General features: G+C 41.5%; 1 protein-coding gene across 1 annotated transcript; it reads right to left on the bottom strand.

Annotated features, from left to right (window-relative positions):
• Positions 1 to 13123: 13123 nt before the first annotated feature.
• Positions 13124 to 129134, bottom strand: CFTR (CF transmembrane conductance regulator). The gene is made up of 27 exons (XM_048500629.1): positions 129017 to 129134; positions 105913 to 106023; positions 104932 to 105040; positions 91414 to 91629; positions 88590 to 88679; positions 87377 to 87540; positions 83123 to 83248; positions 80661 to 80907; positions 78264 to 78356; positions 76331 to 76513; positions 72509 to 72700; positions 63788 to 63882; positions 60089 to 60175; positions 57868 to 58582; positions 54468 to 54596; positions 53658 to 53695; positions 50841 to 51103; positions 49248 to 49327; positions 47612 to 47762; positions 46673 to 46900; positions 43523 to 43623; positions 37518 to 37763; positions 32867 to 33022; positions 22235 to 22324; positions 20381 to 20553; positions 16202 to 16307; positions 13124 to 13512 (listed from the first exon to the last, which is right to left on the bottom strand). Exons 1-27 carry the CDS (start codon positions 129067 to 129069, stop codon positions 13306 to 13308), a joined length of 4449 nt encoding a protein of 1482 aa, XP_048356586.1. The 5' UTR covers positions 129070 to 129134; the 3' UTR covers positions 13124 to 13305.
• Positions 129135 to 131713: the final 2579 nt, after the last annotated feature.

The raw sequence follows: 131713 nt of genomic DNA, 5'->3' as shown, positions 1-131713 counted from the left end.
TATAATATTTTAATATTCACTTGACAAACAGTTTCCTCTGCCATTCTGCACTTGTTGCCCTCACAGTAGATGGTTTGTTTTCCAAATTCATGGGGAGTAACTCTTCATTCAGGTTGTCACTTCGTTTTATTTTTTGTCTTTTTTATGTAAACAAATGAACAGTTTCCTTCAGAGCAGATCTCACAGCCACGTGATGAATGCCTAGGCCTTTGTCCTCCCTCAAACCCATGTTGTGAAGAAACTCAGCTCAACATCTTCACAAAAAAGTTCATGAAAGTGACATCAGCTGTAACATTAAATGTTCCCCTGTCATTATCATGCCAATAAAACCTCTTTTTTGTACTGCAATTTCTTCAAATGTTTTAGTTGCTGTCTTCCATGTGTATAATTCAATTTTATGTCTACTCTATGTGTCTGTTTGCTGCACAGTATAAAAGCTGAAATTTGATAGCAACTGTAGCATCCTTGTCCCTCATCCCCCTGGAACATGGTCTCTACACCTTTTATAGGGCATTAAATCTGAACAAAGGAGACAGTATCCAATTATTATTAATCCCTTTCCTAATTATCCCTAGCATAAAGTTTGCCTTTTCCACAGCTGTTTGTTGGGGGGTAGGGAAAGGAGACTGTAAGCCACTTTGAGTCTCTTTACAGGAGAGAAAGGGGGATCTAAATCTAAACTCTTTTTCTTGCTTGTTGTGAACTCTCTAGAACGTCAGTTTCTTTGGGTCTCCAGCAGCAGCATGGAGAACTGAGGGACGAGCATCCCCTCTCCTGATCATATGATCATTTTGGCAGGAAAGCACCAAAGGAGGAGGGCACTCGCAAGCTTGGGGGCAGAGTTAATGGAATCAAGCTGGAGCCAGTCATCCTTGGTGCTCAGTTTGATCAGGGCATCAGTGAGGCTTGGATCAAGCTTTAAATTATAGACTTGAGGCCGGCAGTTTAACGCTGGACCTAGGCAAACTTTGGCCAACATCAAATGGCCCTGCTGATCCTGAACTTCATGTGGAGTTTGGGGTGGGACAAACTTGGCTGGCAGGTGTTCAACTGCTCTCCTGCCCCAAACTCTGGGAATTTGGGGGCAGGGAGCAACTGTGGGGGTTGACAGCTGTGGTGGGGTGTGGCACCCAGGGTAATCCCCAAGCATCTTTTTATAAATCTATGCCCCTCGCTGGTTGTGCTAAGTACTCAACAGCTAAGGTGTGCTGAGCTTTACCTGAGTTCAAAAACAGTATCTAGTGTTTGTAAATATACAGTAGGCCAGTTTAAAATTCAATTCAAGACAAAACCCGCATCTAAGTGTCTAGGAGATACATGCAGGAAACCACAGGATGTTTTATTTTACATGCTTTTCAATCTTGGAACAAATCTCAAATCTCAATGTGAACATTTGAAGTTAGACACTGATGAAGCCATAGGGTCTTAGATTATGTCATCGTTTGCATTTTTTTCCTCAGTCTCTCAGTTTTCTGATTTTTCCTAGCTTTTCATGTTAAATATACATCTTCAGAACACTGCAGGAGATTATTTAATTGCACAGCATTAGCCTGTGCAACACTGGGGTAAGGTTTCAGTCTTACCATGTTGTCTTTTTTGCCAAATATTTTTAGGTTGACACATATCCTGTTATACCAGGTTGTTATTTGCATACTGATCCTATTTGTTTTTCGCCCCAGTTATGTTCCGTCTGTCAGACTATGCAGGTTTTTCAATACTCGTTGTTTTAAAAATATATTTTAAAATCTTAACAGAAAGAAAAAGGAAAAACAACAAAACCAATTAAAATGGATTTTTTTCTTAAATATAATTTTAGGCACTAAGAGAGGCAGCATGATTGTACACAACACATACTATACAGCCGTAAAAAAAATCACCAAGTTTTATAATTTTTTAAAAAATTTAATACATTCTAATATTCAGGATATAGTATTAAAAAGGAACACTGATATATAATTACTGTCATTCATTTCTAAAAATATTTCTTACAAAATATAAAAAATATAAAATATAAAAAATATTTCTTACAAAATATGTATTCGCCTATTGATAGTTTATATACAACACTTCAACCATATTCTCATTTTTTCCTTGTTAACTGTTAGTTGTTAATCTTTTTGAAAACAATGTGAGAAGTACATTTTCCATTTTTCTTGAATCCTTGATTCTTTTTCACAGAGTTTGTTAGTTTTGACATTGTTGACATACATTAAAATTCCACACAGGAAGCCCCAGGCACCTGGCCACAGCACTGCAGCTATGCAGGCCCACCACTCCCAAGGAGGCTTCCCAGTGGTGTGGGGAGGCTACAAACATGAAACAGCCGCCTCCCAGCTGCCAGAAAACCCCCATTGGGCACAATAGACTCACTCAACTAAAATGGTGGCATAAGTCCAACACTGTAGCCACAAGCACAACAGAGGTGATGGCTGGGTGGGAGCCTAGTAGTGTCAGATCCTCTCCCAGCCATGCCCCCAGCTTGCCCCTACTAGTACTACACCAGCAGTGGGAATGCAGGGACACTGGTATGGCGTTCAGAGCCATGTCCCACCAGTGGGGAGGACTGTGGCAGCCTACGGGCAGATCCACTACTCTGCTGGCACAAGTGCTCCAGGGAGGGCAAATCCACTGGTGCGGCCCCACAGCACTCCCCACAGCAGTTTCCCTTTGGATGGGGCTGTCACTTATCAATTAACGTGTTTAAAATTTGAGCTAAGAATTTTAGCTGTAGATTCTAGATTAGGTTGCATTAGACTCACACTTTCAAACCAGTTGTCATAAGAGAAGCAGAAAACATCAAGCTATTCAGGTAGGGACCATGGCTCAGTGTTTGAGCATTCACTTTGGATACAAAAGGCCCCAGGTTCAATCCCTCACATCTCCAGTGAAAAGGATCATGTAGAAAGGAATGACAAAAAGAGGACTGACATTACTATGCATAAGTTGCCAACAAAATCTTCTAATCGGTGTGTTGCTCTAATCTATTTTAAAGTGGCCCACTCTGAAGCATTGATAGCAATTCTGCGGTGCCATCTTGTTCTCAGGGGGCTAGGCAGGGCAAACAACAAGATAGTATTCCCTCTGTTTTTCAAAGGCTGAAGCCTATGGTGCCCATTTGTTGGATCTTTGTTGTCCTCACCCCAGCCAGACCAACAACAAGGGTTGCTAACAGGACCAGTAATACAATATTTTGACTTGTTCCTGCCCTTTAGCAAGGGTCCAATGTGCTAAAATGGGCATGTGAAGCTTTTTGTGGCATAGAACTAAAAGCACCTGATAATTGCCAGAGACGAAGCGAGGGGAAACGGTTCCTGGGGATCATGCACGCCTCCACCCCAGAATGCCCCCACCATGCCCCCGCCACGGCCCGGTCATGCCTCTGCCGCAGCTCCATGCGGGGCATTGTGCTCCCCTGTCCCGTTGGCGTTACGCCACTGCTAATTGCTGCAAATCCCACCATGGTTAATGAGGCAGATTTGTTGGCAGCTTTCAAAGGTGGCAGTCTTGCCAGCCTGCGTGCTCCCTTCTCCCCACACCTACCAGTCATCTGTGCTATCAAACTGATCATTTGAGTGTTGTAGGAACACCCCTCCATGCTTAAGTTCCACAAAATGCATCTGTTCCGTTTTCCAGTGTTTCTTCTCAGCCATCTTATCAGTCTACAGTTTGTGCTCCCACTCATCTGTCAGCTCAGTTTTTGCATCTCTTTCAGCACCCTCTAAAGTGATGCCTGCTGAGAATGTTCAGAATTCAGGCATGATCATTATTAAAAGTTAAGCAACAGTTATGATACTTAACTATCCTTAACAAGGACTTTCTGGTCTTTTGTTTATTGTTTTTGCAAATTGGCACCCAGTTCTGCACAGCTAGATTCATCCCGGTGGCCCTGAAAGTACATGAAAGTGATCCAACATCTAATGTATGGGGTTCCTATAAGGATCCACGCATGGAAATCCAAGCTTGAATGGTTGCAGTCTAGCTTCTTATATAAGGTCTTTGAAGTTCCTTACTGTGTCCCTTATGCTGTCCTCTGCCTTGAGGCAGGACAGCATCTTCTGGAAACCAGGACGTGGGCCACCACTTTCAAATTTTGGGTGCACCTCTGTTTTCTTTCTGATTCTCACAGCCTGGTCCAACTTGTGATACATGAACTCCAGACCTCTGAATGGTAGCTATTAATCGAGGCAAAGATGTCCTCCTTGGGCCCTTCATGGGATTCCCTGCTCATGCTCACTGCCAATGAGATTTATCATCAGTTAAAAAATAAACTATTTGAGCAGGAATATCAATACCTTTTGAGCAAGACTCAGAGTTCCTGCTCACCCTTGTACTTTGGGATTATTCCTCAGAAACTCTGTGTTGCCCATTATCTGGACCAACTTCTTAATCACAAACTCAGATGGGCATCTTCAAGGGCAAGATGCAATTATTTTCCATTGTCACTACTTCAACGCCAGTTCTCAAGCATCCCTTGGCATGATCGATACTGTTCTTTCTGCCCTTCTTACACTGATTCCTTTGCACACATCTTGCTCTTCTGTCCTAAGTACAACAGCTTTAGGCCTAACTTCTCTGCCTTAACCCCGGTCGGGTTCTCATACCTTTCTACCAATGCAAAAATGATTTTTTTGCTCAATCCTGAAGCTGAAATAGCTGAAACTGTAGTCAAATTTCTACTGCACATTTTAGATTAGGTTCCCTTCATTTCTCTTCACATCACTCACACTGTTCTGTACTGGATTTACCCCTATTCTTTGTCCCTATGTTGTGTATGCCAAACAAAGGCCTCTGAATTCTAAATTCTCTACACAGCTTGTGTCTGAACATTGGTGAATGCCTTTGTCTTCTGTCCATACATAATTAGGTGCTTTTAGGAAACAATATTCTGGAGACATATTTTAAAAGTTACCGGTAAGTCAAAGAAAGCTAAGATTTTTTGCTGGTCAAAGAAAGTTAAGATTCTGCCAGCATCTGCTTATTCCTTGTTTGCCAAAACTTGAGGCCCACTTGTCACTCACTGGTGACTAGGGGCAGCTGATATGTACATATCCAGCAAGCAGAAGATTCTGCAGTTCCTTTGCAAGTTGGAAGATCAAAGTTTATCATCTTTATGGACAAAGAGGGCACAACATGAGGTGACCACGATAATTCAAAACATGATTGTGCATGGTTAATTTTCTACTGGGAAATATTCATCCTTACAAACGAATCCAGAATGTTTAGAGGCACTGTTTATTGCTCTGGTATTTTTAAGTTAATATATGTGAAGTGCACAGATAGGAAGATATTTAGTTCTAAGCAAAGTTATTGTTTGAGAAAGAATGCATAAATAAAAACTTGCACAATTTCAGTGTGATCCTATGCAAAATTACTCCTGTCCAAGGCCTTTGAAGTCAATGTTTAGACTGGATTACATCAACATTGCATTATGCTATGACTTATCGATAAAAATAGATACAGTTAAATACTTTATAAAAAGTTGATCTCTTTGAGGAACAAGTAGTTGCATTTGGAGGATCCTTTTGAGACTGAAATCAGCTACAAATTAAGTATAGCAACTCTGCAGCACCATCTAGTGACAACAAAGTGATATTCTGGCTAATTTTGTCAGAAAACAAAAAGCACAACTAGTAGTTCATTATAGTGCTTAGAGTCAGTTTGTTCCAGCTACTTCTGACAGTTACTTCTGACTCAATCAATCTATGAACCATGTCTCTATGAACCGTATCTAAATGCTCTGAAGTGCTCTGGCCATTTCAAACGGTGCTGCACTTTTCCCCCGGTTTTTTTCCGCAGTGAGTTCTTTTTTGTTTTGGGTTTTTTTTAATATTCTAAAATTAGTGCTATAGCGCTCGACCACCATAGCAATTCAAAGCATCTGAATGCTGGTGATGTAATTAGAAATGGTCTTCAGGATAATGATGATACCTGTCCTTTCAGAAGCACTTCAGACTTTTAAAGAGCACACTGCAGCAAAATTCACAAGTGCGAGAAAGAACAGAAAACCAGAGAAAGCAGTTTTCATTTTTTAAAAATGACTGAGCTCCAGAATGGCAAAAGCACATAACTGGTTTTGTCCAAAAAGGGTTTTAAAAAAAACAAACAAACCAGCACCTGGGAACCAAAACAGTAGTGTTTGAAACAACGCAAGATTCTGTTAGCTGCTCAAAGGAATTTTAACGGCAGTTTGAAGAAGCACTCTCACAAGGTTCTTTTTTTTCTTGGGAGAGTCGTACTTCCCTTCTAGTTTCGTGGTTGATTGCCAGACTAACACAAAAAGAAATTTTATTTCTCTCTGGCCATGTTCAGGGTAGTTACTGACAATCAAAGGGGAACAAGAGAGACTCAGCCCACATTCCATTCAACTGGCCAAAAAGGTGTGCTCAACCTTGTTCCCCAGGTTGATACCCTTAGACACTTTTCGCCCACCACCCACATATTCTATTTCCTTATTAGTCTTTTTCATCCAGTGCCCTGCCCTGTCAAGGTGGCATGTCTTGGCTGATTTCCCAGAGGAACAAAACAGACACTGGACAGAAGAAACCAGCCCAGCAAGTGTGTGTATGCGTAGTTTGAGCATTCTGCACTATGTATTCCCCCACTGCGTGTTTTGGCTCTTTTTTAATTTTCTTTTTGAGTGATGTACTGCTTTGCATGGATTCTCTGCTATGAATTTGCAGATTATCTTTTTAACTGAAGACATTCACAGTCTTTCTAGTCTATTAAGTGGATCAGTTGGATTCAGGAATGCTAAATGCTTAAGTATGTGCTGCACATATGTGAATGACATGCAAGCTACAATGTTCTTGCCTGTCTTTTTGAGCTTGTGGTAGATTTGGAAAGTGGATTGTGGTAGGTCTGTCTGTGTAGATCTGTTACTGTGTGTGTGACCACTGGGCTTTTTGAGACTTGGAAGTGCATGAAAAAGCTGTGCTCCTTAGCTGCAACTTAGAGAGGCTGTTTACAGTCTTGGCCTGCAGATTGCCTGCCCATCAGGCTACCTGTGCGGCTACAACTCTACACTGCCTCAAGATGGTATGAAAGACCTGGGAAGGGAGAGGCTGATCATTTCTTTGACCTGCAGACTGTCATCTTCTCTGTGCACTGTTTTGTCTCCCTATTCTTATTTTTTGTGTTTCATGGCTGATTTTTTTTTATTCTCTTGGTGGTTTTTTTCCTGTTTTAGTATTTTTCTCCAATTTTGATTTTTTTTAGTAATAGGGTATGAGCAAGATATGTTTTGTTGTATCAGAATTTTAAGTGATTATACTCATCTTAGAGTTTATGTCTTTAGCATTTGTAAGCAACTTTGAGTCCTGTGTTTCAAGAGAAAAGCAGCCTATGTAATCCTGCAGTGAAAAGCATCTGGCCCTGGCCCCTGGCTGGGACCAGTACCTGGCCAGGTACTGGGCCTTCCCACAGACTGCAACCCACGTTCTGCTTGCTCCAGCCTTTAGCTGCCATCGTCAAGACTAGTGAAGTAAAAGGAGAAGCAGCCAGGGTTCTTCTGTACCCTGGGTCCAACTTTAGTTAAAAGACCATCTGCTTTTCGTTTGTGAAATGGAACAATGTCAATCTCTTTAAGAAGCTGTACTTCACCAGATGTACCCACACAATCAATAAAATGAGAATATGTTTCACAGAATACAAAGAGCTTAAGGGCTATTAAAATGAGTACCCGTTTGTGCAGATAGGGAAAGATAAGATCTCTTGCTCATTCAATTTGCCTTAACAGGTTTCAGTGGTATGGTAAAACAGAAGGAGTACACAAAGCATTGATTTTATTGACATATTGTACACAATGGACTCTATTTTGGTAATAAATAGATAATTGAACTTTTTGTGGTCTTATGGAGCAGAACTCATTTAATACATTTCTGCATTATCTGATGGCAAGAAACTGTAGCATGATATAAAGGCATTCTGAGCTCAATGTTTGTATTTCTGCAAATACAAAGAATGCACACACTCTTGCAGTAACTAGTGCTGCTTCAGATAGGTCCTGTTTATGTTCTACCCAGGGTGAGACGGAGAAGTGAGGCACTTGTTTGCATATGTGTCCATACACCAAACATGCAGGACATTATGCAAGATCTAGACAGTGTATCTGAAGTTGTGTATGGACATAAAGTTTTCAGAGGATTGTAGAACCAGCATGGTGTAGTGGTTAAGAGTGACAGACTCCATCTGGAGAACCAGATTTGATTCCCCCACTCCTTCACATGAAACCTGCTGGGTAATCTCGTGCTAGTTAGAGTTCTCTCAGAACTCTCTCAAACTGTTGTGTGTGTTGGAGGGATGATTGTTAGCCAGTTTAAGAATCCTTATGGTAGAAAAAGGCAGGGTATACAAACCAACTCTTCTTTTTCTAGTATACCAATGCATTTTTTCCTGTTCCACTGTAATTTCTGAGCAAACAACCTTTCAGTGCACTTCAGGCTGCACCCAGGAAAACTGGACTTCTCCCAGAAGAAATGAAGAATAATGACACATGTTGGAGGCACTAGTTAATGTCTACACCACCATTGTATCCAAGATAAAGGATGAATACATAAGCCCATAGAAAGTATATGTTGAACATTTAAGAAAAAAACATACAGAATACTTCTCAATATGGCCGAATTCCCACTGAAAATTTAATCTAGATACAACCAAGTTTCAAAAGAATTGGCACCTTTTCATCGAGGTTCCAACATCCGCACTGCAGCATGTTTCTAATGAAGACATCTAGGCATGCCCCTTGGGGAGTGCCAGCTGTCAGGGGTGCAATTGTTAAGCTAGCAGTGCCAACATTTCACAGTATCTTTAGGAGACTCTCCTGATGATACCACCCAGGTTTGGTGACATTTGGTTCATGGGGGCCAAAGTTATGGATCCTCAAATGTGTAGCCCCCATCTCCTATTAGCTCCCATTGGAGTGTTTTTTCAAAAAGGTACACATGCAAGCAGGTCCAGGAAAATCGGGTGATAAGGGGCGGGGGGAGAGGAGCGCCAGAAATGGGACTGATCTGTGTTCCGCAGTTCAGCTGTGAGGAGATCTCAAGGGAACCTGGATATTTCAGGTGACTATCCCAGGATTAATCGCCAGTGAGGATATCACCTATATTGCCCTGCCATTTCAATATAATTTTACTTTTTAATTTAATGTGTGTCCTTTTCAGCTTTAGAATTTAAATTTTCAGGTTATACAGAAGAAATTAACAAACCTTTTTTCTGCAGAAACACTGTATATTATGAAAGAGTCTCTTTTTAATTTGATTATCCAGCTGCTAACACACAACAAAAACTACTTTAATGGTAAAGTACAACTTTTCCCCAAAATATTATATGCATATTCTGTACACTGCCTCATATTATCTCAATCAGGATAAGATATGATACATTGGTAAGGTATTGCTATTTTTCCAGTTTTTCCACAATGTGCAGTAAATGCCATAAAAGTACATCTTTCAAATATATAAAATTATATGTATACAAATACATTCTTCATTGTGCACAATTCATCTAAAAATACAGAATATTCTTATCTTGTAATAAAGATAAATACTTTAGAGACATTTCAGTTACACTGAAAAAAATGGAAGCATATCTGAAGATTTCATCCCAAAAGTCTTTTATCCTTTGCTAAGGGAACTTCAATTACTTTTTTAAAAAAGTAAAAAAATGCTGGCACCAAATTATGATTGCAACTCTTAACCTTGTGGAATTTTTGCTGTTGACTTTTCTTCTACTCCTCTCTACCCATCTTTCAGGGCAAATGACAAACAGCCCCATCCATAATGCAAGGTGATATCCCCAGGGTGGCTTTCTGACGGCACAAGGAGTCAAAATGGCAAAAGAAACCACCCACCATTGAAAAGCCCTCCATAGGGCTCCCATGGATTTATGCCACCAAAAAGGCAAAGGGGGGTGGAAGCCAACTACTATCAGCTCCTCCCCCAACCATGTTTCTAGAATGTCCCTATGATGTTGGTGAAGGCAATGTGTGTAGGGCCACTGGCGTGGCACATGCTGCCTCATCTAGCTGTTTTGACAGGACATGATAACTGCCCACCAGTGGATTCATATCCACCCCTCTACCAGGGCAAGTGCCCCAGGGAGGGCCCATCCGCTGGTATAGGCCTTTACTACCCGCACTGCCTCCAACACCAGAATTGCCCCCCCTTTGGATGGGTCAACAAATCTGTTAGGATTCATCTGAAATATCAAAATTCTCACTATCATCATTAATGTCCTAGAAGCCATGGATATTAGCCACCTCTCAACTTGATATACAAGTCCTGAATCTTGATCTCTTGGCAGTCTGCTGTCCCTTCCCCCACTGGATGGCCATGAATCACGAAGACTGTTACTTTTCTTAATTTCAGCAGCTTTCCAGTGAGGAACATAAGCACTAATGAGCATTCTAACCTGAACATGCATGTGCTTAATTTCTAATGATTTCAGATCTAGGGGAAATGTGATCATGTGTAAGGCTTATTCTTTTAGGCCTAAGTGTGCATAAAAGACATTGAAATATTTTGGGCTTTTAAACAAATTAATGTACCTACCTATTTGCTTGTAAGTTCATGTTCACAATTGAAATGCATCTGCTGTAGGTGTTGTTACCTGTTCATTGTCCAGGGCAGGGGTCCTCAACCCTTTTTGAGCCTGTGGGAACATCTGGAATTCTGACATGACAAAATAGTTGCCATGGGAGGTGAAGCCAGCCACAAAATGATTGCCTGTGTAATGCAGTGTAGATCCTTGTGCTGCAGTGGCAGCTGCTATTGAAGAAACCTTTTTTTAAAAAAAAAAATCTGCACTGCCAATCAGAAGCCCTGCTGGCCAAAAGCACTACCAGGCCTCACCAATTTCCTAAAAACATTTTGTGGAAGCCATAGGGCCCTCAGGCACCATGTCCCTGTCTAGAGCAATTACTTAAAATCAAGACAATATGAATTACTTGAAATGTCAACAGAACAGACAGTTTAAATAATTAATTTAAATCAGATTTCCAGCCTCTGCTTTCATAGTTATTCTCCAAAGAAGCACACATAATACTTGATGGTTACAAGTTTCACATATCGGTTTTCAACTAAACAGAGCATCCAGACTTCCTTTGAATCTCACATCTTTTGCAGGAACACATTTATTTGGGTATAGGAGAGAAAATATGAAATTATAAACTTCTAGTTCACACCAATGTTCTCTCTGGCTCTCTCCACACAAAAGAACACCAAGTAAGATAATCTAACTGAAAACTTCATTGCCCAGAATCTTGCAAGGCTGGTAGATGTGGGCAAAAACTGTATTTTTTCTATCATATGGAAAGAGAAATGTCCAGACTGTTTGATTGACTTGGGTAAGATATTTCAGGGGCATAGCTAGGGAAAACGGAGCCCGGGGCAAAATCTGAGTTTTGCGGCCCCCCATCCCCGCCGGCGACTGCTTCCCCCCCAACAATGATTTTTTTTGCACCCCATCATTCTAAAAGGGGCTGTGGATGGGGGGGAAGGCTAGGAGAGCTTGATCTGTCCATGGATCCTGTCATCCATGGGCCCAGACAGACTGCTGGGGATGGGGGGGGGGCAGTGCTGTCTCTGTCCATGGATCCTGCAGGTTCAGCTGGGCATTTTGGGTGGGGGAGGAGGGGGGAGGCTTCTGCTGGTCCCCTACAGGCCCGGCTGGGCGTTTTCGGTTGGGGAGGAGGGAGGGGAGGCTTCTGATGTGCCCAGGCTGCGCCCCCTTCCCCGCACCCCACTTACCTTTGGTGCTACAGTGGTCTGGGGCAGCCTGGCAGGGCCTGGCCTCCTTCCCTCCTTTGCCTGGCCCCACCCCAACAGACTGCTCCTGGAAGAGCTGGCTGAAAGAGCAGTCTGTTCGGGACTGCTCCCTCTGTGGGCTGAAAGAGTAGTGACTGCTCTTTCAGCCAGCAGAGGGAGCATTCCTGAACAGACTGCTCTTTCAGCCGGCTCTGCCGGGAGCAGTCTGTGGGGGTGGGGCCAGGCGAGGCAGGAAGGGGGAGGGATTTGGGGGCAATAGTGCGCCCCTCACGTGACTTGAATGTGTCCCCGGATGTCCCCATTGTAGCTTCGCCACAGAGATATTTATAGCTTGAACAGCAATAAATACAGGCTGTTTCCGCACAGCCCCAAAACAGCGCCTTAGGGACAGAAAAAACATCATCCCTGGGGCGCTGTGTGCCGGCCCCTGAAACGGCGGGGAAACGGCACTTTTGAAAAAACTTGCTGAGGGAGCGAGTGTTTCCAAAAGTGCCGTCTTCCAGACAGCATGGTGCAAATCGCACAAAGGTTTTCCTCACACCCTGTGCAGCTCCATGTGGAGCCGCCCCTGAGGGCAGCATCATCATCAGGATTGCCCGCACGAGACCATGCAAACAGTCCCGACGCTCCATCAATTTCATTTAAGCCAGTGGGAAGCTGCTGCCTCTGGCCATGCAGAAATGGCCACAGTTCATCACCTGTTTATGCCACAGCCTGTTTTTAGCTCAATAAACACACTTGAAACCAATGTGCTTATTAAAAAGTCAAGGATTTGGCTTAAGAGATGCCTAGTGCCATCCAATTAACTATTTTTTGTGACTATGCTCCATTGAATAGATGCAATAAGATTTTGAGCAGACCTGCTTAGGATTGCATTGCAATACTTCCATTGTTTGTATTTATGGAGATATTTATCATCTGTCTTTCTCCACTTTGATTTTGAACTTCCTACTAATGTCTGTGTGAATGAACCACAGAAAAGAATTTCTGTAAAAGTCAGGTCTAATATGGAAATCTGGGTAACCAGTTTGACTCTAGAAGTGAAACTTCTTATTCAGAGTAATTTCGTACTCTGTGTATCTAACAAGGTGACCAGCCATCCCACTTTTGGTGGGACAGTCACGCTTTTGAGCAATCTGAGTAAAAAAAGAAAAAGAAAAAGAGGAAAGAAGTATTGGCTTTTGTACCCCACTTTTCTTTACCTTAAGGAGTCTCAAAGCAGCTTACAATCACCTTCTCCTGCTTTCCTCACAACAGACACCTTGTGAGGTAGGTGGGCATGAGAGAGTTCTGAGAGAACTGTGACTGGCTCAAGGCCACCCAGCAGGCTTCATACTGAGGAGTGGGGAATCAAACCTGGTTCACCAGATTAGAGTCTGCCACTTTTAACCACTACACCACACTGGCTATGTAATTCTTACTTAGGTATATGGAATAATTCAAATTCTTAAGCCTGCTCTCGCACTTTTTAGAAGCTTATTTCTGTGCTGACCTCTTCAGAAGGCTAAAACTCTTAACGATGCAGCTCATTAATTCATCTTTACAATCGAGTCTCCTGAACTTCTTCCTCAGTTTCTTCTTGCAAGGCAGAGATTTTAGGCCTGGATCTGCGTTTACTTGAGTTTCTGGGATGTATTGGGAACAGTCTGGCTCGATCACTGTGGCTGATGGCTTGTCGAAAGGAATTCTTCTCACTAAGTAGCTTCTGGATTGATTCATATTGCCTGACTTTATTGTCTTCTATCACCTAGTAAAAAGAAATAGCTATGTCAGATTTCCAAAGCGAAACTCTGGTGTAAATAACAATACAGTTGTGTAGTATATCATTAGAAAACTAATAACATTATTATGAGTGAATGAATGAAAATAATTATACTATTTACAGCACTTTGTATTTCACCTTTTGCCTGATGACACTAAGAGGTAAATGTATTACATTAATTTTTGTTAAATAAACTTGGCTCTAGAGATATCTCTGGCATTTTCAGACTATTTCTATGACTGTGATATAATATTGTTTGTTATTTTAATTTTGTATTATTTTTAGCTCAATGAAAAATATGCAATCTAAAAGTCTAGAATTCCAATGCTCAATAAACTAAATTCAATTCTTGACAAAACTGGTACAGCATTACTGTTCAATCTGTTTATTAACTTCCATCATAAAAGAACAGTAATTAAAAAGTGAGATTTATTTGATTCGAATGTGGTGGATTTTGCTCGTTAGTAATATGACAGGTTGATGAAGAGAAATATCCCAATTTGGAGAAGAACTGCATGTGAGTCTCTTCACCAAAGCATAATAGACCCGTTATATTTACCTCAACCTGAGGGGTTTTTTTAAAAAAAAGGCCAAAATTGCAATCTTTTTAAAAAATCCTGGTTGAAACCACTACCAAGGGAATGGCACAGGTGCACAACCCAGTGGTGGGATCCAAAAATTTTAGTAACAGGTTCCCATGGTGGTGGGATTCAAACTGTGGTGTAGCGCCAATGGGGCTGGGTGGGGCATTCCGGGGGTGTGGCCGGGCATTCCGGGGGCGGGGCATTCCTGGAGGGGGCTGTGGCAAGGACGCAGCTGCTGCGCCGGTCCTTGGGCGGGAAACCAATGCACGCAGGCGCAGGCTGCAACACACGCCGGTGCACCTCCTGCTAGACTGCTTCAAGTTCTGCGCGCTACTGCTGAGAGGAGGGGCGTAACTAAGGCAAAAATCACGTGGCAAAATCACCAATTAGTAACCCCCTCTCGGCACACACAAATAATTAGTAACCTACTCTCGGGAACCTGTGAGAACCTGCTGGATCCCACCTCTGGCCCAACCACTTTATTTTTCCCACCCTCTCTCTCATTCTCCTGCCTTATGACATGTCAGTTTTGTTTCTGTTGAGCTGCCAACCGGTGGGATTGTGCACCATTTCAAAAATATCCCCCAAGCACGTTTTCTCCCCTTGGCAACGCTGTGAGCACCATTTCACCCATATTTGTACAGCAACAGACTCACAACAAATAGTACCGTTTATTTTCCTTTTTATTTTTGGGGCGCTTTTTATTTTTTGGGTGCTCAGAGTACATAACTAGGCACATGCATACCTTTGGATATGGATAGTACATATTGCTTTGCTCCCTTTTTGAACCAATTTTATTATTTTGTAAATCACAACGTTAAGGGATGCTTCATTTTCACATATGTTGTGATTTCAAAGCCCTAATTTTTTTCCACACCATAGAAATGAAAGGGGGAGATCCTGCTCAGGCTCCTGGGGTTGGTGTAGGCAGAAGGAGGACTGTGGTAATGGAACAGCCAATCAGAATGCAAGAAAAACGGGAGTTTTTTTAAAATAGCAGGTTTGTGCAAAGGGGCAAAAAGAAAACGGATTGTTTCCTTCACGGAAAGCAGGCACCCATGTGAAGGACAGAAACAGAACAAAATAGACCCAGATTTAAAAAATAATGGATGTAATCCATTATTATTATGCTGTGCGGAATCCATCTGTGTTGCTTAATTTGGCCCATAGGTTCAGGAAAGACAATTACAACCACAAATAATTCTTTCCACCCTCAAAAAAACCCCTAATAATTCAAATCAGACACAAAATCCGGCTAGATTTTTCATTCCACCTCACTTAATTCCCCAGCTCCCTCTGCAGAAGGTTTTCATCCATACTGTTTTCTTGATTCCTAGCGTAGCTTTTGTTGTTCAGAAGGCCGCCTTTCTCTCTTTTTTACCTGCTGAAAAACTGGCTGGATCCAACCCAAGGTTTTTTGTTTGTGCATGCATGCTTCCATGAAACCAGCTAAAGGAAATGCTCTTGAAATTTGGAACACACGCACAATGAAACCTACGACTATACAGGTACACAGCTACTTTATCTATTGGTCTATGTCATGGAAAATTCCATCAAGTTAGCAACACGGCTATCAAACAAGTTCATGAAACAGGTAATGCTATCACTGACTAATTGTACTATGTTCTTGGTATCAGAATTGTGCAGAAGAACTATAAGGTATGAAAAGGAAAACTGTGTTCTGGACAATTAGTACTTGGATAGGGAACTTGGTGTTTCTTTCTAAATGTCTCCTTTTTTTAAAAAAAAAAGTATATTGAAGGCTATTATTTTTAAACCATTAGTATCAAGTGACAGGCTGTTTCACCTTGTGGTTCCAGAACTGCAGTTCCTAGAAGGCCTTGTTGTAGAACAACTTATTTAAAAATCTTTTTTTCTCCAAAAATGAGCACATATGTTACTTTTGTTTGTAACTATGATACACAGAAATATAATATTGTTTGTGTTTTTACTGCCTGCCCTGTCTTAGACTTGCATTGGAATAGAACTTTCTATGGTCAGCAGAATGTGTAAAGCTTGTGGGTGTGACCCTGTTTTTTTCTATGCACATTTAACAGAGATACAGTGTCTGGTCTTTGAAAGAAACTCACCAAAAATCGCTGGCATTCTAGTAGGGCTTCTAGTCTGTGTTCTGAAAGTATTACAGTACAGTTTGCAAAAGCCTGCTTGAGAGTTTTTTTAATAACTTGAAACGTCCTGAAAGATAAGTAATTTTTAATTGGTGAACAGTGCAATAAACATGCTTTACAATGTTTGCCAAGGTTTTGTAGCCTTGTAATATGGCAGCTACAGTTCAGATGAGATGTCACGTTTAAAAGCCCTCCCACCCCCACCCCAATGCCTAAGGAGGTAGTGCGGGGATGTGCTGACGGACTTGCCCTCCCTGGGGCACTTACTCCAGCAGAGAAGCAAATGTGCTGGCGAGAAATTGCCATGGCCCTCCATGACCATGCATCACTACTACCTCCACCGACTTAGTGGAGCATTCCAGATGCATTGCTGGGGGTAAATTCCACATAAGTCAGATTCCACCCAGCCGTTGCCTGTTGTAACACTGGCACCAGGGGCTTGGATTTTGAGGTGGTGCAAATTCATAGAGACTAATGGAGGGCTTTTTAGTGGTGGGGAGGCTTTTTTTCTTTTTTGCATTCCCATGTTGCTGAGAAGCCGTCTTGGAGGTGGTGAGGCAGCGCCACAGCAGCTCCACGTCCTGCCACCAGCGGTTCTGCACTGAGCTTTTAAAATGCAATGACAGGAAAAATACTTTGCCTGTTGTATATCTGCCTGTCACCTAGCTCTTAAAACCATAGATGTAACTTCCATGGGGACATCCAGGGATAAATGCCCCAGGTGCCCCAGTGGGAGTCACATGGGGGGTGGAAAAATTGCCCCACATAATTCCGGAAAGGAGGGGGATGGCTGGGCCTCTGCATGATGTGTGTGTGCCTCCCAGGCTAAGGCCTGCCCCGACAGTGTGCGCACTTGTTGCTCTGAGGCCCAGCCACGCCCCTCCTCCTTCCCAAAAGTGGCCAACAAAAAAGCAGCTGGCTGAAAAAGTAGCCTGGTGGGAACTAAACTTCCCAAGAGACATTGTGAGCACACACACACCCCCGGGAGGCCTCTGCAGGTGTTGGGGCTCACAAGGTCTCCTGGGAAGTGTAGTTCCCACAAGGCTGCATTTTCCGCCGACTGCTTTTTGCTGCCAACTAAACTCAAGTAAGTGGGGGAAGAATGGGGGGTGCCTTTTTGCCCTGGGCGCCATTCCCCCCCCCATGCTACTGCTTAAAACACAACAATCCTGCCTTATTTTTTTAACCTAGCTAGGAGATACTCTGCCAAAATGTTTTTAATCAATGTATAATCCACTATTGAGCCTTCTTTGTATATTTCCACCATTCAAAACTCCTGTGACTCCACATTAAATCTGTAAGAAAGTACATAGAAAGTACACAGTGTGTAACAGACTTCCCTCTGTGATACACCTCTGAATATGCCAGCCACAGCACAGATGCAGGCGAAACGTTAGGAACAAGATCCCCCAGACTACGGCTGCACAGCCCAGAAAACCCACCACAACCAGTACATAGATGTTGTTTAACATCTATATGCAATCGTTGGCTCAACTGGTCCTGAGTTTTGGGTTGGGTTGTCGTCAATATGCTGACACCCACCCTGGATGGCCAGCTGGCCATTGCCCCAGATGCTCTGATGCTGTGTCTCAAAGCTGTGGCAGGATGGTTGAGGCTAAATCCATCTAAGATGGAGATTCTTTGGCTGGGCTGGAGGGAGAGGCTGGAGGGCTTTCAACTGCCTGATTTTGATGGAGTGGCTTTACAAACTGTTTCCTTCATCAAAAGCCTGGGTGTGACCTCGGAATCTTCCCTATCAATGGAGGCCTAGGTCGCATAAACGTCAAGGGTGGCATTTTCCCATCTTTCTCAAGCTAGGCAGTTGGCTCCCTATCTCTCCCATGCTGATGGCTACTTCCAGGTTGGACTAATGTGGTTTGCTGAATGCTGGCCTACCCTTTAAATTGATCCAGAAGTTAAAGCTGCTGCAACATGCAGCAACCAGGCTCCTTACTGGAGCCTCTAGGAGAGAACATATCACTCCCATTTTACTTTGGCTGCACTAGTTGCCAGTCGAATTCTGGGTCACATTCAAGGTGCTCTGACTTTTAAGGCCTTGAGCAGTCTGAGACCCTCATATCTTCCAGACTGCATTTTCCCATAATGCTGATGGAGGTGACTCTGCTCTTCTGATGGAAATCTGCTAGTAGTCCCCAGCCCTAAGGTTACCAGGTAGGCCTCAGCCAGAGCCAGGCTTTTTCAACTCTGGTTCTAGCCTGGTGGAACTCTCTGTCTGTTGACACCAGGGCCTTGTAGGATCTTTTTCAGTTCCACAGGGCCTGTAAGACAGAGCTGCTCCACCAAGTCTTTGGTTGAAGCCATCCAACTACTTATCCTATAACATTGTTGTGCTGGCTTCCTGATTACTTCCACCAACGATAACTAGACCACATATCATTGGTTGCCTTTTGGTTGTTTAAATGGTATATCTCTTTTTGTCTATGCTTTCCCCCCTTTCCTCCCCCCGTATCTTATCTTTTAGATTAGATTTTCAAGCTGATTTGGAGAAATATTTTGCCATTATGAGTTGTAATTTATATATTGTAATTGATTTTAATAATCATTTCTGATATGTTTTATGTAACACTATTGTTGTAAGCTGACCTGAGTGAGGTAGAAATATAATAAATTAAATTAAATTAATAACTAATAAATTAAATTGAATTAATAACTAATAAATTAACTTTATAATGAATTGAATTAAATTAATACCTAATAAATTAACTTAGTGATTAATTAAATTAAATTAAATTAATAAGTAAAAGGTCCGTCTTGTAGTTCTTCTGGGCAGTGGCAGTATTCAGACATCATCACAAGCTATAATTGAACTTTCATCAGGTATGAGCATAGTTTATTGCCAGGCTGGTGCCCTCTACCCCCTCCTCATGCTGAGCATGACTGAAAGCTTCCTGGTTTGATAGGTACAAGCACCTCATGACGTTTGTTTACTGTTTGCAAATCAGGAGTCTAACCTGGGATTTAACTGAGATTTCAGATCCTCAGCTTGAGAGGATTCTGCATAATTCACAGAGGCACCTGCTTTGGAATGTCATGGCAACCAAACTGTGCATGCAGGAGGAGGAAGAGGAGAGAGGGAGGAGTCAAGCTGTGCTTGTGCCTCACTGCATGTTGATGCAGCCAATGTCTCATACTATATGTATGCTCCTCGTCCCAAACCTAAAAAATGTTGGACATATAGCACTCCTAGATTTTTTTAAAAAAGGCAAACTCTATGCTGGGGATAATTAGAAAAGGAATTGTTAATACAACTGCAAAGATTGTAATGCCCTTGTATAAAGCAGTGGTGTTCTGTGTTCAGTTCTGGTCGCCACATCTCAAAAAGGATATCGAAGAGATAGAAAAAGTGCCGAGAAGGGCAACGAGGATGATTGAAGGATTGGAGCACCTTCCTTTTGAGGAGAGGCTGCAGCGTTTGGGACTCTTTAGTTTGGAGAGGAGACATCTGAGGGGGGATATGATTGAAGTCTACAAAATTATGCATGGGGTAGAAAATGTTGACAGAGAGAATGTTTTCTCTCTTTCTCACAATACTAAAACTAGGGGGCATACATTGAAAATGCTGGGGGAAAGAATTAGGACTAATAAAAGGAAACATTTCTTCACACAACGCGTGATTGGTGTTTGGAATATGCTGCCACAGGAGGTGGTGATGGCCACTAACCTGGTTAGCTTTTAAAAGGGCTTGGACAGATTTATGGAGGAGAAGTTGATCTACGGCTACCAATCTTGATCCTCCTTGATCTGAGATTGCAAATGCCTTAGCAGACCAGGTGCTCGGGAGCAGCAGCAGCAGCAGAAGGCCATTGCTTTCACATCCTGCATGTGAGCTCCCAAAGGCATCTGGTGGGCCACTGCGAGTAGCAGAGTGCTGGACTAGATGGACTCTGGTCTGATCCAGAAGGCTCTTTCTTATGTTCTTATATTCTTAAAATATTTTCTGAAGTGTTGTTATAATCTTACATCAATATTAGTTCAATGAAGCTGCTTGAGTTATAAAAGAGATGTCTCAAAACCTCAGTACAGTATCATAAAAGATAATTACTTCAGTAGTAAGAAGTAAATCAACAAAACTACTGGTTTTGAATAGTTTTTACACTGGAATATTTTTGCAGTACTTACATAGGATCGAGGTGAGCACTTGGTTCATCAAGAAGAAGGATTTTAGCTTTACTGAGGATGGATCTGGCAAGACACATCAACTGTTTATGGCCATGGCTGAGAACACAGCCACCGTCCTGAAGGACAAAATCAAGCTTCCCTGGAAATTGTTCTATTACAGATTTCAGTCCAACCTATGGGTGAGAGTGAGAAGCAAGAGAAAAAAAATGTTCTGTGTCATGCAGACTGGAGACAGACCAAGAGGGCACATTTTTGTCCTGTGTCAAAATTACTGTAAGACCTAACACGGTTGAGTTTAGAATATACATGATAATGCTAAGTGTTTCTTTTTGCCCAGAGTTCTTTCCAGTGCAATAAACAAATATTGCAGATACTCCATGTAGAACAGCAACAATGCAGAAATAATCCTTAGTGCAGTTTTGGAATGGGAAAACAGCTTGGGCGAGAGCACAGGAGCCCTTCCCCCTTCACTGGCAGTATTCCAAGTCTCATCATGCTTTCCTTTACTTTTTTCAAAACTGCTCCCTGCACTGCTGCATGGCTGCAAGAAACATTGACCCAACTCTTTTTAAAATCTTGGCCCTTATGAGCACCAGATACTTTTCCTTGTAGTTGTCATTGTCACAATGAACTGCTCTTGAATTTTTGATTCTAAGGTCTAGAGGAGTACCAGAGGAAAATGGCGCCTGGAGCAACACCTGCTCCGACCCCCCCTCCCCAGTTCCCTTACCTTAGCCGATGGCAGTGGTCCTGAGCAGCCTGGCGGGGCCAGTCCTGCCATGGGCCACCCCTTGGGTTGGTACAGCCCCACTGGCTGAAGGAGCAGCCTGGCAAGGCCAGGCTGAGGGCAGGCCCATGGCAGGCTCCCGGCCCTGCTGCTCCTGGCCTGACTGCTCAGTGGGCGTGGGGGGAGGAGGGGGGATTTTGAACCCCCATGTGACCAACTGTCCTGTGCCCAGGGACATATGACACCACATGTCCTTGTGGTTGGTACGCTCCTGCTAAGGTCCATCTAACCACTTGTGTCTGGCACTTCTGGATAATCTTTATTTAATAATATCTAAGTTTTGAGCCTGATAGGTCTTGTAGGACTAACAGTGCAATCTGGGAGGGAGGGAGTGAGGGAGGGAGGGAGGGAGGTTTCCATCTAGAAGTGGTACAGACTTACACCAGGGGATTTGGCCTCTCCGAGGCACTTACATCAGCGAACCTGCCAATGCCAAACTATAGTGGGACCCTTGGATGCCTGGCCGCAACACCCAGTTCCCTACCAGCACACCCATAATGCTCAGAACTATAGCAGCATCCTGGGAGTATTCCAGGGGATAGGGCCCTCTTTGCCCCCATACACTGTTGGAGTTGCCAGCAGAGATATGCCATGGGACAGTTTCAGGTAAGGTTTTGTTTTTGTATCTTCCATGCTCACCCAACAGCTCTGGATTGAGCTGTAAATAGGAGTACAGTAACTGTGACGCTTGGCTTGTTCTATGACAGCAGCAGGAAGCAAATGGAACTATAAAGTGCTACAGTTAAGCAATATAAACAGCTATATAAAATATATATTACAATTATTTGCTTTGTACTGTGCCTTTTGGATCCATTCTGCTTAGCCACTTGTGCTTTCATCAAGTGTAAGAAGCCTTCCTCAGACACAAGAGAGGCTCTTCCACTGCCACCAAAGGAAGGTTCATTCCACTGGGGAGAAGTGCTGCCAAAGGAGGAATGGAAGGTCCAACCCCTAATCATACACGTGGAGTGAATTCATTGTACCAATTTGGACCGAGCAACATCTTGATCATCAGAAATTAAACTGCATTTACATTAAACTTAAATAAAAAAGAAAGTCATGTCTACCTCCTCAGCAACTTTCCACAGTTCTTCATCTTTCCATTGGCCATAAGGATCCAAGTTTTTCCGAAATGATCCAGAAAATATGAATACTTTCTGTGGAACAGAGTATTTTTTTAAAATCAGGTAGTAAACCAGAAAGAAAGCTAACACTGCTATAACCAGCTCTAAACAATCTTCATATGTGTTCAGTGAACTCTGTGGTATACTTGGCCATTTTAATTGTAACCTAGGTGACAGGTCATACCAGAGGAAGCCATCAACAGTCCAAAAGTCTCATCCCCACTGTGTGATGTGGATAGCATCCTCTGTTCCCAGTGGCACATGAAGCAATTACAGATTTTAAATATGAACAGAGTTCCTGCTGAAGACCTGAGGCATGCTATTCTTTGGCAGAAATTATGTTTATATTACTTAATGGAATTACATCACACAACAGTCCCAGTAAGGCTGAGGCTTCTTAGCTGTAGTTCTGCACTCTTGGATCTACTTTCAGCCCACCCTTTCCCACCATCCCCCTGACTGCCCAGTGCTTCCTAAACATCAGCTGCTACTCACATCTGGTCAAGAGAAGTAAGGCTATCTTTCAATCCCACATGACAGCAAGTGCATAACTACTTGATGGCAGCAGTAACAATAATGTATGTATGCGGAAGTCCTGCACAATTGGCACTATGGTATGCATTCTTTCCTTTGTTCCTTCTGTGTTCTGTAATATGGGAGTGGAGGAGGCAGATTGAGATTTCTAAATTCCAAGGTAGATGTTTGCCTTCTTCCTCTCAAACCTGCACTGAAGCCAGTAAGATTGCTGCCCTTAGTTCTAAAGAAAACAGAAAACTTTGCTTTCCCCACCTCTCTACCTAAAACTGATAGTTGCACACATGAGAAAAAAAGAATCACAGAGACAAAAATCAATATTTGTTTAATATCTTTGAACACTGCATGACTGTGAGAAACTGTATCTCTTTGACAGGAGTGATTTATTCTGCTTCAAGTGACAGTAACTTTTTCATAACTATTCTAAGATGAAACAAATGTGACATTTGCTGCATCAACAGGACCTTTATTAAGGTTTTTTTCGTCCCCATTCAAGTCATGTTAGTTCCTTGATAGCTCTCCTTCTGTTGTTTATACTGAACATACACTAGCTATAAGGGAAGGAAGATAACCTTATATAGATTTTACCTCTTCCTATTTTACTTTTACCTCTTTCTATTTTACTTTTCTAATAGAAAACATGTCATACAATGTTGTATTGTTTCACAACAAGTTTGATCATGCGTGGCTGCTATTTACACACAGTAAGCACCAAAACTAAGATAAATAAGCAGAACAAAAAATAAACAAACAAAAAATAAAACAAAAAACAGATGAACAGAAATGTCATTCCAATACAGATGATGCCGTAATGATTACTATATTGACTACTACTATATTACTGTATTGATTACTATATTTGCCTGGGGAAAAAAGGCAGACCTGACTATGGGCAACTTTCTACCTGTACTTGCCATACTAAGTCTGCAATTTTGCATATATGGAATGTTCTCTATCAAGAATCATAAATATACATCTGTGAAACATTTGCTTTAAGTAGTACACTAGTACTTCTGACCTTATGCAAGTTTATTACAAAATAAATTCCTCTGAATTCAGTAGAATGGGTGCCCAGGATGGGGGGATGAAGCCTTATATTAATTCTCCACTCCAAAAGTCATCAACAATGTGGAGTAAATTAAAACAACAAACAGAAGAAAGCAATGGAGAAGATGTTTTCAGCAATAAAAGTGCCCTGCTAATTTTTGTTAGCAGATGTGTGATAAATTATCTGGATATTATTCTCTAACACTAGAAAAAAATAACTTTTGTGAGGCAGGCTAAGTACATTGTGACAATATCCCTTGTGATGCTTATTGATGGTTTCTTGTGGTCATGGGTACTAGCAATGTTCTTTGCCTTAAGATCAGCTTCTGCAGATTACCGGGTGTGGTAGCACTAATACAACAGAGGAAACTACATCTGGCATAGCTGTGTTTACACTTGAGTTGCTGTATATTAAGGTAATGAAGTACATATTTTGAAGTCCTGTGATGGCAAAGAAAACTGAACTGCACAAACCAGTTTATAGAAAAGAAATGAGCACTTGAACACTTACATAATACCTACAATATCTCTTACCAAGTTTTCAGTTCTTAATCAGCTGGGTTTCCTGCTAATGTTGCTCCTTTGTAAAGCTATGCCTTTAAAAAAAATGTTCCTTCCCTTACTTCATCCAGAAAATAATTTCTTAATTTCAGCTACTTAATCTGGCAATGTGTTTAACAGACGTCACGTCTGTGAATTAGAATTACCTGAATACACAGAGGTGTGAATGCTGAAAACGTAATGCCTTGAAATTAAATGAGAGCTTGTGAAATACTGAAATTTCCATCACTTTTACAAGTTCTTAAGAAAACAAGTTCAATGTGAAACAGGATGCAGGAAGTGTCTGAGAGTTCATCCATCCACCATGGGCTTTCCCCTTCACCAAAGTGGAATCTTTAGGACAGTGTTCAAGAAGGGATTATGTGGAAGTAGGATTTAAAGATTCTGGTCCAGAATTTGTTTAATATTGTTATTTTATTGATAACCAGAGGTTTGGACAGAGTATTATGCGAGATTATTTCAAAAGGAGGAGACCACCTTTAGCTTTCAATTCTTTCCAACGTTGGATACTCCTAAATGGCCACCTGTTGCAACACAGGAAGTTGTGAACTTAATATCCGAAATGAAATCCCGTAAAGCCTCTGGTCCAGACTTAATTTCCCCTGAGATGTTAAAGTCACATGTTGACTGGTGGGCCCCCTATTGGCAAAATTATTCTCTCAAATTAATGACTCAGGCCACATTCCTAAATCTTGGCTGTCTGCAGTCATTGTGCCTATCCACAAGAAAGGCGATCCGTCAGATCCTGCCAACTATCGCCCAATTAGTTTAATCTCAGTTGTGGGGAAACTTTATGCCAAAACACTATTATCCAAACTTCAAACCTGGTCAATCCAGCAGAACATCATCGGTCCTGAACAAATAAGCTTCACAAGGGGGAAATCGACGTTAGATCATGCAATGCTTTGTAAGCACCTTGTTACCAAATAACAACACTAGAGGTCCAAGATGTAGATCTCTTTATGCTGCCTTCATTGGACCACAAGGAAGGCATGCCTTTGACACAATATCAAGAGAACGTCTCTGGGCTAGAATTGACTACTAACAGGGAATAGATAACAAACTCCCTCTTATCTGATAAAGGCAACTCTACACTGATACAAACTATAGAGTTAGCGTACTCTATAAGAGGGTCTACTATTACAGATTCTATTCCAACTTATAATGGTGTTAGGCAAGGATGTTGTACTAGCTGCCAACCCTTTTCAACAACTTTTTTCCTGAGCGACTTACCATCAGCCTTAATGGGAACTCAATGGCCATGCTCCCAAACTAGGGACACAACAAGGCATATTTCAATACTGCTATATGCGTCGACGACACTTGTCCTTTTTATCCCCATTACTAAGGTCGGACTCCTAATAGACTGCTGAATAGGTGTGGAGAATACTGTGTAGACAATGGCCTTGTTATCAACTACCAAAAAAAACCAAGATTTTAGTTTTCCTTTTGCCAAATGCTATAAAAGCACAAAATGTGGCAATTAACACGGTGCCAGTAGAGCAGTGGTCAGTCGATATAGATATCTGGGAATAATTTTTTCCTACAATCACTCCTGAATTTACCCCATAAAAAAAGCTGCTATGGCAGCGGCTACTAACGCTTTCATGCCATGGTACGCTTTTACTATGGAAAGGGCCATGCCCTTGTTCCAGCAGCAGTCAAAGTTTTTAATTCAAAAAATAGAAGCTCAGTTGCTATATAGGTGTTCCCATTTGGTTGAACGCAGTGGATGACTCTTTGAATATGGTTCAATCAAAAATTTTTTTCATAAAATCATGGGCCTTCCAAATTGCGTGCATGTTATCGCAAGGCTCTCTGTTTAGAACTGGGGCCAAAAATTCATTTGGTCTACAGTGGCTTGGTCGTAGGGCCTTTAAATTTTGGCTGCACTTTGCATTATACACATAATGGACACTCTCTGGTTCACCTAATACTTATCAGATACCCAAGAGTAATTCATGGTTCTCCGGCTGATAGAGAGGGAAAGATCGAAGAATCAATTGGTGTAAAATTCCCCTTTGACTCCCTTCTAACTCTTTAACTTGTTCAGAGTCGCATTGATAGATTATTGAAACAAAGGTTGTTGGTGAGAGAATGGAACTGTTTAATCCCTCTGGCATGCAGTGGAAGACCCCTGTTCTACCTTTTGCATCTATGTTGCATCCCCTTGCAACATAACAAAATGCCTCCTATCTGTAATCATCTGACCAATCCAGATCAGAGAAGAGTTTTTCACTCGCTTCAGCTTCAATAAGTTTTCCCTTCTGCCATACCTACGAGGTAGTGATATAACAACTCAGGAAATGTGCAAAAGGGTGTGTTCCATGTGGTGCAAATCAATTAGAAAACATTAACTCTCACCAATTATTCCGTTGTCCCTAAATCGGCAAAGTTATTAGAGCCAAATACTCCAGGTTGCTTTCTATGATACCTAGCGAGCTGGATGAACTAAGCAGACTATTGTTCTTATTAAATAATTCTGATGCTACATTCTGTGAAATGGCTGCGAACTTTCTGCTGGAAATATCCCACAAGCAACAGTATGTATGAATCAACTTAATTTGTTATATGTTGCAAGTTTGTATTTTGATGCGATTTAGATGTGATTTTATACTTTTTATACTGTTTATGCCAAATAAAGGCTAAATGAATGAATTTTATTGATAACAGACTAGTTTACATACAGAATGTTCAGTGATATGTGTGTTTATATGCATACAAAGAAAAAACAAACCTGCATGTGTTCAAACTGTACTCCAGAGAGAAAAACTAAGCATTTCTTTCACAAGTTTACCTTATGCAGACAACTTACATGATGGTTCAGAGCTTTTAAGGGATCATCTCTTTATGCAAAGACCTGGCAATGTGAGGTTTAAAATAATGGCTGATTATACACTGGTTCTCTGTCCCGCACTGAAGGGAGATTCTTTTTGGGGCAGAGCTTCTGTTACAATCACTTTTGCCCCTGCTCACACTCACTGCATGGCAGATCCCATAATCTCGGCTGTATGCGAGAGTGGGCCACAAGCAATCTTTTCCTTTTCCACTGGGACTGACCCTGATGATACTGGCAGTCCACAGGGAGGTGGCTAAAGGCCTGACAAGACCCTGATTGCCAGGGCAGGTAGGATGCAGGGCCTGGATCCCCCCCCCCCAGTCAACCCTTGGCCAGGACAGGCCTGAATAACGGGGCAAGGGTGGGAGGAGGCATGGGGAAGAGGGGGACAATTGGCAGGTAGGAGGGAGGAAGAGGATTTAAGGAGGAGGAGGGGAAGAGACAAGGAGGTGGTGATGCAGAAAGTGGAGGAGGCAGAGGGAGTGGAGAGCAGAGAGAAACAGAGTTGGAAGAGAATGGACGGAGGGGAGGAGAGTGAGGGACATGAGCAGATGGAGGGATAGAGGCTGCAGAAGAACTGGCAAAGGGGGTTGCCAGGGACAGTCAGGTTGCCTAGCAAAGCTTTGAGCACACAGGCTCCTTGGCACAGCAGGCCAGCAGACAGGGCCTGAGAACTGGTCGAACAACACCCAAGTAAGGGAAGGTGGAACAGATCAGGCCCCTGCAGGTGGGGTCAGGGAGGTGGAGCGCCACAGTCTTCTTCACAGAGTATGCTTCAAGGAATTGCTTTGTCTCTTTCATTTGGGGGGATTTTTTTTTGAAAAGGAGCTACAATATCAATATAACTGCAATAGCAACAATATTGATATCACAGTCATTTAAAGGGCTTTAACAAAGCCAGTAATCTTGCAACTGTGTGCCATTAGGAGTGAGTTGAAGGGCAGAGTTTAGAGAACCAGGAAAAGCAGACCCGGGAGAGTTCAGCAGGCAAGCTGTGCAGCTAGGCAGTGGAGTGCTTCCTCATGTGTAAACAGAAAAACATGAGTAGACCCCACTACAACCCCATTGCACAACATAGAGCCGCAAGGTAAGCGTCCCATGCATAATGAACCAATATTTTCATTTATACATTTTCAACAAGTTACCTTTATGAAGAAGAAGAGTTCAGAGAGGCTTACAATCTCCTTTCCTTTCCCCCCCTCCCCAACAACAAACACCCTGTGAGGTGGATGGGGCTGAGAGAGCCCTGAAGAACTGTGCCTAGCCCAAGGTCACCCAGCTGGCATGTGTTGGAGTACACAAGCTAATCTGGTTCCCCAGATAAGCTTCCACAGCTCAAGTGGCAGAGCGGGAAATCAAATCTGGTTCTCCAGATTAGAGTGCACCTGCTGTTAACCACTACACCACGCTGGCACTCACCATTACACCAAACTGGCTCTAAAAGCCCTAAACAGTCTTGGATTGCTGTACCTGTGAGGCCATCTCTCTCAATACAACACCTGGAGAGTGTCAGGCTCTACTGAAAGTAATCTGCTGTTGGTCCTTGGTCCAAGAAGCATCCAGCTTTTTAGAAGCAACCAGAGACCCAGGCCTTGCAGAATTTAGCTCAGTTCCGCAGGACTTTAAAGATGGAGACGTTCCACCAGGCTTAGAGTGGAGGCAGAAACGGTTTGATTGTTGCTGGTCTCCTTTCCCGTTCCTACTGTTCCCTGCCTTTTCTTGTTATATTTATCGTAATTTAGTTTATTATGACCATTTCCCCACTGAGAAATTAAATCCAGATACAACCAGGTTTCAAAAGAAATGACACCTTTTCATCACAGTTTCACCCTCCCCACTGTAGCGTGAGGACATCCATGTCTATCACGCTTTCAAACAGTGCAGCACTCCCCACGATCACGCAATCAAATACACGATCTGCTCAGTGTCTCTTTCTTCCTCATCCTGATTGGCTGTTGTGCTGTGTTGGGGCAGAAATTAAAAAAAACTTTTTTGCGCAGCTACATCACTACGCACATGCATAGATAAGTTTTTCGCACTAAGCTATGTTTATGCGCGGCTTCAGAACTCTTTCCCCACGCAGCTGCTCTAGCACAAAAGTCTAATTTCAGTTTACAGTTGGCACATAAATCACATTCCACACGGCCATGTTTCCACGTAGCCTCTGCCAGCATGAAACAAAAAAAACCAGCATGAAACAAAAAAAAGCCCACTGCGCACAGCCCACTGATTGGCTGGAAGGCTCTGCGTCACTCTCTATGTCAGGAAATTAAATCTAGATTCAACCCCCGAACCTTCCCACCAATCTGGGTTCGGCACATGTTTTTTAAAAAGGTGCACATACATTCAGGTTCTTAAAAAACACATGATAAAGGGGAGTGGGAGTGCCAGAACCAGGATGAATCTGAGTTCGACGATCAGGCAGTGGGGAGTTCTTCCTGAAACCTGATTTCGTGTATCATGTGGTTAATTGACCATGGGGATTCGATATGAGATTTATAACCCAACGTGGGTGCGTACGAAGAGAGTTGTGAAGGCAGCAGCCTTCCCCAGGCACTTACCCCAGGAGAGGAGCAAATTCACTGGTGTGTGACCCTCCATGATAGGGGTGGGGGCATTTCAGAGTTGTGGCTGGCGTGAAGCTGACATTAGTTGACTTCCTCCCCAGGTTTGCCTCCGGGAACACTGCTGCTTGACTTATGCCACCCTTTTGGGAAACGTAAGGCCACTGAGTTCAATGGAGAACTCCTGAGTGGCTAGGATTTTTTTGTTTTTGTTTTTTGCCTTCCAGCGCTGCTGAAAAGCCCTCCCCAAATTGCACAAAAAGGGGGTATTCAACGGTCCCACCCTGTACTGCACCAAGGTAAATTGAACTTAAGGAACTGAGAAGATTCCCCCCTTTTTCCTCTCCTGTGTTTGATCTCAGAGATTATCAAGCTACATACTTTTCAAAGTTCAACCATAAAGCAATTAGAATTTTATTACACTCCTCACGAGAATAGAATAAGGGTATGGAGAAATTTGGTGAGAAGGAAAGATACAGTCTTACAGCCCCATTAAAGGTGGGGTGATGAATGGCTCTCTGGAGCAAGTGAAAGCTTGGACCACTGCGTTTACTCACCCCATCATCACATTTGGCAAATATCCTGGTGAGATGGGCAACCTGGGAGGCGGGCAGCTGGTGTGCCATCCTGCATTGGCATGCAATTGGGGCAGACCAGGAAGGTTAGTTATTTTCCCACTTCCCCATGCCGGCTGAAAGCCCTCTGGAGGTAGTAGGGCACTAGAGTAGCTGTGCCATATCCCACTGCCTTGGGCTCTGGATAGGGCTGCCCTATATTAAATATTAAGATGTTCTTCATAGTACAGCTCAGATAGCACTTCAGTTTGTTACACAATCCTCATATCAGCTTTTTCAGGTTTTCTGAAAAAGTTCAGGTCTCTTAAATCCAGACCCAAAAAATTCTGGTCTGAACTCCGCATGGAGCTGGGAGAAAGCAGGGACACAACTAAATGCTGGGAGCTTGATGCTCAGCACTGCAGCTCCTGGTTTGGTTTTGCCAAATGCATAGTATTCACCCAACTCCCCTATCACCTTCAGACTTCCCCAAACTATAGGATTACTTCAGAATTTTTGAAGAAAATCCACCTCAGAATTAGAGGTGGGAATTCTTTTCCCATACAACGTTTAAACTCCCCTCCTGGCTAGAGACTGGTCCCTCTCTGGTACCATCTCTCTCATTCAGCTATCTCCTTATGTTCTAAAGACACAGTTCAGAAGATGAACTATCTCTGATCTGAGAACCTGGGCTAGGAATTCTTCTTTCCCTAGAAGTTTATTCCTGTCTTCGGCTAGAATATGGTTCTTTTCCCCAAACATTCTTTCCCAGCCAACACAACAGGTTTATACAGACAGAAGAATTTTAATAAGGAAATTTTGCAGAAATTAAACTATATTCCAGAGAATAAATAAATTTTAGCTCCGATACTGAAGGTGCAGTTTATTATATGAAATGTTCTTTATTCTGTTAGTTATTTTAAAATCTGCAGTGAAACCGGTAGTGGATTCACCAATTTAGTTTTATACTATGAGCTGTTGAAGAATAACTTCCAATTGCTTAATGTACTGGCATCAGGCCATAAGTCAGAAAAGTAAACCTAAGCCAAGAAGGCATAGGAAGAAGGCAAACATTCCAGAATTATCATCTGGAGCAGATTGAAATAGCCATTGCATATATATATATGAAAAGTTAGTTTTAAAAATTCACTGATGAATCACTTCTGTTAGACAAATTAATGGAAGATAAGTCCCTCAGTGGCCCCGACCCATGGAGAGTATAGGGAACCTCCACATTCAGAGGTAGTAAATCTCTGAGTACCAGTGCCGGGAGGCAACACCAGTGGTAGCCTTGGCCTCTATGCCCTGCTGCTGGTTATTTAGAAAATCTGGTTGGCGGTTGTGTGAGACAGGATGCCTGACTAGATGGACTTACTGGTATGATCCAGTAAGGCTCCACTTATGTTCCTACCACCATTCCCAGATTTTTGCAACTTGACCAGCCAAATGGCCCTTTGCTTTTTTAAAACAAACCTTTAAAACAATCTGTTTTCACAAGTTGAATACAAAATTCCATAGTTACTGCAGAGAAATAAAATTGTTTTGACTTTTTTTGGGCTGAGCACAGCAAGAGGCCCTTCTAGAATTGAATACAAAATCAGGCAAAACTTACAATTGGATCCTATGGCTCCCTTCTGCTAAGCAGATTCTGTCTCTGGATAAAGGAGTCTTGCTGTGGAAGAAAAAGACTCTTTTCTTCAGAGCAGCCTTCCTTGTTTTAACAAAAAGGAAGTATCCAACTCTTAGCATGTGTTAAAAAAAACCCCCAAACCTAGCCATGCCTCGCTTGATTTGAAACATATGCTACTCTAGAATATATGCAGACAGTAGCAAACTGATTAAAATCAAAGGTGGTCTCTCTGCACTGACTCACAATTTTGCAACTGCTATAAAGTCGCCACAATACAGAACAGTTACTCCACTCTAAGCCCACTGAAGTCAATGGACTTCGACTGTTGTAACTCAGTTATGGATTGCACTGTAAACTAATGGTTGGTACTTAAAACTTTTTCAGAAGGGAAAAGTGGAATTATAGATAAATATTCTGAATACGTATTTTCCATCTGAAGCACAATATTGATAGTGTGTAAATGTAACATTGTTAGCAGAGTCACTTGGGCATTCCCATAAAGGAGAGTCAAGTTATGAGATTTTATAATGCAAATCTATCTCGCTTTTAACTTAAGGTAAATATGTTTGGTTGAAAGGCATTTTCAAGGAGCCTGTAAGGTATCTTTTGACATACTGCATCTTTACATTTTCAACAGTATGCCCTGGAATTACCAGTCATAAAGTACAGACCTTTGAAAGACCATAACAGGGCATGTGGCCATAGACACATGTTCAGTTCTACTTGGAAGTTTTGTACTTTGCTATTTACTTTGTGTTTGTCATTTATAGCTGAACAAGTGTATTTGGTGTTTTTGTACAGGCAAAGTGATTTAAACGAAACAAACTTTTTCCTCTGTAAATTTACCTGTGGTATTACTCCGAATGCTTTTCTCCACTGCTGAACAGAAACTGTGTTCCAGGAGATGTCATCAATTTGAATATCCCCTTCTGTATTCATCAGTCTTAACAAGGCAAAGAGCAAAGTGCTCTTCCCAGAGCCAGTTCTTCCTAAAAGGCCCACCTGCAATATTTATAAACATAAATTAATGAAGAAGCTGCTGCCATAAATTAATTATGTTCAAATTTAACAAAGCACAAGACTTTATGGGTTATGTTGCAATGGGTTTGAAATCATGAATATTAATGCTCTAGCAGCATTAATAACCAGTGCTGGGGATGGATTCTGATGATATGAAGTGCTACTTCAATTAACCAGTAACAGAATCTGCTCTTCTGTCTTTACAGTCAGAAAACACTTCTATTTATATCCTTCACCAAATGTCATTTTTCAGAACTAGAAAAATTACATCAAAGTCTAGCTTCCAAATGTCACGCAGTCAACAGGCTCACATCTAAATTATGTAATTCTCAGAGCCATCCTAAACAGGACTACTTGGAAGTAAAGTCCATTTTATTCAGTCGGGCTCACTTCTTAGGACAATATTCTTAAGTTTGCAGCTTGTTTGTCCAATGTTGAATTCCATTAAATTCATTCACAACTTCAAGAGTTTTAATTTTTTTATTGGTTGTTCATGATTGAGGAGGAAGGAAGGAAGGCAGCACAGCAGGGATGTAAGTAAGGGGGGGGGTTTCCTCGGGTTCAAACCCCTCCCATTACTTGCTTGAAACAATGTATGGAATGGAACAACTGGAAAGCCCTCAGTCACCGAACCCACCCCATATACCTATGTCACTGCAGCACAGTATAGCCGGTCACATCAGATCTTGAAAGGTAAGCAGGGTCAGTACATGGAAGGGGGACCTCTAAGATTCTGCAGAGGAAAGCACCTCCGCTTCTCATTTGTCTTGAAAGCCCCTTTGTTGGGGTTGCCAGGAGTATGCTTTAACTAGGTGGTAATTTACACACACATAATAACTTGGTGGCAATAAACACACAGAATTATGGCTCCAGCTTGTTTTCATAAGAAGCTCTTCAGCTCAACTTCATTTGCAGTTCTCAAATTCAATTTACATGTTAGCTTCCTAGAGCCTTATGTGTGACTTGGGTTGCCAACTGCTGGGGGGGGGGGTCCATTTCTTTTAAGAGGCTTTATGAGATCTTGTTCATCTTCATGCTATGAAAAGCTTCAGATACCCATTTCTGGGGAGGGGTTCGCACGGGAGGGGTTCGCAGGTCCCTGGGGAGGGGTTCGCATGGCTGCCCCCGCTGTATCACAGCAGCGCTGACCTCGCCACCCCCAAGTGGCACGAAGACTCTGCTTCCGAACCTTGCTCCCTGAGCAAGGTTTTTCAGAAGCAATGTCTTCCAACCGCTGCCGTTCGTTCTGCGATGCGCCGGAAGCCAGGAGACGAGGTATAGCGTTCAGGGATGGCGCAGCCTGTACACAGGCTGCGCTGTCGCCTGCACCCCACCGGGACCGTCCGTGCAAACAGTCCGGGGTGTGTGTGCGTTGGCATTGTTTATGCAGACGCACCCCCGCTTGGGTCCATGCAGAAAGGGCCTCACATTAAGCCTCTATTAAAAGGACAGGAGCTGTTTTCCAGACCTGTTTCCAATCCTTGCTTGAAAGCCTTTTTAATTACTATGTTATATTCTTGCTTTAAGAGAGTGCTAGAAATTTTCAAATAATAGTTACCCTTTTTTATCTCTGTACATGTGGAGCTCATTAATGCATGAACCGAAGCTGATTCACCTTACTTTCAATGTGTGTCAAGGCTGCCATTCTTTGTCAAATATGGCAAGTGTTATTTCGTAGCCTTTGTTTATTAAGACTTTTCTTGACTAGACACTTACAGGTTTTACAGAATATGCATAGGCTACTGAAAGTAGTTAGCTGTTTATTCAGCACTTTGACTCAGATACATAGAGTTGGCTTCAGCAACATTAACTTTTTCAAAGGTAGAAAAGTTGGTCCTTCAAAGTTTATGGAGCTTTAAACACAGTGACCAGTGATGCATTACAAGCACACCAATCTGTATTCTTTTCTATTTGGGTCAGTCTGCCCCAAACCTACGTTTATTAGTACAGCTTTCCACCGGACAAGGAAAACATAAAATGAGACAATGAAGCCAAATGCAAGCATAGGTACAGGAAATTAGAATTCTTGCCTGGATATGTAATTCATCAGTGGCGTTCCTGCCTAGGGACAGGGGGTACCCTTTATCTTGGGCGCCCTTACTCTGGTCACGTGGGGGGCTTCAGCATCTGTGGTCAAGCGTGTTTTTAAATTTTTTAAGTGTTTTTCACGTTCCAGCCTGCAGGGGGGCGCATTCTTAAAGCTAGTGGCACCAAAATTTCAGGGTACCATCCAGAGACTGTCCTGATGATACCAGCCAAATTTGGTGATGTTTGGCTCAGGGGAAGCAAAGTTATGGACCCCCAAATGGGGTGCCCCCCATCCCCATTGTTTTCAATGGAAGCTAACAGGAGATGGGGGCTACCCATTTGAGGGACCATAACTTTGGTTCCCTGGAACATGTAACTTCACCCAAACTTTAAAAGTGGCGTCATAAGAATAGTTAACAGGATGATACCCTTGAAAATTTGGTGTCACTTCTAGCTTCTAAAAAATACACCCTTCCAGGCACCCCAAGGAATTTGCCCAAGATTCTTTGTTTTGTAGTGACTTTGCTCCATTGTAGCTTACAATGGGGAATTTCTTGAGTGTGTAGGTACATTTTTGAAGATAGGGAGGCACTAGACTTTCAGGGTGGCTCTAGGAGGGCCTCCTGGTAATAGCATCCAGGTTTGGGAGACCTTTGGTTTGGGGGGGGTTCAATTTTATGGGCCCCCCAAACAGGCTTCATTTTGTTTCCCCGCTCTTGCAGCCATTGAAAGCCTGTGGGCTGAGTTCTCTCCAGAACTCTCTTCTCAACTCCCCCCCTCCACCCAGGAAGCAAAGCCTTCCACCAAGATTGGATGCTATTACCTCAAGGCCTCTTTGAGCCACCTTGAAAGTCTGGCGCCTCTATCTTCAAAAAAAAAAAAAAATGTGTGCAGCCTGGCTCCTCAGAAATTCCACAATGGAGCAAAGTCATTGCAAAACAAAGCAATCTTGGGCAAATTTCTTGGGGTGCCTGGAAGGGATGTATTTTTAAAGCTAGTGACACCAAAACATTGGGGTATCCTGTGTTAACTAATCTTATGATGCCACCCTAAGTTTGGTGAAGTTATGTTCAAAGGAACCAAAGTTATGGTCCCTCAAATGGGTAGCCCCCATCTCAGGTTAGGGCTCCCATTGAAATGTGGGGATGGGGGGCATTCCATTTGGGCATATCCATAACTTCTGCTTCCCCTGAACCAAACATCGCCAAATCTTAGGTGGTATCATCAGGGCAGTCTCTGGATGATGCCCTGAAATCATGGGTGTGCTGCTAGCTTTAAAATAAAGCGCTCCCTGCAGGCTGAAAAAAACACCAAAAGCAAATACCCCCCCAAAACTCCAAATACTTTTGCATTCGCATTTGTTAATTTTTGGGTAGGACATAATCGGACAATTTTTTTGTGTGCCCAATGTGCCCAAATTTGCCCAGATTCCAGCCGAATTTGCTATTTGTTTCATCTGAATCTCCAACCCTCAAAAGTGATGTGCTGTTTCAGGATGGAGAGAATCCACCTCGAACAAAGCATCACTTTTCTAATTTTGTTTTAACTGGGACCCCTAGATTCTCCCTTTTAAGGTAGATTTAAAAAGAAGAATCTGAGCTCCCCCCAGTTTAAAACACCAATGAAAGTGGATTCCACTGAGGTGTTTTAGAGAGATGATGCTGACATTTGTTTGGTAAATGTTTTGCTGGGGGTGATTTGTGAGAGATTTACATGCTTAATACCCCACTTGCACTGGCTTGAGTTAGCCAGGCTTACAACCTCACCTCATAGGGTTGTTGTGATTAGGAAATTAGGAAAAGAGTTGGTGGGTAGAGAGCCATGTATGTTCTGATGGGAGTGGGAGGTGATTTGTGAGCTGGTACAAAAAATCATTGTTTGGTCATGGGGGGGCAGGTGGCCGCCCATACACCGGGCCGGGGGGGGGCGCCAAACTCAGGTTTTGTCCCCGGGCGCTAGTTTGCCTAGGTATGCCCCTGTAATTCATACTCCAGACTTTCACAATAACCAGCTCTTAAACAATCCCAACACTTCTAATAATTTTAGATTCATTTCAGGTGCAGGTTATTTTTAATTTAGGTTGAAATCAACCGAATGAATTCTTCCTCAGCATATTCATGCCATAAGAAGCTGCCATGTACTGAGTTAGACCACTGAGCTATCAAGATTGGTAAGGTCTCCTCAGACTAGTGGCAGCTCTCCAGGATCTCAGGCCAGAGCTCTTTCTCACCACCTACTATTCAGTTTTAGCTGGAGAGGCTGAGAATTGATCCTGGGACCCTGTGAATTCCAACCAGATCCTCCACCATCAAACCATAGTAATATAGACACTTACCATAAATTGCTATGGGTTAGACATCAAGAACTGCTTCATTATTTTGTTTAGCAGCAGTGCTGCCACTTTGTTAGGTGGTTTATATGAAGACACATGAACAAAAAATATTCTCACCCTTTGTCCTGGACTTATTGAAAAGGAGATATTTTCTAGTACAGCCAATTCTCCATCTACATACTTGGCTGTGAGGTTTTTCACCATCATTTGTCCACCAGATGGCCAGTTGTTCTCAGCACTTGCATGTTGATTCTCGATTATTACAGTATTAGAAAGCTGCTGATTTTGTGGCAATAGAGTACTGGATTTGGTTTCCTCTGTTGGCATATCAATGAACTTAAAAATTCGGCTTACGGACCGCATCTAAAAACCAGAAGAAATAACACAAAGAACATTCTTTTATCCTGTATAGACTTTGCCCCAGAAGTTTACAAACTTCATTCTCTTGGGTCTCACCAGGGCAATTCCAGGAAGAGTTACATCCTTCTACGTTTGTTGACTTTAATGAACAAGGGCTGAATCTTGTAATCCACTTTGGGTCTCCATGGGGAGAAAAGTTGAGTACAAATGGAGTAAACAAATAATAAGTAAAAACTCTGCTTAGGACTGTACTGAAAGTATAATAGAAAATGGAATCCTAACAGCAGCAAATTCATTTAATGTGAAAATATGAGCACAAATTATTGGATCCTCTAACACATTTATTCCTTCTTATATATGCTATTCATGCTATGACTGAAATTTACAATCCCAGTGCATTAGTGTAATGGGGTGTCGGGATATGGGGGGGTGTATGTGTCTTAAAATAAAGCAGGATCAACTCTACTACCACATTTCTCCAACAAACGGCACAGTGCTTCTACATATGCATGGGTGGGGAGGAGGAAGTACTATGTGGTGCACATAATTGCAGTGATTACTTTTGTACTTTTTGGAACTGCCATGATCACATGAGTTGCTGCAATCATGTGAACTGATACATGAGGATATTTTCCCCATGTAACTGAAGGAACATAGGGGTCTGTTCCAGACAGCTGAAATAAGACATCCTGAGGATGCAAATAAAATAAAATAAAATAAAAGGCTTCTGGGAAGACACTCTGAACAGCCTTTTTCTCAAGACATCCTTAGGATGCCTTATTTCTGCTCAAGATGTTTTTAAAAAATCCTTCAAAATACACCTTTCCCCCTCAAGCTGCCTGCAAGGTGTCTCCTTCCTGGCTGTGTGGAATGCAAAGCTCAGGAGGCATCTTATGTTTCCTGCCCAACCGTTTTGCCCTTTGGTCAGTTTCACCCTCAGTTTGTGTCTGACATTTTGTGTGCAACTGAAAGGATTATCCCTGCTAAAGGTTGTTCCAGAACATTTTCTCTCCAGGATCCAATCCTGGGCACCTTTTCAGGCCAAAAAGTACATAGTTTTAATCAGCTAGTTCTGCCAATTCTGGCAATATATAGTTTACCTAGTTTTTTAAAAATCAAATTCGAGGAGCTATCTTTATAGCTATGCAGACACAAATAAGATAAGATAGCAGTTTGAAAGATGGGTCTGCCATCCATTGAAAAGCATTGGGCTGACCTGACCCACATGGATTGACTTAGTAGGGCATTTCAATGGGAAGCATACTCGTTTTCCAAGAGGCTTAGATTCTCTTATGTGTGTTTGCATAGCTATGGAGATAGCACCTCAAAAATGGTAAATAAATAGGTAAACTATATGTTGCCAGAATCAGCAGAACCAGCTCAGTACAACTATGTACCTTTTGGGCTGAAAAGGCATCCAGGATCGGATCCTGCAGAGCAAACGTCCTGGGCTACCTTCAGCAAATGGAGACAGGGAGAATACCTTCAGCTGCACATAAAATATTAGGAGCAAGCTGAGGGTGAAACTGACCAGAGAGTGAGAAACAGCCTCTTTTCCCCATAATAATTTTGCTGCCTGGAAGAAGCCACTTCTTTTTAAACATCCCCTGGACGTCTGATTTTGGGAATGCCTCTGTTTAAGATGTCCCAAGGATGTCTTTTTTGTGCTGTGCGGAAGGGACCATAGTCTCACACATTATCACATGGAAGAAGCTAAAGGACACATCTGAAGTACCTTTAGACAAAAAAAGTTGACTTTGCATACTTTTGAATAGTTTATTTCAGAAACACTGAATCGTATGTAACAGTTCATCCACTTAGCCCAAATCTGGATGTGGGTTACAGTTGAATCTTGCTACAACGTCAATGGTTGTTTAATAGTCCAATCCAGAGTGGGGTGGGTAAAGCGCATCCTGGAAGTGACCATTTGCCCACACTGACGGCACAAGTGTCACCTTCGCAGATGCGGAGGGCAAACAGGGCAGTGGGTGGGTACTGCACAGCTCTGGGTACCTGACCTAGAAGAGGCTGCCCAGAGCCATGCCAGCAAACAAGAGGACACCAGCACAGGTGGGGGCAAGCTAGGGGCATTCCTGGAGTGGAACCAACTTTAGTCAGCTTCCACCAGGCTTTCAGCCCAGGAACATCCCCGCCCCCTTCCTGCTGCAGACAGAAGTGTGGCATAAGTCCATTTTTTCCTATGGGCACTTTTCAGGTTTTTCATGTTATGTATGCCTTTCTGCACTGCCTGAAATTCCTTTGAAGGTGGCACAGCATCACAGCTGTGGTTCCATGGGGATGTTAATATTTATTTATTTAGGAAACATTTACATTATGCCAGCATTGTGAGAAACACAAAACTGAACATCAGCAAAGGACGCTTCTGGCTACTTTGCTTCTGGGACTTGAAGGAATGTGATAAGACTAGGCTAGGCTTCATATGAACCTTGTCACATTGTTTGTTTTATTTTATGAATCTTACAAAGAGAGAGTTTGGGGTGGGTGGGCATTAATTGTATAATAAAGTATGGAACTGTTGATTGCTGTATTCCAGCCACAGCACAGTTGTCACCTTAATTCATAACCAGCATTTCTTCCTCTGCAGCATACTGCACAGAATATCTAGAAACTTACTAAGGTTTGTGAGGCACTATAAACACAAAGGCAAAAATTGAAACACATTGCTGTGGTCAAATTCTAAACTGATCAACTAATCTGGTGTTTTGGAGGAGGAAACTGAATGAGCAATCTGTTGTTTTTCCATCCAATTTCCTTTAACCTTCTGAAAACACACTGTAAATTATACAGTGACAAAACCATAGGGTTTGACAACCACTTCCTACAGCAGTTTATTCTGTATCAAGACTAATGGCACTTCCTTAAACATAGGTATTAGCTTATGTCGACTTTAGAGTCCCTAAAACAACAATGTGAGCTGCAGACCATGAGAAAGCAAACTTTATAGAAGAGCATATTTGTCTTCTAATGGTGGGAAAGAATAGCAAGACTTTAGCTTAATTCACTGAGGGGGGGTTGGTTGGTTTGTGTGTCATGTAGTCACTTCTGAAAACTGCATTTGTTTAGTTCTAAAATATTAAACCTTGACTGGTGCTCTTGATTCATTTTGGCCTTAAACATAAAGCTCAAAATTACTAGCCACTCTTTGGTGGCTGGTGATCTAAACAGTGGGATTTGATAGAGGCACTCCTGGCCACCCTTCAACCTGCTGTTTTTTAAACAGCAAGGTAGGGTCCATGAGAACTACCAAGCTCTTAACCCCATTTGTGGAAGAGGAATGATTTCTGCCACTCTCATTCCTACATTGCCACTCATGCTATCTCTGATGATCCCTCGGTTCTCAGGAACAAAGCTGGGAAGAGGCAGGCAGCATAGGGAAAGATAAACAAGAAGCTCTTACTCTGCAGAGTTCACAGATGCATGACATCATCATTTTTAAATTCTGGGCACAAGATATCAATATATCTAATCAATGTAGCCCCATCTGTGCAATCTTACATCTGGAAACTGGGGCTATAGACCAACAAGAGAGATCTTTCTATAATCTGAGAAGAGCCTCAGGTTTGCAGAAGAATTGTCACTAGCTTGGTGGTGGGAATTTGCCATCATCAACACCCAATGCATTGGGAACAATTCTTACCTATAATGTTAACATTGCCCCTGTGGCAGCAATTCCTCCCAAGTTTCCAGGTGCAGGGCAGGTACAGTGTTTGGAAAACAGTACTGCCACCCCTTCAGGCAGAACATTTGTTTTTTCTACCTGGACATCATTTGTAGGCGCTGAGAGACCACCATCAGAGTGGAGACCCAGGATAGCGGATCAAATGACTTGGATAGTAATCAAGTGACTTGATAACAGTTAACACTCACACACTCATTCAGGATTGAACCTGGGCCCACAGGGCTGTATTTAAAATTAAAGATGACATTTTAATACAGATGAATTCATATAACTTGATTTTTTTAAAGCTTTCTTTAGGTTAGCTTGTGCCTATGAAACTCCCTAATGAATACTATATCTAAAATAATCTCCGCACCCAAATTTTTTTTCCTGAAAATAAACAACTAATTTTTGAGAAATTAACTGCAAAAGCCCCATGGAATCTTCTGCTATCCAGGAAACAGATATGTATAAGACTGCAAAGTACATTTCCTGGGATGCTTGAATGCACGTTACAGAGCTGCTGCTCAGGCAGAAGTGGGAAAACTAATTTATTATTCTGGATAGAGAAAGGGTTTCAAATTTAAATCTGAATTAAATGGGTAGTGCAGTCTTGGAAAGGAGGGGAGTTGTGGTGCGGCTGAGCCTGGTGCAGATGTGTTGCCTCGTAAGAGGAGTGATGTGCCTTGGCAAGCAAGCAAAAAGTGATGCAGCCCCTTTCTCCATGCAAATGGCTTATGAAGCACAATGGGCTGTGCCACTGCTTTTCACTGAGTGTGCACCAGCAAATAGGGAAACTGACTAAAACTGAATGCTCCCTTCATCACTGGCATGTCTTCCCACCATCAGTGTAAGTGGCATTTACACTGGTGCAGGGCTCACGCCATCTCCTCAGCAATTGTGCCTCTCCTGGATTGCACTGTTGATGATGATGTTATCCATTCAGTCGTTCTCGACCCTGGACAACCCGATATGCAAGCTCTTTCCACATTTTTCAATTAAGTACTTCTTCCTTCAGCTGGTTGATGCTCATGCCTGTATCAGGTTTTATAGTATCTAGCCATTGTATCCTTTGGCGTCCAGGTCTTCTCCCACCATTGACAAGTCCAAGCATCATAGATTTTTCTAGCGAATTTGATCGTAACACATAACTGAAGTATATAAGTCTGAGCCTGGTTATTTTCCCTTCTAGTGATGTATCTGGTTTTATGCAGCTCAAGACTTCTGCATTTGTCACCCTAGCTGTCCATGGTATGCACACTGTTAGTTTTCTCTAATTTTTGGAAGTAACACTATAGCTCTATTCAAATTCCAGTTTGTATAGTTTCAGTCTCCAAATTCTTATTTCGTACAGTCTTTGTAATAGATGTTTATGTTTCAAAGACTGTGACTTAATAAATTGCTTATGTTCAAGTTCTAATTAAAACACCAATCAGAAAAAGGTGACTACTGTATTTCCAGGGAGGGGGGGGGATTGGTAAACTTTGGGCTGTCAAGGTTCTGTAGAAACTTAAAGAATAAAGGGGGGAAACTTAAGGAACAAATGTCTCAGAAACATCATAACAAAATTGTGCAGTCAGTCCATGTGATTCTTCATACAGGAATCCACCTCTGTTTGTGGAGCCCCTTCATAATGCTCACTGGGTACTTATGCTATTGTCAGATGAAAACCATTTTAATTTTCTTGGCTTTTGTTTGATTTATCTTGATTCCTGTGATTTTTGCTAATGCTGCTAATATTTGTTGCCAATACATTTATTGCTACAGTGTTTTTAAACGTCATTTATCTTGAATATTATTAATGGCAATAACAGACTATAAATATTATGAATAAAGTATATAAGTATCTATATTATAGTTTTTCAGAATTTTTTTAATGTTTACCTTGGCTCTAATCCCAGTTGTAAGTTTCATGAAATGCAATAAATGTGAAAACTGAATTATTGGTACATTATATCAATAATTTAAATGTACTTTCTGCAGCTGAAATGTGAAAGTTCATGCACATAAATGTGTGAAATTAACAACAAAATTGGAAAGTAAAATAAAATGTTGTGTTCCAAGGAATTCCTGTGAGTCTTACCAGACTGTCTACATCTATGCTTGAGTTTATTGCCCATTGTAAGGTTCCCATAATATTCATGGCTAATGTAAGAATAATTCCGATTTTTCCTTCCCCATTACCTGCAATTGAAAAGACATATTTTAAATCCTCATGTGCAATGAAAAAGTCATGTGCAATCAGCTCTCAGCTCACAGACTTTATCTTCAAATGTGTTTTTTCTTACAGTACTTTCTTATTCCACACAGTTTCTAAGAGACTGGATGTCTGGCCAACTTTTGAACCAAGTTAGATGGTCCATGACTTGGGGATCCTGTTCTTGACCTTGCTCCTCTGAATCTGCTCTGTTCTTACTGAACAGGAACTATGTGAGAACTGAGCAGTGTACCTGGTCAATTGCTGTACAGACTAGTGACAATAAACCTACACTTTGCAATGTTCCTTATTCACCACCATTCAGTTTTGCTCATTTGTCACTTAATACAACACAAAGAAGTTGTGCTGCATGATGTATTCTATTTTCTGTTATTGACAGTCATAATTTCGAGTTTCCACAGCCTGCTTTCTCCCAATGAAAGTTAACACATTAAGAGCAGGAGCAATCTTGGCGATTCTGAAGTCTTGAGCGGAAGACCAGGAAGGGGCCTCAGAATCACAGTCACTTCCCAGGGTTCACCTGAAGCTGTAACTAGTAGGCAGGAGCCAGTGTCACTGATAGAAGCAGGCTGCCCAAGCCCCACTCAAGATAAGTGTGAGGGGCAGCAGATCCCTGCTCTTTTTCTGCTTTGACCCCATTTCAGGAGGCTAGGCCATGGGCATTTGCGCCCTACCATGTGGGGCCTCAAGCAGCTGTCTCTGTGGCCCACTGGCTAAAACCACCCCTGATTAAGAGGTGTTCACCTTCTTGATAAGTGCCTCCTGATGTTTTTCATCCATTCAATTTACTTTATTAGATTTTATGCCACTTCTCTACAATTCTTTGTGATATGGCTTACAATTAAAACAATCAATTATCTGAGCCATTTCATTATTTAAAAAACATAATCTACCCATCCACCATAGACACCATACTAGTATTTATTTTCTGCAGCTGTTTTGTGAAGGGGAATTCAGAAGTTTGCATCAGATCTTCTAAAGACCAAATTAATTTTTAATGAGCCTAAGGAGATGTCTTCTTTTTGAAAGCTGTCATAGACAGCTTTATTTAATCACATTCAGCACTTAAATCATGAGAGGAGGGAATACAAATTTTGTACTTAGATATTCCTATTTGAGTACAAAATGCAAGATATTCACAGAGACTAATAGTGAACCAACATGGGACAAACTAAACAGAACTGCAACTTGAGTAAGGGACAATGTTGCAGGCAAATCTAAGACATCCAAAATGGAACCCACTAGGCATTAGAATTATATGACATGGTACAGGAAATACTGCAGAACGTTCAGATGTACCCATTTGCTAATTCCAGGAAGAAGAAGAACTTTATCAGATTCAGAAGTTTAAGTGAATCCTGGGTAAGAATTGTTTGGGACTAAAAAATGAAAAAGGCTGTGTCCTAGAATTTCATGTTTCTCAATATTGTAGTGCTACAAGTACTGGGACAGGTCAATTTTAGTTAACAGCAATGGTTTGGTGGCATTGTACAGAAATGTAACTGGACCTGAGTTTGGGGAAAGTAAGCTTCTTCACTGAAATTTCACTAGTGGAAGGTGCAGACATAGCTTTGTCAGTAACTCTTGTAAAACCACATTCAGCATCAAAAATCACTGTCACTCAAAGCCAAATTGCACTTTACACTAGGAAACATTTTCATCTTCAGTATGAAAAGATGGAAAATATTTTATCCCATATCATTGCTACCTGTATGAAGAATTAACACAGGAATGTGACTTTCAAATAATTCCCTTTATCTGTTCCTTGTATTAAGACCACATTCACTCACTGTCACTATTCTTTGCACAGTGACAACATAGCACTGGGTGTCACAGTGCTATGACTATAGGCCAGGGGCAGCATCTATAGATATCCCAGTGGTTTTCCTTCCAGATAGGGCCTACATTCTTATCAGCTCTTCAGCATGCCACCACATGCTGACAGAGGCTGATGGGAATTGTAGTTCCTGAACATCTGAGAGCCGCGAGGTTCCCATCAGCCTTTCTACCAGCATGGCCAATTGGCCATGCTGACAGAGGCTGATGGGAATTGTAGTTCCTGAACATCTGGAGAGCCGCAGGTTCCTTACCCCTGATCTAGAGCAAGCCCAGCTCTCTTTTTTCCTTTGTTGATCTTGTTTCCTTTCCCCTCTCATTGGGAGTGGGCTATCTGGCCAGTGGCAGGTCTTCTTTACACCTATTCTCTAGCCATTCCTCCCCTGCAGTTTCCACCATCCTTTTCACTACAGTTGAAGACAAGGTCCTTACTTCCTATACAGTGCAATTCCCAGGTATAAATCTCTGCCAGCCCACCGTGTGTTATTGGATTAGCAGTAGGAAAAAATGAAGGTTACAATATAGGTGCCAGCCTTTTTCCTCTACCAGGAATAATAGCAACATACAGCAGGGAGTATCGGTAGATTTTACCAGGAAAGAGCACAGGAGAAAGTGTTCTTTAAAAAACCCTCTGCCAACACTGCATTTCCAATCCAAATTGGTACTTACACCATTTAAGCAGCTGCTTTTTACCAGAGAGGTTCACAGTGGATGATCTGATCATGGCTCTCCAAAATAATGTATTGTTTGGCCTTCACTCTGTGGTACACAGCCTTAAATCCTGAGCCTTGTTTGTATCTGCACCCCACTTCAACCACTGAATAGTAGGTCATCCACTGTACAGCTCTTTCCACTGGTGGCTCCTAGCAGTGGAAGAAGGCACTGCCCAGCTGACAACCACCTCCCCAACAGAAGAGAGCTAGTGGAAGCAAGACTTAGGATCCAAGTGGAAGCTAGTGGAAGCAAGACTTAGGATCCAAGTCTCAGATTCTTCAAAGGGTCTTAGGAAGTACGGTTAGTGTTCTCTTACACAGCAAAGTCTTCTGCAACAAGACTGCAGAAAATACTGAATTGGAGAAGCTTACATCCAGTAATTAGCAATGACTATTAATGATTCATACCTAAGTACTTTTTAATATGTTCAGCACATTTACTTGGTAGAAAAATATAACTATATACCTGTAGTTGCAATGGAAACAAATGTTACAACGATGAAGAATACAACAAAAATCATTTCCATTCTCATCTGGAACCATCGTAATGTGGACAGATAGAGGAACCAGTTTGCTGTGTGCAAGTTCAAAGCTTTATGGAATAGTGTCTCAAAATAGCGTTGCCGTCCAAAAGCTCTCAGTGTCCAAAGCCCCTTTAAGCTTGTAACCAGATGTGTGAAAATTGGACTTCTTGCTGAAAAAGACACAATATTTTTAGTATCTTTCACAATGAAACTTCCATATGTACATAACAAATTCCTTCAGTTCCTGCTATGCTTTCTTTTGGTGTATAACTATGTAGTTTCACTGAACATGCACAATGATATTTCACTGAATGATAACTATGATCGTTAAAGGTTGATGTTTCTTGATCAATGTGAACAGATTTGAAAATGCTGTATCAGAAACTGTATGCTACAAAAAAAGATTTTTGCAAACTGTTATCCAGTTTTCAGTTTTGTGCTGAGATCAAGAAACTTGACTCCGGCTAATACTTCGATGGCAGACTTCCAAGAAATACCAAGGTCATGATGCAGAAGAAGGCAATGTCAAACCATCTTACAGTATCACTTGCCTTGAAAAATTCCACCAGTTATCTCCATAAGTCAGTTGTAAGTTGATGATGACCAAAAGAAAAAAAGGGGGGAACCTTTCCTAACAAACTAAAATGAATCTACTTCCAACAAATACGCATATTTCATATCTGGTGTTATTTTCTGGTGTGTAGACTACATCTACATTTTATCCTCTTTTTCATTATCAAAGCAGAGCACACTCTTCTGTCACAGTGCTTTGTTTTCAAAAAATATTACATCTTGGTTATTCAAAGAAATCTGGAAAAGTCAGAAGACTGTTCAAGTTACTTTGGTATATTTTTGGATTCTACTTATTTTGTTGGCTTTACCTTCAGATTCCAGTTGTTTGAGCTGCTGAGAGGTATGCAGGAAGTATGCTCTTAACAAAATAAAGGCTCCAATCACAGGGACAGATGCCAGGAAGATGTAAGGCTGTACAAAGGAGACGACGGCTATAGCCCCAACCACAATAAGTATTAGCTGTGAAAGGAAATCAAAACAGAATAAGCAGTTTCTTTCTCCTAATTTTAAAAACTAGTAATTTGAAATTTACTTTTCCCAGAATTAAGAACATAAGAAAGAGCCTGCTGGATCAGACCAGAGTCCATCTAGTCGAGCACTCTGCTACTCCAAGTCCAGCACTCTGCTACTCCAAATCTCCAAGTAGTTCCCAACCCAGAGCTGGTAACCATAATAATGGGCAATCATTTTTAAAAGAGTATTTTCAAGACAGCCTGGGATAAGTAACTTCCTTTATTACTTTAAAATATGTATGGGCCTTTCTCCCAGGCAGGTAACAAATCCAAATCCAAATCATAACACAAAGACATCAACAACTAAAACAGCCTACAAACTTAATAATTTTTTATAGAACCCTCTCTCCAAAGTTCTACCTGGCTATAATATACCAAGAGCCCCCAAAATATCTCTTCAAAAGTTCAGGTTTAACATCTTTTATGGGAAAAAAACCAGGAGAGACCAAGTCTGTCTCAGTTCTTCTGGAGCTGGGAGACTGTCCAACAGTGATGGGGTAATAACAGAAAAAGCCTGTGATTGGACAGCAACAAAACACATTCTTGGGGCTGGACCCAACAGGTGATGAAGTGCACAGTGTGGTTGCTATATAGGCTTATATGGTGGTGGGATTCAACAGGTTCGCACCACTTTGGCAGAAACGGTTATTAAAATGGTGCTTGTAAAGAACCAATTGTTAAATTATTTGAATCCCAATACTGGAACCAGTTGTTAAATTATTTGAATCTCACCACTGGGCTTATACCAGCAAATACTGTCCTGTGGATGTCAGAAGGTACAAGGTTTATATGGTTTCTAAATAATCTGCTAAACAATTAGCCTGACACACATTCCAGTTCTCATACTCAGTCCAATGGACTGGAACAAAAGCAATCATAATCAAATCTATTACTCCAGAATAATCTTATTGATTTTAGAAGGATCACAGTAGAGAAGGTGGTTTGTGGAATGCAACCAAACTGTGGCAAACAGAGATCTAAAATAGTAGTCCAGTGATACCTGTTTTATTTACTTCTGATTTATTTTGTTGCAATAGAATAACATGGCTATCCTTCGGCAGTTAAAAAAGACATCCAGGATGCAGTAGCAAGAAAGTCATGGAGAGGAAACATAATCTCAAATACTTAACAAGAGAAGCCATTCCTATTATTCATGCTTTGTCTCAACAGAATGCAGAGAACATTTTCAGCAGCAGTGCTGGAATTCCCCTTTCCTGAAGTTTTACATTATTTATGTGCTGGGTCATTATTTGCAATCAAACCACAACAACCTGTTGGGAGCAAATACTTGGTGGTAAGTATGTAATTTTGGTGACAATGTAGGGGAAAATCTTTGTTGGTCACATTTGTCTTCACAACTGAGAACTTCTGTCAAAAACAAAGCAAAACATGTCTGTACCATGTTATGACTTCCCTCCTCACTAATACAAACCTGGATAAAATCAAATATTGTGAATGGCAGCAGGTCATCCAATATTGCTGTATCCTTTGAGAATCTGTTGAGTATGCCACCTATGTGAGGAAGAAAAAAATAATATAGGAATGTCCAAAATTAAAATTTTATTCATATTGCTTTATACATCTAGTCTTTCTGAATAGTGAACATGTTTGTGTTACAATAGGCTTTAGTAATAATTCTGAATTGAACTGAAATCACTATAAAAAGGAACTAATTCTGGGTAACAGAATCTAGCTTCAAGTAGTCTAGCTAGCAAAAAGACTCACATGTAATATTTCACATACACTCAGATTACATACTGGAAACCCAGCAATTCTGTATGCAGGATGAGCTCCTGCAATTCTTATTTTATTCCTGAAAAGTCAATATAGCACCTTGTCTTTTAAACAAAAATAATAAACATATAATAAAATAATTAACATATAAAGGGACAGAATATTATCACTGTATACAGGCCAGTGCCCCACTGTACACCACAGCATTCACAGGACACCCAATCTAACTCTAGGAAAATGCACAATGGGTTGGTGTATTAAGGTGAGCCAAAAGACAATAACAAGATAAGCTAACTTTATCCTAACTCTATCCTTTATTATTGGTGCATTAAGTGTATAGAATAGTTTGGAATGGTTTGAAAAGAACAGTAGTAAGGTAGAGAGAAGTAGCTCATTTGGTAAACCATACAAAGCAGGGGACAAACAGCACAATCCTAACTCAAACTACATTCTTCTAACCCAAATTATGCCCTGTTGACCTGTAGTTCTCTCGTTACTTGACAGTTCAAGGGGATTTCAATAAAATGTACTATTAAATGAGTCTATGTAGATGAAGCTGCACATCAGGAACTGATGGGGCACATTTCAGGGATGCAGAGATATTATAAGGCAAATGCATTCTTTACAAATTTCATAAAGTAAATAAATTGGGAAGTTAAATTTAAAGCAAGTTGTATCACTACCCTTAATGGGTTCACTTCAAGCTACGTTTCTGTGTTTGTTTTGAATTTGACTGAGGCTGACTTCAACTCAGCATGTTTAGGATTACTATTTAAATGGGATGAATTGCCTCCAGTCCATTATTATAGATCAATTAGTTCAGGGTCAGCCTCAGCATACCTTGAGGTGGGACAGCTGCCGGAGGCCAGAGTTCATGGCAAGTCTTATTGCTGCAGAACTCCCCAACCACACACTGCCAGAGACTGATGCACAGGAGCATACAAAGGCAGCATTCCTGGCAGGCACAGTGGTGGAGTTCCCATTTGCATATACCACCCAGCACCAAGGGACATGTGATCATTGTGAAGGCTCACAAATGGGCAGGGATGGAAGGGGGATACACAGGCAAGTGGGGCTGTGGGTAGCTAGAAGGAAGACATAAGTGAGAGTCATGTTGGTGGCCAGAAGACAAGAGGAATCCCTAGGCATTCTCTGCTTAGGGTCTCTTAACCTGGAAAGCCCTGAATTGGTTAGTGAATGAGGCTGACATGTGGGGCAAACCCCAAAAGAGTGCACTCTTCTTGAATACAACAAAAACCCACACAAATATAACAGGCTGATCTGAGTCTACCTGCTTTCAGTGTGTTGAAGGAAGACATGGGTGCCTGAAGGACTGCGTGCAGCATTTTGCGGTGAAGAGTTTTAGAAACTGTTATCAGAGTATGCACAAGGGGTAAGCCTCTGATGATTCCCAAGGCCAGCAATGTATCTGCCACTCCGACATAAATGTAAACAATGTAATAAGCGCTAGTCTTCGTAACAATAACTGCATAGTTGTCAAGCTCATTCAAAGTAACGTTCTGACTCGCATTTGTTGTAGGTGGAACAACAGCACTATTAAACAAAAATAAGCATATGGTCATTGCAAGGCTGGGTTACTTTATATTCTTACTTCAACATGTCAAGCTGGAGAAAGAATCTTGACTTGTGTAATGAAGAAAAGTTTCCTTCTGGTGAAATATAAAATATAACTAAGATATAATCAGAATTCCTCATAAATTGAAAACAATATGTTGATTCTGAAGAAAAATATTTTCAATCAGAGCTGTAACAGAACATTTTCATTTCAATTACACAAATCATTTAAAATGCTTAGTACCACACTAAGAAGAGATATACCCTTCTAAGCCCATGGACAACAACAGGTTTGAAGGATGTGACTCTCCTTTAGGTAAAACTGTTTATTATTTCACTTTATGCCTGAACCTTGGGACTAGGCAGCATTGTAATGAATGACTTCTCCATACACTTCAATGAATATTTCAGAGGCACTTATTAGTGCTCAGATACCACTAAAGTGAACAGAAAAGCTGCTGGAGTTCCTTACATATACTGATACATAACGTGGCACTCTGGCCAAGGGCTGATCTGAGAAAACCAACTTAATGGTAAGAATTTGCTAAAATGTATTATTACTCTATGCTACTCCAGTCATAGCCCACCTTTCTCCCTAATGGGGATCAAGAGCAGCTGTCCTCATAAGAATCCTGAGTGGCTGAGTGGGCATGATTAGTCCAAGTCACCCAGAGAACTTCCATGGCAGAGTGGGGATTAACAACCAAGTCTGATGCTCTAATAATTACTACACCACACTGGCTCTCAATAAAAGTACCTTGGAGAATGAAATGCATAGTTCAGAAAGCTGAACAGAATCGAACTATAGCATCATCCTAAGGCCGTTTCTGCACGGCCACGCTGGGGACTGGGTCGGCGTACATGACGCCAACCCAACCCCCCCCCGGGACAATTTGCATGAACGGTCCCGGTAACGAACGGGAAGACAGCGCCGCGGAGCGCCCTCGTCCAATCGACCTACCTTCTCTGTGACCATCCAGCATGTCGCCGAGGCAAGGAGACATGCCCCCCCTGCCCTGTGCGACCACTCCACAGTTGCAGGGCAGGGGTGTGAGTCCCCAGGTCTCAGCGACACGCCGGACGGTCGCAGAGAAGGTAGGTCGATTGGGCAAACGGGGAGGGATGGCACCTTTCAGCCGCTGCCGTTTGCATGGCAGCGGCTGGAAGCTGCCGTTTTCCAACAACCTTGCTCGGGGAGCGAGGTGGGAAAATGGCGGCTTCGCGCCACTAGGGAGGCGTGAGGACGGCGCGGCTGCGAAGCAGCTGCGCCCCCCATGCGAACAGCTCCCTGGGGATGGCTCAGTATAGTTAATATGTATGTGTGTGTATGTATGTATGTATGTATGTGTGTGTGTGTGTGTGTGTGTGTGTGTATAGTTAATATGTGTGTGTGTGTGTATAGTTAATATGTGTATACACACACACACACACACACAAACACATACTCAACAATCTCTCTGTTCAACAAAGCTTAAATACTTCCTCCAAGTTAAATAACTTTTCTGCTGGAGGAATAGTCACTTAAATTGGAGGAAGAGGTCTTAGAATGGAAGGAGGAGGAATGGATTCAAGTATTACTTACTTTGTGTCTATTATATGCTTGTGCTCTGCCCCTCAGTGAGGGTACAGATGCTGCGAGGAAGAGATTTTTGTTCTGACGCCAAGCTGTAGCGTTGAAGTCCCACAGTTAATGAGAGCAGAAGAAACACTGATGTTTCCCTCTTGTTTTGGGGTTTTGCTCCTTCCGGATCACTCTCCATCAAAAGTTAAGATCAAAGGTTGCCTTTTTTGTTTTTTAAAAGCCCTTCAGATGTGATATTGAAATTTCTTATATTGATATTGTGCAGCCTGCTTTCATTGCTTTTGTATATTTAGGGAAATACCAGTCATGAATCCCTGTAAGGAATGGGGGTAGGTCCCCACTGCCCAACCCAACCGAACAATCCCAACCCAACCCAACAATCCCAACCCACAGGGATTGATGGTTGGCATTTTCCTAAAAATGCAAAAGCAATGAAAGCAGTCAGCACAATATTGATATAAGTAATATCAATATCAAGTTTAAAAGGCTTTTAAAAAATGAAAAAAGGCAACCTTCAATCTTGGCTTTTGACAGGGGAGCAACCCAGAAGTGGGGGTAGCCAAGCGCACAAGCTGCACGGCAGGCAGCGGAGTACCTCCCCGCATTTAAACAAGAAAATGTGAGAAGGCCCCACTGTGAAGTCATTGCAGGATTTGGAGGATTATGGAAAGTGCTCCATGCACAATGGGCCATGGTTTGGCCACTGTGTGAGGCAAGACGCTGGATTAGATGGACCACTGATCTGATCTATCAGGGCTCATTGAACACCGTAGAACTTACCACGTAGAAATTGGTGCACACATGAAAAAGCCATCATGCATGTCTAAACAGAAGAACCAATGATCTCTGCAAAAACTGTGAATGAGTTTGCCATTTCTGCTATCAAAACCATCCCTGAAGTATCAATTAGCTTTTAAAAACATAAAATGGAGTAATATCTTGAGTACTCACTCATTGATAAACCACAGCCCAACCAAAGATGCAGCCACCTGGAAGTAGGAAACATGCAGTTAATTTTTTTAAGTATTGTCTTTAGTTCTTTCTAGGTCTCCCGATAATTGGTCACATGCCATTATTTATTGAGAGACTGTTTAGAAAAACTGGAGTTCAAACTGATGCTAGGGTATGAAATAAAATCACAATGCAGATTTTTAATTCCCTTGGGCATATGTTAAATTGCCATTCTCATATTAATGTTCATATACATATTCTCCATATACTGAATGTGGTTACAATTAATAGGTTATCATTTTAGTATTTTTATCACATTGGTAGGTTATGCCTACAGGATTGTTTCAATGTATGTTTTCTGACCTGAATGCTACCTTTTATAGATTACTAACTTGCATAGTCCCATTCACAACTATTTTGTGAAATATTGTTAAGAATGTTCCCTCTGCCTAAAACTTAGAGATTGACAGCCTCATCTACTCATTTAATCTTTATGTAATTTTTGGCTTTGTAAGTTCAGTCTTGTTTCTCAGTTCACAACACTGCAAAACATGGCAAGCACAATATAACACAGTCATTGCAAACAGGTATTCTAATACAATGTTAGGTATGACATTACAATTGTAAATGATAAAAAATCATTCCGAGCTACCATTGGCAGTACTCCTAAGATATGGAATGCCATATTATCCTTGTAGAACTGTTGTGATACAGCTGTGAAAATAACAACAATAATGGTGCTGCTTTCATTAGACTTGTTATACAGGTTGTTCACATTAAAATAAATGTAATAAACACAATATGTCTTACCTCAACCAAAAAAATAAGCACACACATAATTAATACAAAAATCAATTTTTTGTGGACAGTAACATATCTGAAATATGTATTCCATGTAGTAACAGTAGACATGGTTTCCGCATCATCGAGGAAATATTCCTATCAATAAAATTAACAAGAACACTATTAAAATGTTAATTAAATAATTACTTGTTCTTGCATAACTATAACCGATCATGTCATTCGCAAGTCATTTATATGAATAAGAGATGTACTTTAGAGATGTACATAAGAGATGTACTATCATTCAGATGTACATAAAATTTTATTATCAGCCAACTATAGAACCTTTATTAGGCATAAATACCAGAAAACCATAACAGTAAAAATTGAACAAATCAGATGAAAATAGGCTATATGCCTCTGACAATCAGGACTTGCAACAAAAAACTTGGCTGTTTTCTTTAATACCATAGGATCATTACTATTCAATAATTTTACAATACTCGCTTTAGGAGAGCAGTTACATGAAATCCCTGATAATAAAGCATCCCTGAAAAGCTTGTATTTTGGGCAGCTAAACATGTTCAAGTGTTTCAATAGGTGTGGGATTATATCCAATAGAGGAATATTACCAAATCGACCCTGTAAGAGAGCTGGAGAGAACACATTACATCTGGCCCTAGTAAGGGCCCATTGATGCTTACGATCGGATAGTTGGAATAAGTACCTAGCCATCTTGCCAACAACCGGAGCAATACCAAAGTATAAAGGGGAGCATGTTTTTCTTGCTTGGCTCAGTAAAAGTTGTTGCTCTTGATCAAAGAGTCTTGATTTAATTTCCCTTAATATTTCTTCTAAAATTTTATTTATTTCATTAGATTTAATATGCCACCTCTCGCTTTTCAGGCTTGAAATGGCTTACATTATTGATAAAACAATCTAAAACATTTAAAATATAACAAAATAATTTACTTCTACATTCATGGCTGTCTCCAAAATGGCAAAAGACAATAACAAATTTATTGGGGGTTAGTTGTGGACTTGATGGAAAAGGGTGAGTCCAAGGTGATACCACAGATTCCTCAACCATATGCCTGATGGAACAGCTTTGTCTTACAGGCCCTGAGGAATTCCATAAGATCCTGCAGGGCTCATTAGAGTGTTCCACCGACATGGGGCCAGGACCAAAAAAGCCCTGCCCCTGGTCTAGGCTAGCTGGATAATTTTTTTGGCCCAGGGACCACTAACAGATTACTATTAGCCAAACAAAGCGTCCTTTGAGAAATGTACCAGGAAAAATGGTCCTGAAGGTACACGTTCACCAGACCATTTAAGGCTTTGTACATTAGTACAAGAAGCTTAAACCTGATCCAGTGCTCAGAGCTAGTACAGCTGGCGAAGCATTGATTGGATGTGTGCACTCCATGAGATTCCTGTAAGGACTCTCGCTGCTGCATGCTGTACCAGCTGAAGCTTCCAGAGCAGGCCCAAGGGTAGCCCTGCATAGAGCAAATTGCAGTAGTCTAACCTGGAGGTGACTGTTGCATAAATCACTATGGCCAGATCAGGCTAGGGAGGCATCCAGGAGCAGCTCCAGGCCATTGATGGTTGGCATAGCTGTAAGTTGGACAAGGTCTAAGGTTGGCAGCCAGGACATCTCATCTAACCCCTGTCAAACAAGCCTCCCCCTTCATTAGATTTAGCTTCAGTAGGGTCTCTTTCATCCATCCCACCACAGCCTCCAAATAACTGACCAGAACTTCCGGGGGCAGCTCCCAAGTGACCTTCTACCAACAGATACAACTGGGTGAAGGGTGACACATAGATGTTAAGCAGTATTGGCGATAGAATTGCCCCTTGTGGGACTCTACATACCAAAGAATGGTGGACAGAAGTCCCCATGCCAATTGCTGCCCTGTTCCTGACCCTGGAGAAATGAGCACAGTCATTACAAGCTCATAGGCTGACATGCTAAAATCTTTTATAACATTTATTCATTTTAGTTTATTTGTACTTGGGTTTGGGCTTCCATTGTGTTTCATAATGGGTTTGGCTCCCAAAAGATTATGCCACAATAAATTTGCCAAGATTTATGATGCCATGAGGCAATTTGCTATTTTGTTCTTTGATAAGAAAATGTTTCTAGATTGGCAATTTGAGATTTCACCTCAATACTTCCTTGTCTAGATTTCTAATGACATGGAATTTGTTTGCTATCTACTGTACATACTCGCATATAAGTTGAATTTTCAGCACATTTTTTGTGCTGAAAAAGGCCCCCTCGACTTATACACGAGTCAGGTGTATTTTAAAAAATATTTTAGGGTTTTTACTTTGTTGGCCACCAGGGGGCGCAGTTTTTAGGCTAGCAGCACCAAAATTTCAGAGATTTTTCAAGAGACTCTCCTGATGATACCATCCAGGATTGGTAAAGTTTGGTTCAGGGGGTCCAAAGGTATGGACCCCCAAAGGGGGTGCCCCATCCCCCATTGTTTCCAATGGGAGCTAATAGTAGATGGGGCTACATTTTGAGGGTCCATAACTTTGGACCCCTTGAACCAAACTTCACCAAACCTGGGTGGTATCATCAGGATAATCTCTTGCTGATACCAGCCAGGTTTGGTGTTGTTTGGTTTAGGGGGGGGGTCCAAAGTGCTATGGACTCCCCAAAGTGGGTGTTCCTATCCCTACTTGTTTCCAATGGGGAGACTAATAGTAAATGGGGCTGCATTTCAAACCAAACTTCACCTTAAACTTGGGTAGTATCATCAGGGAGTGAGTCTCTAAAGATACTCTAGGGGAAATGTTGGTACTGCTAACATAAACATTCCTCCCCTGACCAAAAATCCAGTTTTGAGTTGGCGATTTTAACTCTTGTGTTTTAGCTTGTTTGCTGATTGAGCTAAGGTTTTTGTACTTCTAAAGTTATTGTTGGAGACCATATTGTTTTTGTTGACCCTCTTTTCCACTTACAGAGCCAGTTTACTGTTTTTCTTTGAAATAAATATTCAAAAACATTTAACCGACTGATGCCTCAATTAATGTAATTTTATTGGTATCTCTGTTTATTTTTGACATTTTACCAGTAGCTTTGCTGCATTTCCCACCCCTTGAGCCTTTATACGCATGCTGAAGTCAACAAGTTTTCCCAGTTTTTTGTGGTAAAATTAGGTGCCTCGACTTATATGCGGGTCAACTTATACACAAGTATATGCAGTATGCTTAATGTTTCAGTACCCAGTCCATATGAAGTGCTAATATTTTGAATTAATTTGTGAATTACCATGAACATTATCATGGGGTCAGTCAATGCAAAGTGGCCATTTTGACCATGTCCAAGTATTGTTATCTGAAACACAATCCAACTGAATAATAACTGGTCTTTGTTACCAAAGCAAATCTGAACATAGTAATAGGAAGCACATACCTTTAAATCATCCTCATTTAGTTCTTCAGTTATTTCCACCATACTGTCCCGAGACAACCGCCTGGCATAGATGTCTATCTCTGAAGACTGATGTGACATTTTATGTACTGGTACACTGCCCTTTTTGTAAAAGCTCTGAGCTGGATGAACTGAGGTTCGGGTCATCAAATTAAGCACAGACTGCCTTCTCTGCACCCTGAATGTGGGTCCTGCATTAATTACATTGCTGCGTGGGAGAATTGCCTCCCCTTGTTCAGAGTCTGGTACCAAAGACAATTTTCTTTCTGTTGGTTCAACAGGAGCTTCTTCAATACCATTGACCTGCAGAGGTGCTTTTTGCAAGAGAGAGAACTTTCTGCTGGAATTGAGTGCATTCAAAATTACAGAATTCTTTCTCTTTTCAGTAAACTCTGCTTGTTTAAAGGAAGTTTTTTTATTTAGATTTTGTGAACTTATTCCATCATGGTCAACAGAAATTCGTCTTAAAGTTTCAGTAAGAATAGAGTTTCTTCTTTCTACGCTGAACTGATCAAAAGCATCAAATCCCATCAGTTCAGAACTGAAATTGGGCCTCTGACCTTGAAGTTCAGCAAATGTTCCATAGAAATAGCAGCTTCCTTCATGCAAAATTAGAATCTTATCTGCTATCTTTAAATGTTCCAGCTTTGAAGTGACAAGTATCCTAGTTTTGTTGACAATAAGCTTGCAAACACAGCTTTAAGAAACAAAACAGAAAATTATTTAACAGGTTAAGAGCTAGGGTTGTCATTGTTCCTTCTCTTCCTGAAAATCCCATTTCACTCATTCTCTGAGTAAGTTTTTTAACAACTTGCTAGCTCAAACTCAGCTAAAATTACAATATCACAAATTCAAGGCATATCAGAAAATGTCAGTAAATGTGGGTACTAAGAACAGTAGTGGGGTATGTGATTATTATAATCTACAAACTTGCTTTACTCATTTACTAGAACACCATTTTAGTGTAGTGACTGATCTGTTTCCTCACCATGCTATAGACCAAAACACTTTAAACAAATTCACTCTTAAGTGTCAATTAAGTGTCTATTAACTTAATTTGTAGCTTCGCTCATAGCATGACACTCAAAAATAACACATGGTGTTTTTCTAATTTTGCTTTGTGAAGACTGCCAATAATCAAAGCAGACTGTAGAAAATTACATTGTGATTCCTTGAGCCTGTGTGAATAATCAGCAAAAATTGCAAATTAAATTTATGACCTCCCTGGGATGTCAAAATTCCTTTCAGTGAGTAGTTTGCTTTCCCTGCTTCTTTTTTCTGCATGACTTTGAGATTATTATAAAATATTGTTTACGTACTTCAAAGAGTTCAAATGCTTACAGAATTCATGTGATTTTAAAATAATTTATTGATGAGTTTGAATGGTATTTTTAAAAGTCAAACAGCTATAGCTTGATCTGGCTGAAGTTGTTTGTTTATTCTGGGGGTTGTATGTTCATAGAACATGTGCATAATTTAAATTTTTTCTTAGGTTTTCTTTAATCTGGAAGGGGTTCATGGTTTTGTACAACAATTTCATTTTTTAAAATGTTATTCTCAAGTCAAAAACTACGAGAGAATTTAACTGCTGGACATCCAATCATCTACTACTGTAAACAGAGAACCAGCAAGAAGTGACTAAATGTTACAGCAGTACAGGAGCATAATGAACATAATTGTTCCACAGTGATAGGACAAGGCAATTACTAGGAAAAGAGTAACAAACAAAACCCATGGAATATCACAAAAGCATTCAGAATAAACTCTTTTGCAGCACTTGTACAATCTTCCACATGTTTCCCATGTAGTAAGCTATATTCAGTCATAGACCAATATTATCCTCTTTCAAATTCCATAAAGTAGTTCATAATGTTTAAGATCAAGTTTACATGAAACAAGCATAAAAGTTTTACAGTGCATCAACAGATAACCAACAAAAGAATAACTGAATCTCAGAATAAGAAGCCAGAATTAAAGTACTGATCATAATTGAAGTTGTTTACAATAGTCATGAAATGCCACATATTTCACAATACTTTCATCCTAAACTAGCTCCTAAAAATAACAAGTATTTATACAGACATGCAATATCTGAAATGTATTTGTTGAGTTCTGGAACTGTGTATCACAAACTCTTTTATCTCCAAATAGCAGAATGAGTCTCCCTCAAATAAAGAATCAAATTAGTCAAAATGCACCATACCTTTCAAATATTTCTTTTTCCGTTAAAATGTCCAAATAACCAAAAGGGGAATCCAAGAGATATAAATCAGCATCTTTATACACTGCTCTAAATGAAAGAAACAGAAATAAAATTTTCCACTAAATTTAATACCTACTAGTACTGTAAACCGATAGATTAGGACATTTTTAAATATATTTTTATTAGCAGTAATAGCTAATATATTAAATTGTCACTCATTATGACATGATTGCCAATTCTGCATAGCACAAAGATGTCCTAAGGGTCTTTTAAAAAAGATGTCTCGCGGAGGAAATCTGCACAGCGTTTTCCCCAAGACATCATCAGAACATCTTATTTCAGCTCAAGCCATCTTATTTTGAAGAGGCTAAAAGGTGGGTTTTTCCCCCCTCAGGACGTCTCCTGCCTGGTAGTGCAGAGCTCAGGAGTCCAGAGATGTGGCTGGGCCAAACTGCGCCCGGTGCGCAGTCTATATTTTCTACCCCCATGGGGCGCCCCCCCCCCACGGCACCCCTCGTTCCCCCCTTTCCACACTTACCTTAGTTCCTTTCCTTTTCCTAGAACTTTTTCAGGCTGAAAAAAAGGCCTGTTCACAGAACAGGCTAAAAACTGCCTGATGGGAACTATACTTCCCAGGAGACCTTGTGAGCCCCAAGGTCTCCTGGGAACTGTAGTTCCTCAGGCCGTTTTTAGCCTGTACTGTGAACAGGCCTTTTTTTCAGCCTGAAAAAGTTCTAGGAAAAGGAAAGGAACTAAGGTAAGTGTGGGAAGGGGTGGGGGGAGCGCTGAAGGGGGTGCCGTAGGGGTCTGGGGAAGGGGGAGGGATTGGGGGAATTTTGCACCCCCCACGAGACACAAAACCATGCGCCCGGTGCATGGCGCACCCCCCCTCCTCTGGTATCCCCGCCTCTGCAGGAGTCATCTTATTTTTCCTGCCTAACTGTTAATCTCTCTGGTCAGTTTCCCCCTCAGTTTGCACCTGCCATTGTGTGCTGCTAAAAGGATTCTCCCTGCCTTCATTTGCTGAAGGTTGAACCAGGACGTTTGCTCAGCAGTCTCTGTTCCTGGGCACTTTTTCAGCTTGGAAAGTGAGTAATTGTACTCAGCTTGTCCTGCCAATTCTGGCAATATTTAGTTTTTCTATTTTTTTAAATCAATGAGGTGTCTGCGAAGAAACACAGACATGCTATAAAAATCTACTACCCATTGAGAAGCGCTGAGTAGACGTGTCCTTTGTAGTCCCAATGCTTTTCAATGAGAGGTAGACCAGTCCTCTGAGTGGCTAAGGTTCTCATAGATCCGTGGTGGCAAACCTTTGGCACTCCAGATATTATGGATCAATTCCCATCAGCCCTTTCCAGTATGGCCAATAACATCTGGAGTGCCAAAGGTTCGCCACCACTGTCATGGATCAACTGCATTTCTTCACAGAAACCTTACTGAACATTTAAAAAGGAAAACTATATCTTGCAGGAATTGGCAGGACAAGCTGAGTATACTCTTTGTGTTGAACAGGTGCTCAGGATGAGAGTCTGCAGAACAAACGTCCTGAGGCAACCTTCAGCAAATAAGGCAGGGAGAATTCCTTTAGCAGCACACAAAATATTCGGCACAAGCTGAGGAGGAAACTGACCAGAGAACTTAACGGTTGGGTGGGGGAAAGCCTCTTTTCTCCTCTACCTGTGCTGTCCAGACAAAAAAAATGAGAGGTAGCTTTTTACAGACATCCCCAGGTCATCTTATTTGTGCAGTCTGGACAAAAAAAAATTGCCTCTTTTTAAAACGGCTCCCAGAAGTCTTATTTGTACTGTGCAGAAATGGCCTAAGACAGGATGCACACAAACCAGCTTGTTATCCGGTTTCCTCCCTCCTTCCCCTCCCTCCTTCTAATACAGAGAAGTCTAGTAAGAAAGCAACTCTGGTTACCTGTGGTGTATCAGCCCTTCTAATATGAAGAAGCCTAGTAAGAAAGTAACTGGCTACCTGTGATGTATCAATGCATATGTATGTATGAAGACGTGCATGCATGGAAGCTAGCTAGAGTTAACAGGAGTTGGCTTCTCACTGGGACTCTTCATGTGAAAAAGGAAAGAGTGAGGTCAAAGTCCAAGGCCAGCAGAAAGCTAGATTCATACACACCTTTGCTTACAGTTGGTTAAAAGTTATCCATAAGTGCAAACAGTATTACAATCACACAGACTAATATAATCCACTATGAAACTTTAGCAGCAGTAGAAAAAATCTCTAATCTGTAATCTGTTTAGGGGAGCTACTATTCTCACTGAGCTGGCTAAAACAACACCTGGCATTTTGCTTGGAGATCATATCCTTTTAGGATTGCCTATTACAGCTTATGAAATTTCTGGAGGTTTGGGGTGTAGCACAGGAAGGATGGGGTTGGTGAGGTACCTTAGTGAAGTACAATGCTAGGGAGCAGACTTCGAAGAAGCCATTTTCTCTTGGCAAACTGCTTTTTGTAGTCTAGAAACCAGCTATAATTCCTGAAGATTTCCAGGCCCTACTTGGAAATTGGCAATCCTACATTTTCAACAACTTACTTCTTTAATATGCCCTTTGTTTCTGGGTATTGTGGTTTTTCATGCTGCTCTGATCTAAATATATGAGCAAACCAGACATTATACCTAAGGGTACAATTGCTCTGTAGGCTAATTTTCTAGTATGCATACAAAGTAGTTCCTTGATAAATAAGTCAGCAGCCCTAAGCAGAGTTATACCTTTTTAAATATCTTGACTTTCATAGACGTTGAATGGTGTAACCCTATCTGAGGGTCCATCTATACATTACCAAGTCCTTAAATTTGCTGGGTAACAGCACAAGGACTTTTCATCAGACATGTGATACAAGTTTTGTGCTTTCTGGATGCACACCACCTTTCTGTTTGTGATGAAGTGGTTGTAGACCCGTCCAAGAAGCAATAGTTCTGTCATGAAATTTACATGTAGCCACATACATAATGCGATTTTTACAATGGAACAAACAGCAGTTCTATCAGGTAGTTTGATAATGTGAAAACAGGGAGACTATAGCCATGCTGAGGAAAACACACAACTGCCCTTGCATGTGTGATGCAGAGTCCAATGAAAATGCAGATTTTGTAATGTGTAGATGAAGCATAAACTGCAGTATCTTGGTTCAGAAAAAATGATAACCGTGTAGCAAGCAACACATCTGTCTCAACCTTTTTAACTTTGGCTGACACTGTGCCAGACTCAGCTTGTAGTGAAAGTGAGCGTGATAGGTGGATCAACTGTGTACTACACTTTTGCCAGCAAAACCTCAAGCGCATCAACTTATACCATTAAAAACACTGAGCCTTTTCATTTATTAAGGCAAACTGGTAACTCCTAGTTAGTAATAAAGAGGAAAAAGGAAGTGCAGGGTTATTTCAATCATCTGTCTTTAAATATCAAAGATGCTGCATTTTTATACCCCAAAAGTTTTACTTGAAAAATACTGCAATCTAACAAGGAATGAGTCGCAATCTAACAAGGAATGAGTCAGGCAATGCCTATTTTTTTTAGGTTAATAGTAAGAAACCATACAAAGCTCTGAATTTATAAAACAAAATTCTTCTGTGAATGCAACATTTTCACTGACTAAGAAATTATGCTCGGATATCAAAATGTACAAATATAAGTCACATTTATTAAAAAACTAATAGACTTATTTCAACTCACCTGGCTAGGGAGATTCTTGCTCGCTGACCTCCACTGAGAGTGATTCCACCTTCACCCAAAACTGTGTCATCTTTCTCTACAAACTTTGAAATGTCCTATTAAAATGTTTTTAAAGGAAATATACATTTTCTGATTTCAAAATGCACCAGGATTTCTCAAATTCTATTACAGTGAGCATTCCTACATCAGATAAAGGATGTTTTGTCTCTCAAAAGCTTGTCATACCAAAATTTTGTTGGCTCCTAAGGTGCTCTTGGACTCAAGTCTAGCTTCACTAGAACAGATCAACACAGCTACCCTCTGAAACTAACAAGAAAGCAGGAGCTGATATCCAGTTCCCATAAGGATTTCAGCATGTTAGAATATTTTGATTGTGTAGTATACTTGTGAAGACAGGCAGTCCATTTTGAGCTAAACTTAGAGAGGGATAGAAACATGCCATTAGGACATTAATTCATAAGGTCACCATGTTGGAAGCAACTTGATAGCACTTAACACACACACACACACACACACACACACACTCACTCACTCACTCACTCACTCACTCACAGACACACACAAGCCAGAGATTATTCATATTGTAACCTGAATGTTCTCCTAACCATTTTTGTCTTTTTATGTTGAATTCGTTTACTTAACCTAGGGTCATTCCGCACATGCAGAATAATGTATTTTCAAACTGCTTTCAGTGCTCTTTGAAGCTGTGCGGAATAGCAAAATCCACTTGCAAACCATTGTGAAAGTGGTTTGAAAACGCATCATTTTGCGTGTGCGGAAGGGGCCCTAGCTTTATCTCATATTAATTCAGAAGTGTTGTCTGCTTTCAGAAAAGGATGTCTAATCATAAGGAAAGGAAGTTTCTACCTACAATTACTCAGAGCCAAATACAACCATAACAACCCCTTATGAAGCCAATGTGGTGCAATGGTTTAAATCAGGGATATGGACTGGAAAAAGCCAAACTGAAAAGAAACCTCGAAAAAGCCATTTTAGCTTTTCAGAGGATTTATTTTCAGTTTTTTTGAAAAAGCGGCAATTTAAGTAAGCCGAAAACTTGATCCCCCCAAATGCTGACTTTTTGTGGCATTTTGGAGGGGCTTTTTCAGCTTTAATGCCATTTTTAAAAAAATGGGGGTACAGAGCCGAATGAAGGGATTGGCTCAGCTGATTCCTGCAGACAGCTCTCTCCTGCTGCCCCTGAAGCCCACTTAGGGAGGCAGCCAGCAGACCTGAATGCAGGGGTCTGCTTAGCCAATCCCCTCATTCAACTCTGCAGCTTGGAATTTTGGCTTTAAAAGTCCCAAATAATTTAGAAGAAGTCAGCATGAGAGTTCAGCTGTCTTCAGATTTTTGGGAAAAATTCTGTGTCTTTTAAAGCTGAACCCAAGAAACACTAGAAAAAAGGGTTCACACTCTTAGTCAGAATACAGGCCAAGAACCCTAAGTCAGCATATTCAAAGAGAAAATACTTTCTCGCATACCTCCGGCCTCTGCAACAAATCAGTGCCTTTATTATTTCAATTTACAGCAAAGACATTTTCTAAGTGCAGTGTTAAATATTTATCTTTGTTTGCAGCCAACAGTTCTCAAATCAAGTAATGTTTATTTTAGGGGTGTCCCAGGGGATAGCAGCTGGAATTATCTGAGATACTAGCTTCACAAAAACTATTTTGCTTGATCAAAAATGCACATGAGAATATTGGTCTTGAAAATGTGCTAGGCAGGTCTGCAGCAACACTTCTCAGCTGTCTCTACACCCCCCACCCCCCCGTATTCAATATTACACAGGACAGCTCTTATCAGAGGAGAGCATTGAGTTACCCCAATATTTTTGCATGCATCTTCAGCTTTCCTCCCACAGCTCATTGAAACAATTTCAAGCAGTTCTATCTACAATGATATTTGCCCAATGCTGCGGGGTGCTGCGGGGGTGCTGCTGCTGTGGGGAGGGCACAGGGGGGCGGGGGCACAGCCGGGGGGGGGGGCGAAAAAGCCAGAGTGTGCACTCTGGCCTAGCTACGCCTCTGTACCACATTACAGGTAAAATATAGCAAACATTTGAAATGAAGGTTAAAGCAGAAAGTTCTAAAGCAGGATCACATCTGAACATCAAGAAGATGAAAGTTAATTATTACAGGAGAATTACATTTTATGGTTCATGATGAAAACATTGAAATTGTTCAAGATTTTCTGTTCCTTGGCTCCATCATCAGCCAAAAGAGAGACTGCAACCAAGAAATCAGAATACTGAAACTGGGAAGGGCAGCCATGAAGGAGCTAGAAAAGATTCTCAAATGTAAGGAGTTGTTGCTGGCAACTGAAATCAAGTTAATTCTATGTATGAGTGTGAAAGTTGGACAATGAAGAAAGATGACAGAAAGAAAGTGAATTCCTTTGAAATGTGTTGAAGGAGAGTTCTACAGATAATGTGGAATGCCAAAAAATGGATTCTAGATCAAATCAAGCCTGAACTCTCCCTAGAAGTTACAATGACTATACTGAGGCTATTGTACTTTAGCAGAAGACAGGAGTCACTGGAAAGACAATAGTTCTAGAAAAAGTGTAAGGCAGCTGGAAACAAGGAAAACCCAACATGAGATAGATTAACTCAATAAAGTAAGCCATAGGCCTCAGTTTGCAAGACCTGAGCCAGAGTGTTAACAACAGGACATCTGGGAGGACATTAACTCGTAGGGTTGCCATAAGTCAGAAGTGACTTGATGGCACTTAACACCCAAACACAAAATCTTTTCAGTACACCCTTTCTTCAAGGAGCTCATGGTATTGTATATGGCCCTCCTCTTCTAAATTATATCCTTACAGAAAAAGACAAAGTTTTATTCCTGGTATAAGCTTTCATGTGCATGAAGAGTATGCACAGGAAAGCTTATACCAAGAATAAAACTATGTGGTTCAGTGGTCTAAAAGTTGCCACTGGACTCAAACATTTTTTCTGCTGCTTCAGACCATGATGACTACTCACGTGAATTTATATCTCCACAGTGTTGGGAGTTAAATTAAACTGAGAGGGTGTGACTTTCCCCAAGTCACCCAGAGAGTTTCATGGCTAGCAGGGACTACACTCAGGTCTCCCTAGTACTATTCAGATATTCTAACCACTGCACCACACGGCATCTACAAATAAACACCAAATTGTGGTAATACTAAAACCTGACTTGAGGGTGATTCGCATGTATGCATGCGATTGCGGAGATAACTCATTTGGAAAAACTAAGGAAGGCACAAATCTGCAGAATTGACACAGTGCAAATAATTCATGAATGGTTTGCATATGGATGTTAAAATACATTTTAGGTAAAGAGGTATATGAGCTTTCCCTGTGCTCATGGGACATAAGTAGATATAACAAGTACCAGAAAAATCAAACCTTGATTTTGTTGATCTGTTTTTAATATTGTTTAATAAGAGAAAAAGTGTATTGATTACTTGGTCTGGATTACAGCTTGTAGAGCTATGCTTCTGACAGCTTCCATGCGACAGTAGGAAGTCAGATAATGCCTTATTATTACAAGGCATTATTATTACAAGAGTGGAATGTTATGTGAAAGCATTCAGTGCTGTAAATGATATTTTTAAAAAAGAAAGCAGCTTAAATTCTAAAGGCAGTGCCCAATACTGAAGGCGTTTAAATGTTAAATGTTACCTGAAAGTACATATTTCAGCAAAATTGTTGATTAGAAAGAACACAAACATTTATGATTGACAGTGCCATCCTCAGCAGAGTTACACCTTCTCCACTGAAGCCAGTGACCTTAGAAGGGTGTAACCACTTTGGATGACACTGTGAATTATTTGCCAGATAAAGAACTGTATACAAATGAAGGTGTTAATTACACACTGTTTACTTGGTCAATGCAAAAAAAAATTCTGCCACTGCCACTGAAGTTGTTTTCCAATCACAGATGAACATTACTAAGTTACAACTTATATGTTAAAGGGAGGACTACAAATACTTTAAATAAAATTAATAATGATTAAATACCAATAAAACTGTAACCAAAACTGCCCCATCTAGGCTTCGAGATGCTACCTATATAACTGCATAGAAGAGGAAAATACAACCCACTGTAGTTTCTCCCATCTTTATCATTCTGTTATTTTACAGCAGAGAAATGTAGAGATAAATTGTAAAGAATATACAGAACCAAAGTAATGGAAGCCATGCAGTGGTGGGATCCAAACATTTTAACAGGTTCCAATGGTGGTGGGATTCAAACAGTGGCGCCACCGCACACACGCACTTCCAGTCCCTATTGGGCAGGGAGGTTGCTTTAGTAACCCCTTCTTGGCACTCAGAAAAAATTAGTAACCACTTCTAGAGAAGTGGTGAGAACTGGTTGGATCCCACCTCTGAAACCATGGCTGAACAGGTGTCTCAGGGAGAGGCACTTCACATCACCTACTGCCTGGTTCTAGGCAAAAAGGCAGGCCGCAGTATTGTGTTTTTTCTCCTTTGTAATGTATGGTAACCCTGGAGTGTGTGAAGATAATCACACATTCAGTTTCCTGGAGCAGTCAACTGAAAATAAAAACCATCTATGCAAGGAAGCAGTGTCTGAGCTGGTGCTCTCAAGACCATATGGGCCCCAGGAATTATGTTTCCTTGCCCCTAGAAGGCACCATACTTCCTCTTAATAGAAGTCATTGGGTCCAATACACTGAGATTAGAATAGGAGCTGTGTACAACCTGCTGATGAAGACTGGCCAGAACCAGGATTCCAGGAAGCAAGCGGGGGTCTGGATCATGATAGATTGCAACAGACAATTAACAATTGAAGTCTATTTATTAAAGAATAAATAAAGTGAGAAGAGGTTGATCAAGAGAGCCAGTGACAGACAAGTAAAATCAATCAAGAAAGGAGAAAAGATTAATTTGTATGAAAAATTTGTAAGCCAGTTTTCTGTATATGGCGCTTTCCACACACGCGTGAAAATGCACCTCCACTGGCATGAATTATGCCGGTGGAGGCGCGGGGACCATTCGCATGCTAGCGTGCAAGCGGCCCCGACTTTCCCCTCAGCCAGTGAGGTGACTCGGTACAGAGCTGCCTCTGATCGCCCCCCTTGACTCACCGTCCCGTCCAGCATCGCTCTGGAGGGCTGCAGGGACCCGCCCACGCTGCCCTCCAACTTTCAGGTGAGTGGAGGGGAGGGGGAAAGCAGTGTCTTCCCGCCGGTGCTGTTTGCACCGCGCCGACAAGAACACGGCACTTTGCAAAAACCTCACTCGTTGAGCAAGGTTAACAGCGGCCACTTCATGCCCCTGCTGCAATGCAGCAGCACCTTCTGTGCAAACAGCAGCCCAGGGACAGCGTTTTTGCTGTCCCTGGGCCACTGTATATCACCCGTGCGGAAAGAGCCTCAGTTTCTTAACTTCTGCATTGATGCCACTGAATGTCAGGTTTTCTATGGCCTTCTCTAAAATTTTAGGGAGAAAATTATATTCTTAGGGCACTAGCATTAGATCCCAGGTCTGTATGATCTATATTCTACTTATGTATTATCTATATTATGTCTGGTCTTGAAAGACTACTAATTTATTATGACAAAAGATTATTCTTAAAGACATTATTCATTGTAAATGTCAAGGCCCCAGGATTTTAGATGAAACACTACAGTTACCTTAAAAATATAATCTATTGCGAAGAAAACAGCAAAACCTTGACACATTCCTGGTTCCATCTAAAATACTTTCTGGGATAAGAAATATTGCCAGGGAAGTTTTTCTACAAACTAAATCAGAATCTAACAAGCAAAAGCACTCCACCCTGTAGAATGTACTTGATAGTGTCCTACAGAGTGAAATTCTGGTATGTCAGATCCAGAAAGTTATGTAAGTTATTTGCCCACTCTTTCCATCTAAGCATACTTGCATTAGATAAAGCTACCTGACACACCTCCTGTAATTCCTCAAGTGAATTATAATGATAAATGTTCTGGAAATGAATTATATAACATTCAAAGAGACATGATGAATTAACAAATAACTCAAAGATGTCTGACTGGTGCTTGAACAAGGAAGGGGATGGTTCATTTTTAATCTCCACTGGAAATTGATGGCCTTTGCAAAAAGACCAGGTACTATGCAGTCCGCTGACTCAAACAAATCACTATGTCTCATTGCAAAGTGGTTATCCCTATATAGATAACAGAATTCTCAAAACAGGGTCACCATAACTAATAATGAGACCCAGGGACACTTCTAGGCCTGCCAAAAAAAATCTAAATACACACAAATAAAAGCAAAATAAATTTGGAGGAGCTATCTGCGAACATAGGCAGACAGACATAACAGAATCTTAGCTGCTCGGAGGACTCCCATTGAAAAGTGGTGGGACCATGGAGGACAGGTCTACCACCCACTGAGAAACATGCTTTTCAATGGGTGTACTCTGCGGTTCCAATGCTTTTCCAGCAGAGTCGTTCATGCAGCTAAGATTCTTTTAAGCATGTCTGCATATCTTTAAAGATAGCTCCTCCAAAGAATTGTTTTAAAATAGGAAAACTATATATTGCCAGAATTGGCAGGACCAGCTGAGTACAACTATGTACTTTTGGGGCTGAAAAGGCACCCAGGATTGGAGCCTGAAGAGCAAATATTCTGGAGCAACTTTCAGCAAATGGTGGCAGGGAGAATCCCTTCAGGTGCACACAAAATGTCAGACACAAGCTGAGGGTGAAACTGACCAGAGTGCAAAACCGTTGGGCAGGAAACATAAGATGCCTCCTGAGCTCTGAATTCCACACAGTCAGGAAGGAGACATCTTGCAGGCAGCTTGAGGGGGGAAAGTTGCACTGAAGCATTCCCTAAAAAAGATTCCTTTAGATAAAGTAAGGTGTCCTGAGGACATCTTGGAAAGAAAGCTGTGAAAGCCTTCCCAGGATGCCTTTTTATCAACCCCAAGACATATTATTTAGGCTTTGCGGAATGTTTCTCTGAGGCATATTTTGTATGGGGTCTCACTTGAGAAGAACCAGAAGAAGTAGAAGAATTTGGATTTATATCCCCCTTTCTCTCCAGCTAGAACTAGGGGAAGTCAATGATTGTAAAAATGTGTGGGGGCGACAGTGAGGTGCAAAAAGGAGATAATGCTGAATAGGCAGAGGATGATAAAGGAGATGTAAGAAGAAGAGTTTGGATTTATACCCCACCTCAAGGCAGCTAACAACCTCCTTTCCCTTTGTTTACCCTGCAACAGACACCTTGTAAGAGTTTTGAATGAACTGAGACTAGCTAGCCCAAGGTTACCCAGCTGGAATAGGAGTAGGGGAACACATCTGATTCACCAGATAAGAGACCACCTGGTCTTAACCACCAAACCAGGCAAAATGGGGTTTCCTCTCATCCATGTTTCCTCTTTGTTCCCACTTGTACATAATCTATTGGCATGTGGATGACAAATATACCAGAAAACAGTAACTGTCATATGACTGGGCTTTTGCATGAGAAGACTGGCATTAGATGTGGAAAATCATGGCAGACAGCAATGTAGCTTCTATGAACAGAGATAGACTTGTATACACATGTGGAAGCTGACTGTAATTTTTCCAAGTGTTCCATACTCTATTGTTACATGGTAATGAAAATAAACCGTCATTGCTCTCTGCTGAACCTACAAGAAATCCAGAAAAGGTGTAAAATGAACAGAATGTAAAATATTACTTGTGTGCATTTGGGCAGTTTTTGCAAATGCCAGCAAATGAATGCTGGTGACCATTGCACTATCATCTTAACTTCTAATGGTACTGAACATTCCAGAATAGCTATATGAACATTAAATATGATTGTGTGAACTTTATAATCTTTGTGCTGTATGGTTCAGAAATATTGAACATCACACGCTATCATTTATTAGAAATATTTATACACTGGCACTCTTACAGACACACATCTTCTAAGTCCACCAAAGCTACTGAGCTTGGAGGGATATGTGTGTGTGTGTGTGTGCGCGCGCACGCGCCTGCATGTGCATGTGCGCGCACCAGCCATCAGACCACAGCTGACTTATGGCGACCCCATAAAGTTTCAAGGCCAAAGATGTTCAGAAGTAGTTTGCCATTGCTTGCTTCTGCATGGCCTGAGAGAGTTCTGAGAGAACTGTGATTTGTTCAAAGTCACCCAGCAGGCTTCATTTGGAGAAGTGGGGAATCAAAACCAATCCTCCAAATTAGAGTCTGCTGCTCTTAGTCTGCTGCTCTTACTACTCCCAGCCTCAGGATTGCATTGCCATATATCTTAGAAAATGTTCTTGAAAGATATTACAATGTATCCATTTTACTCTGTTCTGAATGGCTGTAGAATCAACTTTTTTTTTCAAAACTTGGTTTAGCAAAACAAGCTTTTTTTAACCAACTCATGACACATGCATTATCTTAATGATTCACGTATCTTAATGATTCAAAGGCCAGTTAATGTTTAGATCTTCATCTTGCTCATAAATATGGGTTGGCCTCTGAACTGAAAGTGCTGAACCAATCACAAGCCCACAAAAGGCAATGAGAATGAAGCAGGAAAGATATTAAGAAATGAAAGAGTCTGCTCAGGAAAGGAAGCCTTTCAATAGGGAAAGTCTGAATTACGAAAAAGTATCTCAGTACTCATTCCTTGTGGTACACTACTGTGTTTGACTGTCCTAGAACTTTTGGCTGCTGTTATTTGCACAAACAAAAACGGACCTCTTCTAATTTAAAACTGACCTCTTCTAATTGACAGGCTTTGATGACACTCTTGTATCGGAATTCATCATAGGAAACTCCAAAGATGATGTTTTCTTTAATTGTTCCAGGCATGATCCAGGATACTTGAGGACAAAAGGAAATTCTCCCACTGTGCTTGATTTTACCATCCAATGGCTCCAATTCTCCCATGATCAGCATAAGCAGAGAAGTCTGTTAGTTGAAATGATTAAAATTAATTAACTTTATCCAAAGAAATCTGTATAACACTTACAACAGGCTTGTCAACCATGATTACTTACCAATTACTAATACATTCGATGAATATGATTTATGATCAGATATAAGGAAATGCTTAGAACTCTCAACTTAAATCAGTGAGTCTTAAAATTACCTGACATTGATTGGATTGCATGCCCAGTAAATGTCTACAGCACAAAACAGCAATTAATAGATATCCCCTAATACAGTGTATTCTAATTGTGACACTGGCACTTACAGTTTCTTACTTATTAAATAAGTATTAGCTACTGGGCTTAAAATATATCCTTAGGTTTTATACTAACACCAAAATAATTCCACAATAAATAGTAATTGTTCTTAGTTCACCACAGCAATCCCACAATTCTACTTATTCATCATAATAATACCACAAGTATCGACAACAATAGTGGATTATTCAGAATGCTCCCAAAGATAATCAGATGAGTTACATCTTATGCTTGCTATAATGGGATTGTCCTAAACCTGATAATTATGAATGCACCTAAGAAAAATTAGGGGGGGGGGCCTTAATGAAGTCTCCTAATATGATCAGCAACATGCATAAGATCCTTTTAGAGTATTTTGATTTTAGTATCTTTAATTTCTATGTTCCTGAAGTACAATGTAAAATGAAAAATGTAAAAGATTTAAAACAACTGTCATAACGAACTGATGTCAGATGAAGTAAAGTTAATATCAGTGGATCACAGTTTATACCAATGAGTTTTACAGCAGAGGCTGACAGGCGCATGGTGGTCCATTCGTTCTAAAAATGGTAATTCTGAAACACAGGCATGAGAAGCATTTGCCAGGAAATGCTAGATCCAGCCTTAATATTGGCTTCCTCATAGCAAACTGTAACATGTCTATGGCCTAGTTAGATACAAGAGGTAACTGAATTATAAACTCAGAGGTAACTGAATAATAAAACCCAGAGATATGGCTACCTATGCAGCCTTGAAAACTGCAATTTTTTTGAATGTGTGTTTAACAGATTCTATTAACAATTTTGTGCCATCTGATATTTTCCACTGTAAACTTTGAAGAAAAGTACAGCTAGTAATTCTTACTAGACGTTTCAGAAAGCTACTGATTGTAACTTCTGTTCTCACACACATTCACAATTAATCAGTAACTAGCAGAAACTGCATGGCATTTATTGGTCACTGAAAACTTGAGTAATATCAGGAAACATCATCTGTGTTGTAACAGTACTGTAAATCAACCTGTCACCATTTCCTTTTTTCAGCTGAGAAGGCCTTGAGAGACAGTAAAATATTTATATAAATATCTTTCATTTGCTGCCTCCAATCAAAGATAATACCAGGGACTCCGATGAGATTTTGGAGCAGAGATTGAGCCCTAGATAGAGGTCAAGACCAGTAGAAACTGTGGTTGATTCCACACAACAAATGTATACTGGGTTGCAGTTGTTATAAAGGAACCTGTTTTCCTTTTTTCCATTCACATGCGTGCCACGTGGGCAGCGATTGGAGCCCAGGAAACAATTCAGGTTGCTTTCATGCCTTTGCATGGAGATGCTTCTCTCTCTTTTTTATTTCCTACAAAACATGTGTAGCTGCACAGGCATACAAAAGTGACCCCCTGCAGCCATGCTGATCATCCCACAATACGATCTGCTGCACCTATGTAGCTTAAGGTGACCAGATGGTCACCTTCGCGAACTGGGACAGGCGGGCGGTTGCGCATGCGCGCACAGCCGCATGAGCGCACTGCCTTCTGGGGCGCTCCTGTTTCCCACCCTGTGACAGGGCGGGAAATGGCAGCACCCCAGAAGCCAGTGCGCTCCTGCGGCCGCGCAGGAGGCTGCCGCACTGCCTTGCGCCCCAGAAGGCAGTGCGGCAGCCTTCCAAAACCCGGGACATTTGAAAAAACCCGCAAGACGCGGGACAAGTTGTTTCAAGGCAGGACTGTCCTGCCAAAAGCAGGACGTCTGGTCAGCCTAATGTAGCTGCTCATGTGCAACATGCCAAATAAAAGAAAAAGGGGCCTCCCTGCAATGGCAGGGCAATAATGAATGACTGCTGTGGCAGGTGGGTTCTCCCTGACTATGGACGGCACAGTGAAAGGGAAGGAAATAAAGCACCTCCTGCCTGCCAGTTCATGCGGGAACAGCTCCAACCCAGGATTTTGCAAAAGGATCACTGGTTTAGCAATTTTTGAAAATCCCGGGTTGAGGGAAATATAACAGGGCAGACTCATTTTGGGGCTGGGACCTGTGTGAAGCCCCCCCCCCCCAAAGTTTGTATTGTGTTCTACATAGTTATATTTGCTGTGTGGAATACACCAATCTGCCTTTTCTTAAATTCAATAATTGTTACAAATTAAAATAAATGAATATTTACATATGGCAATCAGTAAGAAACTGAATTAAGAAAAATCTCATATTTGAGTGCTGTGTGGTTTCCGGGCTGTATGGTCTCTGAAGGTGCCAGCCACAGATGCAGGCGAAACATCAGGAGAGAATGCTGCTAGAACACGGCCATACAGCCTGGAAACCACACAGCACCCAAGTGATTCCAGCCGCGAAAGCCAAAAATATCATATATGAAATGCAATATTGAATAGTGAGCCAAAAATGTTACCTGTTAATAACTGTTACAAATGACAATATTCTTATACAGAGAATAAAATAGAATTTTCCACATTTTATTTTTGAAAAATGTGAAGTTTTTGCTAATTTCACAGAAACAGAATTCCATATATGAAAACACTATTATTTGCCCACTGTTGGGTATGTGAAAAATGTATAGGTAGTAGCACAATGATAGATCACAAGCTTGCAGGAGGAAGAGCCTGTCTTTAGTCACTGGATTGTCTATTTCTAGGCTCTGTGGCAGTCAAGCTGGGGAATGTGTCACCTTAAAACTCTGGATAACAAAAAGTCAGAGTGGACAATACTGGACAGTCAAATGGAACGGTGGTTGTATAAGGTGAATTCATACAGACACATAAGAACTGAAGTTAAAGTAGGAGGGAATCCAACTGGCATATAGAGACCTATACAGTGAGACATCGGGAAGTTTTAAAAAAACAGTGTAGTCCATTTGTATACACCAGGGGTAGGGAACCTGCGGCTCTCCAGATGTTCAGGAACTACAATTCCCATGCTGACAGGGGCTGATGGGAATTGTAGTTCCTGAACATCTGGAGAGCCGCAGGTTCCCTACCCCTGGTATACACCAAGATAGTTATTCAGATCTCTGCACAGTGCCTTTAAGAAATAGTGAGATCTACCAAAGAAATAATGCCATGCCACCATGCTTTGTATTGCTAGACATTAGCAGGAGATAGGCAGCAGCCCATATAGCTGCTGCAGTTTCCAAAACTGTTTCTGCTGTAATATCTAAGGCGGATTTCACGTGGGCCAAAAACAGTGGTGTGGAAGGGTGTAAAATGGTTTAAAATGGTTTATACCGTTTTCACACCGTTTTCACAGCGCTGTTTTTGGCCCTTGCAGAATCCGCCTAAGTGTGACATATCTTTCTGAAGGAAAAAAGGTTATCTCAGTAGGGCAAAACATTTTATATGTTAGCAATCTAGCATCTTTTTGACTACCTTGCCTGCTCCAGTAGAACCAGCCACAGCTAATAGCTCTCCCTTTTCAATTTTGAAGCTGATATCCTTAAGGACAGGAGTAAAATGAAGTGGGAAGTTACTGAAGAAAAGACCATCATCACTACTGGATACGCTTCTATTATGATGTTCCTGTTTTGTTTTTGCATAGAGCTCCCCAGTTCCCTACAAAACAAAACAACAGAAATTAAGCAGCTACACTAGACCTGCCACCTAAATTGCTATGAAATACCAAAGAACAGTATATACAATTTCTTCTACCAGTTATCATATACATGTACCCATATTATTTGCAGGTTGAATAAAACCGCACAATTTTGTTACTTTTTTACTTTTTATTATTCACTTTGCTTTGAATGCTAATATTTTGAGATGGGTTCCAGTTTACAATTAATATATGTTCAAAAAGAGAAGTATTTGTGTTCCTTCTACAAGCACTTGTCAGTTATATAAAGTGCAACTAGATGAAGTGAGTTTTTATGTATTAGGGGTAGAATATATTGTACATCATATTTTTGATATATCTATGCATATATGTTTGCATAATTGGAGTCCAGTTTAATTATTCATTTATATGCTATGCAAGAAGAACATGATGACCCCTGAGGTTCCCTCCAGATCTATGATTCTAAAAGGGTATGTATGAGAACAAGTGTGGTGTAGTGTTTAAGGTGTCAGATTAAGAACTGAGAAATCCAAGGTCAATTGCCCACTTGTGCCATGGAAGCTTGCTGGGTGACTTTGGGCCAGTCATCAACCTCAGCCCTGACCCTGGCTAGTATATGGATGGAAGATCTCCGAGATCATGAAAGAGAGGCAGGCAATGACAAACTACCTCCAAATGTCTCTTGGATTAAAAACTCTGGCCGTTTCCGCACGAAGGCGGAAACGGCCGGGTCGGCGTTTCCGACGCCGACCCGACAACGCTGGGACCGTCATGGGCGGTCCGCAAAATTAACGGGCAGCCAGCGCCCGCGGGCGCTGGCTGTATGCAGCATGTCGGGCCTCCGGCTCGTCGCCGAGGCCTGGGGATACGCCCCCCTGGCCCTGCGCGCCTGCTCCAGCGGCGCAGGGCAGAGAAATCTAGGCTTCGGCGGCACTCAAGCAGGGACAAATTAAGTGCCGAATTGGGGAGGGCGTTGTGAAGCCGCTGCCATTAAACCGACTGGCGGCTTCACTGTAATTCCCCAAAGCTGGGAGGCGCTCTGGAAACGCCCGGCTTCAGCGGGTGGTAGCGAGGAGCAGCAGCGGCTCGCGTTGCAGCTCGCCCCGTCGAATGGCGGCCTGGAGACGGCGTTTTTACCGTCTCCAGGCCGCCATTTAATGCCTGTGCGGAAACGGCCTCTATGAGGTTTTTGTCTTTTTGCAACCTGCTTCTTCAAACTCTCTTTTTGCATGCCTAATTACTGATTTACATTTCTTTTGCCAGAACTTGTGGTTTCTTCTGTTCATTTCAGTGAAGCACACCATCTTTTAAAAAGAAACATTTCAGTTTTCACAGTGTCAGGCCTCGCCATTTTGGGCCTTCACCTGCACTATTCCTTCCTTCCTTCACCTGCACTATTCCTGCACTATTCCTTCCTTCCTTCATTCTTTCCTTCCCCTGCACTATTAACCATGCAGACATTCTTTTAGACTTTAGACTTTCCTAACCTGAGGGATACATTTTATCTGGGCTTCAGTTAGTTTAGTTTTAAATAGCTTTCGAGCATGCTCTGAGAATCTGCCTGTTTTGTTTCTCTTTCAGCTTTGTTTTAACTATTCTCTCATTTTTGTAAGGTTCATCTGTTGGATAGTGGCTCGTTATGGAGGTCTGCAGAAGAAGAGAGTTGCCAATTTCAGTATGTCTAATTATGGGAAACTGTCAAACTGCCCAATTAAAAATGAAAAAAATCAAACAAGATTATGCTATTACCTCATCCCAGAAGGCTGTTACTTTATCCAGTTCTAGCCCTGTAGTTGTTAAATTATATTCCAGTGTTTTATATTCTTCTTTTTGCAAGAAATCCTGTGAATTACAACAAATTTTACGAACACAAATATAGCACAATATGCTGAACTCTGGCCACCTATTAAACAACTGGCATAAATTAATTTTAGGCAAAGAACTTTTTAACGGATGCCAGTGAAAGCACATCTTGAAAACTAGTCCTGATATAGTAAATATTTTCATTTTCATAATGAAACAATTTCAGATGAAGGCTTCCTATATGACAGTGAGGTGGCAAAGTAGCCTATCTTATGCAAGCACATATGAATCAGCCCTTTCCAACACAGTCTTTCCCAATTTTCCTTTACACGTGATTATTAAAAACCTCAACCACCTTTATGGTATGCTTACCATGTTTTTCAGCAAAGTACCTTAATCATACATAGACACGTTTGCAGCAATAAATATTTCAAAATTTTGATGGACACCATATAAATGTGATCTGGTATACTGACATAGCAACATTGCAAAGAGATTATGACAAACCACAAAGTATTTCACATTCATCATTCCATTCTCTTCCTTATGCCATATTATATCAAAACAATAATTACTTTGCTGTCGATACCATATTCTGGTTTAGGACTACATCTTACATTTTTCAGAAGGTATTCTACTATCTTTTAAATACTTTTATTCTTATGTGTTTGTAGTATTGTTATGGTGTAAATCACACTGAAACAAAACTTTCTAGTGACTTTAGTAGACTTGCAGTGCAGTCCTATGTACAGTTACTCATGTCGAAGTCATTAAAATCAGACTGGAGTAATTTTGCACAGGATTGCACTGCAGATGTGTCAAATATATTTAGCCAATTCAGAAATCCAGGGTGGGGGGTGCTGAAGGGATTTGTGTTGGTGGCGCAAGCCGACATGAGGCACTTTCCTTAGTGCAGAGGTGGAGCGAGGGGAAACTGTGCCTAGTGCACATGTGCCCTGCATCCCTGCCTCAATGTTGCCTGCCCCCACTCAATGTTGCCTGCCCCTGGAACACCCTGGAACACCCCCACCATGCCCCCTCCACAGCCCGGTCATGCCTCTGCTGCTGCTCCACCCAGGGTGTTGTGCCCCCCCCGCCCTGTGAGCACTATGCCACTGCCTCAGTGCAGGGGTAAATCTACTGACAAGCAGTCACTGCAGCCCTCCAAGACAGCCAGACATAGTGCACAGTGCTGCCTCAGTACTCCTGTGCCGCCACAGTCCCCACTGGTGTAATGGAGGTGTTCTGGAGGTATGGCCAGGGGCAGAACTGATGTTTGCAGCTGCAACTATGTGCTCTGTGGGTGGCATAGGTCCATGGATCCCGACAGAGGTTTTCTGGCGTCTGGTAGTTTTACTTTTATTTTTTGTCTCCCTGCACTGCTGAAAAGCCCTCTGAAGGCAGAAGGTGGAGTGGCCACAGTGCTGTCCTGGCTCACCCAGACCTCTGAATTGGGCTGTAGGTACTATTGGCATTGCTCAATTTTATTTCAGCAAAATAAAAGATCAGTACTGACTATAATAAAATAAGTGTTCAATAATTTAACTAACTTACAAAACTCCACGATTTGAAACCACATTAAACATTTTTAAAATAAATGTTCACTTACAAGTTCCAAATTTTATACTGTCCCCAGTATAGCAATTTACAGAAACACTGTTATTGAGCACACATACAAGAAATTTTGCTAATCCAAAGACAGAGGACAGATGGAAAGAAAAGGGACTGAGGAAGGAAAGAAAAATAACAGTGTATCAATTTTCTGATATTTATTCATCTAAGTTTAAAGGAAAAAACTAATAAAACCCAATATTCCCTATTGTACACATATACAAAAATTTACGACTAAAAATTGTATTAAAAGTATCCAGCTCCATGATGCCACATTGGTTAGCAAGGTCTGAGATTGGGGCCCAACCCCAATCCAAAATTAAATAATGTGCTTTAGTTGAAATCTGCATGACTCAAAAATGCTTACTTGTAGCTGTATTCAGATTTTGTTGAATGAGATCTAGCAATTAATAATGTTATATTAAGGTCTAATATTGACCTAGAAGCGTCATTTATGTACAAGTTGCTAACACTTGTGCAAAAATAAATTCATCTTTCACATGCCATCCAAACAAACATTTGGACAACTGCAGCTGAAGTCAGCAATTCCCTCAGAAAACTGGCATATCCTTTTCCTCATAACAGCAACGTAATACATCAAAACTGGTTCTACAAATACTGTTCAATAAAGTGCAATAAAATAGTGTGTATTTTCAGAGATAAACTGGTAAGATAATATACTACAAAGGATCACTTTATATTCCTGGAAGGAACTGGGTTTATGTATTGTACCTGTATTTTGTTTATTGCTCCAAGGGAATCATACCATGTCTGTACAGCCCAAGGAAACTGTCTAGTGACTGTCATTCGAAGAACAATGCAGAAGGAGATTGTGGTAAATATTTTCCTTAGGTTAGTTCCCTGGATCAGTGCAAATGGAAGAACAGCCAAAAACACCACAAAAAATCCAGAGAAGAAGAATGCTGAGCTATTGAAATATCTCACATAAGCAGCCTTATGGGTCAGCTTTAGTTCACTTCTGTCAAAAAGAAAACCAATAAAAGTAGAAGTCATTATAGTAAGGGAAAAGGCAGCTGTAATTCTAAAATGACAAGCCAATGACTATTATCATAAAACAACATTTTCTCAGGAGCGTAGAGTGGACCGGTTTTGTTCCTGCAGTAAAAGTTTTTCTTACCACTGAGGGTCTTGACTCCAAGGATAATATATATTGGTGAATAATTATTGGTAGCCTTAAAGGTGTTTGGAGCTAGTGTAACCCTCAAGTATTTGCATCACTGAAGTAGACATATGACTCTTGATCAGTACCTCTATTTGTATCTATACATTTCTCTCAATAAAGACAGCTCCATAGGGCTTTTTGACTTGTGCAGCATGGACTTCAGCAAACTGGATGACCTTGGGACAGTCACATTCTTTCAAATCATATTGTTAAAGAAAAAGAAGCCAGAAATTAACCTTGACTTCTGCTCCATTAGTGCATAATTCAGAGGTCACAGGATAGTCTTTTAAATGCTGTATATGCAAGTGATCAGTGGCGGAGGGCCAAGGGGATGGGGGAGGGGTACGTCGTGCACCAGGCACACGCCTGGGAGCGCAAAATCTCCCTCTGGCCACTCCCCCTTTCCCTGCGACCCCCCGCGGCGCCCCCCCCCGCGGCACACCCCCCCCAAACCCCTTCCCACACTTACCTACGTTCCTTTTCTTTTTGTAGTACTTTTTGAGGCTGAAAAAAGCGACCTAGTTACAGTTCAGGGGAAAAACTGCCTGAGGAACTACAGTTCCCAGAAGACCTTGGGGCTCACAAGGTCTCCTGGGAAGTATAGTTCGTCAGGCAGCTTTCTCCTTGAACTGTAAATAGGCTGCGTTTTTCAGCCTCAAAAAGTACTACAAAAAGAAAAGGAATGTAGGTAAGTGTGGGAAGTGGGGTGGGGGGGTGTCGCGGGGGGAGCCGCGGGGGGGCAGGGGGGCTGAAAAAACGCTCTGTGCACCGGGCGCAGTTTGGCCCAGCTATGCCTCTGCAAGTGGTGAGGCAGGTGCCTGCAGCGCCATGACCATGCTGCTCCACCTCTTCCAGAGAGGCTTCCTGGTGGCAGTTTTGGAAAATTGATTAAGATGAATGAGTGGGGGGAGGGGAGAAATCAAGAATAGCTCTCTTCTGGTTTTTCTACAACTGACATTTATAACTGCAAGTAAAAGAAAGTTAAAATCCAAAAATATATAGCTGATGGAATGATAAGAAAAATGAAGCTCTCACATCTGTAAAATCATGTTTCATGATGAGGCAAATATTACCCGCAACACTTGGGGGAACTGTGAAGCTCCTTAGCATATTGTACCAGACTGAAAGAAATATCCCAGAAGAGTAATAAAGCAATTGAAGTGGATTGAGTTTTAAAGCACCCTTTCCCCCAGTACAATAAGGCAGCAAAAGGTTAATCATTTAGTGAATGTACATCAGGTGTGTATTGGGGAGGGAAAATGTGTCTCCAGAGAACATCCTGGGCTTTGTATTTACGGGATGAGATCTGATGAGATACTTAATGCCAAATCAGACTTTTAAGAATTATAGAAAGATATTGCCCAAGCAATAAATCAGCAAATCACACTTAGGCAGATTTTGTATGGGTCATAAACAGCGCCCCCAGAATGGCCAAAACGTCGTCCCGGGGGTGCTGTTAGCACAGTTGCCGCCTCCTGAATGAGGCAGTGCTGCACTTTTCTCCCTGAGCCGCTGTTTGTGAGTCTTTTCAAAAACAGCAACATCCACCTGGTGCCGAGCAAATGGCACCGAGTGAAAGGTTCCATTTTTCAGCACACCACTTTAAAAAACCTAGCCTCCGCTTTCCTGCGTGGCTCCGTGGGGACGAGGTGACACGCATCCTGGCCTCCAAACTGAGGCATCGCCGGGGGGGGGGGGGTGTCCCCTCATCTCTGCAGAGCTACACAGGGAAGAGGAGGTAAGTAAAGAAAAAAAGTGGCGCGCCTCCATCCATGAGTGAATATGTATATGAAAGGCAAAAGAGAATGCACCTTTTCCACACTTTTGGACTAAGTAGAAGAAGGATCTTATGGAAAGATTCTTTTGGTTTTTAAGAAGGTTTATCCAGTTTACTTTGATCCTTTAAAATGATTTTTTAAAATAATACGTTGGTTTGATTTACTGATTAATGTAGTCCTAAATAAACCCACAGGAATAAAAATTAGCTGCAAGAGCAAATGTATATACTCACTGTCGCAAATTTTCAATCATATTTTCCATTGCATCCTCCCAACAGTAAGCTTTGACAGACTGTATATTCTCAATCATTTCTGATGTAATCACTAGTCTCTCATTGATCTTTCCTGCTCTCTGATCTCTGCAAAACAAAGAATCCCAGTTTTAATTAGTGTTTATCTCCTCCGTCGCCACCCACTGTCTAGAAGCCATGGCAGGTTGGTTGAGAATGAGCAGACTGAAGCTGAATCCAGAGGAAGACAGAGGTTCTTTGGGTGGGTCGGGGGGAAAGACCTGCGGATTTTCAGATGCCGAATCTAAATGGTGCGGAGTTACATCTGTCCACATCAATAAAGAGTCTGGGCATGATCTTGGATTCCAGCCTTTTGCTGGAAGCCCATGTCACTAGAACAATCCAGACTGCCTTTTTTCACCTGAGCCAGGCACGGTAGCTGGCTCCGTGATCTAGCCTCTGTAATCCATGCAACAGTCACTTCAAGAACAGACTACTGTAACTCACTCTACACCTGCCTACCTTTGTCTTTGATCTGAAAATTGAAACTTGTCCAGAATGCAGCTGCAAGGCTACTTACTAGGGCAGCCAGTTGTGATCATGTAACACCAATTCTTAAACATCTGCACTGGCTGTCAGTTGAGTTCTGGGTCATGTACAATGTTTTAGTATTGACCTTTAAGACCTTGCGTGGTTCCGGACCTACATATCTTCATGATCTCCTCTCCCCATGCTGCCCTCTAAGGCCCCTCTGCTCATCAGGAGGGAACCTTTTGTCGATCCCCAAGCCAAGAGACATCCAGATGGCTTTGCCACAATCCAGGGCATTTTTTGGCCCTGGCTCCAGCCTGGTGGAACAAATTACCAGCTGAGGTTAGAGCCCTGCGGGATGTATTTTTGTTCCACAGGGATTGTAAAACCTGGTTGTTCCACCAAGTCTTTTCCAACTAGCCAGTCAGTACCAACAGCTCCTCTCGGGAGAAGGGGATGACTGGGGATGAGACGGTTAGATTCAAGTCGCCATCTGTTCTTTTTATAAATCTTTTAAAATTTACTATTTAGTATGTTGTAGTTGTTTTATAAGAAATGTGTTAATGCTATATTTAGATGTTTTGTTGTGTTTTAACTGTTTTTACTTGTAACCCATCCTGAGCCCTTTGGGATAGGGTGGAATAAAAATACAAAAAATAAAATAAAATATTGGAATATCACTAAGTTCTACACTACCAATGAATGTTACACTGCCAATAACAATAATTTAATTATAGCATAAAAGACAGGAGATTAGTAATACAAAGTTACCTAGTTGGAAATAGCACTACGATCCTAAATACTCCCAAGTCAGCATTAAAGGACCTCTGTAGGGATGAGCCGCTGACCCAGCAGCACCGTAGGCAGAGCGCTGGCATGCTGGCCCAACTACGGCCTTCTGGTCGCACCCGCTCCCCCATCCCCCACCCCCGGTTAGTCACAGGTCATGAACTGCCTGGCTCACAGCCACCAGGTGTCCCAGACAAAGGGATAATGGGGGCCTTGCCCCCAGGTGTGGATTAGGCCCAGACACGGACGCTTCCTCCCGCACGTACCAGCCCGATGAGATCATGCATCACTTGATGACCTCCCGGTCTCCCGGTCTCCCGCTCTCCCGGCCTCCTGCCGATCCACCCCTTTGCCCGCCCCCAGAGAATCCCTAATAAAGGGTGCCAGGAACTAGCACGCGGGAGAGTTGCCAGGATCACGGACCCCCGCACTCCCGCTGCTGGCTCTCTCCACCAGATGATATCTCCGCATCTCGTCTCGTTCTTACGGTGACTCCGCGTGCACGACTACAGACCTCAGAGTTTAGTAATAGCCTGTCAAATACCCTGTTGTTGTAACATCATCGCAATTTATAAGGATAAATTCACACTGTGCTATCGCTACCAAAAATTCCTAAGGCATCCATTCCTAAGGATCCAGTGAAAAACAAAGCACCTAAGGATCCAGTGAAAAACAAAGCACTTTCCATTCCCATTATTTCAATTGGAGTTAAGCATTAATTTAAGCTGCAGAATGCTACATCTGGAAGTACCTTACACTGCAGTGCATTCTTGAGAGTATAAGTTCTAGAACTGGGAACTCTCACTTGGAGGTGTATGTGATAGGTAAGTGACAGGGGACGGTGTCAGCACACACAGCAGACAAACACCAGTGGTGTTACAGTACTAAATTTAGTTTTATTCCTCATTCTGGTAGAATCTGTATTGCTTATCTATTGTGGGATGCAGCCTCTAATACTGATGGTTCAGTTGCTGAGAATATTAAATATTTTGCAGCCATGAGAAGAAAATGAGAAGAAGAGGTTGTAAGGTTAGCTGGAACTGAAATTAAAAAGGTCCAGAGTGAAAAAACCAAGAAGAGAAACTGTGCATTAGACTTATTGACAGAAAGGAAGTGTACAGGTAGGACTGGATGAATAAAGACAGCTAATCAGAAAGTTAAGAAGACAAACAGATATCTAGATCTTAAATTCTTCCTGTTGTAGTTTTTGCTTTTTTCTATACCACTGTGTCCTGAATCCATACACAAGCAACAAGAGCCAAAACTCGGAAGAGGTTAAGCTTTAAAGACATCTTCAATTTAACCCACAAATCAAATAATTGCTTTTACACTTCCATGTATTCATGTGCTGTTTTTTCTTGGATATAATGATAAACCTAAATTATCCCCTTGCATATAAACTAGGAAGATTAAAATTATAGGAAATCAGAGAAATCAAACTTCACAAATGGTTAATTTGTGACAAACAGTTCTTTTCCCCATTTTTGAATAATTTTTGATCTACAGCAGCCATTTGCAAAAGTTTACATTTGAGGCTTTTCCGTTTTTTAAATCTATTTGGCTGCCTCAGATGTCACTATTCACTGGCTCAGAGGAAGCTAACTGCCATTTGTCTCCTATTGTCCCAGAATTCTTTCCATCCAACACGTTCAACCTGGTTGCATCTCAGGGAAAAGTGGGACACTGACTCCATCTCCACCAGATGAAATGAACTACCAACCAGCTCTTCCCTTTCATGATATGGCCATTCCACCTGGTCACTACATAGGAAACATACTATACCAACTATGTATTATGGGAGCAAATGCCATGTTGTAAGAAAAGGCCAATAGGCATATTTACTGTGTGCATAACTTGTACTGTGTGCATAACTTGTAATATGAGAAAATTCACTGTGAAAAAATAGTGGTCCATTTTCACATACCAAAACTGTATGTTAAATATATGTGTTTCTGTTTCACATAACATTGTAGCACATACTCTTATTATGCACAGCTGGTAAGCTCCCAAAACATATCTGAATGTCTAAAAAGGTTTTTTTTTGTCTACTAGATTACATTGATTACCTTGATTTTATAAAGATATGCATATTTCCAAACCTAGGTAATTCCCTCAAATTACATCCAGAAGAATTATACCCAAACCTGAATCTGCAAGAAGATTTCATATTTTGCGTTCAAGAATGGGGGAAAAATCCAAATATTATATACAGTAATAACTATGGCCGTTTCCGCACGGAGGCGGAAGGTGTCTACGCCGACCCAACCCCTCTGGGACTGTTCGCATGAACGGTCCCAGAACCGGCTGGGACGATGGCGCAGAGCTGCACCGTCATCAGGGTGACTTTCCTGTCCTGCAGCCCTCCGGCACGTCGCCGAGGCCAGGGGACACGCCCCCTGTCCTGCACGACCGCTATGGAGTCGCAGGGCAGAGGGGGCATGTCCCCAGGTTTCGGCGACGCGCCAGAGGGCTGCAGGACAGGTAGGTTGACGGGACATGGGGGGAGGAAGGGCGCCTTGGAGCCGCTGCCGTTCGCACGGCAGCGGCTACAAGCCGCCGTTTTCCGAAAACCTCGCTTCCCAAGTGAGGTCAGAAAACGGCGGCTTCGTGCCAGTCAGGTGGAGAGAGGGCGGCACAGCTGCGAAGCAGCTGCGCCCCCTGTGCGAATGGCTCCCTGGGGACGGCGTTTTTGCTGTCCCCAGGGTGCCATATTCCGCCCGTGTGGAAGGGGCCTATGTTTAGGTTGATAGTCCAACAGCCCTACAGTACATGACTGCACAATTAAACAATAGGTTTTACCTGCAGTCTGTATAATTGGTATTTTCAGGCAATAGGGAAATCCATCATATACTAGGGCATTTACCCTCTTTGCTCAGAACCCAGAATCAAGAAGCATGGCAGAATCTTAATATTTAAAAGAAATAGCTGCTTTGTCACCTGTATTTCATCATCCTTCGTCCTAGCCAGGCTTGGAAAAGGGCAACAAGGATTAGAAAGCCAAGTCCACAAAATGCTGATGCCTGTAACATTTCGCAGAGGAGCCCCATCAGTAGTAGTACTTGTAAAGGTGCAATCCACACAAAATGAGCCAAGGCTAAGCCCTGAAAAAAAGATCACAGCAACTGAACATTGAAGATGTGCTCAGAAAACAATATGAAAGCCAGTGAAGATTGATTGTTAAGGTTACTCCTCTACAAACAGTAGAACACATTTTAACACTGATTTTATGATTATGAATACCAAGCAATATTTTCAAAGTGTTTGCTATATGGGATGGGGTGCAAAACCAGAAACTTTTCTATTTTGGCTGCGGAGATCAAAGCACAGTATTACAATAGCCATGAACAAGTCAGGATTGGGTCTAGAAGAGGCAGGACTGTGCAGGAAAATGTAAATACCACAGTTTTCAGAATGGTTCCCACCTCCAAGGATAGCTGCACAGATGGGATTATTCCCATGGGCACAACTTTCCTAGGAGGCTATCCAGTGCATCAATCCTAGCCTTAGGGAAATCCATTCTGTGATACATGGGGCTGCTGCTTCTGTTGCCCACCTTTCAAGGTCACATTGATAGGCACCTGCAGTATTACATCACTAGAAAAAGGCCATTACAGACACATTCTTAGATATTCTAAATTACAATGGCACGTAGAGAACAAGGTATGACTTGAGCTTTACACACAGTTTAAAAGTGAATACTGCAATCACAGGTAAGGGGCCTATTTACAGATTCTGGATGTTTGATTAAGAATATGCACAGAATACTGGGAACTGACAAGTGCCTATACTTTTGTCAGATTTTCTTAACTGTTTTATAAGCTTTGTACAGCAGCAGAAATAATGGGATATAAATATTTTAAGCAAAAAAATAAACAAGCTAGAATCTTAAGGTTCTACATATTGGAGCAGAAGAAAGAGATCAATCAGAATTTAATTTGAATTTATGTTAACATATCCTAATGCTGCCAGGGGTGTTTTGAATGAGGGTGGGGAGTGTCATTAGTACATGACACAAAATTCCAGAACTATTCATTGCAGCCAGGTCATATTGTTCTGGGGATGAAGAGCACTTTTGAACACTACAAAATCTATAGATACCTGTTCTTTTTAAAGCAATGCAATAAACGTGATTAAACTAGCACCAACGTACTTCATCAAATTTGTTCAGATTGTTTGAAAGAAGGCTAACGAGCTGTCCAGTGCTTATTTTATCTAGGACTCTGCTCGACAATTTTAAGGTCTGTAAAAGAAAACAAATATAAAGTGATCAAACAGAAGAAATTAAAATGTTAAGACAGTCATCATCAAATAAATACTATTAGTTGCCAACAAAATAATACAGTTAATTGTCTTATGTTATACTTGAGACACGCTCTAAAATAATTACCTCTCTCACATTAATAACTCTTACAGTGCATCTGCTGTTGAAATACATTAACAATTCAATCCTAAATGGAATTACACCCTTCTAAATCCTTGGGTTTAGAAGGGTGTAACAATGACCCCTTCTGCACAGCAAATGTATAATGGGTTGCAGTCATGATTTAAAAAAAAAACAATTTTCCTGTTTTCCTACTCATATGCATTCCATGCAGGCAGCAAGAGGAGCCCACGGAAACAGTCTGGGCTGCTGTCATATCTTTGCATGGAGACGCTTCTCTCTTTAAAAAAAAATTTCCTGCAACACATGCACAGCTACGCAGGCAGGCTGAAATGAACCTCCACCACCATACTGATGTTCCACAATATGAATGGCTGCACCTGCGTAGCTACGCAGCTGCAAGCCACATTAAAAAAAGGAAAAAGGGCCTCCCTTCAACAGCCAAGCAATGGTCAGCAGTTTCTCCCTCACTGTGGAGGACGTGGTGGAATGGAGAGAAATAAAGCACCTCCTGCCTGGCCGTTCACTCAGGAGTGGCTCCAACCCAGGATTTTCCAAAAGGATAGCTTATTTAGCAGTTTTCAAAAAAAAAACCCTGGTTGTGAGAAATGGCACAGGGCAAACTTGTTTTGAGGGCGGGTCCTGGATTATGTTGGTGGTGGGAAGTCTCCCCCCACACACACACACACATCTGTGTTTCTTGGCCTGTGCAGAATGGGGCCGTGCTTGGGAATAAACTGCATATGTTAAGCAGTTTTCATACATATTCTGTTTTGTTGTAGAAAACAATATCAGCAAACAATAGAATCCTGTGAAAATAGATATCTGAGAATTTCATGCAAGAATCACATAAGCATATTCTACCAAATCTATATATATAAAAAGCTAACAGTGTTTTTGTTGATGACAGTATACCTCAATAACTGCTGGGCCAATTCCTCTGAAAATTCCCAGCCACTATAGTCAGCCAGGCGAGAGTGTTTTTAGATGTTCACATACCTGAAATTTCACACCTGGCCCAGGTAAAACGCCTTTTCCCTGGCGCTCCCTGGTGAAGGACATGCAGCTACCTGTGTGTAACTGTCACCCTTAGAATGTTCATGCAGCTTAGAATGTTCGCTCAGATGGCCAGATATGAGCAGTGAAAACAGTACATAGGCAGTAACTTGAGTGGAAGTGAAACACATACACACACATACACACGAGGGAGAGGGAAGGGAGGGAGAGGGAGGGAGGGGTGGCAATCAAGGGAAGAGAGGAGGGAGAGAAAAGGGACGGAGGGGGAGGCATGTAAGGGAAGAGAAGTGAGAGAGGAGAGAGTGAGGGATGGCATGCAAGGGAGGGGAGGCAGGGGGCCCAGCATCTTGATATGACCCACCCATCCTGGCGGAGGAAAAGGGAAGGGAGGGAGGGGGAGGGGTGGCATGCAAGGGAAGAGAAGTGAGGGAGGGAAGAGAGTGAGGGGCGACATGCAAGGGACGGGCAGGAGGGGCCAGGCACCCTAGATTCCCTGAATACTGCGGTTACAGTTAAGAAAACCGGGCACGCATTACTCAGGAGTAAGCTCGGTACAGCAACTGTGACATACTTTGAATGGCTGCGTCGTGCCCCTCAGAGGGTTTCCTCAGAAGCGACACCCATTGCCACCAACCAAACTTACTCCCAGGTAAAGGATCATGACCAGCCAGCCTAGATGTGTGGGAGGGGTGCCTTTCCATTCCCCACCCCCCCAAGGAATGCGGGCACACACATCAATGACATCGCACAGTATCAGGCTGCGTGTTTGCATGAGCACGTACTGCTGGCCTCTGCAATTGATTTGCTGCTACTGTTCCTTTCCCATTTCACCACAATAAGCCACAGCAATGTGTGGCTGGGCCCCGCTAGTAATAATAATAAGAGTTTGGATTTATGCCCCACTTTTCTCAACCATAAGAAGTTTCAATGTGACTTACAAACTCCTCTCTTTACAACAGACACCTTGTGAGGTAGCTGGAGCTGAGAGAATTCTGAGAACTGTGACTAGCCCAAGGACATGTGCAAAAGGCTTCATATGCAGGAGTGGGGAAACAAACCTGGTTCACCAGATTAGAGTCCGCTGTTCATGTGAGAAATGGGAAATCAAACCCGGTTCTCCAGATTTGAGTCTATCCTACTTAACCATTACACCATGCTGATTGATGTTCCCTCTGAGATATCTTGATCATTTTACATTGTAGATGGCAATGTAGAATTTACCATAATACTGGACAAATTCAGTAGTGAAAGTGAGAAGGTGTTTACTTTTAATGACAAAATCTTGCAGGAAAATTATATGATTTATAAATTAAGGCGGACTTTACTTGACAGAATTTCTGTCAAATAACCACATCATCATTAACTTAGTTCATTCTTTTAAAAAATCTGTACAGTACTTTTCTAATAAAACAACACCTTATAAACAAAACGAAACAAAAATCCTAAAGGGCAAAGACACTAATCTCAGCTGTAAATTAAGAGAAATGTCACGTGTTAGAACTTGCATGGACTATTCCATAACAGCAATCTGTGGTTACTTTTTATAAGTCCTCCATGCACTATTTGAAAAACCTACCTTTTTATAAATTAAGCTAAACATGGCAATCCTAATTTGCATTCCAATGTGATGGAGGCCAAATATAGCTGGATGAAGAAGCAACATCCGAACTATGAAGAGAAGGCAGAGTCCTATGGCTAAGTAGTAAGCTATTGACCGTTCAACTGAATTGGAAGGATCATAGGAAGCTATTATTCTTCCCAGGAGAAGAGGCTGGACAGCTTTCGTAACCTCCTGTAAGGACAGAAAAAGTGAAAAATCTCTGACAATATGGTCAATAATGTCTATTCCACTGATAGTCTAAATTAATTTTTTACTTTATTTTTGATGAATGCTTAACAGTTTCATCCATTATAGATGGTATTTGTTTTAGTATATATCCTCTTATAATGCTTTATACAAAGACTTTGAATCAGACTGGCAGAATTCCGTGACTGAAATCACTACCTTTGCCAACTTGTAAAATTCAACAATAACAATAGCTGTGAGTTAATTCTCCCATGGATACAGATTTTTTTCAAACATTCTCATTTATTATTTGCTGTTGTGGTACCCCAGCACCCTTCTTCCAGTGTGGATGCAGGTTTTCCCACCTTTATTGAGACGGAGATGCCTTTCAGGTAGCGTGTGAGGATTGGTAGCATATCTGCTCTGCCCAAGGAATTCCAGGAAGGTGAAGAGAGTCTTTTTATTAAAAATAAATTCCCCCTTTTTCAAGGTACTAGAGAATTGAAGCAAGTTCAACATATTAAAGCATAAAGATGGAATTAAGAGATATTTCAATAGATGGAAGTCAGGCAGGAGTAAACTATAAACAATCTGAGGTTTCTGTCACAGGCATCGGAGTTTATCAGACTTACTGAATTTCTCTGTTTCCTAGATGTTACATTTCTTATGAAGGTGCTGTTTTGTCTTAGTGTCACAACACTATTTGTACTTGTTTCTGATGCTAAACATCTGTGTAAGCCCTACATTTCTTGCATGTGGCTTTTCTTAGGTTTTGGTCTGCCATGCGCCAAATTAGCATTGAACTCTCAGACTCTAAGGACTAGTCAGCATCCTCATGGAACCTGTCCTTGTGAGTTGGTAGAAGATATTACACTCTGACTGGAGTGAATGGCTGTTCAGCACCATTTTACATATCACAGATCTCTTCAACAGAGTGCTGTTTTTTTCTTTGCAATGTTCCCAAATATATTTTGGTTGGGACAATTTTATTCCACAGGGCTTACTCCTATGAAAATGATCTTAGGACTGCACCTCAAATTACTTAGATTGCTGTCATGCTCCTGAATAATTATTGCCATACCTCCTTAAATACTACCAATGTCACAGGATTAGATTATCATTCTATAAAAAATGAGCATATAATAGTGGGAAAGTTCCACCCTTTAGCTATGCTTTAATTGTTCCTCCCCCATTTACTGGTTTTGATGTTCCTTTAGGGAAATTTGGGGTATTTTGTATAAAATAATCATGTGATTTACCATAATATAGGATGAACTCAGTAGTGAAAGTGGTATGTCATTTTCTTTTAATGAAAAAGAACTGCTACATTCAAGACAAGTGCATAATTGTGGTACAGTAATTAATCCAGGTAGATCTTTTTCACATATTTGTGGTACAGTAATTGTGGTACAGTAATTAATCCAGTTAGACCTTTTTCATATATTTTCAAAAGCTGAAGAAAGAGGAGAACTCAAGAATGGAAATATTACCTAGTGAATTCTTCTGGGTTTCTTGCATACTACGGCAATGTGTGTTCAAATACAATTGCTGTATTGCTATGATGTTCTGACTTCAAAACTGATGTCAGATTTAATCATATTCGAAAAATTTTAAAAGAACCCATATAACAACATATTTTAAGCACTATACTGTATAACCAGCAAGCCCCAGGCTTGCAGAAAAATATGAATTTTAAGCATGGGGACTGAAATAAACTCCATAACAGCATCAGCAATGTAAACAGACACTTGGGTGTTTTGCATTGGCAGAGTAACTCAAAATGGGTGACAAAAACAGCAGGAGATTAGTTTGGGAGGGGAACAGGGGGAGAGTGGGGGAATGTGAGAATATATACCACTCATATGGACAATGAGAATATGGAAAGAACAAGCAATTTGGTGGTGGGTGAGGCAGAGAGTTCACAAGAGAGGATGGATGACAGCCAAGTGGAACCACAGCAAGAGGGAAGTAACAAGGAGCACAGGCAGAAAGGGATTTCCCTGTCCTGCAAGTCTCCCTGTACTTCGCAAAGACTAATTGGATAAATAAGAACATGTGCCAAGAACTGTATCAAAATACAAAATATTCCATTCCAGTGAAGCAAACTGCTTATTCGTTTAGAACAATATGCTTTCATTCACAAATTATAAAAAATGGCCAAAGAAATCATTATAATCACTTCTATATGTGTCTTTTACATTGACCCTTCTCATCCCATAGACACTCCATCACAAATATAATCTCCATGCTTTCTATATGTGCAATTTCTTGGAATAACCAAGAAGCAATAATAGTCTGGAGAGTGACTGGGCAGGTTGCTGCTGGGGCAAAACAAGAGGGCCCCCTGCTGCTGCTGCTGCTGTCTTTCCAGGCCCTGCTTGCTCCTGAGAGGAGGGCAAGGGGGACTGGCTGAATGACTCTTGAAATTGGTTCCTGGGTCTTATGCCCCCTCTGCTCCCCTAGATACACTATTGTGTACAGAAGGAATAGTCTGCAGAGCCATAGCTCTATTACCAATTTGTATTGCCATAGAGAGTATGAATAAATTCCTCAATGTTGTGTATACTAAAAAAAATTCTTTTATTTTCACTCTTTTTGCATCTTTTACGTTTACATTTGTTATGTGTTCATTTTCTTTATTGTAACCATTTTGGTTTCTATTTCTTTCAATGTAATACACCTTCTTTACATGTGAACCAGGCTCATATCAAAGGGATCTACCCCATCATGTCCAATTTAATTTAGCTTAATTAAACTATGAAACAGTTAATTAAGGTTTGAATTTAATTCACCAAAACAAGCTTCCTACCTTTTGTCCCAATTGTGGATAAAAACAGCTAGGAAAAGATTTTCTTTGGGAAACAGTTACAGCTCAGAGTAGAAAGGTTCACACACACCCCAAAAATCAGGTGTTCTCACAGTTGCTTTTAATGAACATTGCAGATATCTCAGATCACCATCTTTGATCTCCTGTGTCTCATCAGAGTCTCTAAGACTCTGTCTTTCTCATATGTTACTAATTGCACGGCTCACGCATTAGGATGGTATAGAGACACTGCCTGGCAGAGGCATACCTAGGCAAACTAGAGCTCTGGGCAAAATCTGAGTTTGATGTCCCCCACCGTGACCAAACAATGGTTTTTTTCCACCAGGTCATTTCAAAGTCACCATCACATTATAGAACATCCCCCAACTCCCAAATCTGAACACAGCAATGGGCCATGCCACACAGCAGAAATAATTTTTGGAAAACATTTTCAAAATAACTTCAAAATGTTTTATTACTGCTATGAAAACATTTTATGGTGTTGTATCCAGTCCCCCCAATTGAGGGAAGCAGAATCACTTTAAATGTTATTTAAACTGGGGACCCCAGATTCTCCCTTTAAGGTGGATTTAAAAGGAGAATCTGGGCTCCCTAGTTTAAACAAGTGATGCTGGAATCCAGCCCCAAACAGCATCATTTTCAATGGTGTTTAAACTAGGGAGCCCGGATTATCCTTTTAAATCCACTTTAAAGGGATAATCTGGGGTCCCCAGTTTAAACAACATTGAAAGTGATGCTATTTTGGGGTGGATTCTCCCCCACCCTGAAACAGCATTCCTTTCAATGTTAAAACTGGGGACCTCAGATTCTCCCTTTAAATCCATGCCGAAGGGGGTGGATTTAATAATAACAATAACAACAATAATAACAATAATAATAATAACAACAACCACCACCACCACCACCACCTTTATTAGGCATTGAGAGAATAAAAGAAAGAAAGAAAACAAGCATTGGCAGGAAAGGAGTGGATTTAAAAAAGAGTATCTGGGGAAATTTAGGGGGTGCCTGTTGTCAGGGGTGCAATTATTAAGATAGCAGCACCAAAATTTCAGAGTGTCTTCATGATACCCTACTGATGATACCACCCAGATTTGGTGAAGTTTGGTTCAGGGAGTCCAAAGTTATGGATCCTCAAAGGTGTAGCCCCCATCTCCTATTAGCTCCCACTGGAAACAATGGGGGATGGAGGCACTCCCATAACTTTGGACTCCCTAAACCAAACCTCACAAAACCTGGGTGATAGCATCAGGAGAGTATCCCAAAAAATTCCTGAAATTTTAGTGCTGCTAGCCTAAAATCTGCACCCCCTGCAGGCCAAAAACAGAAAAAACACTGAAAATCCAAAATCCCCCACAAACAAACCTGCAATTTTGTCGTCCACCACAAGGTGGCGCCCTGGGCAGCTAATCACTTTGCCCAATGGGAGGAACACCTCTGCTCCCTGGCATATCACAGGTGGAAATACATGTAGGATTTGCTTCCATATCTGAATTTCTGCCTGTCTATATTGCCAGTCTGCTCCAATTTTTCCACCCTAGCAGCAGCCCTTTCTGTAATTGGAGGGGAGGCAGGTACAGCATTCACCCTACTTCCTCCCACAACCTGTTGTGCTATCTGCCAGTAGTCAAGCATTTGCAAAGAAATATTTCCTGCTTTCTTAAACAGGAATGACACCAGATCAGTGGTGGGATCCAAAAATTTTAATAACAGGTTCCGATGGTGGTGGGATTCAAACAGTGGTGCCGCCGCACACGCACCTCCAGTCCCTATTGGGCAGGGAGGTTGCTTTAGTAACCCCTTCTCGGCACTCAGAAAAAATTAGTAACCACTTCTAGAGAAGTGGTGAGAACTGGTTGGATCCCACCTCTGCACCAGATAGCAAGCAAGAAATTAAACCATTCCCCATGCTAGTGAGCCAACAACTTGTTTGGTATAAATCAGCGATTTGGAAACACAGAACTATCATCACCATCCTCTTTGGTGGCAATATCTATTGTATTTCTGCTAATAGACTTCACTCTGTATTACTTTCTCCTGGAAGGAGACTCAAGGTAAGGTTTACAAGCTCCTTTCCCCCAGAGGCCTATGACCTATAGGAACATGGGGTCACCCATGTCCCCAGGCGCATGCCTTTTGGTCACATGGGGAAGTCTGCCTGGGCCACCCGCCACCACCAAGCCCCACCCAAGCCCCACCACCCGCCACCACCAAGCCCCTCCCACGGCTGACTTTTGCCCTCCCCTGGCCCTGGGAAGGCAGGAGCCAGCCTACAGAGAGGCAGGGGCAAGGCTTGGTCCAAGCCCCACTCCCCACCCCCTTCCCACATGTCCCGCCCCTGAGCAGAAGGGGGGCGGGGGCATGGGAATGCCCAGAGGAGGTGTTGTGCCTGGACATCATTTTCCCTTGATACATTTCTGCTCTTCCCACAACAGACACCTTGTGAGGTAGGTGGGGCTGAGAGAGTTCTGAAGAACTGTGACTAGCCCAAGGTCACCCAGCAGGAATGTAGGAGTGCAGAAACACATCTAGTTCACCAGATAAGCCTTTGGCACTCAGGTGTGTGAATCAAACCCAGTTCTCCAGATTAGAATCCACCAGCTCTCAACCACTACACCACGCTGGCTCTACTGAGTCACATTTTTCTTTCGTTACCACCTTACAAATGATCTCAACAGTTTGTTTAATTGCTAGAGCTGCGTGAACATTCTTATTCCTTCCTTGTCTCCCAAGAGAAAGACCATGCCAGACATATGAAAAAAAAACCCAAACCCAAAACCCTCCCTTTGCTGCAAAACCTGTCCAAATCCATTACATACTGTAAGTCCTGTATAACAAAAGAGTGAACAGATGTAAACAAGGTGACAGAAGAAAGCATTTTCCAAGATGAAAGAAAAATATCAGTTAACTAATATTTAAACTGGATATGACACCAGAGATCAGTGACTAGAATATCTTGCAGTTAATTAAAAGCTAATTAGCACCTCACAATTGGTATAAAGATTAGGAAGAGGCTGTTAAAAGAGTGAGAATTTAACCCTTTCTTTCCATACATCTGTAATAATTTAAATAGCTGTTGTTTGCTTAATAGGTTGGAAAAACATCAGTTTTATTTGTCTTTTTCTTTCAGAGTGAAATATTTAAATTATTAAAGAGGCATGGGGGGAAAGGGTTAAACACTACCTTCACTGCCAATCATTCCATGATCTTCAGAGTATCCACATGGGTCTACTAATTAGCTTTTTTAAAAAAGAAAGCCTGTTTGGTCTCAATTTCCTGATAATGAACCACATTCATTTTTCAAAACCTAGCTGTTTTTCTCAAAATCTCAAAATTCCCATAAATGCATTTTTGTTTATAAATTTTCATGAGCTTCTCCAGGCTTCTCATAGGTTACCTTTGTGCTAAACAGGAAATGCAGGAATTGTTGTAAAAAAAACCCCAGCTGCAATCAAAGTTAGTGTTTCCTACTCTCCCTTCCTTGCATGTGGACTATGCCACTTATGCACAGCCTGTGATTCCCTTCCTCCATCTCTACAATTCAGACTGGTAGCAGGTCAGTTGAACCCCTGGTACTCTCTGTGGCCTGTGAGGACCAGATTTTCTGAACAAGTTGCCAGTAAATAATCATTCCTATCTTCAGCTCAGGATGGTCCAAATACGTTTGGGAAAAGAGATTCACTGTATGCTTTAAAAGTCACTGGAAACAAGCTATTGGAAAGAACTAAATTGCAGAAAACTGCACACTAGAAAAGCAAGGTAAAGCTTTTAGAATGGATCCAAACAGCTTTTTCATGGTCTCCCTCCTTAGTCCAGTCACTCTACATGTGCACTTTTCTGCACACAAGTCCCAAAATTGTGGTGAAAGGCGACTGTTTTCTTCCTTTTTCACTAGTAAAGTGGAAAAGCTTGTCAAATCCAAGGTTTCGTTTTCCTTAACAATATCTTTGATCAGTCCCAGGATGAAAAGGAATTATAGAGCTTCATGATAGAACAAATTAAATGTGATTCAGGATCTCCATGATTAGATCAGTTGATGTTTTTATTTACTTTAACAGAAATGCAGGATACTCCAAATGTGATCAGAGTGGTAACACTGGGGCATTTAACCTTTCTCTCAATACTTTCCCCCCAGTTGTATGAATTCCCCCCAAGCAGCTCTGGCTCATTTTTCCTTTCTGCAGAACTATAGCAGCTTGTATCTTTCCATCACACTTTTATCTCCCTCTTCTTTTTAGGAATTCAGGGTCATATATATAGTTCTTCTTCACCACTCTATCCTCACAACAGTCCTGTGTGGTAGGTTAGGCTGAGTAGAGAATGACTGGCCCAAGGTGGCCCAATGAGGGTCATGGCAGCTTAAGATTTAAACCTTGGACATCTTAGTCCAGCACTATAATCATTACAACACAATATGGCCCATGGGGAAACCCACAGGCACCATACATGCGGGAGCTGAAGAGAACCCACAACTCACATCTGAAAGCCACAAAGAACATACAGTGAAGATTCCAGTCCAACCTGAACACTCTGTGATCTGCAAAGAGGACTGCATACAAGAGTTAAATACCCAGCTCTGCTGCTCCTATCAAATCTTGCACTTCTTTACAGCTTAAAAGAAAAAAAGGTTGGCGGATCCAAAAATTGAATCTCCTACATCACATTTAGTTTGAACCTGAAACATATTGGGTCATGACAGTCCTTTGTCTTCTCTCCTTTAAATGACCTCAGGACAGCGATACTGAAAGCTCTTTCATTATTTTGTGTAATCATTTCCTAATAGGACAATTGATGGATTTACTATTCATACACCATTTTCACAAATGGTCTAAACCTTCTCACGCTGAATTATATAGTTCCTGTTTTAAGTACTCACATCTCTTACATGATTACATATAATTTTGTAAAAATACAAATACAGCAGGCTCATGTTTAACCAACACAATCATGTTTTTAGTATACAGGGAGTAATATTTATAGAAGAATAATTAAAAAGAGAATTGAGCAGACATGATAAGTCTATCCAATTCTGAGAGCAAGCAGTAAAGCAAAAAAATGAATACTGCTTTTCATTTTTGTGAGATTCAAGGAAAAGGGAAACATATCTTACATCTCTTCTGATATTTATAAATTATGGCACAGCAAAGGGACTGCTACATTTGCTGGTGTTTGTTGTGTATACCATATGGAGATACCAAGTATGTTCTTAGATTATTGTAGCAAAGTGATTTATAACAGTTTCAGGAATGCACAAGTAGACTTCATTTACCAACTCTAAAAGAAAAAAATGAAATTAATATTGAGTCTCCTATAGGAGAGAAAGGGGGGATATAAATCCAACTCTTCTTTCTCTTCAAAACAACTTTATTCTTGTATTTTTTACAGTGAAACCGTGCGCAGATGACCTGCAAGCAGAGAAAACCTCTGTGGAAAACCTTCACCTAATGTCAAAGGCAGGAGAATCTCTGCAGCAGCACACAAAATTACAGGTGCAACTGAAAATAAAAGTAAGTGCTGGGGAGAGGAGGAAGGAGCAGAGAAATAAAACATCTTTTGGCTGCTTTTGTTTGCAAAGCCAACCAGGAGATGTCTTCAACCCATCTTCAGGGGAAAAAAAGATCACTAGTTTAGCAATTTTTGAAAAACAATTCCTGTGTTGAAAGAAATAAAACGTTCTAAAGACATTTTTGGGGAGAAAGCTGTGTGAACTTCTTCCCCAAAAATGCTTTTTATAATGTCCTCAAGATGTTATATTTCTGCTGAGTGGGAAAGGCCACTGAGAAGACAGAAGAATTGTACTACCATAGGGCACAAAGCCAAGTGGACTGATGATAGTACCACTTAAATAGCGCTGGAAAACAACTGTCCAGAGAAAATGCTAGTACTATCTTCACCCCCATCTAAGCTCATCAGCCACATTCTTTCCAGTGCACCTACACCAGCTCTACACCAGCTCCTACAAACTGTGTGTACATACAATCTGTCCCTGTGAGGGGGAACAATGAGTGATCCTGACTCTATGTATGTTGGCTGTGTACACCAATATGTCCTGTTTACAGGGCTCAGATGATTGTATTATTCATCATAACCAACAGCTGCTACCACCAGACAGAAACTCTTGACCAAGTGGACTGTAAATAAAAAGTGTATAGCAATAGAAGGGCATGTGCTCCTTTACAGAATTACCTGGCATTGTTTGTCTTTGTTCACATAAACATAGCATGATTATACTTATGACAAATATCACTATTTAGAGAACCATGATCATTTATGTTATGTGCTAACAAAGCTGAATGAACTGATGAAACTGAATCACAACCACCAGCTTAGGAAGATTTCCTCCCCTAGATCTGGATGCCCCAGGCTAGCCCAGTTTCTTCAGATCTTGGAAGCTAAGCAGATTCAGCTCCAATTAGAACTTGGATGGTTCCTTACCAGGGAAGTCCAGGGTTGCTACACAGAGGTAATCAATGGCAACCCATCTCTGTTCATCCCCTGCCTTGACCTAACAGGGTCACCATAAGTTGGTTGTGACCTGACAATAGTTCCCCCACCACCAATAACAAAGTTACTGATCAAATTATATCACAATAACCAATTCAGAAGAAGAGTTTCTACCCACCTTGGATGGGTACACAAAGGAAAAGGGGGATGCAGAAGCTGGAACTGAAAAGGGCACTATTGTTTTCAAAGTGTGTTTGTGGGCAAAGAATCAGAGCAGGAGCTAAGCAAGATACTTCTTGTGCCTTCTAAAGAAGGAATTTTGGTTTCAGTGGAGCAAGGCCTAAACAAAAATCAACTCCCATTTTCCAGAATCAGCTGTTGTCTGCTATGCTTAACATGACCATTACTACAAAGCATAGCAGAATATGCTTACAACAAAGCCACTTCAGATACCTTGATTTATTGCATATACTGTGACTTCTTAAGCAATTAAGAATGTAGCAAGTACTAATGACCGAGATCATGATTTCATAACAGAATTAGTGATGTCCACTATCTGTGCTCCATTTAAAATAACACTGTATAATGACCTATTCTCAGGTTGGTAACCTAATCAACGCTCTCTTGTCAGTTCTTCTATTAATATTAGGTTAGGTTGTCTCTGGAGATATCTTAAAAGAACATAAGAACATAAGAACAAGCCAGCTGGATCAGACCAGAGTCCATCTAGTCCAGCTCTCTGCTACTCGCAGTGCCCACCAGGTGCCCTTGGGAGCTCACATGCAGGATGTGAAAGCAATGGCCTTCTGTGGCTGTTGCTCCCGATCACCTGGTCTGTTAAGGCATTTGCAATCTCAGATCAAAGAGGATCAAGATTGGTAGCCATAAATCGACTTCTCCTCCATAAATCTGTCCAAGCCCCTTTTAAAGCTATCCAGGTTAGTGGCCATCACCACCTCCTGTGGCAGAATATTCCAAACACCAATCACACATTGCGTGAAGAAGTGTTTCCTTTTATTAGTCCTAATTCTCCTCCCCAGCATTTTCAATGAATGCCCCCTGGTTCTAGTATTGTGAGAAAGAGAGAAAAATTTATCTCTGTCAACATTTTCTACCCCATGCATAATTTTATAGACTTCAATCATATCCCCCCTCAGACGTCTCCTCTCCAAACTAAAGAGTCCCAAACGCTGCAACCTCTCCTCATAGGGAAGGTGCTCCAGTCCCTCAATCATCCTTTTTGAGATGCGGCAACCAGAACTGGACACAGTACTCCAAGTGCTGTCGCACCACTGCTTTGTATAAGGGCATGACAATCTTTGCAGTTTTATTATCAATTCCTTTTCTAATGATCCCCAGCATAGAGTTTGCCTTTTTCACAGCTGCCATGCATTGAGTTGACATTCCCATGGAACTATCAACTAAGACGCCCAAATCCCTTTCCTGGTCTGTGACTGATAGCTCTGACCCTTGTAGCTTGTATGTGAAGTCTGGATTTTTTTGCCCCTATGTGCATCACTTTGCATTTTGCTACATTGAACTGCATTTGCCATTTCTTAGCCCACTCACCTAATTTATCAAGGTCCGCTTGGAGCTCTTCGCAATCCTTTGTGATTCTCACCACCCTACATAATTTGGTATCATCTGCAAACTTGGCCACCACGCTACCCACCCCTACTTCCAGGTCATTTATGAATAGGTTAAAGAGCACTGGTCCCAAAACGGATCCCTGGGGGACACCACTCCCGACATCTCTCCATTGTGAGAACTTCCCATTTACACCCACTCTTTGTTTCCTGTTTCTTAACCAGTTTTTAATCCATAGGAGGACTTCCCCTCTTATTCCTTCATTGCTGAGTTTTCTCAACAGTCTCTGGTGAGGAACTTTGTCAAAAGCCTTTTGGAAATCCAAGTAGACAATGTCCACTGGTTCCCCCTTATCCACATGCCTGTTTACACCCTCACAGAACTCTAGTAAGTTTGTAAGACAGGATTTGCCTCTGCAAAAGCCATGCTGACTCTTTCTCAGCAGGTCTTGCTTTTCTACATGTTTTATAATTTTATCTTTAATGATAGATTCTACTAATTTACCAGGAACAGATGTCAAACTGACTGGCCTGTAATTTCCCGGGTGCCCCCTAGATCCTTTCTTAAAAATTGGTGTGACGTTGGCCATCTTCCAGTCTTCAGGGATAGAGCCTGATTTCAGGGATAAGTTGCATATTAAAGTGCATATTAAAGATCAGCAATTTCATGTTTGAGCTCTTTAAGAACTCTTGGGTGAATGCAATCTGGGCCAGGGGATTTGGTAGCATTTAGTTTATCAATGGCTGCCAGAACTTCTTCCTTGTCTACCACTATCTTCACTAGTTCCTCGGATTCGCCTCCCAAGAAGCATGGTTCAGGTGCAGGAATTTTCCTAACTTCCTCTTGGGTGAAGACAGATGCAAAGAATTCATTCAGCTTCTCTGCAATCTCCCTGTCATCGTTTAGCACACCCTTTGCTCCTGTGTCACCTAACAGGCCTACCGCTTCCCTAGCTGGCTTCCTACTTTTGATATACTTGAAGAACTGTTTGTTGCTGATCTTGATGTTCGCAGCCATGCGTTCCTCATAATCCTTTTTTGCCTCCCTTACAGCTAACTTGCTTCTCTTTTGCCACCATTTGTGTTCCCTCTCATATTCTTCATCAGTCAATCTGGACTTCCATTTTCTAAAAGACATTTTCTTTTTTCTGATAATTTCCTCAACCTATCTTGTTAACCATGGTGGCTTTCTTTTGGACTGGGTGCTGCCTTTCCTAACCTGCGGAACACATTCCAGCTGAGCTGTTATTACTATGTTTTTAAATAACCTCCAAGCATCCTGGACAGTTTTGACTCTCTTAATTTTCCCTTTCAGCTTCCTGCACACTATCCCCCTCATCTTTGAGAAATTCCCCTTTCTGAAGGCGAATGTAACTACATTAGTAGTTGTCACTTGTTCGCATGCAGAGATACTGAATCTGACAGCATTGTGGTCGCTGTTCCCTATCGGCTCAACAACACTGACTTCCTGCACCAGATCCTGGGTGCCACTTAGAATTAGATCTAGGATCACCTCTCCCCTGGTTGGTTGCACAACCATCTGTTCTAAGCCACAGTCATTTAGCATAAAAAACAAGCACTAAGAGATGATGATCTAGTTTTGCTGCTTAAAGAAGCACAAGGTCTAAATCTGATTAAATTTCTGCCTGCCTGTTCCCTATAAACAAAGTGGCAGCAAAAAAGCACCTTGCTTATTACTCTGTCCTGATGTTCTGAGCATTCTAGATATCCACACTCCAATATAACATTTGAATAGGATGTCGTGACAGGCCTTTTCTACCGACTAACGGGACCCACACAGCATTCCATTATTTTGGGGAACCAAGTTTGTTATAATTGTAAACCTTCATTTTAGCTGTTTTTAAGCAAGTATAAAAACTTTGGGTTCTCTGCCATAAAGTAAGTTTTGTGATGAACCAGAAGAACTTAAAAGACCACTGAGGCAGGAATTATAAAGAAGGCTGATTTATTTACAAGTTGGTATCAAAGAACAGATCAGCAGCACAGGTCTCCAGATAGATGAGAAAGCTGGTTATGGCTTCAGAGTGTGATCTGAATTTTAGTTTAGTGCTTTGAGGCACAAACAGGCTTTTACTGACTAGCCACTAGCTTAGATCCTCTCTCACAGACAGGATTTTACCCACACCTGCCTGCCCTTTCAGTCAGGGTGTCAATTATGCAATTTGAACATGCATTAGTAGCACTTTGGGTGTATGCTACCCATTCTAGATATCTGGTAGAATTGGAAACAGGCTATGTACCTGACATGTGGAATGGAAGATAGTCTAGCACTTTTATGCTGCATAAGGACAGTGCAATATCAATATATCATTACAACACAGTGTGCTCTAATTAAAAAAATATTTTGCTTACCTGAAGTCCAATAGTGGTACAAAATATAGCAAACCAATAAGTTTACTGAAAGCAAAGTTTACTGAGAGCAAATCTTACCCCTAAATATAGTAGTATTCCATAGAACATAAATCTCCAGAAGAAACATCTTTTAAGAGCACTGATGAGTCTGGGTTTTTTCTTTGAAGCCAATTCTCTATCCCATTCTCTGGAGAGAAAAAAGACCAGTGTGACCAAATACAAAACTCTGAGATTTTAGCATAGTTCAGTTCACTCAAAGATATCCAAGGAGATTTAGCTAAGGTGACTAATGAAATGAAGGCTTTGCAAAGACCCCAAAAATCTGATTCTCAATGACTTGATAGCTCAATAAAAGTTCAAGTGTAGTTCAGTCGCATATTTGGCAGACTTAAATACCCAGCCATATATCACTCTGCAGGGAGTTAATTCATTAAAAAGGTCACACTGTATGTTTTAAAGAAACCTGCTGTACTTCTTAAGACCAATACACAAATAATAGGCAAATAAAGGTTTTGGAGAGATTCCAGTCCTCAGCCAGAATAAAACAAAGACAGGCTATTCTAAACAATTCTATTTTGTGACTTTTTCAATGTACTGAATACACCATGTCAGCTACTGCTGAATATACTTTTTGATGGTATGATTTAACAACCTAGAGAAAATGTCAACCCAGATTTAACATACACACATAAAAATCTTTCATCAATTTACTCTTTTAATATTTGAATTATAAAATACACTTCCTTTGCAATTACTTGGTATAATTAAATAGTATGTAATATAAACGGCTCTGAGCTGCAAACTTTGTATACAGTGGAGTTAACACAAATTCTGCTGAAATCAATCCCATACAAAATTACTTGGGAGGAACTCCATTGAAAAAAATAGATTTTTACTTCAGAGTAACAATGGAGAAGATTAGACTGGAAGTTCCTGAAAAAAATATTTTCAGATGAAAAACAAGTTTTACCATCTGTCTTGTATTAAACTATTTGTTATACCCATTAAGTTGAAATTCTGTGTCTGTTCTTCAAAATACAGCATAATACTAGTACATACCTTTCTAATTTTTCTGAAAGATTATCTGCAGAATCTGCGGCAGGGATCTGATAAATATCTGACAATTCCAGGCGTTGTCTATAACCCTTTCTCAAAATAGGCTTTGTCCACCTAATAAATAATAGTGATTTTTTTCAAATTAATGTTGAAATACATTTTGGCAAAAGTACATGAAGAACCAAAAATCCAAAAAGATCTAAAGACTCAAGTAACAGTTATTTTGCACACAAGATGATCTTGGACATTCTGAATAGTAAGCCCTTGCCAGAAGCAAACTACTTTTGAAAATGAAAATATTTATTTATTTGAACATATTTATTTAAATTATATATACCATAATTGCTTTTGGACTTTAAAGTAGCTTAACACAAGTAACAAAAAAAATATAATTTTTAAAAGATAGTAAATTACCACATAATTAAATCTCTAAAATCATATATCAAGAATCACAACAAAACCTTCAGCAGTAACTTCATTAGCCTACACAAAAAGCTCTCTGAAACAGAAAACTTTGCACACCCTCTAAAAAGTCTGCAACGTAGGTCCCCTCAACACCCCTTGCAGCAGCAACCAATTCCACAACATGGGCCCCGCTGCTGGAAATGTCCTAATTATGCCTGCAATGGAACAAACTGATCTAAGGGAAGGTACAATGAGAAGTTCATCAAGTAGTACGTCATCCAAGGAGAGCAACTTCTGCATAGGAGTAGTTTCAGAAATAGTTTGTAATATGGCATGGAAATTTAAAAAAAAAACTCCTAATAACTTTGACTTATCTAATATGATTCCTGAAGTCAAAATTTATAATATAAAGTATCACGTGTCTGTGTGTATGTGTGTGAGAGATAGTTCAGTTCATTTATTGCATTAGCCATAGGCCATCACAGTCGGTGTAGAAAATATACATTAATAGACATAAACATAAACCATGCCTGCAAAACTATACATTCAAAGGATAAAAATCTTCAATGTTAAAATAGGCCAAGACATAGCAATTACAATTTAAAAGAGTTATGACTAAAACTTACCATTTATAGCTCCCATTCATTCCTATTAAATTTTGTGTAATACATTAAACATAGCTTTCCTATTACCTAATATTATCTTGTTAATGGGAAGTGTAAAAAACAGTATACACAAACTACAAAAAGTGCAAAATATACAATAAAATCACTACCTAATAGGATTAAGATACCAAAAACTGTATACTACAATTTGGCTTTACTCAGAGTCACTGAGGCCATCTTCTTCTCTATTAGTGCTGACAGAAAGTGAAAGTGGCCACTTTTAATGTACATGCTGGAAACACATCAGCCAGAAGATAATTTACTTTGTCCTCTTCTGCCCTTTTAAAGTCTGTCAAAATACCTATAAGGTATTTATCTTGGATATGTTCATATAAAGGGCATTCAGGAGATAGCAGGGGATATCTTCCACCTGATTCAACTCACACTTACATAAAAACTATTATTTTGACCGCTTATCATATATGCTGTAGCGAACCTCTGTATGGACAGTCTGAAAGCGCAAGCTGGTAAACGCTTTCTTAAGTTAAATCCAAAAGGTATCACGCATAACTTTTATTTATTTTAATATTGGGGATGCAGGGTGCGAATTTTGTGAGGGCCACTCTCTGTTTGTCATGAAGTGTCTCTATTAAGTATCCATTCATGAATTTGGCTTACCTTCCAAATCTTGATTTCCATGACTGAGAGGATCTCATAAAGTTTTAGGAGAGAAAGCAAAAGATCCCTCCATTTGCCAGTCCTTTCCATGTACTCGTAGGTATCTTTTACCAGCAAATTCTCAGTCATGCCCCTAAGCCTTTTATAATATAACAAAATCATGAGGTGTATTCAGAGGTGGGATCCAGCAGGTTCTCACAGGTTCCCGAGAGTAGGTTACTAATTATTTGTGTGTGCCGAGAGGGGGTTACTAATTGGTGATTTTGCCACGTGATTTTTGCCTTAGTTACGCCCCTCCTCTCAGCAGTAGCGCGCAGAACTTGAAGCAGTCTAGCAGGAGGTGCACCGGCGTGTGTGGCAGCCTGCGTCTGTGTGCATTCGTTTCCCGCCCGAGGACAGGCACAGCAGTTGCATCCTTGCCACAGCCCCGCCCAGGAATGCCCCGCTCCTGGAATGCCTGGCCACGCCCCCATCGTGCCCCGCCCAGCCCCATTGGCGCTACACCACAGTTTCAATCCCACCACCATGGGAACCTGTTACTAAAATTTTTGGATCCCACCACTGGGTGTATTGTGGCTATTGCTGGGAGACCAGCATTCGCATCAGGGGGGCAGGGGTGGCTCGTGGGAGTCCCAGGAGTTTTCTGAGGAAGTTATTTTGAATGATTTCTAATTGGCTTGCTACGCTTGCCTTCCAGCCCCATATTTCTGCCCCATACAGCTACTGTGCTATCACTTTACTTAAAAATACTTTTAGTATTGGAGCCACCATTTGACCTCCCTTTAGGTAGAAAAATTTAACAGTATGCCAATAGTACATTTTGCCTTGATGGTGTTTATTTTAAAATGTTCCCTCCATGAAAGATTAGAGTGAAAATTTATACCTAAGTTGTTATAAGCAGGACATTGTTCTATTTTATGACCAGATATGGCCCATCTATGTTTCACTTTGGAGTTTCTAAAAACTACAACTTTAGTTTTGTTGTGGTTTATTTTTAGTTTCTTCTTTTCACAATAATTTGCCAAACTCCCAAGCATCCTATGCAGGCCCACTTTTGTGAATGACAAAATAACCATATCACTGGCATATAAAAGTACCGGTATTCTTTTACCTTCCAGGGGTGGTGGGAAGTGTTCAGATGTATTCAAAACAGAAACACAATAGTTTATATAAAAACTGAACAAGAAAGGGGAGAGTAAGCAACTCTGTTTGCCCCCCTTCTGTTTCCCACTCTAACTCTTGCAGAAATCCCTGTGTGTAGGTCTCTCACTATTTTAAAGTTTTCCGTCAATGATAGTCTTATCTAATTTATTCCAAAGAATTGATCTCTCTATGGAATCAAAAGCTGAGGTAAGATCAACAGATGCTACATAGAGTCTTCCACTTTGCTGGATGCCATACTTTGAATCAAAGTCATTAGTGTTAAACAAAGATCAGTAGTATTATGGTTTTTCCGAAATCCAGCTTGCATATCATTAAGTATCCTGGATTCTTCTGGCCAGACATTGAATTTGGTAAGAAGATGCTTTGTGTATAGTTTTTAGACTACATCTAACAGACTAATAGGTCTATAATTGATTAGAAGGGTCTTTTGCCCCTTTTTGAAAATGGGCACAATTATGCTCTGTTTCCAGTTATCAGGAATTTTACATTATGCATCTATATCAGTAAATAATCTGGCTAAGATCAGCAACCACCATCGTACATTTGTTTTTATAGCTTCTGGAAGCAGGTGGTCTTCCCCCGGTGCCTTGCCTGAACAAAGGGAACCAATCAGTTTTCCACATTCAGCCATTTGAACTGGGCCTCACGCGGGGAATGATTCTAATTCCTTTACCTGATAATCCCCCAATTCAATTACTTCACTGTTATAAAACTGTGCCATCTTTCTGTTGGAATTACTGTATTGTCCACTGAAGGCATATCCCTTGTGCCCCATTCTATCAACTGCCAGAACCTCTTTTCCTGCTTGCACACCATTGCCTACCTTATTTCTTCCCACTGTGCATTATTAAATGCGATCTTTTTTTCTTTAATTAGTTGTTTGTATTCTGTCCTGGCTTGTGTAAGAAGTTGTCGAACCACACTTCTATAATGATATCTGAGTTTGGCCTGTATAGACTGAAGCACTTTCTTTTTTATTTTACCGTCACGATCAAACCAAGGCCGTTTCCGCACGGCCCATAAACGACGGCCTGGGGGCGGTAAAAACGTCGCCCCCAGGCCGCCGTTCGCACAGGCGCCGCTGCTGCAACTCAGCAGCGGCGACCTGACTCCGCTTCCCTTCCACCAGGGCGGCGTCAGGCCGCCCTAAACAACAACCCTTTAAAGGCCGCCAGGAAGACGCTGTCTCCCTCCTCCGTCCGACTCATGATGTCCTCGTCGTCGCCTGCTGGCCGTCGCAGCCCCGCCCACACTGTCCTCCGACCTCCAGGGGTCGGAGGGCAGCGTGGGCGGGGCTTAGACGGCCAGCAGGCGACGACGAGGACATCGTGAGTCGGACGGAGGAGCGGGAAGAGGCGGCTCCGTGCGGAGCCGCCTCTCCTGCGGGGGCTTCCGCCCCCACGCCGCCAGAACTCTTGCCAGCGTGGGGGCGCGAGGTGGCCGTGCGGAAACGGCCCAAGATTTTTGTTAGATCACCAGTGCCTTATCTGTAGTTAAATACAGGGCAACATAATCACTAATACTTCTAAATAAGGGCACCGCTGTTTCTGCACAAGCAAAATAATGCACTTTCAATCCACTTCCACAATCATTTGCAAGTGGATTTTGCTATTCTCCACAGCTGCTAAGTGCATTGGAAGTGAATTGAAAGTGCATTATTCTGCGTGTGCGGAAGGGGCCTAAGTTTAGTATCTCACCACTATTCAGAAGTGTAAATGCACCTTTAGCTCTATCGTATTCAGTCCCATTAAGGAATACCAAACCAAAATATAACATAAGGCATATTAAAAATGCACATCCTTTATTAAAAACTTGATCACTTGAGGTCCAGGGAAGGTACTACTTCTACCCCAAGGAACTTTGACTGTTTGGAACTGTCAATACCTTGACCCACTCTAGCATTAAAGTCTCCCAAGAGCAATATTTCAGCCTCTGGGTACTTGTCCCCAGCCTTTTCTAAAAGCTCATTCAGCAGTTTCCATGTTTGATGATTTACTGATGGATCTCTTCCATAGACTGGGAGATATACATTTAAGCATATGATCTGCCCAGTTAACCCATTGTTAATCACTAGGGCCTTAATGTTTTTATTACTAGTCCAGTTTAGCAGATGGGCAACATCCCCGATATTGTCAGCTACAAAGGTTCTCTCTCTCTCTCTCTCTCTCTCTCTCTCTCTGTGTGTGTGTGTGTGTGTGTGTGTGTGTGTGTGTGTGTGTGTGTGAAGTGTCATCCAGTCACAGCAGACTTGTGGAAACCCCAGCCAAACGAGAAGCAGAAGTGGTCTACCTCCTAAGTACTTACCCTGTTTAGTTTCTGAGATCTGACAGGATCAGACATCCCATGCTGTCTTCTCTCCCAAAGCATCATATATAACAATGTAATATGGTGTTCTATGACTAAAAAAACAGTGCATCTACATTTTATTTGTAAAGGATAACTATTATGCAAATCTTACTTCACATATGTGATGTAGTATGTAAAAATATCTGAACGATATCAGTGGAAGTTTATTTCATTTACTTATTTAAACCATTTTAATGCATACACACACACACACACACACACACACACACACACACACACCCCTGAAAATTTAATGAATGGATTTCCAAGAAAATGTGGTTGATTTCACAACCCTTATTATGGCTGTGATTCAAAGAGCTACTTTAGGCGCACCAATGAAATTGGGTATGCCCAGTGGGATTCCTGACCTCTCCCCCATTTAGTAATGGACTATTTGGCATGTAAATTGCTTTAGAAAGTTCTCTCTGTTTCAAAGGTGCTTCGGTTTAAAGGAGAAAGATGCTATTCAACAAACACAAGACCAATGTACACATGGGTTGGCATACCTAAGTATCACTGTTCTCTAGAGTCAGGCCAAAACAAAAGAATGGTTACATTAAAAGGCACACTGTATGATAACACACCCTGAGAAATTGTATGCAAGACTAGAAGAGAATTGTTGTGTTTAATTCTGCAAAAAAAATTCCTGAAAAGTTTCTGGAAGACTGGATTTGGAGAGTTAACAAAACTACCCTCAAAACTAAATCTAAATTTCTCAAAATTAAATCTAAAACTATGAGGAAAATGGTAGTTTTAGGAAGGACTGAAATGTATGGCTGAAATGCTTAATTTCTTGTCAAACTTGGACTTCTTTTGCTTATTTAACAATATAAAATTTAACAATTATAACAACCATCATATAAAATTGTACCATTTGGCATATTTATTGAATTTAAAAGTGTAAATATCTTCATTTTCCATGGCTTCCACAATCTTTACAGTTGCACTCTCCCTTAACATTAGAATTCAGTGTCATCCAATTAAATTGATTCAGGACACATAAAATGCAATATTTATTCACACAACAAATAGTTTAGAATGGAATTCACTGCTACATGAGTCGACTGTCACATGATATGGGATGGCTTACTATTTTGGATGGCTTCAAAAGGTGACTAAAGAAATTTATACATGTAGATCCAACAAAAGTTATTTACCATTATGGTTAAATGTTGCCAGTTTCTGAGGAATAGCAGCACATTAAAAGCTCTTAATTTTCTGCCAATGAGCTTCCAAGAGGCAAACAGTTGGCTACTTTTGGAAACAGGATTCTCAGCACAACCCTATGCAGTTACTCCAGTTTAAGCCCATTGAAATGAATTATCTTTCGATTTGCACTGTTAAGCGGATTCCGCAGGGGCCAAAAACAGCGGCGTGAAAAGGGTTTACACCGTTTTCACACTGTTTTCACACCGCTGTTTTTGATCCATGCGGAATCTGTCTTAGTGAGAGCCAGCATGGTTTTGTGATTACAGTGTCAAACTAGGACCATGGTGGCGAACCTATGGCACTCCAGATGTTCATGGACTACAACCAATTGGCCATGCTGGTAGGGGCTGATGGGAATTTTAGTCCATGAACATCTGGAGTGCCATTGGCTCACCACCACTGCACTAGAATATGGAAAATCCAGGTTTGAATCTCCACTCTAAAGATGCCAGGTCCCTCATAGCCTCCAAAGGGAGATTGGGGGAGGGGCGCGGTAAGGTTGCCAGCTCCAGGTTGGGAAACTCCTAGAGATTTAGGTGACCCTGGATCAGTCACTCGCGCGCACACACCTACTGCATAGGCTTATTGCGAGGATAAAGTGGAGGGGTTGATCATGATGGGACTTGTTTTGGCTCCCAAAGCATAGTATAAATAAATGAATTAGTCTCTGCAATTCTGTTTAATCCTAAATACAATTATATTCTTCTAAGTGCATTGATTTAAATGGGTTTGGAGGACATAGCTCTGCTTAGACTGGTACTCTCAATTCCAAATGTTGTGAAATTCAGGATTTTCAAACATTCAGATATGACATATTTTGAACACAGGGAGTCTGTGCACTGAATAAGAACCATAAGACTCCACAGAGATATTTTAAAAGGAACAATATGGTCCTAGTATTCAAATACTATCTGAAAGACTTCCTTCTCCCATACGATCCAGCACATTAGTTGAGATCTACCTACCCTGCTGTCTATTTTCCGGCCTTCAGAGGTGAGGTGGGTAGTAACTAAAGACAGGGTATTTTCAGTGGTGGCACCTTACCTTTGAACCACCCTCCCCCTTGAAGCTCACCTGCCACATACTTTCCTTTTTTAAGGCACCAGGCTAAAACACATCCTTTTACCCAGGCTTTTAATTACTGGTTTTACATATTAATGTTCTTTATGGATAGTTTTATGTGATTTTATGTCCGAATACTTGTGTTTTAATGTGATTTGTAATAGAAAGCTACCTCAAGTAGGACTCTGAAGAGGTAGCATAGAAATATTCTAAATAAATAAATAAATATGATAAGTATTACCTGAACTTTTCTTCAAGTCACCTCACACACACGCGTGCACACATAAACACACACACACACACACACACACACACACAGAGAGAGAGTACTAAGACAGTTGTTAAACACAACACAGTATTCTATTTACCTTTACATTTAGAGCAATCCAAAATGTTTTTTCTAGAGATCCTGGGCTGTCACTTGAAAATGATGGTTTAGTTCTTAGGGAGGATAAAGAATTTGGTACCTGTTGACACTATACATGATTATATAAACAGAGTTAATCCCATGTTCTTAAGGAATGGAAACACTCTTCACTGTATTTCAGACATGAAAACTATTGCATACTCACAAAATTTGCATCTTATTAAATCAAAACTTTAGTTATTTCTGCAACCTGTGCAGGAAGATGAAACATTTTACTTTAATCTAAAAAATGTAATACAGGATATGTAGCTCGTTAGGCCTGATTGTGGTTCACTGAAAATCATATGACTACTTCTTCCCATTACTTGGGCAGTCCAATCCAGATTGGGGAGGGGGTGAATAGGTTATAGTAGCAGCACTGGGCTGCACTGACTCATTTGCCCCCTCTGCCAGTGTAAGGGGCACCCCACCCAATGTAGAGGGCAAAGATGCTGGTGGCCAGGCACCTCACAGCTCCATGGTGGCAAAACCAAGAAGTGAGCACCGGCATGAAGCAACGCTGGTGTCCAATCACAAACCAGTGCAGGTTGGGGTGGGCCAGGGCATTTCCAGGGATGGAGCTGACTTTAGTCAGCTTCCACCTGGGATTTTGAGCTAGGAATGCCACAGCCAGAGCTTTCAACTTTGGGTGGCATAATTCCATTAAGCCCTATGGAAGACTTGCAGGTGGCTGGGATTTTTTTTCTTTTTGCTGCCTCCCCATGCCACCTGAAAGCCCTCTGTGGAGATGGTGCTGCTCCTGGTCACCATTGCCTGTGGACTGGGCTGTAAAAATGGCATAAACTACCCATGCCTATTTCATATCATGTATATTTTGGGTACAACTAATCTCCAAATGCATTGATAATTCCTATACTTTTGTTTGTCACTGGTAGATTCCACACAGCATAAATATAACAGGCTGAGCACATTATTTTTTGCACAGTTATCTTCTCCAAAACAACTTCAGCCCATTCTATTTCTTTCAAACCGGGTTTTTCAAAAATCGCTAAAGTAGTGATCTTTTTTTAAAAATCTGACTTGAAGATGCCACCGTGTGAATAGAACAGGCAGAAGATAATTTATTTTTCCCACACACCACCCGATTCCCTCCTCCCTTCCACTCTTTTACCTTTTTACTTTCATTTCTGCTGTTGTCTGCAATTTCAGGATGATTCTGCCTGCCCACCATTTTGCCCAGTTCGCCAAGCATGTTGTAGGATGATTCTCTGACCTCCTGCCAGTACACAAGGTCTCACAAGCACATTTTCTTCTTGTGGCAGTGCTTATGTCTGCCATTTCACTCATAGATCTACAGTAACACATTCATTATTACCTGGCCATTGCATGAAAGTCCCTGTTTCTCTTTTTTAAAATTTTGTGCATTGAAAATGCAAAGCTACATAGATGAACTCAATTGTAGCCCAGATTGAGTGTTTGTTAGATGAATGGGTCAGATTCTTGGGTTCATAATCATCACATTTTATAAATGCATCTATATCCTTAACTTGGAGAAGGCCAGGTGGTGGGGAATTATTTCCATTTTGTAATAGTGATTTACAATACTTGAGAAATAGGAGGGGGAGGACTTTGAAACATATAACTCAACCTTGCCATGATGACCAATGAAAGCAAAGGAGACAGGGAGCACGGGATATGTCTAATTAGACCACAAGCAAAAAGGAACAGTTTGATGCACATAGGGGCAAAAAATCCAAACTTCACATACACACTACAGGGGTCAGTGCTATCAGTCACAGACCAAGAAAGGGATTTGGGCGTCTTACCTGGCTCATATTTTACACCATGGGAGACTGGCTACATAGGGGCTTCCCCCCCCACACACACACACATGTTGGGAGGTGGAGGCCCTATCTCTTCTTTTCCTCCTCAGCCTGCCTTCCAGGGTAATCCTGGCATGATGTATGGGCCCCCCGTTTTTGCCCCCTCCTGGGCCAAGCATGGCCAGGGACATTTTCCCCCAAGGTTCTTTCGGGACATGTCAGCCGCCCACCCAAAGTTTGGCTGGTCAGGCTGCCACCCCACAGCAAGTGTCAAGCTCGGTTGGGAATAATCCCAATCAAAGTCCGTCAGGGTTGGCCCAGAAGCCTTTAAATTTGGCGGGTCAGCCACCCATCTCTCAACCGGCGGCAAGCTCAGTGGGGAATAATCCCATTCAAAATCTGTCAGGGTGGGGCCAGCAGCCTTCCCAAGGTGTGGAGAACCAGGCAAGCGGCTCAAAGGCTGCAGTGGTCGAAGGGGTAGCTGAAAACGCCCTCCCTGCAGGGCAGGGCACTTTGCAGACCTCGATGGTAGGGCGGAAGGGTCGGAAGTTGGCTCGGCGTACACAATCCTCCAGACGCTCACCTAGCACCTCCTCCTTTGGTGAGTCCACAGATGAGGACTCTGCACAGGTGGCAGGAGATTACTGGGTGATGGGGGAGCAAGTACCGTCCCTCCCAGTTTGGTTAGCTAGGAGGCGGTCAAGTAATACCAGTGTGCAGGTACCATGCTAAACACCAAGAGGGAACAGTGTATCATCCACACCTTTGACATTCAACTTACTTGAGAAGTTTCTAGCATAGTTTCTAGCATAGGATCTGAGTAAACTCTGTGGGCATAATCAGATAGTTCAGCAGATAGTTCTTGCTTCTTTCCAAGAGTTCTAGCAAATGTGAATCACTAAAGGGCAGCCAATCTTGTACAAAGCAATTAGTGAAGGATAGTTACTCAACAGATGTCCTTAGTGATTCTGATGGATGTGATCTTTCCCTTTTTCTGCCCAATGTGCAATTTTCTCAGTTGGAGTTAAGTATACAGTAATAATATAATCTATAATATAAGAATAATAAGGGTCAGAATGGGCATGATGGAGATAATGGATCTCCATCATTCTGTTAAAGGTAAATTACTCAGGGACAGCTGCAATTTGGATTTGGACGTCATGAGAAGAAGGAATTTAATCCTTCAACCCCTGCTCAGTTTCACTAATCAAGACTGGGCTCCCTGTTTTATTATTAGCAATTTTAAGGTGTGTGTGTGTGGGGGGGAGCATGTCTTTTAAAAATAGTCCTTTTCACATTGGTCTGTTTTAAGAACTGTGAGGATTATTGAGGACATATTGAAGATTATTGAGCCTTCAAGTATTTACAAAAAGCACTATATGAATTTCAAGTATTATTATCAAGTATTATATGCAAGTATTATATGCTGTGTTCCTTTTGGTGTCATTTGACATGCAAAGTTCTGACTTCAGAAGATGAATCAAATGGCATTTTTGTTATAGAGCAAGTGTATTGTAAATATATGAATGAGCCACAATAAATAATGTAAAAGTGAGAGTCATTGATGTGTTTTATATGATGGTGTAAATCAGTCATAAATCTGGTTTACAGACAGGTTAAATTAGACTATATGATAGTGTATTCCAGTGGTACACAACAAAACCACGCTCTAGTTTTCTTCACTGTAAGACTTATATCAGCAGTGCAGTTCTTAATTTCAAGCTCTTAGCTGCTGTAGTACAGACAAACTCATTTTTAAGCAAAAAAAGATGGAAATGGGGAACTCATTGTCTTTAATGCATTAAATTAAAGATGATTGAGATTATTATCTGACATTTAAAAGAAATCTTACTTAGAAGACCCTCATTGCTCTCTTGCTCCTGCCAGGCATGTTATCATGGACGCATACTCAGGGAATTCAGCAAAGAGCTAGGCTGTTATATAGAAAAAAGAAGGAAAACAGGTTCCTCCTCTTCTTTTAATTGCCAAGTAACAAAATACACCCCATAAGAATGATACAAGCTTCACATACATGAAGATCTTAACTTTTCTTTTTTATATAGATGTGTTTTTATTTATTTTTTTAAAAAAACTCCTATCAGAATCTCAGATCAGAGCTGCTTGGTTCAAGTTTCTTCAATGCCTGTCCTACATACACAAGCTGATATATGTTTTATGGCTTTAGCTCTTTCTGTATTCTTTCATTACTTTTGCAGTTGCAACGCTTTCACCTCGGCAAGGACTATTCATTTCTCCCATTTTTTTCATATTACTGTGTGCTAAAACTGAGCAGACTGTGTACACTGAGAGGAAGGCCTGGGAGGGAGGCCATGCCCTTAAGAAAACAGTTGAGACATCATAAACAAGTGTGAGAGAATTTGATTTCAACACTTTTAAGCTACTAAAAGATGTGCATGCTGAGGATTAGATCGACAGAAGAAAATCCCAGTCCAGGGAACTTGCATCATCCCAAAGAGATACTGAGAGGATTTCATTTGAATAGCCCCTTACCAATCTTTCCCTAAACTACTCATATACCTGTGTACCAAATGAGGGTCTATACATTTTTAAATCCAGATCAGGATTTCATACCATCAGCTCTTGAAGACAGCATCAACTACCAGAGAGTATTCAACTGAGGTAACCCACCTCTCACCTTCAAGGTCTACAGAAAGATCTGTGGGCTGTGAGGGTAACAGCATGAGACAAATTCTACTGTGTTTTATTGCTTTATTGCTTATCAATCAAAAACAAAGCTTAAAAAACTCCTAACAGCATAAATAGCTGTTAGAACTATACTAAAAAGGAATACTGACATAAACTGGCAACAGTCAGTCTTCTAGATTTCTCCTTCCTTAAGATGATCATGTGCCTAGTACAGAAAAAGGTATGACAAGAATGTTATTGTGTCCCGTCTCGATCATGGAACATGATCCTGGGTATGTGCTGAAAATAGTTTGTAGAAAATGTCCCATGTTAGTAACTCGCAAAAAAAAAAAAACACTCCTAAGTAATTCCAAATTATTTGGACTTTTTAAAAAAGTGAATTCTCTCATTTGAGTCCTAAATTATGGGTTAAATCCAGTGCAAAATTTCCATTTGTGTTATTCTGGTTATTCTGGTTATTTTTTGGTTCTGGTTATTTTTTAAAAAGAGTGGAGTAGCCTCTTCCACTAAGTCAAATTTATTGACAAAATCTTGTGTAACCAATTTCTGACACCATAACATACAGGGAGGAAAAAACCTAGGTGTTACATAAGATGTTGCAAAAGCAGAACTGGGCTAAGTGTACTTGCCTTTCCACTTCTGTATCATTGGACCCAAGCATATGCATGGTGAAAGGAAAGATTTTCTGGCTACTTTCTCATTCTAAGCTGCCTGACCTGCCAACTTTTTGTGAGCATTTAAGATCCAACCCACAACTGGATGTGGGGATCTCCCAATAAGAATATGTGACTGGACACCCAGATAGATATTTTAACTACAAAAGACAGCACAAACCAATTCACATATTACTCATTAGTCTCCCATGTGGCCAGGGACTCTGGATGCTGTCAATCAGACATGCTCTAGGACAGTGATGGCGAACCTTTTTGAGACCGAGTACCCAAATTGCAACCCAAACCCCACTTATTTATCGCAAAGTGCCAACCCGGCAATTTAGCCTGAATGCTGAGGTTTTGGTTTAGAAAAAAACGGTTGGCTCCCTCTTCCTCTGCCCCACCCACTCAAGCAGGGGCCAGCCTGCTCTAGCCTCTAGCCAGTCCCTTGCGCACAGCTCTGTACCTCTCTAGCATTTCTGCCTCCTCTGCACCCCACCCCACCCCCCCGGGCAGCAGTCAACCAGAGCACAGGCACCAGGCCCGCCAGCCGAGTCCTCCCTGCTCACTGCGGTGTGCGCATGTCGTGCTCAGTGGCCCAGGCCAGCCGAGATGGATGTGTGTGCGTGTGTGTGTGGGGGTGTGTGTGATTTTCTGCCCCCCACATGACAAACTCTGTGTGCGTGTGCCCACAGAGAGGGCTCCGAGTGCCACCTCTGGCACCCGTGCCATACGTTCGCCATCACTGCTCTAGGAATTCAGTGCTTGAAACTTAATACCCAAGCATGTACATATCCAATTTACATGAAGGGAGGGGACACAAGCTATTTTCCCAATATAAAATGACCAACTGGTTCCATTTCTGATGTGGAATGGGAACAGTTTTTTTTAAAAAAAAGCAAATCAACTGGCCCAGTGAGAGGGGATATCTTTTTGTCATGGTAACTCTTAGACCAGCATGTGGGCCCATTCCTGATCAGAAAAAAAATAGTGTGGGAAGGGAAGAGTTGTAAACAAACTCTGTATTATTGCCCTAATCTATCTCTGTGTGATTGCCTTTTACAACTAAACTTTATTATCTACAGGCCTATGATCAGATCCCCAGGGACACAAGGAGGTTTGTCCTTAAGATCGCCAGAGATACTAGCAAGGTCCAATGCCACTCTTCTGAAAGATACTGTGATTCACTTCAACCCAAAACATGCTTTTGCCAGTTTGTATAAGTTACATATTTCCTGCCCCCTTTTGAGTAAACATTACAAGTGTGACATGGTGACCCATGTAAACCACTTTCTCTTTGGCACTTAATGGTGAGGGCTCAGTGCTGAAGCCACATGTCAGCTGACCAAATGTAACAGAAGTGTCCTTTTGGATACCACAAGCTCTAGAATTACATTTGCTTGGGTACTTAAAACTTGATCTGGTCATACAAGAAACTGATTATGGATAGCATTGACTATTGCAAGACTCTATATCAAAGCAGTTTTGCAATGGCAACCATACCAAGATCTATATGTTTGAGCAGGACAGTTGTTATGGTACAATAGAAAAGCACATGCTGATTCAAGAGTTGATAGGTGAAGCTATTGTGTAGCTATTGATCTTTCTGCCTTGGTACTCTCTGCATCATCTCCTTCATTTCTGTAAAAGTCACTGATTTGCCTTGTGATGTTAAACCATATTTTGACTGTACTATAATCCCTTGCCATAAGTCAAGTGAAAAGAGTCATCCATTAACACTGTGAGCACCACTATCTCTCTTCTTGTGACACTGTGGTCTAGATTGGTGGATGCTCTATGAAAGTGATGGGTTGAACAAGATGACATTGCATTCCAGCTAGATGGTAATTTGAAAGGAAACCTTTCTACCAGACTAGTTCTGTTAAACTAAGCAGAAGGTATCATTCTGAGTCCTAGCTGCCACTGTCTTCACTGCAACTTTAATTCCTTGAGATTCTCAAAACTAATGCAGTGGTTACTGATTCTGATTTTTACACTGCTTAAGCAGAACTGAGTTCAGGCAAACCATTTGTGCAATAAATTGGTTGCAGGCTGCTGAGGTAAAAGCAAATACAGATAGCATTTTTCCATTCTCTCTTTATTACTTAATATATGTCTGTGCTTCCTTTCAAGTGCTATTTGAGAATGAAAACCTTTAGCTATAACTCATGCCCTTTATGAAGGAATAATCAATGTTCCACTTGAAACCACGGGAGCTTAACAACTAACCTTAATGAGAATTATTCAACAGAACAGCTGGATAACATTTGTGATTTCTTTCTCCTCCTTTCCAAATGTAACAATATTGACTGATTTTTAATTATTAATGTCATCTAAATATATCGCAAGATATACTTTCTTCCAGAAGAATACTGACTTTTCCTCAGCCATAAGGAACCAAACCTGTAGCAATGAAAAATGTATATGTGAAGAGATCCCCCTAGTCAGAAAAAATGTTGACCACACAATATTAAATATGTTTTGCTTCATTTGAACTCCATAACACTTTACCAAAGGGTGGGAGCTCAGTGCAGTACAATCTTAAGCAGACTTACAATTTTATAAACCCACTGATTTGATGGATAGGGAGGGTGTAACTCTGGTTAGGATTCTACTGTGAAACTTTCATTAGCTGGTGTTTCATATTGTTTACTTGGTATTTCCCATTTGACTGAATTGTATTCTAGGTAAAATATTAACTCTTGCAGATTCACGTTTATTTCTGCCTATCAAATAATTTAGACAGCATATAATCTATCAATATATTTTAGATTGAAAATTAAATTATTATCATGTGTAATAAACTTTCCTGCTCAGCTTTCTTGACCATTTTCTAGCATAGTTCAGTGGTAACTCAGAAGAACAGCGCATGTTCCCAAACCACTGGCATTTACAGATCACAGATCTCAGTTAGCAAGACAGGGATGGATTTCTGCTTCAGACCTTAGAAAGCCACTGACAAAGTGGAATAAGCTACACAAACCAGTTTTGTATGCTTGGATGACTACCAGCATGGGTTGGATCCAACCAAGAGAAGAGAGGGCGCCCTCTGGCCACCAAAAAGGTTATGTTGCAAGTCAAGGGTCTTGCATGGATAATAGCCATGTGGGATGGGGGCTGTTGTATGCAAGGGAATTAAGTGAGGTTTCATGAAAAAGCTGGATGGATCCAACCTCATTAGTTTAAACTATTTAAAAATTGAAATATATTGCTGACTTATCTGACTATAAGAAACATTCTGTTGGCTTTAGTGAAAACCATGCATGCAAAGAATTCTGTCCATATACCTGCAAGCAAAAGTATACCTCTGTCATTGGCTAGTTGAGAAGCCTGATGGTGATGAAATGTTTATCATTAGAAATATTCTGATTACTATCTTACCTATACATTTTGGCACAATTATTTCAAGCAGTCGGTGGATGTCATTCAGAATATTATATATACTATGACACTATACAAATCTAATTCTCTGTAAGAGACTGCACAAGACAAGATTTTTTTTCACTGAAGAAATGATAACCACTGTCATTTCTAGAAGAAAATAGCTCTTTTAATATGCTTTTTTCTTTAAAAGGAAGACTGATATATTAACCATTATTCTGTGGTAGAGCAAATGGTAGTTTGCTGGAAGATGTGGAAAAAAGTAGAGTTGAAACTATGAGTTGAGATAATAAAAGGGCAAACTTTATTTAATTTTACATCAATAATGAGATCTTCAGTGCCAATGTCCCAGCTCCTTTATATCAGGTCACAATGCGAGCAATGGTGGGATGCAAAAGAGTGAGGTTTCCTCTGTACATACATCACAGACTTTACAGGCAAGACCATCCTGACTCTGAGCCCTGGACCATCAACTGGGCCATGAAAATATTTCCTTGCCAAGTATTTTATTACTCAGGGGAGATTTGTTATGTTTTTCCCCTCTAGTCATGAGACCTATGGATCAAGGATAATCATATCTTTCAAGGGAGCCTTGTCCTAGATCAGGGGAAGGGAACCTGCGGCTCTCCAGATGTTCAGGAACTACAATTCCCATCAGCCTCTGTCAGCATGGCCAATTGGCCATGCTGGTAGGGGCTGATGGGAATTGTAGTTCCTGAACATCTGGAGAGCCGCAGGTTCCCTACTCCTGTCCTAGATTCATGAAGGCCCCAGGCCCTAGGCGGATCTTTTTTTCCTGCCTGCTGCACAGAACTCTTGTCAATTTCACAGTGGCACCTGCCATTTGGTGTGCTTCAGGGAATCTCTGTGAAGGTTTCCTCAGCTTGCAGATCATCTGTTTGCTATTTCATTGTCAAAAGAAGATGAATAAAGTTTATTTAGCCTAGAAATCCCATGAGGGGTTGTTTTTCCTTTTTTTCCTTTTGTTTTGAGGGGGCTGTTTGCAAAGCTATGGCAACACAAATATGCACATATTGCAGCTTCTCCAGTCATAAAGCTGTCATGCTAGCAGACAGGATAAGGTGAGATGGCTCACTTGCCGTGTGTGGGCAACGGAGGGGAGCAAATACTGGAAGCAGCACAAGGTTGCCATGCTAAAGAACAGAGGCCTCTTGGTAGTTTGGAATATTGTGTGGGCTCTGGCGGAGGGAGCCTGCAGTGTTAACTGGAGTACAGGACCACTTGGCCCAGCTGTCTTGATGAAGGGCCAAGGATCCTGTGAACCTCCTGGCAACAATTATCCTTTCTAGGAAGCCACATGGACCCAACATGCCATAAGCGTATCCCAGTCCATATTGCCCCTCTCCTCTGACTATTAGATATGCTTCCTAAATCTACCTCCAACCCTGCATACTAAGGGCAGCTCTGTCAAGCTTGCTGGTTGTCCCTTTCCACAGGCTACAGCAAACCCCACCCCTTTCCTCTAACTTCTGCAGGGGAATAGCTCTGGAACAGCCTTGTACAACAACTACTAAAGAGGATTCTTTGCTAAGTAAGAACCTTCCTAGCAGCCACAAGGGTAAATATCTACCTCACCCCATCTATTCTATGACTGAAGCAATTGCAAAATTGCATTGAACTCTAGTTAGCAGCAGTGTAGCTAGTTTTGTTACCCCAATGCCAGTTCTGACAACCTACATCAAAACCAACTAGTATCAGGACAACACATAACAAAATGACATCAACTGAGGCTTCTCACTATTAGACAAGTTTATAAATCTAACTCAGTAGGATTGTTGAGGGTCATGGGACCATATCATAAATCTACTACATTTGCCACATAACCTTATAGTAAAGAACAGACTATCCAAATAGTTTCCTATTGATCACAGTCACTGCAACTTATCTGCTTCCACATGAACTTGTCTAGTCTCTAAAAACTTCTGAGGCCCTGCTTTGGATGCCCTTGCATTTTGAGTGCAGTTTTAGGTGTCTCTGACTTCCACACATGCAGAATAATGAACATTCAATCCAGTTTCACAATTGTTGGAGTGTGGGTTTTGCTATTCCTCACAGTATAATCCAGCTTCAAAGTGGATTGAAAGTGCATTGTTCCGCATGTGCAGAAAGGGCCCCAGTCATGAAATAATCTCCTCAGAGACATCAAGTCTGTTTTCCTTCAAGCAACATATTAGAGCATTTTTATTCTCTCAATTTTTTTAATACTTGATTTGGTTTTAGAGCTTTCATGGTGCTTACAGTGTAAGCAGAGTTACACTCTTCTAAGACCACTGATGTCATTAAAGGAGTGTAACTCTGGTTGAAATGGCAGTAGGGCTGGATAATCTGGGTAAACCTTGAATCACAGAAAAGTCCCTCCTAAAAGCCATATTGGCTTTTTTCATGCTGCATCTTGAAAAAGCTGAATATACCTGGGGTTGAAAAAAAGACAAGCACAAGCGAAGGGGCAGAGAGGAACCTCCATGTTCTCTCCCTTCGCTTGGTGCTTCCCAAGTCTTCCAGGCAGTTCTCCCCCATCCCTCTCCACCATTTCCCAAGCCCCTGTTAGAAAACAGCAAGGGGGGGGGGGGCTGAAAAGTGTCTGGTTTAAGTTTTTTATTCCGAAAATTTTCAATAATAGCCAAACGAAGCTGATGGATATTCAGCTTTACTGAAAATTTCTGGGTTAAAAAAACCCCTGAAACCAAAATTTGCTACAAAAATCTGTGCTCATCCTAGATGACACTATTAGTGTGTTTTATTCAGTGCTCTTGTACCCTACCCATCCTTTGGGTCACACTCTGTTATTTTTATGATGGTCTGTTGCAATGTTGTTATTTTATTATACTTTTTGCGAGCTGTTTAGAAGATATTTTCTGAGTGGAAATAAGATGTATAATAAATAAAGGGAATGGGAAGATGTCACTTGCAATTTTGCATCCACCAAGGGTATTTGAGAATGATTAAAGACTCATTAGAGCTCAGATGCTAATCATATCAGCCATGGTTAGTATTCAGATGGGAGACTACCTGGATTTGGGTTGATATGCAGAAGAAAGCAATGGCAAATCACTTCTGCTCATCTCTTGCTTTTAAACCCCAATCAGGGATCAGCCCTGACCCCATTAGTCCCAGGCTACTCTGATCTTGTCAGATCTCAGAAGCTAAGAAGGGTCAACCTTGGTTAGTATTTGGATTTAGACCTCCAAAGGAGGCAGGCTATAGCAAACCATCTCCGAAAGTCTCTTGTTTGGAAACCCTCTGGGGTCACCATAAGTCAGCTGTGACTAGACAGCACAAAAAAATGAGTTTGTTGCAACTTGACAACAATTAATTATTAATATGTAGAAAGCGATGGTCCAGCTAACACATTTGTTCTCTCTTGAACTTCCCACTGACCTGTTTTTTCATTCATCAGACTGGTTTTATCCAGCCAGAAATACAGCCCACCTGTGCTGGACTGAAAACTTGTTTAATATAAATAAGAAAGGCTGAAAACTGAATAGGAATGCTGTCTTGTCCACTCTTAATGAATAAAAGTTTGACTCAGTGATGACTACAAAATACTTGGAGCCAATGTTTTATTACCTGAAACCAAAACTGATGTCATAGTTGCTGAGGACTACTTCTACATAGAGATTTTATTACAGTTTGGCATCCAATCCAGAGCAGTGTTTTTGGAGCATATTTAGAATACTTATATGCCCTTTTCTCCACTCAGCACCCTAATTATCCAATTTTGGGGTTTCCACTATTTTGCCCCAATCTATCCCATTTGACAAAATTTCTTCAGACACGAATGTCAAAAGCACCTTTCCCCTTGCTTCAGTTCCCTGCAGTTGCCAGTTTCCTCTGAGCCATCAGAGTGCCCTTTTAAAATGATAGCTACACTATCATCATCTACCGCCACAATCTATTAGTTTTAGAATTCTCAATTTTCCATTTGTAAAAAGTCTCCAGCCTTCTTCATTTGGTCAATACACTTCTTCCTTTGTATTTCTGCCACAAGGGTTGAAGTGTTTGTTTTAATGAAAGCTGGCGATTCAGAGGAACTAGTTGAACATGGCAATTGCCATTTTTTAAAAAGCCAGATGAGCCCCCCCCCTCCCCCAGTGGAATGATGGTAGAAGAATCCTGGGAAAATAATGCAGGAAAGAGCACACAAAACTTCCATGTGAATTCTCCATTTCCAGTGAAAATGCCTCTGCATTTATGGTGGCGATAACAAGAGAAGTGTGAATGTTTATTTCATAACATTTATTAATATCACCTGTTATAATAACAAAAAAATTCAGAAGTTAAGAACCAGAAGCTGTCACCTGCAATCGATCTTTTTCTAACCTTCAAGAGTGGATTTTCTTGTGTAAGAAGCATCACGTGTAGGATACCGGACTTAAAGGTGATGTTTCATAAAGTTAAAATTCACTCCACATGCCTTCTCTATTTTAGGATTTAGCAGGTGTATGTTTTAAAATAAATGCCATTTGTTGGACTGCATTTCAGCTCTGAGGGTGAAAGGAAAAAAGTTTCTAGAGCTGTGATAAGTAATTGACAGTGCTATCCTAAACAGAGTTACTCATGTTTAAGTTTGTGAAATCACTGGGCTTAGCCTGGAACTCTCCTGAGAATTATACTGCAAAAGTATGAACTTCTGTGACAATTGAGAGGAGCAGAATCCTTGCACAGAGTTTCCCTTAGAATATCAAGGGTCACAGGAGATACAGAATCCTCGTGTTCTTCTTCCTACTAACTCTAAACATACCTAAACTTATATGTCCACATAAGCAGCCACATTCTTAGATTAAAAACCTGATATTTTTTCTTTTTGTCCTCTTGGTTTTGCAGTCTTTCACCAAGTATTCCTGGCAAACATATCTAGACCTCCTGGCAAAAAAGAGGGTGCCATTTCAATTCAGAATGTTTACCCTATAACAAACTGCAACTCTGCAAGTGTGGTAGTTCATTAAATATATTTTCCCTTTTCTTTCAATACATGTTTAAGTAGAATCATTGGGGGGGGGGGAGGCCCTCTGACCCTCTGCCCAACACAGAATCAGCCTAAAGCAAGTGTTTGTCCAGCAGGTGCTTGAATGCCAGTGAGGGGGAGCTCAGCCAATTCCACCATTGAACTACTCTTACAGTAAACAAAATTTTCCTAATATCCAGCCACTACTTTTTTGCCTATAATTTATACCCATTGTTGCAAATCCTATCCTCTTTTGCCAACAGGAATAGCTCCCTGCCCTCCTCCAAGTGACAACCTATCAAATACTTAGAGAGCAGTCATGTCCATCTTCAAACAGCCTCTTCTCCAGGCAGAACATTCCCAAGTCTCTCAGCCTTCCCTCATAGGGCTTAGTCACCATGTCTGGAGTAAGGATTCTGTAATTGTGTGAGTACGGAACTAAGGATGGTAGTTGTTTTTAGTTAGTCGAGATGTTATCGTATAAATGTACACTCTAGTAACATGCTGTACCTTGCCATTATCCTGCCATAGGGTTGGCACCATTCAGCCTAGGATACCACAGATAGGCCAGCATTTGCAGCAGTCCAACATGAACAGGACAGCAGGAGGTAGCTTTTTCCTACCAGTGTTCCCAGCATTGTGCAGTTCTTAACCAAAGGTGACTCAGAGACTCGATTAAGCAGCATCTTTCTGAGATTCACCGCCTGCCTTTGTATCCTCTTTGTCTATATTCTCCTGTAGGGGTAACTGGGATGGGGCAATAATCCCATACCAGCAGGATACCCCATAGCTGCTGTTGGCTTTAATTGCACGCACACACAAACTGATCAGATCTTCTATTGCAACATCTACTTTGGCCCTGAAGTGTAGCTTGAGTCAGCTCCTGTGGGGTTTCCCCAACCACCAACACAATACAATAAAGCCACAAGCGTAAGGGTGGTGGCGCGCGACTGTATTAGTTTGATCTTGCAAACTTGAGCTTGCCCATTTACTGAACTCAGTCGTACTTACTTTCGTGTAAACCGTGCACCGTGGGTCGTATATGTTTCGGAAACTTGCACCGGAGAGTCTGGGGTATTTGCAGTGCTCAGCGATAGGAAAAGAAGGGGATAATCGTCGCAGTATATCCCCACCCCCGCCCCCGCCATTGATTTGTTCCCAGACCTATCGAAAACCCAGCATGTCCTGGAATGCGCAACAAACAGATCTCACCCAGGAGCGAAAAGCAATCTGTCTGTCAAAGGTTACGCAGTCGACGATCTGATATAAATTCGTCTATCTGGCTTCTGGTCGAAATTTACGAGCCTCGCGCCTGAGGCGGGCTGGAGCTCTTTTCTGAGAAGTGCTCGGAAAGGGCGTGGAGGGTGGAGGTGGGGGAGAAAACGGTTCTCCTCTTCGGACAAGGCTCCATCGCCCTCTCCCTTGGCCAGCGGTTGTCAGGGCTCATCACTGGCATCTCAGAGGCTCCGGCCAAGAGAAAATGCTCGCAGAGGTTCCCTGCCTGCTAAGCAGAGACACGCGAGGAAGCGCTCCTGCCTGCCGGCTTCTCTGAGTTTTCACGGGGGGAACCCAACGAGTTCATTCCCCGGAGGCACAGCGACTGGCCTGGGGCGCGCTGGACAAGTCCAAAAAGCCAGGAGCACCGGTAGCTTCTGAGCACGCGCTGTCCAAACGCTGCGCCCCGGGTTCCCGCCCGAACTTCAGCAGCTACATCCCTTTCCTCCCCGCCCCGTCGCCCACCCGACTGGCGGCACGTGCCCGCTCAGGCGGCAGCCACTTACCTGAAGAAAAGTTTGGAGAAGACGTTCGCTTTCTCCAGAGGAGACCTTTGCATGGTTCCCACGGCTCGGGTCGCTGCGCGCAGAGGCAGAGGGGGCAGGTGGGGAGAAAGAAAACCAACGGGGCTCGCCCAACCGCGCCAGCGCTTCAACTCTGCTTGCCCTAAGTGAAGTCCGCGCTGTTTGTACCTTCTGCGCTCTGATGTCACCGCCTCCCTCCTGGACACCTCTCCCCGCCTCTGCTAATTTGCCCTGCTTCATAAGCCTGCCCTCGGCTGCCCGCTCCGCACTCCACCTCACGGGGAATGGCAGGCTCTCCAAGGAACCTCTCGCTCCCCGGGCTTCGGCGGCCGATCCGGTGCCTCGCCTCAGGGGGCTCTCCAGCGGCGCCTCTTCCGCGCTCGCCCTCCAACCCGGGCAGGCCTCGGAGAGACTTTCCCTTGCCCGAAGGGAGCTGCGCTTTTCTCCTCCGCCTGCCCTCCTCTTCTTCGAGCCTCGTCCGCAGTTGCCACTACTTTGAAAGAGCCTCCCCGCGTCTCTTGCCAATGAATCTCGTTTTCATCCGCTGTGATTTCCAGCAGCCTTCAAAGAGCCCTGCCTATTAAGCCTTGCGTCCTACGGGAAGCCGGGCTCAGCACTGTTGTGAAATGTCACAGTTCAGACTTAGAAACGGCGGGGTTAAAATAGAAATAAAAAGGCTTCCCAAAGCAACTTAGGTGTGAGTAAAAAGCATCATTCTGGTCTCTGAATGACAGTAGACACAGGTCTCTGGAGATAAGGTACTAGGAGAGGGAGTGGTGCTTAGGCCCCAACACCCATGTTTTATTTGAGTTGTGTACAATGCATTTACTGCAGCCTGTTTGTCTAATTTCTTGAAGGAGGGCTCAATTTGCTGCTGTGGAGCCCCATATAAATATTGCCACTATAAATATTAGTTAAAAGTGAGAAACATCCCATCTTCTCCCACTCTAAACATGACAAAATGAAAGATGTTAACTAATCCATGTAATATGGTTTTGAGAAGATTCCCATAGACAGTAATTTATAATCTTTTCCGGTAGAATTATTGGGCTGGAAATCATTTGAAATAGTTTTCACACCCAATGCAACAGAAACTTCGGGGCTAAGGGTCCAATAAGAATGGATAGATACCCACCTACCTCACAGGGTGTTTGTTGTGAGGGGGGAAGGGCAAGGAGATTAGCTCAGGAGAGTGAACAGCAGGATCAGTTCCCTGCCAGCATGGCCAATTGGCCATGCTGGCAGGGGCTGATGGGAATTGTAGTCCATAACATCTGGAGTGCCAAAGGTTCGCCACCACTGTTGTAAGCCCCTTTGAGTCGCCTACAGGAGAGAAAGGGGGGATATAAATCCAAACTCTTCTTGTTGTTGTACAATAGGGTGGAAGGATAAATTGCAGAGGGATAACAGTTCGGCCCAGACTAGCTTCATGTCACAGATCTTAGAAACAGAGCAGGATTGACCTTGGTTTGTACTTTGATGAGAGACTACCAAGAAAGTCCAGGGTTGCTACCAGGAGGCAGGCTAATGGCAAACTACTCTCTTCATCTCTTGCCTTTGGAAACCCTATAGGTCACCATAAGTCAGCACTTTCCGCCATCAAAGTTTTAAATGGGAAAATAGCAAACAAAACATTTAAAATCCTAATACAAATTGTAGCATGTTATATTAAGAACACAATAAGCACCTCATGGAAGAGGTGTGCTAAAATCCACAGAAAATAGAGGAGACCTCTATTCAAATCCCAGTTCTGTTATGAAGCTCACTGCATGGTCTTGGGTCAGTCACTATTTCTGTAACCTAACCTTCCTCACAAAGTTATTTGTGAGAATATAAGTAAAGATACACAAACCCTAGGTTTCCCAAATGATAGGCAAAATAAAGATGTAATGAAAACATTGGAGAGAAAACTCAGAGATGAAGTAATTGGTAAATATTTGGGGGGATATTTAATGTTTAATATTTAATACTATAACAGATTTCAACTATTGGCAATAATCACATAATGCAGTGATGGCGAACCTTTTTGAGACCAAGTGCCCAAACTGCAACCCAAAACCCACTTATTTATCGCAGAGTGCCAACACGGCAATTTAACCTGAATACTGAGGTTTTAGTTTAGAACAAATGGTTGGCTCCGAGGCGTGCGTTACTCGAGAGTAAGCTTGGTGGTAGTTGCTGGCTTTGCTTTGAAGCAACCATGCAACTCTTCAAACAGGTGAATCACGACCCTAGGAGGGTTTACTCAGAAGCAAGTCACATTGCCAGCAACCGAGCTTTCTCCCAGGTAAAGGATCGCACTTTAGTTCTTTGCATAAAAATCAGTGGGGTTTAACAGCACTTAACAGGGTTACCTACACTGCTTCCCCAAAACTAGGTCTTAGGTTTAATGCTAATAATCGAGCCCAGAGGCCCAGGCCAGCCTAGAGGGGTGGGTGGGTGGGGGCGATTCCCCCCACACACATGATGAACTCTGTTTGAGCGTGGCCACAGAGAGGGCTCTGAGTGCCACCTCTGGCACCCGTGCCATAGGTTCGCCATCACTGACATAATGGATTACATGTAACGAGTTTTTCTACTGGTGAAAATGGAAGATGTTGTCTCTGAACACCCAAAAAGGCTATGGTGGGAATCATGTGACCTACATACATAAAAGCCATGAAGGATGGGACTGTAGTG

The sequence above is a fragment of the Sphaerodactylus townsendi genome, linkage group LG06 (assembly GCF_021028975.2).
Source record: "Sphaerodactylus townsendi isolate TG3544 linkage group LG06, MPM_Stown_v2.3, whole genome shotgun sequence".
Taxonomy (NCBI): Eukaryota; Metazoa; Chordata; class Lepidosauria; order Squamata; family Sphaerodactylidae; genus Sphaerodactylus; species Sphaerodactylus townsendi.
This window is presented reverse-complemented; position numbering and strand designations above follow the sequence as displayed.

What these genes read in the sequence shown, in the direction of transcription:
- CFTR (XM_048500629.1), bottom strand. Translation starts at nt 129,069, where the DNA reads ATGCAAAGGTCTCCTCTGGAGAAAGCGAACGTCTTCTCCAAACTTTTC. An exon ending in TTAGCTTAATTTATAAAAAG is followed by an intron (nt 88,680 to 91,413) that starts GTAGGTTTTTCA and finishes TTTCTTTTACAG; the next exon opens with ACCTTAAAATTGTCGAGCAG. An exon ending in TGTTTCCATTGCAACTACAG is followed by an intron (nt 43,624 to 46,672) that starts GTATATAGTTAT and finishes TTTCAATTGCAG; the next exon opens with GTAATGGGGAAGGAAAAATC.